This window comes from Callospermophilus lateralis, chromosome 8 (genome assembly GCF_048772815.1).
Source record: "Callospermophilus lateralis isolate mCalLat2 chromosome 8, mCalLat2.hap1, whole genome shotgun sequence".
NCBI lineage: Eukaryota > Metazoa > Chordata > Mammalia > Rodentia > Sciuridae > Callospermophilus > Callospermophilus lateralis.
In genome coordinates, this window is record NC_135312.1 from 964,300 (window position 1) to 1,088,253 (window position 123,954).

The 123,954-nt window shown below is 55.2% G+C and overlaps 3 protein-coding genes across 6 annotated transcripts; 2 read left to right on the top strand and 1 right to left on the bottom strand.

The window, feature by feature from the left end:
• The first annotated feature begins 14,807 nt into the window (after window positions 1-14,807).
• Maea (macrophage erythroblast attacher, E3 ubiquitin ligase) lies at window positions 14,808-51,497 on the top strand. Of its 2 annotated transcripts, XM_076863890.2 has the most exons (10): window positions 14,808-14,903; window positions 33,679-33,861; window positions 35,826-36,029; window positions 40,125-40,247; window positions 40,859-40,972; window positions 43,674-43,750; window positions 47,405-47,513; window positions 49,074-49,207; window positions 50,118-50,313; window positions 50,545-51,497. In XM_076863890.2, exons 1-10 carry the CDS (start codon window positions 14,835-14,837, stop codon window positions 50,638-50,640), a joined length of 1,305 nt encoding a protein of 434 aa, XP_076720005.1. In that variant the 5' UTR covers window positions 14,808-14,834; the 3' UTR covers window positions 50,641-51,497. The 2 variants fall into 2 exon arrangements, with proteins under 2 accessions (XP_076720005.1, XP_076720007.1); XM_076863892.2 differs by lacking the exon at window positions 40,859-40,972.
• Window positions 51,498-59,923: 8,426 nt separating this feature from the next.
• Uvssa (UV stimulated scaffold protein A) lies at window positions 59,924-92,679 on the top strand. 3 transcript variants are annotated; one of them, XM_076863821.2, is made up of 14 exons: window positions 59,924-60,247; window positions 60,340-60,439; window positions 61,729-62,059; window positions 62,968-63,088; window positions 64,249-64,716; window positions 65,122-65,234; window positions 65,485-65,613; window positions 75,169-75,283; window positions 81,410-81,581; window positions 82,022-82,147; window positions 83,422-83,647; window positions 84,147-84,255; window positions 86,555-86,729; window positions 88,135-92,679. In XM_076863821.2, exons 2-14 carry the CDS (start codon window positions 60,342-60,344, stop codon window positions 88,226-88,228), a joined length of 2,277 nt encoding a protein of 758 aa, XP_076719936.2. In that variant the 5' UTR covers window positions 59,924-60,247; window positions 60,340-60,341; the 3' UTR covers window positions 88,229-92,679. The 3 variants fall into 3 exon arrangements, with proteins under 3 accessions (XP_076719936.2, XP_076719937.2, XP_076719938.2); XM_076863822.2 differs by having other exon boundaries at window positions 59,924-60,439; window positions 83,464-83,647; XM_076863823.2 differs by lacking the exons at window positions 59,924-60,247; window positions 60,340-60,439 and having other exon boundaries at window positions 61,988-62,059; window positions 62,805-63,088.
• A 7,505-nt stretch (window positions 92,680-100,184) lies between these two features.
• Nkx1-1 (NK1 homeobox 1) lies at window positions 100,185-103,593 on the bottom strand. Its single transcript, XM_076865149.2, has 2 exons — window positions 103,110-103,593; window positions 100,185-101,044 (listed from the first exon to the last, which is right to left on the bottom strand). The coding sequence occupies exons 1-2, from the start codon at window positions 103,591-103,593 to the stop codon at window positions 100,185-100,187; spliced, it is 1,344 nt and encodes a 447-aa protein (XP_076721264.2).
• Window positions 103,594-123,954: the final 20,361 nt, after the last annotated feature.

The window sequence follows — 123,954 nt, forward strand, 5'->3', positions numbered from 1 at the left end:
AGACTGGTCTCGGTGGCCTTCTGGTGGGCTTGAGCTGTTCTTCTCATACACTTAAACAGAATGGAAGTGGGGTCACGGAAGATAAGTTCCTGTCCCACCAAAAGAAAAAGAGAAGAAAGAAGCTGTGCAGACAGCAGCAGGAAAGAGGCCCTTGGCCTGGCCGTCTCTGTGTCCCCCCTCAGCCCACTGTCTGCCTCCCAGGATTCACCTCTTTGGGGATCTTGTTGATGTGGAAGGGCACATGTGTAGCCTGTGTCTGCCTGTCCCCAGCACGTGTGCTCGAGGTTTGTGCATGTGGGTGTGACTTTCATTCATCACCGGGACAGACTGAGCTGGCCCGTCCCTCATTGGTGGGTGGACACATCTGACCCTGTTGGCTGTTGTAAGTGGTGCTGCACGGCTCATGTAAAACCTGTCTGGACAGCTGTCAGCTCCCAGGCAAGTCCTGCCGCAGGATGCACATGCACCGGCACAGCAGGAGTTTCCAACTCTGCTGCCCATCAGTCGCACCCGTGTTTCCCGTGCCTTGGACGGTGGCCCACTCATGCACAGAAAGGACACCTGGCTGTGCTGACTGGCCTGTGCTGACGTTGTCCCAGAGCACATCTTCATGGCCTGACTTCTTCAGAGAGACGTCTACTCAAGTCCTTTGTCCATTTCTTCCCTTTTCCTTGTGTGGGGGACGGCACCCAGCGGTGCTCCACCACTGAGCTGCACCCCAGCCCTTTTTATCTTGAGACAGGGTCTTACTAAGTGGCCCAGGCTGACCTTGACCTTGTGACCCTCCTGCCTCAGCCTCCCCGGGGCTAGGATCACAGGTGTGGCCACTGTGCCTGGCTTGGCCGCGTCTGAGTGGGGCCGTGGGACTCCTTCTGGGTCCCTTTGCAGATGCTCATCTGTCAGTATCCCCCCATTCTTGCCTTTCACCCACTTGACCATGACCTCTGATGCACAGGGTTTTTAATTTGGATGAAGTCCGGTGTTTTCATTTTCATTTTGTTGCTTGTGCTTTTGGTGCTGAGCTAGAATCCAGGCCGACTTGAGCCTCGGTGCCTGAGGAGCGCCTTCGTGGCCGCCGTGTGGCAAGGCTTCAGGCTGCCCTCCTCTGCCTTCTCTGCTCCTCTCGCTTGGCCACACTGTGCTTCTCCAGGTCCTGCCAGCGCCTCCCTCGCTCTCCTGGCACCTCTGCAGGGCATGAATGGGGCGCTGCCTGCTGATGCCAGCTCTTAAGCTGGGGGCTCTGCTGAAGCTCTGCCCTGTGCATGTGTCACCAGGATCCCAGCAGAGTCTGTGTGGGAGGCCCTGGCCCCTCGGCCCTGCTCTGCCTGTAGCATCACATGGCCCGACATACACAGAGCTGGCAGCCACCACAGAAGGGTGAACAGGGCCAACATGATGATCACAGAAGCAACAGCTGAAGCCGTCCCCAGTCTCATTAAAGGCCCCATGTGACCTGAGCAGGTCCCGTCCCACGGGCTCCTGGATGTCCTATTGCACACAGGCCCCACTGCTCACAAGCAGAGAGCCCAGGGACCCTGGAGAGTGTGGAGCACGTCCAGGTAAGGGTGGGGCCTTGAGGACTGAGAGAGCCACGTCACCTCCGAGGCCACGCCTGCATGTGGACCAGGCAAGCTGCCAGCAAGAAGCTGGGTCAGGCGAGAGACCCTCAGGAGGCCCTCCCACCTTTGCTGATTTCATGGTCAGCAAACTCTGTGGCCAAAGTGACAGTGGCCCACAGGGGGAAGGAGAAGGCAGTGCCTGCTTTGCAGATCCTTCCCTCCCGGATGAGGGGGAGGAGCACTGGGACCTTGGGTCTCGGGTCTCCTGCCAGCCACAGCCTCTTCACACCTCACCCCTGTGTGCAAGCTGGAGCTCACCTCTCTGCCGAGCTCCATTAAGGAAACCTCTGGGCTGCTGCTGCTGTCTGAGGCAGTCCTGTCCCACTGTGCTCTTGGGAAGTCACAGGGAGAGCCGGTATCAGTTCCTGCACTGAACTGCACAAGTGCACCCCCAGAAACAGCATAGACTTCCCATGTCCCCTGGATCCAGAGGGTGTCTGCAGCCTGTTCCAGCAGCATGGAGGTGGCCTAGGTGGACCTAGGTGGAGGCCACGCTGGCCCGTCCCCTTCGTGGAGCTCCACCAAGGGCACAGGGGCTCACGTCAAAGGCCTAGGTATTCAGGGTGGTCATTGAACTGACAGGCCCCTGGGGTGTGTCCCAGCCTTCCACCTTGACAAACGCCTGCCCCAGGGGCTGCAAAGACCAGGTGAGGTGGAGAATTCTGGAACCCCTTGGCATTGTGAGCAGAGCATGGCGGCCCAGAGAGCTCCTCCTTGCCCAGCCTGCATGGCTCCTTGCTGTTCAGGTGGACACTCCTGTCCAAGCAGTCCACATTCCTACAAGCAGCCCACATGGGCCTCCTGTCTACAATGTGGAGCCCTGGCTGCTGGAGGACCCACACTACACAGAGAAGGGGTCTGGAGGTGGTTTGGCCAACTCAACTCTTTCCGTAGTTTCTATAAAGGTCCTGGACTGTTGCTAGTGCCCTAGGAAAGGTTAACATTCTCTGAACTTAAGTAAGTAAAATAAACAGCAGAAATCTGTCAGAGCCTAACAGAGTTCAGCATGAAGACATCACCACTCTTCAGGACGCAAGTCTTGAAATGTGGAAAATCCAGAATGAATACTCTTTCTTAGAAAGCAAAAGAGACACTCCACTGTGGGTGACAATGTGCTTCACTGTGACAGCAAGAGCACCAACAGGTGAGAACCCTGGCCTTCACACACCTTGCCTTGCTGTCTCCACTTCCATTGAAATCAGGCTTCAGAGAGGACGGCTATCTCCTCGGGGACATGGACACCGCAAAGGGACATCCTGCCCATCCTGAGAACCAGGGGACATGCCACAGCATCACAGTTTGTTTTTTCTAACTGCATCAAAGAGCTGAGGATATGGAGAACCTTGGATCAACTAGAGGCATCAGAGTTTTCCTGGAGAGAAGGACCATGGCTGCCTCTCTGTTGTAGGTCTGAGGAGGAATGTGTGCTGGGAGAAGCTGGCTGGACTCGGTACATGTGGACTGGAGTGCTGAGCATCCCCTCCACCCCGGGCAGGTCTGCAGGGAGTGTGGGGGTCATGTGCTGAACACTGGGGGGGGGCCTGGGGGAAGCCCCCCACATGCGTGGCGTTGGCTGAGCACATGCCATGGTCCTGAGTCTGGGACAGAACAGAGGGCAGACAGATGTCCTGAGTCACAGAAAACCAAGTGTGGAGAGCAACCAGTGATATGTGGTGCAAGGCAGAGAGGAACCCCCAGCTCAGGAGGCCAGGCGATGAGGCCCTGAGGCCTGAGCATTTCACCAGCATTCAGAGTTAAGTTTCCTCAGGAGGGGAAGCTCCGATTCATCTTCCAAAATATTTTCACTCATGGTCATGGTGAACTGAATTTCACTGGAAGCACAACAGAGCTCAGACCCAGCTCAGCTGCAAATAAATCAATTCATCCCTCACTCAGTGTCCTCACCAAAGAAGAAGCCTGTCCTTTATTTGATAAAGATAAATATCAATCACTTCTGTGTCAACAAGTCTTTATTCATGATGAGCAGCACAAAACAAAAAATTACAAGACACACCCAAAAAGCAAGAAAATGGTCCATGGGAGAAGGAAAAAGGTGCTGACAGAAGTGGATCTGGAGATGTTAGCCCAGGGCCAAAGAGACCCAACCAGGACTGGTGTGATAGAGAACATGGCAGACATGCACAAGCAGGTGGGAAACTTAAGCAGCTGAGTGGGAACTTAAAAAAAGTGCCAAATGGAAATTCTAAAAATGAAAATGTGATGTCAGGAATGGAGAATTAACTAGATGAGCTTCACTCCAGAGGAAAGAGCTAGTAACCTTGATAGGAAACCAGAATCACCCAAACCGAGTCCCAATAAGGGAAAGGAGTTTTGAAAAAGAGATCTGGGACCCGTGGGATGTGGCCAAGTGGACTAGTGAGTGTGTGGCTTGATACAGAGGGGTCAGGGTCTGGAATAGTGTGTGTGGAGGTGACGGTCTAGAACTTTCTAAACTTGATGAACAAGGGAAGCTCTGGGAGCCCTGAGCAGGTAAGCACAAAGAAAACCTCCCCTCAGCACACCAGCTGCACGGCTGAGGGGCGAAGGTGGAAAAGTGAGGGACAAGAACACATTTCATCAGAAGACACAGCAGCCAGAGGTCAGCGAACCGCCCTGCAGGGCAGAGTGAATGACAGGCCGAGCGGCTCTCACCTCCAGCCAAAGCGATGGTGCAAGATGGGTTCTGCTGAGGGGCTCCTTCCAGCAGGCCAGCACCAACAGCGGGTGGAAGGGAGGGCCCTGAAGCTGGGAACGAGTAAGGTGAGGTGTGGGCCAGGAGAGAGGGAGAGAGCCATCTGGACAGCCTTCTCTGAGACCATTGACTGCTGAAAGCAAAAATGGTGACATCATCTGGTTTCACAGAAGCCAAACAGAGCACACGGGAACTCACAGAGGGCGTGCTCAGTGTGCCTCCGTTTGACCCCGCTCTGCTTTGAGAGGCAGCTGCTGTCAGCTGAACACAGCTGCGTGGATCACAGGTGTCTCCGGCCATCTCCTGAGCAACGCCTAGAGATCAGCAGAGGGTCCAGCTCCACAGTCACCAGAAGAGATGGGATGCAACAGCCAAGTCCACACAGACGGACCCCAGCCGTAGCCTGCTTCTCCTGTCCTCGGGCCCCATTTGACTTCTCTTAGAAAGGCCTGCTGCTTCCCACTCTGAAGTTGTGCCCATCTTTGCAGAGGGACACCTCAGAGCCTTGATGTTTTGATGTCATTGTGGTGCATCTTAGCCATTTCCAATGGCTGCTGCTGACCCAGGACCCATGTTTCCTCCCAAAGACACTGACCAGGTTATCGCATGCAGGCCGACACCAGCTCCAGATCACAGCTGTTTTCACTTGGATCTGGAGTGCCCCCGAAAGGCTTGCATGTGTCCAGAGATGGGCTCTTGGGAAGGGACTGGATCACAAGGGCGATGACCTTCAGAGTGGATTAGTCCACGGATGGACCGTGATGTGGGGTGCTGGGGGGATGGAGACTGCAGGGGGTGGTGTGATATGGAGGAAGGGGCCACTGGGCGTGTGTACTGGAAGGCATATCTTGTCCCCTGTCCCTTCCTCCCTTTCTGTCTCTCTGTGCTTGGGGCCTGCCAGAGCTGAGCAGCTTGCTTCTGCCGTGACTTCCACTGGGATGTTTCTCCCGGAGCCAGCCCACCCCCACTGTGGACTGAACCTTCTGAGGCCATGAGCACGAGAAAGCTCCCCTCTTCCAAACTGCTGTTTCAGGTATCTATCCCTGAGGCAGGAAGCCGAGCACACGGAGCAGCTGGCCAGGAGCCTCTTCCACCCGTTCCTCATGGCCTGCAAAGACTGAGGGCAAGGTCAGCCCAAGGGCTCTGTCCAAGGCTGGAGCCCACGTCCTAGGCTCCATGCAGGTGCTGCACAGCCAGTTTTGGGGATGGGGTGTCGGGAGTTGGGGCCCTTCTTACTGTTCACCATGTTCCTGGAATCCCTCTGGTCTCGAGCCCCCTCCATCTGAGTGGGAAAAGAGAAAGGAGGGACGGTGGCCTGGCCGCAGGTCCTGCAGACAGGAGTGGGGTGAGTCCTGCAGGCTCACCTGCTAGGCAGGTCCTCTTCCTCCCTCTGCTAGGCAGGAAGAGTGTACAGTGACCAGAGGCTGCTCCTGAAGGACCCAGCTCTGTCCCCCCCAACGCACTCGTCACTGAGACCTCACTAAGATGGTGGGAACTGGAATGGGAACCTGCTACACGGCGGAGAAGCCGTCCTGCTCCTGCTCCGTGGCTCTGGCGAAGGCAGGAGGAACACACGCACAGTTAGTTGGCAGGAAGAACCATGTTATTGATGTAGCAGATTCTATTGTTTAAGTAAATAAGGCGGAAAATATGAAAAATTTTGCTACCAGACCCACCTTCTATTTTGGCCAAGCAATTAGGAACTCCAGCTTTGCAGCACTGGCTTCTGGGGGCCCAGGCTACCTCAGGGAGCTCACTGACCACAGCTGTTGTCCTGCAGCCTGTACTGCTCCCCAAAGGGAGGTGTGGACAGGCTACTGACCTCAGTGTACTGCAGGCGCTCCACAGCCTCCTCTCCAGAAGGACGGGGCACTTGCTTTGCTTAAGAAGTCCAGTTACCACGGGCCACACCTGAAGCAGCAGTGGTCATGGCACTGTTAACGACTGGCAGGTCCACGTACTTTTCTAGTAGATCAAGTGACAAATGACATTGCTGGCATCCCTGGTGATGGATAGAAGGACGTGCCAAATCAATAGAATTGGGGTCACAAAGCAGGTGCTTTTATTGAAGAATAATTTTGTGATAATGATGTAATGTGGGAGCCTCCAGCATAAGATCAAATTATGTGCAGAGCAAACTGCAAACTCAGGCTTTCTGCAGCCTGTGTAGGGCTGGGCTGACCTGTTCATGGACCCTCTTCAATAGGCAGCCGTCAGAGTGACAGGCAGCCACAGCAGGGCCTCCCGGAGGCCACACAAGGAGGCCCCTCCATCAGGAAGCAGTCCCCTTAAGGTCTGGTTGTTTTCATCCTACCGTGGGGAATTATTACACAACAAGATTAATCCCTATTTTGACTTCTTGAAGACACACGACAGTGGGTTTCACTAACTTCTGTAGTACCCACAGTATAGAAGCTATTTTAGTGTAGGATGTCAGTATTTGTGCTCTTCCATATGATGTTTGTTGGTCTGTTTGTTTTGGCTATCCACAGCCAAACAGGGATTCATTGCTCTTCCGAACATTTTAAAACAAATCTATCTGAGTGCTGGTCATTCCTCCACCTGCAGATCTGCTCCCTCCCGTCCCAGTTTTGCTTGGGATCTGCCCTGTGGCCCACTCCCAGCAGGTCAGTGAGAGGGCTGTGGAGTAGGTCTGTGCCTCACTGTGCTGGCCCACTGCCCCTTCCCACCCAGGCTGCTCACAACTTGGGCACACCCTGTCCTTGCCTCTGCAAACAGCTCTTCCTGCCGCAGAGTGGCCCTGGATTCCTGCCTCAGCCCTTCCCTGTGTGGGGAGGGCGTGCCCACCAGTGTCTTGCAGGGGTGAGACCCCCATGCTGTGGCATGCAGCCAGCCTCTGAGGACCTCTCAGGACCGCAGAGCAGCACCCAGGAGCCTGGTGGCCACCACACCTCCCACCTTCCCTTCACTGCACCCTCAGTCGCTACCTGGGGAAGTGGCCAGAAGAGGAAGCGCTGTCACCCAGGACCCCTCACGCTCACCTTCAGTCTCCAAGCTTTTCCTGGGAGTCTCTGGGCCTGGGGAGGATGAAAAGAGTGGAAGGAAGGAGCTGGGAGCCCAGGAGGTGCAACTGGCTCTGGCTCTGCTCAGCAATCCAGCACCTGAGTCTGTCTGAAAGGAAGGGTGGGCTGCAGGAAGACCTCACAGGCCCTGCCCAAGTGGAGGGTCGGCTGGCATCCTGGGCCTGACGCCCTCTCTGCCCACTGGCCCCCACTGGCCCTCCAGTCCAGCGCTGCAGGGCAAAGCTCATGAGTAGCCAGGAAGGACCACAAGCACAAGGAGGAAGGCCCCTCTCCCACGACCTGCGCTGCTCTTCTTGCTTCTTTGGGAAAGAAGGAAGTCACACTCCCGGGCCTGCTGTGACAACTCAGTACCCAGTTGGTGGCTGGAAACGCAACTCATTCCTTCTGCCAGAGTGGGGGCTGAGGCCCAGGTGTCCCCAGTGTCTGATGCCGATGCCATGGCTGCCTCAGGACTGAGGGCTCCAGGGCCATGACTACTCACTCTGGTCCCCCCATTCCCATCTCCCTGGGCCTCCTCCCTGCAGGTCCCAGGGCTGGGGCCTCCAGGGCCGTGACCATTCACTCTGGCCCCACCTCTTCCCCATGTCTCAGGTCCTTTTCTCTCAGGAGGACACCTGTTATCCAGGTTAGCAGCTGCCTGCAGTGTGGACACTTCACCTCAAGATTCACAACTTGATTCCATATGCAGAGACCCTGGTAAGGTCTAACAAGATCGTGGTCACAGGCGGGCAGGGACACCTTCTGCCCCTGTGGCGCACAGCAGGCAGGTGGCTTGATCTCGCTGTTGGTGATGCAGCTTGGAAGGCTCGTGCCCGTCCAGGCAGCCCTGCCAGGTGTATTTCCCCTGAGCTCTGACTACCTCTCCCCATGGGACACACTGTCCCTTCGTGGCTGCCTGTGACCACACCTGAGTTCACTGTCCTGGGTCTCCACACACTTACGGGCCTTTCTGTAGAAGGAATCTTAAAAAGCAGGTTCTCTGGGGCAAAAGGCGTAAATGCCTGACTCTTCATAGTTGCTGATACGTAAGCCAGGAAGGCGGCCTGCGCCTGTGGTCCCACTGCTCTGGAGGCTGAGGTGGGGATCGCTTGACCTAGCAGTTCTAGGCCAGCCTGGGCAGTACAGGGACCCTGCCTCAAAAAACAAACAAAAAACCCAAGGCAGATGGTTTTCTTGCCTTCCTTCCTTCTTTTTTTTTTTTTTTTTTTTTTTTTTTTTTTTGTGAGAACAGGAGGAGACATTCAAGCTGGGTGTAATCACAGTCAGTGGCTCAGGAGGCTGAGGCAGAAGGATCGCACTTTGAGGGCAGCCAGATCAACTTTGGAGACTCTGTTACAAGACAAGACATAAAAGGAGCTGGGGTGTGGCTCAGTGGTAAAGCAGCCCTGCCTTCAACAGCCTGCCCCCGGGTGGGTGCCCGGCACTGTCTGCTAGGCAGGATTCCACTCCCAGCCATACCCCAGGAGAGACAGGAGACCTGATCTCAGGACCCTGCACAAGAACCCTCTGCGGTGGGCCAACTCAGCCCAATGGCAGGCAGCCTGGCTGGCACCACACAGGATGAATGAAGGTCAGCGGGCAGCAGGGGGCACACCCGTGGAGAGGAAGACTCCCACCTCACACAGGTGAATGCCATCTCCTGATGGGAACACTCAAGTGTCCCTCGTCCCCCTGCCCTACTTCTCACCTCACAGCTCCCTGTGTTCTGCTGTAGTGCAAGGTACTGCATGGAACATTCCAGAAATAAGCAATGTATAAGTTTTAACTCTGTGTGTGTGTGTGTGTGTGTGTGTGTGTGTGTGTGTGGTGCTGGGGATGAACCCAGGGGTGCTCTCTCGTTTTTATTTTGAGACAGGGTCTCTCTAAGTTGCTGAGCCTGGCCTTGAACTTTCTTTCCTCTTGTCTCAGGAGTGTGTCATCAAACCTGGCTTAAATATCTTCTGTGACGGTATGTTGTCACAGTTGTTCTTTTTATCATTAGTTGTTGCTAATCTCTCGCTGTGACTAATTTGCAGCCTGAGGCACCCCTGGGGGCCTGGGACCATATTCCCAAGGGTAAGGGGATGACTGAACGCAAAGCTTAAGAGCAGACAAACCAACCTGTGCAGAGAAACAGCCACAGTGTCCCTGGGGAGAGACAGACTGGAAGGGTCACAGAAGACACCAAGGCAGGGTCCCAGACTGCCCCCTGGCTGATGTGGTATGGTGTGTCTACCAGAACCCATCACGGGAAGATGTGTCTGCCACACCAGGTGACCGGCCCTTCCAGGCTGGTCTGCACTTATGTCACTCTCTGTGTGTTCTGAGATGGGCCACGGCACAATGGCACCCAGCTCACAGCAGGCCTTTGAATACGGGAAGTAACAGATGGTGTGTGGCTCTGGGGGCTGAGAACTGGCTGTTGGCCACTACCTCGCTGAGGACGACTCTGGGACACAGGGGAGTGATGTGCCCCTGTTCCCTGGCTGCCCCCTGGCAGTTTCCACCAGTCAGGCCCTGGTCTGCTCCTGGGCTCTGCAGAGGGTATTCCATTTCTGCTGTTTCCTCCAGTTTTGGACACATTGCCACCAGGATGTTGCTACACTTGTCTCTTCTTGGGACATTCTGTTGTGACTTCGTGTGTTGGTGACTACCTGAGGCTGTAAGTGTCCTCCTAATTATCAGTTGGCTCCATGGCTGAGAGTCAGGAAAGCAGTAGATTAATTCTACCAACTTGACCCCAAATAGTAAGGGTCTTAGTGACTGTGTGGAGACCTCAGGCCAGATGGCCGGGCTGTTACCTTGCCATTGCATCTCCTCCCCACAGCTGGCCCTGGTACTGCTTCAGCCCTCCACCTCCAGGTGGCAACCCTCCTTCGGGCCACCTGTGTGCTTGTGAGCATCAGGTTTCCTTAGCAGGTGCAGGGCACCCAAGACCAGCTGCACTTCGCCAGAGCTCTTCTTGGTCGGAGCCCTGTCTGGGCTGTACCTCTGCTGGAGATACTGTCCACCTGAGATAGGCCTTTCTGGACCCAAGACACTAATTTTGTCCTACACCCCAGCCTTTTAATTTCAGGGCTCATGCCACCTTCTAGAAGGAACTTGTTACAATTGCTGCAGTAGGACAAACTCAGACCCCAGCGCCTACCCCTGGTGGAGCCCACTAGGACCCTGGAGGCTGCCCATCTCCTGGCAATCCTAGGCAGGGACTCTGGGCCTCCTCCCTCCGGGCAGCTGGGAAGCCATTTCCTCGGAAACATTTATAAGCAAATGTTGTGAAAATACCAATTATGTGGTTTGGTTGGATTCAATCTCTATCTAATCATAGTAGAAACTAATTATAGGTTGCTACTACTAAATAATTTCAAGGAAAAAAATCAAACGTTATTTTCTTGCCAATAAACCACTCAACTATGTATAATCTTATCATTTGATGTGAAGTACAGGTTTTATTCAAGATTAAGTTTTACACACAATTGAGCCACCTCTTACGAGATGAGCAGGTCAACATACCACAGGGCAATTTCAGTCCAGCAAGTCCAGCTGGGTGGGTGAGAGGAAGTGGCCCCTCCTGCTGTGTGGATCAGAGCCATAGAGCAGACCCTGAGGACATCAGCCAGGACACCTGGTATAACCAGTAGGAAAGTGCCTGCGTTGTTCTCCAGTGTCTACTCAGGAACCATCTGGAACCAGCTTCTCAAGAAGGCACACGCACAGACTCCAGCTTACATGGAAATGACATCATTATCACTATTATTGCTACTAGGGAACTGACTGCTGACCTCATACATGCCAGGCAAGCATTCTACCATTGAGCTACATTCCCAGCCCTTTTAAAATTTTTGTTTTGAGACAGTCTCGCTAAGTACCCAGGCTGGCCTCGAACTTGTGATCCTCTTGCCTCCTAAGTCACTGGAATTGCAGGAGAGGGGCCACCATGCCTGGCTGTTTGATGACCTTTTGATGTCTCAAGCTCAGAACCCCCTGAACAGAGCGTGATAACACCCAAGAAACGAAGCAGCGTGTGACCCGTGAGGAGGTGCAGTGCCCTCCACACCAGCAGACAGGGGTTCTTGCCCTTCAGTAAGCAGGCAGCCCCTGCTCTTCTGTCTGACAACGCCTCTGATGTCCTAGATCTGGAAGCAGACCTGGGCTTATAGTACCTGCCCTCCTGTGGTCGGCCTCATAGTAAAGCTCCTTCCTTTTGTAAAACCAGGAGACGTGGTGCTGGCTTTTTTGCGTGAGTCATTGCTGGGGTGCCTCTGAGTGCTGGATGCCTGTGAGACCAAAGCAGGGTCTGCTGGTGTGCCCCCAGAGCTGGCTGTGAGACCCCTGGTGGAGATACAGGAGTCAAGGGGAGGTCCCCCAGACAGGCTTCGTGGGAGACACTCAGTGGAGGAGAGGGGGCTTCTGGGGGCCTGTGTGCCCCCAAACCTCTCCCCTGGTATGGTGGGTTAGTTGAGCCACCCTCCCACACTGGGCCATTCATACTTTGGATGGATCCTAAGGTTTCAGAAGTTAGAACTAAAGAGACAGAGACCCTGGCAGTGAAGGGTACTGGAGTATGATGAACAACATATTTGATCCTGGGCTGGGAGTGTGATTCAGGGGTAGAGCATCTGCCTAGCAATAGCAAGGTCCTAGGTTCAACCTCTAGCACAAAAACAAAATACATACATATGTTTGTATATATTTTAAAATTTGTTCTTTATCTCTGGTTTTTGGCACTGAGCTCCTGAAACACGTGGAATCTCCAGAGGGTCAAGAGTAGCTTTGTTATTCATCATGAGTCCCTTTCCCATTGCACCTGAGTTTATGCCAATGAGGCCACTTGAGTGGGCCTTGGATACTTGAGGATGGGTGGCCATGGAAGGACCCTGCAAATTGATGGGTGAGAACTCGTACCCTACCCACCCCACCTGCAGGGAGAAGAGCAGGAGCAGAAGTGGAGGCATAGACACACACACACACACACATACACACACACACACACACACATACACACACACACACACACATATATATATATATTGTGGATGAATCTTTATTTTTGTTTATTTTTATTTTTATGTGGTGCTGAGAATCAAACCCAGTGCCTCACACATGCTAGGCATCTACCATTGAGCCACACCCCTAGCCCCTAGACACTGTTTTTTTTTATATATATAATTATTTATTTGTTGTCGATGGACCTTTATTTTTTATTTATATGTGGTGCTGAAGATCGAACCTAGTGCCTCACACATTCAAGGTAAGTGCTCTACCACTGAGCCCCAGCCCCAGCCCACATAGACATTCTTGAGGGATGATATTTGAAGGCATCGAGGTGCATTGAGGAGCTGGGTGGGGGGGCATCCTTTCTTGTACAGATGCTGGGGGCTGAGCTGGGCCCTGTGGGCTCAACCTGGCATCTACCACTGGGATGCTGGTGCCAAGCACTGTTCTTCCTGCCAAGGTCCTTGGCACTGTCGGAATGTGGGTACTCTCCCCAGCTCCCAGTCTGAGCTTCTAGAAATCACCGTACCCAGAATGCAACACACCCAAAGCACTGCAAATCCTGGCAACAGCAGGCACACCAGGTCAGAGTGGGAAGCCTCTGAGGCCTCTGTGGGCAGTGCTGTTGCACAGGTGCTGCCCTCCCCAGGAACAAAGGGCACCAGGCTCTTGGCTCTTATCTGGGGAATGATCCCTGAGGCCACAATGAAGACAATCACTTATAACTGCTTAAGGCATGAACTTGGTTCTCTCAAAGAATGGAGGCCTGTGGCCACAGAGACACAGGTCCCTCAATGTCTTGGGGTGACTGCTCCTGTAGGGCCCTCCAACCAGGGCCACCAGGTTCTAAGACACACCTAGTCTATATCCACATACTTGTGTTCCCAGCATGATGCTCCTCTGTGCAAACTGGCCAAGCTCCCAAGGGTGGTGTTGGGGCATGATCCATCATTAGAGTAAGGAACATGAAACACACAACTTCTTACTGTCAGGTAAGTGGCGGTGACTTAGGACAAAGCAGCCTGCGTGACAAAGAAACATCAATCAGGCGCCGGCAGAAATCCCTGTCAATCAGTAGGATCTCCTGACTAATGCCTGTCAATCAGCAGGACCCCCTGGCCAATCCTGGAGTTCAGCTAGCTCCCTGACCAACTCCAACGGGACAACGGACTCTAAAAACACTTTTATAGTCCCAAGCTTTTCCCTTCCTGCCTAAGCCCCATAAAATTCCAGTCCAGTCAAGCTCCCACATGATTTCTCCTCAGACCCTTCTCCTGTCCACTCTGATTGAGTTCCGCCTGGAAGTGATATCTCAAATAAAGCCTCGTTTGTAGGCCTTTTTAAAATCTGCCTCTTTTGGTCACTGCCCCTTGCCTGATCTCACACTTACCAAATCATATACCTCCAAGTATAACAAAACTCCTCTAGACTGAATGATCCAACCAGATTGTGGGAGGTCCATAACTTCTCCAACACTCAAACCTGTCCCTTAGTGTCCCTGAATATTCCTACTACAGTGGTGCCAGGGCATGATTACTCTGCCATGGAAATGAAATTGTGTGTCCTTTTCTTTTGGTCTGTCTTGAATCCCTGGAGTAATGGAAGCAAAAGTCTCTAAAGAGTGGTGGCCATCAAATACTGTCACGCTGCTGAGCATGTCCATGACCACAGGAGAGAACAAGACATAGTGGCAACATAAACCTGGAGGGTGCAGTTCCACCTGTGTGAAGTCTAAGAAAACTCAGAAGGGAAAGATCAGAATGCTGGCTACCCTGAGGGGCATGAACTCAGGAGGGGCAGGGAGCTTTGGGGACCATCCTAGGTCTTGACCAGCATGCCCGTAGGTAGAGGCACATTCCTGGGCAAACATTTTAAAAAAATTAAAAAAAAACATTTTTATTTTAAAAAGGGGGTGAGAAAGGCTGGAGAAACGCGAAAGGTTGAACGGGGAAATGGTGGGACCAAGGTGCCACGAGAAGAAGGCCCAGTGGCTCCGGACCCTCCTGCTATGGGGGCTTTTGGCCTGCGAGTTGGTTTTGGATACTGGGCCTTTCTCCGTATCCGGACTCCCGTGGCGGTTAATCCATGAAAACCGGGACATAGGCAAGGAGTCCCCCAGAGCAGGGGAGGCCGCGGGGACCGCCAGCAGGTGTATCCGAGAGGTGACCGCAGGGGGGGGTGACCACCGGGAGAGTGCAAGTGCCACGCGCGGCAACCACCGGGCCCCACACGCCTCTAGGGACGCGCCCAGCCAGGACACCTCTCTGTGCTGATCCACCAGGCATCTGTGGCCAAGGCTCCGCGGGGAATTCAAGGAGGAAGCCACCCGTCAGACCTGTCGCCGATTGGCTGAGGCTGGAGAAGGCCGACGGTGATTGGCTCACGCCTTTCTGCGCAGCCAGCGGCTGGGCGACGCGATTGGTGCGGACGTACTTCCAGCCCCGCCCCGCGCCCGTCACTACCCAGCGTGCCTCGCGCCCGCCTCCTCCGCTCGGCCGGCCCAAGATGGCGGTGCAGGAGTCGGCTGCCCAGCTGTCCATGACCCTGAAGGTGCAGGAGTACCCGACCCTCAAGGTGCGCGCTGCTGCGCCGTCCGGCTTGCCGCTGCGTCTCCCGCCGGGGTATCGGGGGGTGCGGGGCACTGGCAGGGCGCGGAGGGCCCGGGGGCGGGGTCCGCGGGGGGCGGCGGGGCCGGGCCGTGCTCCAGGATGAGCGAGGGCCGGGGTCCGGGCGCCGGGCGTGGCCGGTGGGGCTGGGGTGGCCCGGGGGCGGCCCAGGGCCTAGGCTCCGGCGGGTCAGGCCCGCGTCGCTGGGCGGTCTGCGGCGACAACCGGAAGCCCGGTGGGGCGTGGCGGCCGCCTCCGCGCTAATGGGGCGGGGGCCGGGCCCAGCTGCCCAGCTGCCCAGCTGCCCTCGGTCTCCTCTCGGGCCTCGGCCGCCGGGGGCGTGACCTTGGGTGGGCGCGGCGCCGAGTCGCGCTCTGTGGAGCTCCTCGGACCCGGGCTTTGAGACGCTTGACGTACTGCGCCCGGAGGGATTCCCATCAGGGATCAAGGTCGGACGTTCCTGCGAGAGCCGGCCGCGCTCTGGACCCTGCGTTCCTTTCCTGGGGGATGGTGGCTTCTCTCCGACCAGAGCAGCCGGCGACACCGTCCAGCTCACTGGTGATAGGTGGTGTGGCCGAGTGGCCCCAAGTCGGTTTAGCCGGGCATGGAGAGCATAGGCGCGGAGCTGGCCTGCGCCGTCGAATCCTGCGCCGTGTGCATAGGGGAGCCCTGGTGCTTGACTGGTGCTTCACACGTAAGCCCGGTAGCACCCTTGTGCTTCGCAATCTGGAAGGCACCTGTTGACGTTGTCGCTGCTGACGTCTGGCCGCCCTCTGTAGTTGTCCTCAGAGGAAGGCAGAGCTCATTAGCAGGTGAGCAGCCATGTTGCACAGCAGCTTTGAATTTCAGTGTTTGTTTGACCAAGGAAGTGAGGGCAACGTTGCTGGCCCCACCAGTTCTTTGCCAGGACCCAGGTGGTGGGCATTTATACTCTTTTTTGGTGCCACCGATGGATTTCTATAGGTAAGAGATGAAGACCCCTCTGCTCAGAGTGATCTGTACTATGGCGCCATCAGAGGGGTCCTTTAACCACTGACCTTTAGCCCCAGGCAGCTACTGCCACCCTGTTGGCAGACCAGAACTACTTTGCTTTTGGTTTAGCTGGTGAATGTGGGAACCACCAAGCAGGAAAGTTTGCAGAAACCCTTCCATTACTCATTGAGTGCACTAGGAAGGGAAATGGATGGTTAGGAAAGGGTTCTTCAAGTCCTCTTTTCTGATGATTGCCTGCGTACTTTGCATTCCAAAGCTTTGTGTAGCTCTCTGAAAAGGATCATGAGGGTACTCTAGCAGACACAGAAAGATGGTGACATCGTTGCAGGCAAGCTTGCAATATTTAAAGAAAACCGTATTTTATTTTTTAATAATGATACTAAAGCAGAATTTTTGCACATAGAGATGCTACTTCCCCTAGGAAATAGTAGTCTTGCACTTCCAGGTCCTTTAGAGGCCATCCACACACTACTTCCTCTGTTCTGTTGACTGCATGTCCCTGTTAATTTTTTTTCCCTTAGGAAGTTTTCAGGAGTAATTCTTAGTGAATGATGAGAAGGGTTTAATTGGGAACTAGGGATCATTGATTTAGGAGTTTGGTTTTTTTTTTTAAATTTTTTATACTTGTAGATGGACAGCATGCCTTTATTTATATTTTTATGCTGAGGATTGAACCCAGTGCCCCACACATGCTAGCCCAGAAGTGTTAGTTAATAAAGAATTAACAGAAGGCTGAGGGCTCCAGAGCTGCACTGTTGGCAGTTGTGGAAGGTCCACACTCAGGCACAGCCTAGAGTCAGAAGGCAGTGAGGGCTGCGTGCCAGCAGGCATGGAAATGAGTGTGCCTTTTCAGTCAAGGGTGCATTCTCTTGCAGGGTCATGGGAACTGGTGGGTACTGGACTGAATTTTCTGGGGAGAGTTTAACTGCTTTCTTTCTGAGTAAGTCTTTAGACATGCAGGTTTGGGAGCCTCAGGCGGATTCAAGTTGTGGACATCTACCTCCTCAGCCTCAGGGCTGGTGGTGGGCTCCTGGGTACCTGGGTACTGTTTTTCTTCAGGTGTTGTTGCCAGCATGTCCTAGCCTGGGCAGGTTCTGTGCTGCGCCTCCATGTCCACCACAGTGGGTGGACCAAGGCAGGCCTTCCCATAGCCCTGTGCAGCCCTGCCTGGCAGGGTGTTTAGTAAGCCTTAGCCTTTGCCTACTGGATGCCAGGAGGATCCCCTCAGTGCCTCCAGACATTGCCAGGTATCCCCTGGACATAGTCACACCCGTGAGCACCTCTGGATCTTGCTTTAGGGGACTTGTTCTGTGTTCTTCAGGGGTACAGGGGTATGGGTTGTGAGATACACCCTGTGTTCTAGCTGTGACTAGGACCTTCTGCTCCCAGAGGCTGTCTGTTGTCAGGTTGTAAGTGATGGTCCTCTGAAGTAAGGAGAAACTGGGATGTATAGTTCATCTTGAACTAGAAGCTCTGGCTTGAAAAGTTTTTGCTGGTTATAAAAGTAATTTTTTTCTTCAAATTTTTATGCTGTATAGAGATCATTCCATTGATATTTCTTTTTTTCCCTTCAGGTAATTGAAGTAAACTAGCATTATCTTTGCCTTCTCTGTTACCACCCAGATCAGGTAGGAGTCTGCAGGGCCCAGGGGCAGGGGCCTGGCACTTGTTGCTGGGAGATCTGGCTCTGGAATCTCTGCCTCTGGAATCTCTGCCTCAAGTCTTGCAAGGGCTCAGCTCTGTCCTTTCCTGGAGCCCAGCGAGGGGGTTCCCAGCTCAACTTGCTTGGTGGTGTCATCCTCTCCTCAGAGACACTAGGCTGAGACCCAGAGCTGTTGTTCCCAGACTATTCTCTTGTGGTTTGATTTTCTTACATGAATATTTAAATTTCCTGCCCTTCCTTTGAGGATAATCATGTTGACCAAGTACTGCCCTGCAGTGTCATAGCCTGGGTTGTATTTGACAGAGTGCCTCAGATTATAACTTCTGGTGCAGTTTTCCAAATGTGTTCTTGGCTAGATTTGGGAGGGTCATGGGTTCTTAAGTGGGAGAAACATTGGTGACTACAGTGTTTGGCTTAGGAGCTGGACCCCGTGTTGGGTTTGGTTCCAGCTCTGTTGCCCTAGACCCTGCTTGGTGTGTGAAGTAGACCTGCTTCTTCCCAGGAGGGTTGTGTTATGCTCAATACCCTTCTCTTACCCTTTACTGGGTGTGCAGTGTGTTAACCCCTTCCTTTTCCAGGCCTGGGCCCTGCCAGTCCTATAGAGAACCACCCACTCTTGTCTGAAGCAGCTTCATTCTGCCCTTCTGCCTCCTAAACCCACCATGTGGGGGCATAGCTGAGGCCCCTTCCTCCTGGGAGCTGGGCCACCCTTTGTTTCCTCCCACGGTCATTCTCATGTTTCACGTTGTCTATTGGACATGGGATGGAGCAGACACTGTTCTCTTGGTGCTTCTGTGTTTTCTTCTTCTGGGCTGGTGGACATTGTCCTCTTCTTATCTGTGCCTTTCTGGGGGAATAGGTCCTGCAAGGAGGAGGCAGGCTTGGATTCCCGCTAGCTGCTAGGTTGTATTTGTTTATTTATTTTTTAAGTACTATTATTTTAAGCAGAATTCAAGTTAGGAAAATAAACACTTTCTAATACCTAGTTTTTAGAATGAACAGACCACTTTAGGACTAAAACAAAGCTCATAGCAGCCAAGGGGCTCGAAAGCTGGGTGTAACGGCCCAGCCAGTGGCCTCAAAGCTGGGTGCAGCTCAGCTGCAGGCACTGATGCCCTTGTACCTTCACCTGTACTCCTGTAAGGGCTCTTTGTTAACCCTTCTGGTTGGGCACTGGTTGGGCACTGTGAGGAGCTTGGAGTGTCGGGAGGAGACAGGCATGGTCCCCCTCCCTTGCACTCTACACTGCAGCATACAGAGGGCATTGAGCAGATGAGCACAGATCACAGATGTTAGGTGCTGTGAAGACACTGCGGAGTCAGGGTGACTGATGGGCAAGGCTATGCTGAAGTTTTGGCAGCCTTGCCCCAAAAAGTACACAGTTGTTCAGGGTGATGTGATTCACTCCTAGGCCTGTGGTGCAGAGGTCAGTGAACAGGAAGCAAGCCCCAGGAGGCGAAGTGGCACTGGAAGGGAGAAGAGTCACACAGTTGCATGCAGTGGGTAAAGGTGCCTATCTGCAGAACTGCAGCATGGGATGTCTAGGTGTGACCTAAGTGCTGTGAAGCTTAGTACAAGGTGTTGCGGGGCCAATAGTTTGAGAATCTGAATAAAAAACAAAAAATTGTCCACTGTTTTGGTAACTAGGAACTATTCATTTATATAAATAAAGCGAAACACTCAGCAGCACCGAGGGCCTGGCTTTAGCTTCCTGACAGAAGCTCTGGTGCCACCCAGTACCTGCCTCCGCCTCTGGTCCAGTTCCTTTCTGTGCTTCCCACCACCCTTGCCTTGTCTCTTTTAAACCTCCTTTCCCTTCGCACTCACCCATGCCCCCTCCTGACAGCTGATGACCTCCTTCAGCTGCCCTTGTTTCCCAGGGTCAGTGTGCAAGTAGCCAGCTGCTTCTCCCTGTCTGCCCGCCCCTCATCTGTCTGTGCTCTCTAGTTCAGGTCTTGCCCCGCACTGATGTTGAGGATGCAGGGCGTGGGTGTCCCTCTGGGTGACCACCCCCAGCTAAACCCTGGCCCTCCCTCCACAAGACTGCATGTCCTTTAACCTTTTCTCTGACTTTTCACTCTTTCATGTCCCCAGATAACTCTGAGAGGTCCCACCTCCCGTAGCTAGCCTCAGAAGGGCATCTGTCTCTGTATGTCTGTAAGGTGGATGAGAGATGCCACAAGCAAGACAGAATGCCAGATCCAGGCCTGGGAACCCCAGACCTGGCCCTTACTGTTCCAGCCTTTCCGCCCCAGCTGAGGACGGTGTGGTCCTGCCACTTGTTCTGTGGCTAGTAGGATCCCTTTGTTTTAAGGCAAGGACTCCACCACTGAACTTCACTCCCAGCCCCTGCCCTTTTTGTTTTGTTTTTTAATATTTTCATTGTAGATGGGCATAATACCTTTATTTTATTTATTTTTATGTGGTGCTAAGGAACCCTGTGCCTCACGCATGCTAAGCAAGTGCTCCGCCACTGAGCCAGCCCCAGGCCCTGGGGGTGTTTTTGATTACTCTGCTTCTCTTGTTCGGTCTTGAGATCACTTTGATGTCTGGTCCACAGTGGCTGGTGTGCTGCAGCCTTCACATCTAGCAAGGAATTGTGAAGTAAAAGCTGTGCTGCCCATTTGGACCCACTACCTGCATGAAGCCTTCCCAGAAGTCCTGTTGAGCGTTTATATTTAAGCCCATTGGCAAGAGGATAGGGTGATCATTTCCAGCTTTAAAGAAACCTAGGAAAAAAAAATCTATAACACCTTTGTGGGCTTGTTGCTACTCTAAACAAAATTGGGATTTTGTGGTTCTATTTGATCTCTGTCCCTGTTTTGGTGTCTTTATAGCATTAATCTGACAGAATTGCCTACCCGTTTTTTTTTTTTTTTGTCAGACCTCTCCTTTAAAATAAATGTCAGCAAGGGCAGGGGCTTTGTGCCTAGCATGGAGTCACAGTAAATAGCCATTTGCCAAATTAATTGTCCACTGTCTGGTTGGAAGATTCCTTAATACTTTGAGTCTTACTTTGTTGACTTGCTGCATTCCAGAGTACTGTTTATGGCATGCAGGGTCATATGGGTGTGGTCAACCCTTTGTGCTTTCTTTTCCACCCTCCTCTAGCTCCTGTGTCTTTTCCATGCAGCCTCAGCCCCTGCCTGCTGTTACCAACAGAATTCCAGCCCAGGGTCAGTACTCCATTCGGCGTCTGTGCTGGCCCCAGCGCTGTGCCCATTGCTGAGGAAGCCCCGAATGCTCAGTGCCCGCCTCCATCCAAGGACCATTCCGTGGATCCCCCTTTTTCCTTCAGCCTGCAATACTTGACCTGCATCTGTGTGCTCTGCGCATGACTTGGTTCACCTGTGTATGCTGTCTCACTCCTATGGCTGGGGATGAGTGTGTGTGCCCTGCTACAGGGCCAGACTTTGTTTACCACAGCCACACATTGCAGTCTTCAGTTAACCAAGACCCATATTCACCCTCTACTTGGGCCCTGCTTTTGGTCTGTGGTGTTGCCTCTCCTCTGCTTTTGACCCCTTGTCCATGACAGTTCTGTGGCTGAAGTCACCAGTGACCCCAGGGTGCTACCCAAGCCCACAGTGGTGTTTGGGGTCTTGACCTTTAAAGTGCCATAGCCACTGACCACTCCTTCTCCTTGAAGGATATTCCTGTTTGGCTCCCAGGTGCCACTCTTGCTTGGATTCTGCAGGCTCACAATTACCCTTCAGCCTTGCTGAGTATTGGTGTGCCCTGGACTCAGTCTTTGGCATTGGTCCTTGCTGTCTTGTTGATCTCATGAGTCTTATTAACTGGAAGGGCCCTCTGTGTACAATGCTCACTCTGCCCTGGTGCTCCTGCAGCCTAGAAGACCTAGCTCTTCGCTTGGATCTCTAGAGTGCTTGGCAGAGTTAAAGCCAAACTTCATCTTAACTGCCTCCTCATAGACCAGCCCCATCTTTCTTCCTCTGTAAAGGGCAGCCCCTCAGCCAGAACCTCAGAGCTGGCCTTGACTCCTTTGTTCTCACAGCCGCACCCCACCACCTGTACACCCTCTTTGCTGTCTGTGGTCCAGCTGCCTCCTGCTTTCTCTCCTGCTGCTGTGTACCTGGACGCCTTAATCTCTGGGGAGGGGTTGAAGTGGTCTCCTGGCTAGTCTCCTGCTCTGCCCTTACCCACTAATCCCTTCCTCACCTTGCCATCAAATCACAGGCCATGTGGTTCTTCTGCCCTGGAGGCTTCCACCTGGCTTGGGTAAAGGTCAGGGTCATTGGGGTGGCCACCTCAGTCCCTTCATGATGACCCTTCCTCCACTGCTATTGGGCACTTAGCCACAGTGGCCTCTGTGCTGCTGCTGGACTTGCTGGCCTGCTCTTCCCTCAGATGACCCTAGTACTTTTTCTTCCGGGCTTCATGCCCCTGTTTAGTGAGCATCTCTGGTCATTGCTGATACTGGCAGCCCCACTCTGTCTCTCCCTGTCTCCTCCTCAGCCAGTGTTGCCTTCCAGTTTGCTGTTTTGCCTCTGTATTTCTGGGCACTGGGAATAGAAGCTGTGCTGGAGGACAGAGATAATTTTCAATCAACAAATGAAGTGTTAAATGTTGTTTGGGCAGTTCTGCCAAAGCAGTAAGAATTGACTCAGAAGTCAGCGCAACTGTTAGGAAAGGTCAGCAGGGTAATCGGGCACACGAGAGACACCCACAGCTTAGTCACGGCCAGGGCCCCATTAGTGGCAGTTAGAGCATATGGTGGGGGAGATAACCTGTTCACAGTACCTTCCAGTGGGAACAGATGTCCAGGGTAGAGGTTGGCCAGCAGCAATGTCACTGAAGGAGCCTTTAGAAAAGGCTGTACTGACAGGCTGGCATTAGTGGGAAGATCTGAGTTCTGTGTGGAAATGGTGAGGATGCTTGGTACTTGTGCTTGACTTGGTATTTCTTTCTTGTAATAAGGAGGCCAAGAAGAGTGGGGCTCTGCTGACCCAGAACCAGGGATGGGACTGCTGAAAGGATGATCTCAGCATGACCTCCGCAGCGCTTCAGGCTGTATCAAATGTCTCACCTACAGAGCAAGAATAAGTCTTGCTTGTGGGAGGTGCCTGAGCTGTCGCTGGTGGGGCTTATGGCTTGTTTTGTGTGGGCCACTGAACTGTGTGGGTACCTGTCCTACTGCTTGCCTGTCATGCTGTGGCCATGGTGCATTGTGTGCATGCCCAGTGTATGTTGCTGCCCATGCACTGCCCTTCCTACAGTGGACCAGTGGCGTAAAAGTGTTCTGCAAGTGACCAATGGGTTGAGGGTGGTATCATGACATGAGCCCACGGGAGCAGCGTGGTGGTGCAATAGCTACATCTCGCAACAGCCTTCGGGAGGTTGACCAGAAGCATGTCATTTTCAAGAAGCCCATTTAGAACAGAGTTTGAGCCGTTTCTGTCCCTGATGATCCTCCCTCAAGGTGCCTGCTGTGCTTGGGGCCATCAGTTCGTGATAGAGCCACTGTGATTTGCAGTACTCTCTGTACCTCTCCAGACAGAGGGACATGTACCGCCATCCAGGGCAGAAGGTGTGATTAGCTTCTTTAGTTGTTGGAGATAAAAAGCCTTGGGCACTTGGGAGATGCTCTTGTGTTAGTAGAAGGCAGCCAATACTTTATGATGGCAAACTGAGATGCCTGTTTTTGTAAGCAATTGCTGTCAGAAGACCTACAGCAAATATTGAAGAAGATTTGAGGAAGTGTCCTAAAGCAGATGATGAAGCATGGGAGGGTTGCCACAGGGTGGGATGCAAGTACAGATGTTTCCTGAGTCTCAGCTCAGGGTGTTTGCCAGACTGGGTACAAGTATGAAAACAGGAAGGATTACTCTTGTGAATGCCTGACAAGGAAAGATATCCTAAAGGAAATGCAATTTAACATCAGCTTGGCAGGTTGACCTTAGAGGTGGTCGTGCCACAGATTACCAAGGAAGAACTGGGTAGATCTGATTTTAAAAAAAAGAAAGAAATTTAAATATTTGGCATAGCCAGGCAAGATAGGTCCAGAATTTAAAAGCAAATAACAGATTTTCAAAAAAATCTACCAAATACCAAACTGTAGAGAGCTGATTCTGGTTTATAAGAAAGATTCAAGACCTCCCCTTTCCATGTGGTGTTGGACAAGGAATACAAACAAAAAATGTACAGGAGGAAAAGTGTTTTAAGTTGAACTACATAAAATCACTACATTCATAGTTTTTAAAATGGTGACTGAATACTTGTAACAAAGATATTCTTAAAACCTCCTACAGAGAAAAGCCCAGGGCTAGATGGCTTCACTGATAAATCCTGTTAAATGCATGAAGAAGAAGAATGATACTTCCTGACTCATCTGTGAGGCCAGTATCACCAGAGAGCCTCAGACCAGCAGTCTTCATTTTGCTGCAGGTGTGTGAGCTTCTGTCCAGCCTCAGTTCTTTTGCATCCATCCATCTCCATGTCTACTCTTGCCAGGACACAGTTTTGATTGTTGTAGCTTTATAAGAAGTTTGGAGATTAGGAAATGTGCGCCCTACAACTTTGCACATTTTCAGGATTGTTTTTCCTTATGAATAATTATGGATGCTCAAGTTCTCAGTAAGATCTTGGCAAATAAACCCCAGCAACATATGAAAGGACGTGCAAATGACTGTGGTTCACGTGAAGCATTCAGTGACTCCTCCATGTGAATACAAAAGAAGGACAAAAAGCACAGATGCAGAAAAAGCCCTTAGGGGCTGGGGATATAGCTCAGTTGGTAGAGTGCTTGCAGTGCATGCATAAGGCCCTGGGTTCAATTCCCAGCACCAGGAAAAAAAGAAAAGAAAAGAAAAGAAAAACCCCTTGACAAAGTTCAACCCTTTTCATCAGCAAACTAGGACTAGAAGGGAACTTCTTCAACCTGATAAATGACCTCTTTAAAAGCCACACTAATGTCAGACCTATTGCTGGAAGCCTTTCTCTGAAGTCAGCAACAAGACAGCAATGCCAGGTCTCCCCATTTAAATCTGACACTTCTTAACCAGGGTAGGTAGGCAAGAAAAATAAATAAAAGGCATTCAGAGTGGAGCGAAGGTTTATTTGCAGATGGCATGGTCTTTTCCTGTCTAACTGTTTACGGAACACAGAGGAAACACTTGCAAATCATCTATCTGGTAAGGGTCTAGTATTTACAATATTAGAAGAACTTGTATAGTTCAGTTACGAAAGGCAGATGACGTGACTTAAAAATGAATGCTAAGTAGACGTTCTCCAAAGAAGATGTACAGATGGCCAGTAACCACAGGAGAAGATACTGAGCATCATTAGTCCTTCAGAAAATACCAGATGAAGCTACAGAGAGGTTCCAGTTTATCCTCACTAGAATGGCTGCAGTGAAAAGGATGGCCAGTGACCAGTGCTGAGCACGGAGGAATCCAAGTACTCTGTTCTGCTGGTGGGAACATGCAGTGGTGCGGCCACTATGGCACGGGGCCTGGCTGTTTGACAGGAAGTCATATACAGAGTTACTGTCCATTGCCTGGGTATACCCCCAAGAGGAGGGAGAACATCCTCACAAAACCTCGTAAGAGAACACTGATGTCCTCAAAATAGCTTAAGAAGCAGCAGCCAGATTGTCAGCTTAGGCTTGCAGGGAGCTTTGATCAGCCGTGGAAGAGTTACAGAGCTGCCTCGTTGATGAACATCAGCCATGTTCTGTTAAGTGGAGGGAGCCAGACATACATGTCTCTGGAAATTCCCGAACACACAGATCCACAGATGGGTCAGGTGAATGGCTGCTTGCCCAGCCATTCACCGGTCTAGGAAGGACTTCAGTGGCATGGGAGTTGTTTGTTGTTGAGAAGAATATCTTCTCAAAGGAGTTGGCGAAGAAGTTATACAACCTTGCTATCACACTGAAAGCTGTTGACCCTTTAAAAGGGTGAGTTGTGTAGTTGTGAATTGTGTCCATGAGAACAGTGTCACATTGATGTTTTTCATGGCTCAGTCCTTCTGAGGAGTGTACAGGCACGGTTCTGGTGGGCACCTGTGGCATGTGGCCCTGCACACAGAGTGGTCTTCAGGGAGACCCGTGGAACAGCAGGGTCAAGGATGAGGCATAGTTGTATCTCCTGTCACCTCCAGTAGGAGGATCTGAGGCCTGGGTTCCGTGATTCCCACCAGGGCAGAAGCGTGAGCTTCCCTGTGGCAGCAGAGCTTGTGAACTGTTGCTGGTCCAAATGGCTGTGTGCTGAGTTAAATATACCCTGGTCTTTAAAGGATAAAATAATGCAAAGTGTCTAACAGTTATTAATTGTGTGTTCAAGTGAAAATATTTGGAAATTAGACAATTTCTTGTGGTGGTGGTAGCAGGGATTAACACAGGTTCTCACACATGCTAGGCAAGTGATCTACCACTGAGTTACGTCCCCAGCTCAAATGAAAATATTTGGTTTGTATTGAGTTAAGTAAAAATATATTAAAACAGATTTCATATTTTGTTTTGTTTTGTTTTTGTTTTTTGCAGTCCTAGAGATGGAACCCAGGGCCTCTTGCACATGCTAGGGAGGCCCCATACTGAGCCCTTGTGATTTCTTTTATTTCTTTTTTGAGACATGGTCTCCCCGGGTAGGCCTTGAACTTGCTATCCTGCTGCCTTAGCCTTCTGTCAGCTGGGATTACAGGTGTGCACAACTGTGCCTGGCTTATTTTACTTATTATTGTGGCTACTAGAAATTAGAAATTGTGTGTGTGACACATTGTAGCTCTACCAGGTGGTGCTGACTGTGCTCTGTTTACCTCGCACCTACCCCCATGCTAGGGCTTCAACCAGGACCTGGAGCCTGCCAGGCAGGCACCCTGCCACCGCCCCCTTGGTGTTCGTGTTCTGAAGTTTCTCTTCCTGCTTGGTCTGTATTCATGATGAGAGTTAAGCTGTGGTAATCCTCACCATCTTACTTTGTTTTCTTATTTTCTATACATTTATCCCTTTTTATTTCTTCCCTTTGTTGGGTTGATAGGTTTTCTTTGTTCCGTTTAATCTCCTTTTTTGGTTCAGCCCATTCATAGCCAGGCCCCCCTTCATGACAAATCAAGAAAGTCTTCACACATGGCCACATGCGTCCTGGCCAGGGAGTGCCTTCGTGGAGAGCTTCTGCTTTGGGCAGCTCTGCCCACATGGAGGAGTCCACGCGTGCACCTTGTACCAGTTTTTGCATGCTGCGCTAGGTGCTGTGTGCCCAGCAGTCCTTCACCCTTTCCCTTGCTGGTCCGGTTTCTTTGTAGGGGGCATCCTTGCTGATGAACATCCAGACCACACAGGTCTTTGGCTGTGTTCATTTCTCTAGCAGGGGGATTGCTGCATCATCTGGTAGGTGGTCTGCCTACCAGAAACTGCTGGTACCAGGCCATATGTTCCTCAGTGTCACTAGCCTGTTCAAACTGTTCTTCTGATAACCAGGGTTCTCCAGAGAAATAGGACTAACAGGATATATGTGTGTTTGTGTGTATAAGATGACGTAAAACCAGGAATTGGCTTATGTGATTGTGGAGGCTGGGAAACCCCAAGATCTGCAGTCAGCAGGCTGGAGACCAGTAGAGGCTGGGGTAGTTGTTTTCTAGTGAAAAGCCTGAGAAGCAGGAGAGCGGGCAGTGAAGTTCTAGTCCAGCAGCAGGCAGGCTTGAGACCCAAGAAGAACCAGAGTTTCCCTCCAAGTCCAAAGCTAGAAAAAGCCGAGGTCCCACCTGGGCGCTCAGCCAGCTGAATGGAGCTGCCGTCGACCCCCTGCTGTGGTGTCCTTCACGCTGTCCTGATGGTGGTGGTGCTGTCAGCCCTCTCTTCCTCTTTTTTTGTGGACATTTCTATTGTGCTCTTCAGCTGTCAGGAGAACAGGTTGTCGTGCTGGTGTTGAGCTGTGGAAGTCCTGCAGCCTCCAGAGGGTGTCTCCCCTGCATCCTTTTAGGCTGGGCCTTGTTTTCATCTGCTTAGACTGTTTTCAGAGTTGTTTGATTTTCTTTTTTCTTTTTTTTTTTTTTTTAATTTTTTTTTAGTCATAGGTGGAAGCTGAGAGCCACAGCCCAGTCAGAAGGACGCATGGCATTTTTGCCAGAAGGGAGTGGTTGAGAGGTGACACCAGCAAGCCATTGAGATGATGATGGTTATGTTAGGCTGTGTATTCAGTTGTATATTAGACCCCTGCTGTCGCTGCTACTGGTTGGGGAAGTTCTGGAGGAGGAAGTATTCCTGGTAAGGCCTTGTGGGTGGAGTTCCCGGGAGTTCCAGCAATGAAGGAATTCCTGTTTTGAACCTACAAGTGCCTCATGGCGGCTCGGTTATTTTGTGCCCAGCCAGACTGCAGCAGGTGGACACAATGCTTTTATTTTTATTTATTTATTTTTATGTAATGCTGAGGATTAAACCCAGTGCCTCACCTGCACTAGGTGAGCGCTCTACCACTGAGCCCCAGCCCCAGCCCCAGCCCCAGCCCCAGCCCCAGCCCCAGCCCGACTGGGTTTCTTTCACAATGTTTTTTTTTGTTAACTTCTAGGAACCTTTGCCCATCTCAAGGTCTTAATATCCTTGTCTGTTCTCTAGGAAATTTTACAGTGTCAGCATGTATGCTTGGGTCCCTGATTCATTTCGGGTAAGTTTGCAGATGACATGAGGTGCTGGTTGAATTCACCATTCCCATGTGAATTTCCAATCCTGGCAGTCAAAGTTCTCCCCGCTTGGCCCCTTGGTGAGACATACATGGATGTGTGTGGGTCTCCATTCTCCCTTGATCCCTACGTCCACTCCGAGACCAGTGCCATACTTGCTGGATCATGTCGTTTTATAGAGTCTCAAAATCAAGTACCATTGAAGTCATTAGGACTTTTTCTTATTGTGGTAAAAGCACATAAGGTAGAACTTAACCATCTTGGTCCTTTCCAGGGTATAGTAGTGTGACTCTGTGTCCCTCCTGTGTAGCAGGTCTCTGGCACTTGTCATCTTGTGAAACTGAAATAGTTGCTGAAGGTGACTGCCTCCTCCCCATCCCAAGCCCTTGGCACCCACTGTTTTGCTGTGGGGCTTAAGAGCGATTGCTTTAGATAGCTCACGTAGGTTGAATCCTGCACCGGGGTGACCTCCTCAAGATTCATCATATCGGGCCACAGAGAGGCTGGGGGACAGTCTGTTGCGTGCATGTGCCCAAGTGCTCTTCATCGCTGGCCTGCTCCTGGGTGTTGGGCTGCTTCTAGTCTTGGCTGCTGGAATGCCACTGCTGCTCATGTAGCATCATGCCTCTCTTGGACATCCTGCTCTGGGTTCATCTGAGTGTGCCCCAGAAGTGGGTGTGGGCATCACAGCTCAGCTCTGCCAGGAACGCACCTTGCATGTTCCCACAGCTCTGCCAGGAATCACAGTTTCTCCATGTGCTCGCTGACACACTCTTGGTGTTTTTCTGAATGTCATCTGAACAGGCAGGTGAGGACGCCTTGTTATGGTTTTGATGTACAGGTCCCTGGTGACTGTCGTGTGCAGCATCTCTCCGTGTGCTTGTTTGTTATCTTCAGAGAAGGTCTCCTCATGGTTTCCATTGGATGGCCTTTCATTTCCAAGTTCTAGGTGTTGTACGGTGCGGTGACCTGCAAGTGCTGGCTCCTGGCCTTCAGGCTGCCTCTTGCTATGTAGGATGCTTCCTGCTGCACAGAAGGTATGAGTTTGGTGTGGCCTCATTTGCCCATTTTGTTGTTAGGAGTGTGTTTTTAATGTTCTGTCTCATTTACCCTGGTTCTTCCTTAGGGTCGATTGAATTTTTGGCCATTTTACCCATCTTCACTTAGTTGAACTATATCTTGCTTTGGTCTCTTTTGTCTCACATTCTTTTCTTGTATCTTTTGTTGCCCTTCTCTTAGACTTGCCGTTTTGCTTGAGAGCTGACTCTGAGCTTTTTTCCTCCCAGAAAGAACTTGTGCTTGCTATCCTTCTAGTCCTTGTGTATCTGAAAGTGTCTTCCTTTGCCCTCGTTCTTGAATTAAAGTTGGGCTTAGGTTGTTCTTGAGCTTCCGAGCTCTATTGTTCACTATCAGATGCCCTTTGGGCAGGAGCCTGTGAAGGAGCTATTGGCACTAACAGCCAGGACACCCTAGGACAGCTTGGGGAGAGTTGGCACAACGTGGAAGGTGTCCATCCCTCTTTCCTGGGATTAAGTTGAGGAGGGAAGGCTATGCTCAGAACTGCCCTGGTTCCATGGAGGGGTGGATGTAGGGAGGACACTCGCATGGGAAGCTTGTTCCCTGGCTTGGTAGGTGCTCACGTGATGTGATGCGAATTCTGAGAGCCTCAGTGTGAGTGGGCAGGGCTTCAGCATTCATCCTGGATCCCCGATCTCAGTTGGATACCATAGGCTCCAGGCACCCAGCCAGGGGCATGAGGGGAGAGGCATGGCCTTTCTGCCAGGTTGGGACCAGCGAGAAAGGTGGAAGTGGGTGGCTCAGGTGAGGGCCTTAATGAAGAGCCTGAGAGATATGGTTGGACATGTCAAGGGCAGGGAGGTTGAGTCATTCCCTGGGAGGAGTGGCAGCAGGAAGTCTAAGCTGGGTCATTTTGAGGTCAGGGTCAGGATTAGAGGCTGGGCTGCCCAGAGTGATTAGGGCCTAGTTTGGGGCCTAAGACAGCAAGAAATCAACCATGAGCATTTAGAACCTGTCATGGCAGTTGGCAGGTCAGTGAATGTCTGTGCTGGGTGTCTGCCTGAGTGGCACAGTGGGCCACTGGCCATGCGGGCTATGTACTGTTCTCTGAAGGTGTACCAGATCCTGAATTGGTTTCTTTCATCAAAAAAAAAAAAAAAAAAAAAAAAACTGAAAAAACAAACAAAACAAAACAGGTAACTTGGACTGTGACCTTGCAGTATCACTTGCTGGGACTTGATACTGATGAGTGTCAGGGCATTGCCTGTCTCTTTTTTGGATAAAAGTTAAAAATGAACATGCCACACTTGCAGAACTTGCTTTGCCGTTGGCTCTGTGGGTTGAGCTTCTCTCTCAAAATGTGGGGCTGCTCAGATGTGTTAGTGTCAGCTGTGCTCCGATCCAGGGGGTCGGGGAGGGTGCAGGTCGAGCCAGTCCTGTGGAAACCCACTGCTGGGTTTTGTTCCTGTCCCAGTGGGTGTGTCAGGGTGACCCTCCGGGCTCACAGTTGAGACCTGCATACGTCACCTGGCGCGTGCTTGGATCAAGCAGTGGGTGTAGTTTTTAGTTACTTTTTTGGTTTGTTTTTATTGAAATATATTTTAATGACTGAATCTGATTATAAAACCTTGGGGTTTTGTTTATTGTGTATGTTGGGATTGACTTCAGTTCATTTTTTAGTCATTCATTGCTACTGTGCTTGGTGAAGGCGTGAGTCCAGGTAAATGGGGAGCAGCCCGCGGTCTATCCTCATAGGTGTCTTGCAAGGATGGCTTGGGTGCTGGAGGAGGTGGGAGGGAACTTGCTGGGGGAGCCCTTTAGTGCTCCATGTCCCTGCCTGGTTTGAACCTTGTCTGCCAGTGGGGAGCACCAAGGCCAGTGGAGTTTGCTGGGTCTTGCTTGTTAGTGACGCAGTACTGGTGGCCTTGAGCTGGAGCTCTCCTCTTCAGAGCAGTGGGCTTCCTTCCTATACTTGGATGAATTCCCAGAGCCTGTCAGGACGTTTGAGCCTGAGTTCTGTCCCACCAACCCCAAGTGCAGCTTTTTCCTTTCATGGACTCTTATCTTTTCCAGAGGGATCCTGCCGTTTTGCTTTGACCTTATTTTAGACTTTTTATTTTGTAGCAGTGTAGGCTTACCCAGAGGAATTGCGGAGAAAACATGGAGAGACCATTGAAGAGTGTGTCTCCTGATGACCATGTTCTGTGTTGCCCTGGTGCCTTGTGCGTCTGACAGGAGCCTCTGTCCGTGGCCCAGGTGTGGCTTGATGCTTTGCCCAATCTGTGTGTGGTATAGGCATGGTGGAGGGGCAGCAGGCAGCTGGGACTGTCCAGAGGGTGACTGTGGGGAACTGCAGGTGCTAAAGAATCCGTGTTAAGGGTGACTCTGTCTCGTAATCTAATTGAAGAGAGTTCCTTGTGTTGCCATACTAGGTGGTGGTATGGTTGAGTACTAAGAATATGTGCTCTGCCCCCCAGGATTCTGCCTCCTGGCAGGACATACCCACATAGAATGGCACATTGGAGAGCTCTACTAGAGAAAAGGGGCCAGGTACTGGGTTGGTCGGGGCAGAGAGTGCCCAGGGGGCCTTGCTTTTATGCTTTGTGCTTTCATTCATCGTCAGATACTTGCTAAGAGCCTGCTGTATGCCAGGTACCAGGCTAAATTTCTGTCTGGTGGGACTTCATCATTCACTGGATATAGACTGGAAAGAAAAGCACCCCCCCGACCCTTTTTTGGTAAAGAGGTACTCAATCTTTAGGAGAGGCATCCTTGAAGGCAGGTAGTATGGGGTCCTGAGGGTCCTGCAGAATACTCTGTACAGCTACACTTTCCCTGGGCTGGCCAGGCATGAAGAGCAGGGCCTGCAGGGATGGTGCTCTCATGTTCTGCTGCTGCCCTGCTGTGCTGGGGGAGCCCTGCAGCCCCTCACCCTTTGACCAGGCTGGCCTCTGTCCTTTTTGGTATAGTGAGCATGCTGCAGTTTGGTAGCTTCTCCTCCCTCTTTCCCAACTTTGTGAGATAGCATGAATTCCAGTGTGGTCCAGGAAGTGATTTCAGCTAACATCACTGGGCCTCCCTGAATGGCTGACAGGGCTCATCTGTTGGTGCTTGTGCCAATAAGACATTAGGCATGACCTCCCGAGAATGTATACCCCCAGCATACTGTTGCCCACAGTGGTCCCTGATATCCCCAGGGGATGTCTGGGTAGAGGGCATCTGGCAGCGGGAGGCTGAGTAGGGAGTGGCAGTCAGGGCACCATCACCACAGTAATGGCCTTACACCCATCCTATGTCCCCACTTTGAGGGAGAAAAGCAGGTCTGGGCAAGTCAGAGGTCAGTCTTCTCCCTGTCTCTGCCATCATCCTGCTGTCCCTGATCGAGGAAGCCAGCCTCTAAGCCAGGGTCATGTCTCCCTCCCTGCACCCCCGCCTTCTTCAGTGGCTTCATTGCAGGGCTTGGTGCCTGCCCGGCATGAGGGCTGGCAGAGCCCCTGACAGTCTTTCCTTCCCCGTGGAACATGCTTGTGATGGCAGAATTGGACAGACGGTGCACTGAGGTCAGATGGGGCCCTAGCGACAGCATCTACCCCGGGACCCCATTTGGGGCGGAGAAAGGGCATGGTGGCTGGCACCTGATGTTGCTCATGGTGGCAGAGCTGGGAGATGGGAGGGGCGACAGGCAGTAGAGTCTTTGTGACTTAAGACTGTTTCCTAAATTTTCTATAGGTAATAGGGTTTTTTATAGCCAGGATGGTGTAAACGTTCCCTTATGGAGATTATTAAATGTGCGTTCGTAATCTCACACGTGTGGACAGCTTCATGAGCTGTGTGGACCACTCTTTCTGTACCTCCTTGCCTGTGCCGATGGGCCTCCACAGTGGCTGTTCTGCCCGCCAAGCCCTCTCACTGACTGAGAGGAGAGCTCTATCACTGTTCTCCTTTTGGGTAGTTTCCTTAGCTGTTTGTTTTTCTATGTGAACTTTGGGACTGTTTTGTCAATATATACTAAAAAACTCTTTGGGCACGGTGGCCCATGCCTGTAATACCAGCAACTCGGAGGCTGAGGAAGATGGCAAGTTCGAGGCCAGCCTCAGCAACTTAGCAAGACCTTATCTCAAAATACAAAATATAGAGGGCTGGGATGTAGCTCAGTGGTAAACACTCCTGGGTTCCATCACTGGTACTGCCAGAAAAGGGTTTTTGTGGAACACTGGGCTGCATATTGTAGATTCTGGGCAGTGCCTCTTTGTGTTAGACCCCATCCAGGCCCTGCGATGTCCTCCCTCAAAGGGCTTCCACTTTGCCGGGCCTGGTCAAGTTCTGTGTCTCCGAGCTTGCCTCCAGGAGTGCTGGAAAGGAGGCCTGCGTGCTGGGGTATCCCACACCTAGCTAAGATTGGGGCCAGGGATTCTCATTGTCTTTTTTTGTCCAGGTGCCCTATGAAACACTGAATAAACGCTTCCGGGCTGCTCAGAAAAACATCGACCGGGAGACAAGTCACGTCACCATGGTGGTGGCTGAGCTGGAGAAGACCTTAAGTAGCTGCCCAGCTGTGGACTCTGTGGTCAGCCTCCTGGATGGAGTGGTGGAGAAGCTCAGTGTGCTCAAGAGGAAGGTCAGTATTATTGCCCTCCCAGTGTGACCTCAGATGTGCTGCCCCCTGTGGGGGCTGGGTGTGCTGGCCAGCATCCTGTGGGCAGAGGGGTGAGCTGTGGGAGGAGTGCAGGACACCTGGGCTGATCAGAGGACTGGGGTGTCTTGGTTGTGGGAGTGTCTCAAGCCCAGGGGTGGGAAGCCAGGCCCGTGGCAGATTGATTGGTTACTTGTAGACTGACCTCAGAACTGCATGTGGGATTTCTTACTGCTGGGACTAGTAGGCAAGGGTGTTTGGACTATCCTGCCCACTGAAAAAAAAACACAGAAAGTGAGGTAAGAGTTTTTAGGACATCTTTCTAAAAATGTCAGAGGGTTCCTTAGGCATAGCAACATCACCAGTTCAAATTGGAGGTAAGGGGGTCAGAGGTGGAGAGACAGGGAACTGCTGCTGCCCTAACCAGTGGCCCTGGGCTAGGAACACAGGCCTGCTGGAGCTGAGCCGGGCCCAAGGCTCTGTACATCCAGATGAGGCTGCTGCAGGAGTGGACTCATGATGACAGGACAGGTTTAGAACCGGGGGCTGCGGGCGTGGAACCTTCAGTGCAGCATGAGTGGTCCCAGCCATAGAGCCTTCAGACTCAGGCCTAGGAAAGCAGGCTCTCTTGGGAGAAGGCTGTCGTTCTGACCGCAGGTCGTCCTTAGAATTAATTTTCCAAGTACAGTGTCCAACACAAAGGCAGCCAGGAGCAGAGGAGCATCATCGATCAGGGACCAGCAGAAACAACAGCAGTGATTTGCACAGGCTTCAGGTGTGGGGCTATCAGATAGAGGACAAGGGAGCCCAAATCTGCAGGGATCTGAAAACATGAGGAATCATTTGGAGTCTGAAAGAATGGAGTAGATGTCAAGAAAGTAAAAATAGAATAACCAGCTGGGGATGAAGCTCGGTGATCAGCTTTTGCGTAGTATGCACAAGGCCCTGGGTTCCATCCCAACAAAGAAAGACGGGTGGGGCGTGTGTGTGTGTGTGTGTGTGTGTGTGTGTGTGTATGTGTATGTGTGTATGTACGATGTGTGATGAATGTATATATACACATGTAAATGATGACCAAAATGAAAACTGCAGTGTGTTGACAGTCCCATAGCTGTGAGACAGCTAAAAGAGACTGCTTAGAGATGGTGTAGTGCAGATAGGGAAGAGGAGAGGCATGGAATAGAGGGCAGGTTCCTGGCAGTGGCCAGAGCCAGGGCAGGGAGCGTGGTGAGGGCCAAGAACTGGGGCGCTGAAGCACCCATCCAGAGTCCTCAACTGCATGCGAAGGAGTAGGCCTGACAGGTAACCCCGTGGTAAACCAGAGCTTGAGAAGAATCCCAGCTGTTGCCAGGGAAGGACTGCACCCAGGGCGCAGCAGGCTGGCCGTCTGCTCTCCCAGCATCAGGGAGCCGGAAAGCCCTGTGCCTGCTGAAGGGAGTGACTGAGAGGCCTGGAACCGCGCCATCCAGCGCTCAACTCCTGGTTGTACTGGGTGCTGGACGGCACACGTGGCGGGGGCAGCCCTGTTGGACAGTGCAGGTCAAAAACATTTCCATCCGATATTAATTTTGAACAAAGCTGACTTTAAGAAATAGTGTAAAAGTTTTGAAAAGTAACTTGATAATGACAGTTTAATCAGGAAGGCATAATAAATCTCAAAAGGTACAGATCTGCAGCATAGTTTCAGAACATACATATATTCAAAAACAACACAGCTGGAAGAAGTGGTAGATGTGACCCGTCTCTGTCAGTGAGTCCTAAAGGAAGCATAGACTTGCCTCAGGGACAGAGGTTCTGGTTCCTTTTGTTTCTGCCTAGGATCCAATAATGTCCCCAGCTTGGCTTCTGCTTTCCCGCTTGTCTTTTTGGAGCCCTGGGGAATGGTGCCTGCATCCCCATGGGCAGGCCCCAGTGCCTCCCGCCCTGAGCGTGTCTCTGTGTGTGCTCAGGCGGTGGAGTCCATCCAGGCTGAGGATGAGAGCGCCAAGCTGTGCAAGCGCAGGATCGAGCATCTCAAGGAGCACAGCAGTGACCAGCCTGCTGCGGCCAGCATGTGGAAGAGGAAGCGCATGGACCGCATGATGGTGGAGCACCTCCTACGCTGCGGCTATTATAGCACGGCCGTGAAGCTGGCACGCCAGAGCGGCATCGAGGTGGGCTGGGCTGCGTGCTGCATCTGCCCACGGGAACACATCTGGCTGGGGAAGCCAGGGTTTGAGAACAGTGACCCTGTGCTTCTTGTTGGCCTGGGTAGCTGGCCACATTCAAATGGGGAAACATGGAAAGGGACTTGGCCCACCTGGTACTTCACTTCCCCACCTTCCCGTCAAGGCCCGTTCCTGTTGCCACATTGTGAGCGCTTTAAGCTTACCTTGAGTGGGGCATGTTTCCCAGGAGTGTGGCTTCACTGGCTCCCACGTTGAGGTGCAGGACAAGTCGCCCCTGCCTGTGGAGCACTTTCACACCACGGGCTTCTGGTAGAAGGATGCATCATTGTGCTGGAGGCCTCCCTGACACTGGGCAGAGGCAGAACCCTGCTACCTCTGCTACCCTCAACTGGTCTTCACAGGTCCATAGGTGCTTGTTGCCAAGGCCCCCCTGCTGTCAAGCATCCATCCATGTTGTGGGGTCTACGTCTCTCAGATATGACATGGCATGTGCTCTATCTGCACTAAATGCCAGCATCCAGAAGCTGGATCCAGCTGGATCCTCCTGTGGAGGCAGGACCCCTGTGCAGGACAGAGCACAGTGAGCCTTTGTGGGCCTGGACCTGGGCCTGGCCTCCCCAGTCCTCTGCTAACCCAGTGACCTCTCCTGGCACCAGCCACACTCTGCCCTCATCTCAGGCCTCCGGGGGCCTTCCTTTCTCTGCCCTTCCATCAGACCTACTGATCCCTTCCTGTGGTACCACTTGGCTCCCACCTGCACCTGTGTGACACCCACCAGAGCATGATAGCCATAGCCTTGGCAGCACCACCCATGGCATGAGACTGGCCACTCCCAGCCCAAGAATGGCCTTGGTGCCATGCCCATCATGTGCATCTATCTGCTCAGCAGTGCTCTCTTTACCCTGACTTCATTGGACTGCCCTCTGAGAACAGTGCACTGGATCCTGCTTCTCATGCTCTGCTGCCCACTGCTCCAGCTCTCCCCATTCTTCCTGAACTCTGAGATTGCTGCGGCCCTGTTCAGGCCTCTTGGATGGCAGCTCCCTAGAACACCCTCCCTGGCTACTTAGGGAGAATGGTGCCATGCTTTGTGCCCTCTCCTAGCTTCTTTGTTGAACTTTCCCACCTGTATTTGTGTATCTGTCTTGTGGCAGAAGGGAGGGCAGTGTGTGGGCACATGCTGTTAAGTGAGTGGAATGCACGAGGGAGCCCCTCTCCAGTTCTGTGTGGGCTTGGCTTTGCTGTTCTTGGCTGCCCTGTGGGGTGTGGCATTGCCATTGATGCACAGATTGATACGTGCATTAGTGAGCTGCATGAGGTCCCCAGCCAGTAACCAAGGCTGGGCTCCTGGTGCCCTGCAGCCTCATGGTTCAGCCTCAGGTGGCTATGGGACCTTAGGAGCAGACTTCGTTTCTGTTGCCAGCTCCCTGAGGCTCCAGTGTGTGTACCTGATGGCTCCTGCCCTGCCTGGGTCATCCCCCTTTCTGCCTCTCTTTCTTTCCTTCCACTGGATGCAGTGGATGGGCACCTCTTGTTTACGCTCCAGTCGTGGCAGAGGGGCCACCACGTCCCTGCCCTGGTGCCCAGTGGTCCCTTGTGCCTGTCCACCCTCCCTTGCTGGCTGGCACATCTCCATGTGGGTGGCCACTCAGTGCTCCCAGGTGTTGGCTTTTGTGGCTATGTTTACCTTGGAGTGGCTGGTGCAGTGCAAGCTGCAGGCGCCTCCTTTCCTCAAGGGTGCTCTGACGGGGGAGAAGCGTGACCTGAGAGGCGGGTGCAGAATCGACACAAGGCAGGGCACTCGGGGAGCATCAAGGAGGGAACAGCTGACAATTCTGTTGTTGGGGTCGCCAGGATGAGGCATGGGGTGGGACCAAAAGGGACATGGTGGTGAGGAGCCATCTTGTGCTAGGGGACAAGGTGAGGGCAGAACCACACACCAAGGCCCAGATTCCATGGCTAGAAAGGCTGGGCAGGACCTGGCCTGGCCTTACTGTCCAGCTGCTGAGTTTGGATCCATGTTCAGGGCCACATGCCAGGTTCTAAGCCCCGCCCTGTCAGGCCTGTGTTCTGCCCACCAGAAGCAGCCCTGGGTTCTGTCTGCATGAGGGCAGAAAGGGCCTCTGGCCTCACTGTTCCTAACATGTCAGCCAGCCACACAGCCCCTTCCTTGCTCCTCCTTCACTCCCGAGCCTGGTGATCAGGATGTAGGGTTATGGGAGCTCATTGGGACCCATATGGCTCCCCCTTAGACTGTGTGAAGTTGGGAATGCTGTCCATGAGGCTTCTGAGGAATGTCTGGTGTCCCAGGAGTTACTAAGGACCATGGATAGGACTTTCTCGTAGTGGGCTCACTTGACTCCACCGTCAGCCTGACTGTGCCTGGTGAGGCCAGAGGAGGGCAAGCACTGGTCAGCATTCTTGAAAGAACTGGCCCCGAGTACCCAGCCGGCACTTGGCACACAGGACATCATGATGCTGAGCCTATGCACTGGCTTAGTGTTTCTCTTGCTGGTTTTCTTATAAGTAATTGGTTTTAACCTTACGCTTCTGAGTATGCATTAGTCACTGTTGATCTTGAAATCAGAAAAGTGCTAGTCTGACTTCCACTGTGACTGACTGCTTCTGCGAAAAAGCCTGTATCTTTCCACACGGGCTCTTCATGCTCTGCACAGCCACGCCTTCTGGAAGGAGCTGCCAGCAGCTTTGGGCTCCTCCTTCTACTTCGTTGTGACCATGTGCACAGGAGAGCTGCCCTGGGGTGTGATCCCAATGGGATACTGGCCACAGGATATGAGCCACTGTGTGGCTTATCCAGGGCCCTAAAGGGATACTCTGCTGGGCATGCTGTTCCTGGTCAACAAGCTGATTATTATTCATGATTTTGCTTAAGTCCTTTCTAGGTATATGAGAAATTCAGCTTTTGAAATTCCCATGCTCTTCATATAGCTTCCCTTTTTTGTGATGTGCACACATCTTCTCATCTCAGTCACTTGATCTTGCTGGTCTTACTTGGTCCCTTCACTGCTGGGGGTCCCTGGCCCTGTGAGAGTCCTCCAGAGCTCAGCACATGTGGCTGTTACTTGGCCCTTCCCAAAGGGCACAGGCTTTGTGAAGGAGGGACGGGAAGCTTTTCATACCCCTGTTGTACCTTCTGCACAATACCAAATTCCCAAAACAAAACAGGCAGTGAGAGTGGGTGGCTGGGGCTTCTTCCTGTGAAGGGCTGGGATGGGGTGGAGCTGCGGCTCTTGCCTGTACACCCACCAGGGTCAGGCAAACACCCCAGCATTGTGCAGCTGACCATCCTGGGCTTCTGCTTGCTGTAGCTATTGCTGGTGTGTACCTGTGGCCAGGACTGGCTCATCTCATATTTCTGTCTGGGTCTGCAGAGAAACCCCCACATCCTCGCAGGTGTGCCCTCTGCCTCCCATGCTTGACTCTGTTGCTCTGTCCTGCTGGGGTCTGGGTTTCGGTTCTGCTCAACACAGTAGGGAGTGCTGTTTCCATCTCCTTGACGAGGAGATTCTGGCTATAGAAGGTAGAGTTCTCCATTTGGGACTACACATTGTACTGTGGGGCCATGGGACCACGTAACCTATGCAGCAGACCATGGGAAGGTGCCCTGTGCTGGGGGGGTCATGGCAGGGCTGGTCCTGTGTGGGGGCTGTGGGTGCATACCCTGTGCTGGGGGGCCATGGGAGGGATCCCCTGTGCTGGAGTCTTTGGGGTGTGTACCTTGTGCTGGGGACTGCCCTGGGGCAGGAAAGATGGGTGCTTGTCCATGTGTACCTTGGTGTGCTGGTTGTTGGGTTTCCTGCTGGCCCCTGTCCATAATGACTGGCAGGGGCCTGGTCCTCTAACCAGCAGGCATCTGCCGCTTGTGAGCTTCCCAGTCCTCAGGAGCCTTTCCTGCTCCCTGATGTTGCTCCCTGGGTGTCTACAGGTGTGGTCTGGGGCTGTGCTTTGGTAGGAGGCTGGGTTGGGAGGGCCAGGGCTGGATGTCCCTGCTTATGGGTCACAGGTGCAAAAGGGCCTCTGAGCCAGTGTGTTCTGACTCAAGTTGCCCCTTCCCCCAAGGACCTGGTGAACATCGAGATGTTCCTGACGGCCAAAGAAGTAGAGGAGTCCCTGGAGAGGCGGGAAACGGCCACGTGCCTGGCCTGGTGCCATGACAACAAGTCCCGGCTCCGGAAGATGAAGGTGTGCGGGGCTCCCTAGGGCCGCCTGGGTGGGGGTGTGGTGAGGGAAGCTGCACCACCTGCCTTTAACCACACGCCTACACCTGTCAGTTCTGGTTTGTAAGGTGGGTTATTGGTGTAGGTTTTGGGGTTTGGGTGGTTTGGGGTGCAACCCTGAGGAGTGGCCTCCTGTGTTGGGGTTGGGACATTGTTCTGACATGAGGTTCAGGAGGAGTGGGATGTGGAGCTCCGTTGCATATGCAGCATGTTAGTGGCTGCCTTGCTTGGGAGTCTGGGCAGGCCCATGGGCTCCTGGTGCTCATAGATGCAGAGGGCAAGTTCCCTGGCAGGCTGCAGAGCTTGGGCTGTGATCATATACTGAATACACACTTGGTAGATATAGACTACAGAGGCTGCAAAGCGTAAACTGCAGAATTTGAACCTGGCTCACTAAAAGATGCTGTTGTCGTAGGGCTTGCAGAAATGTTTTAACTTTTATTAACAGCCCCCACCTCTGGCAGAAAAACTGTTTGTTTTCTGTTTTCTAAACTGAGTGCTTCTTTAACCCCACCTGGTTGAGCTTGTCGGGGTGCATGTAGTCACCAGCCGAGAGTGACACTCTCTGCCACTCAGGGCCGCCAAAGTGAGCACGAGGCGAAGACGGGACGAAAGAGTAGAGCCACCAATGGCTCCCCTAAAGAGAGTGAGGATCTTGGTATGGAAACCCTAAAAGGAAAGCCAGACTTGGTATGTAACACTGTGCACCCTATTCAGCTCCACCCCACTCCCCAGACAGCTCTGCTCAGGGCCCTGCCTACCTGAAAGTCGCTGGTTACTTCTGCAAGCCCTGGCACCTGCCAGACAGCACTGAGAGCATGGCTCTGAGGCTTGTGTGGTCTCCATCCAGCTGTGGGTGGATGTTGCTGTAGGCAGGGTCTGAGAGGTGAGGGGCGCTGCAGGTAGGCTGTCTGGGCAAGAGAGCATGATTCAGTGTCTAGGAGTCTAAAAGGGAACACTGGCCTAGCGCTGACCAGGAGTATGTGGGCAGGCACTGCTGCCCCACTGTGAATGTCTGCTAAATAGAGGATGCCCTCCACTTGCACAGGGAGGGGAGGCAAGCAAGGGAGGAACCTCGTCAGAGGCAGGAGAGTCTAGGTGGGTATGAACCTGGAGACCCAGTTCCACCGAGTTGGAAAATAACTTTAAATGAGAGGGTGCCAAGTTCACATCTGTTGAACTGACTTGGACATCCAGACTGCAAGGGACACTGAGGAGCAGAGCATGCCCAGGTCTAGAGAGGCACATGGAAAGGCTGCACAGAGGCCCTAGGCCTGGTATAGTGTGCACATGCGGCAGTGTTCACACCCATGTGGCTCCATGGGCTCGTATTGTATGTGCAGGTCTGGAGACCTTTTTGCTACTGCACGTTTGCACTACCCTGCTAGTAGACTATTTGAAAGTGATCAGGTAGATCAAAGAGCGGTTCTAAATAGGAAAGACAAATTTAAAAGTGTACCTTTTGCAAAGCAGTGACCTGGAGTTTTACCCCAAAAACTGCTTTTGTAAGAAGTCTGCAAAGTGACTTCTTTTTTTTTAGTCAGAGCCTGCTGATGGCCACCTACTGCAGAATCAGTGGTCATTGAGTAGCCCAGGGAGGCAGGAATGACCCAGGGAAGGTGGAGCCTCTGTAGGGACCCAGAGTCTAACATTGCAAAAGAGCAGAACGCCCACGGTGCCCTGTGGTGAGCTGCCTTTGTCTAGTGGGTCTGTACCGAACCTGCCACTCTCTGCAGAGCTTGCTGCCTTTTGGGAATCAGGGCAGCTTCTGCCTCCAGCCTGGCTGCTCCTCAGTCTGGGTGCAGGGGGAGGAGCAAGGGATGGGGGCAGCCAACCATCTTTGTCCCGCGTCACCTTCTATTCAGAGCTGGTGCAGCTGCTCCTGAATGGTCATGGTGTGTCGCAGTGGGGTCCTGGCAGGGGTCGAACATGCTCTGCAGGTTCAGGCTGGTGGCCCTTGGGACACAGTGTGCAGGCTGTGGAGGCCTAGTGGGGAAGTTCATGACATAGAGGAACTCTGGGCCCCAGGTCCAGATGCTTGTCACATGGAGCTTCTGTCCATGCCATCACATACTTTGGATGCTGTGGGATCAACGTCCTGTGTGGGTGAGGAGCCCCAGGCACACACACTGACAGTCTCAGGTTTAAGCTAATAATGTTTGTAGTAAGATTCACCTTTTCCCGAGTTTGCAGAATTTACTTATGCCTGCTGGCCCTACCCCCAGGCACAAGATTTCCAGCTGAAATAGGGTTGATATGGCTGGTTTCAAAGCAGCTTTGAGTTTCCATGCTGGCTGTTCCCACTGTGGACTCTGTACCATCCCCCAGTCACTGTGGTGCCTCTAGGCAGATACCTTTGGGCCTCACCTCCAACCTCCTTCCCCAACCCTTCCCACCTCTGGGCATAGCGCCAACCCAGACCTCTCTCATGGCCTCAGCAAATCCTGGGGCTTCTGCCCTTTGCAGGAACCACCCTTCCGCCATCTCCACCTGACCCTGGCTGACGTGGGCGGTAAGGTCATAGCAGGAGCCTCGGCTTCTGCAGGTATGGCACCTCCTGTTCCAGGCGGGACCTTTGCGCTGGCTCACACTTCTTGCTTGGGACACTTTCCTGCATCTGGCCCTGCACCTGTGCATCTTTGATGCTCAGGTGTTCCTTGGCAGCCCCTACGAGGTTATATCTTATAGCCCATCCAGCACCCAGGGTTCTCTCATTGTCTCCTCCTGCCTAGTGTCAGAGCCTCTTGACATTGGCTTGTCTGAATTTTTCCAGAATAGCCTTTGGCACAGACTGGAAGTGCACTGAGTCTCAGGCTTGGGGGCAGTAGGAGAGGATACCGCATGGGGGGAAGAAGGCTTGGGTACTCGAGTGCACAAGGTCATTGAGGACACATGGGAACCAGAAAACTCCTCTGCCCTTTGTGGAATGGATGGGTTCCGTGTGGGACTGCGAGCCTTTCCCCCACACCCAGTGAGCTGGTAACAGTTCCTGGCTGCTGCCCACCTTCATGACAGCTTTTCATGTGAGTCCATTGGGCGACTTGGTCCACACCCACTGCTCCTGCCCACCTGGCACCCCTATGCCAGGCTCTTGGGTGCCTCTTGGTGCCATGGACCCCCCAAGGGGAAACATGGCTCCACTCCCCCTGAGGCTATGTTCGGTGGCCCAGGCTCATGGGCTTGCAGTGCTGTGTGGACCCTGCTGGGTAGTGTTTGTCACAGGGTGAATGAAGCAGCCTCTTTGGCTGCAGCCCTGCCTCTCTGGCCAGTCAGAGGGCCTGCTGGGGATGGGATGCCTGAGCACTGTCCTCAGATGCCTGGCACTGCACTGGCCCTGGCACTGGCACCGGCACTCCACTGTTTTAACTTAGCGTCTCTTCTTTGCCCTCAGAGCTGCCTGGAGTTCAGCCTCAGGATCCAGGAGTTCATCGAGCTCGTTCGGCAGAACAAGCGCCTAGATGCTGTAAGGTAGGACTTCAGGCTGCTCCCAGCTTCTCATGTGAGGGCTGCCATGTCCCCTTGCCCCGTCCTCACAGTCTGGGTGCTAGAGGAGGATGCATGGTGACAGTGGGACTTGTAGTGTAGTGGCCTGTGGTGTCGTGACCATCTACATGAACCTGTGGTCAGGGCTCTGGGCACCTATCTTCCCACTTGGAAAGTGCCACCAGCTGCTGGAGGCAGGAATGCCCTGACAGGATTGGGCCTCCATCAGTTGAAAGTTCATTAATCTGGGTTGTTCCATACATGGCCATCTGCGAGACGACTGGCAGCAAGAAGAGCACTTTAGGGCTTTCTGTGGGCACAGCTGGGCTTCTTTGTCCCATCTTTGGCTCAAAGACTAAGGGAACCTTGGCTGACTACCTACACAGCCTCACCTGGCAGTCAGGGATGAGGATGGTGTTTTTGCTTATCCTTGGTCAGACGCGAGTGCCCACAGAGAGGTGGCTGAGTGCCAGTTCCCCTTCCTTGCCCCAGACCCGCTCATTTTCTGTCAGCAGCCTCATGATGTCCTCCTGGCGCCTGACCTGGGTGCTGTTGGCCAGTGTGTGCTGTGCTGGGGGCAGAGGCAGTGGCTGGTCCTTAGTCACCAGGCTTTTCTCACTCTAGCTTTGCTGAGGCTCCTGCCCACTTAAGCCTGGATCTCTGAGCCAGGAGGGCAGCACATGGGTGGAGCAGCTGAGCTAGGGCCTGCAGCAAGAGGAGCTGCTGCTGAGCCTGTGCTAAGGGGCACCTGACACACATCTGACTAGCAGGAGAGTTGCCAGGTGTAGGTATAGTAGGAAACCCCTGCCTGTGATAGCTGAGAATTGGTGGTGGCCTGTGTCCACCTTGAGTCCTATGGGTGGGTGGCAGTGAGCCATCCCAGTTCCTCGTTGGGCAAGAACAGAACAGGTGTCGTAGGTCCCATAGAGGGCAGGCTGCCTTGAATCCACATGCCAGTCTCACTGGCTCCCAGTGCCTATGCCGGCTAGCCAGTGGTAGGACAGGAGAGCCTGGTCTTTATTCCTATTCTGTCCACCGCCAGGCCCACTGAAGGGGAGCCCAGCCACAGCGGTGGGCCTCGGAGTGGTGCTGTATCCCGTCTGCATCCATAGCCCTTGTGCAGTTGGGTCAGCTGGCCTGCTGCTCTGAGGTACTCATATGGTCTGGGGGCAGTGATGGGGCCAGCTGTGGGGGCAGTCCACACACACACCCATCCTGCCCCTTTTGGCCCTCATGCCCACAGGATAGCATCCTCCCAGCCATGCGTGGCCTGGCCTGCTTCCCTCTTAGGGCCTCAGCCACCACATCAGCCCTGGAGTCAGAACCAGGCCCTCTGTGCTCTCATCACGTACCACTGAGGGCCCTTGAAGAGCATGACCTGGACTGGGCACCCCTCAGGGACAGGCAGGTGGCAGTGGGGTGGGAGAAGCTCTTAAAGCCTCATGACTTCTGGGGGCAAGGGCCCTATCTGCAATAGGAAGATGGGTCCCACTCCTAGGCAGTGCAGGTGCATAGGCAGCAGATGTAGCCCTGGAGTGTGGGTCCTGCTGCAGGGGAATGGGCATCGGCTGTCCTGAGCTCCTGCTCTGTGCCTGGCTGAGGGCAAGCACCTGATGGGTGACCACCAGGCAGCTATGGCCTGAGAGTGTCCTCCATGGACACCTGGGATGTCAGCTGTGTGAGCAGGTAAAGAAAGCTCTCTTTAGGAGTGATACTGCAGGAGCCTTTGTGGGTGGGAGGGCAGGCAAATGTGCCAGGTAGGGCTGAGGGGGAAGAGAAGGGAGCCTCAGGGCCGGCTTTTCAGAAGGTATGGCCAGGGTGGTTGGAGGTAGCAGACAGGTACCAACAGGACCTGGGCAGGGTGAGGGTGGATGGGTTTGGCTGAACTTAGAGGGACAGGGTATGAAGCTGAGACTGGATGCATAGGAATGTGAAGCCAGGGCATGTCTTGCTGAGGATCCAAACTGGGCCCTAGTGCTGGGCAAGGTGAAGAACTGCGTTCTCCATGCCGCCCTGCAAGCCCAGCCCTGGATGAGGGTGTGGCTTACCTTGGACTGTCCCCTGGAGCAGGGGAAGGTCCGGGTCCTGTCATCTGGCCTATTGCCTGTGAATCTGGGGGGGCCTGCTGGACCAGGCCATGGACCTCTCTGGCTGCTGCCTTGGGCATTGCTAAATGTGGAAGCGTGAGCTTCTGGTGGCTAACTTCTAACATTCTTAATTTTTTGTTTTTGTTGAGACAGGGCCTCGCTATGGTGCCTAGGCTGTCCTTGAACTCCTGGGCTCAAGCGATCCTCCAGTCTCAGCCTCCCGAGTAACTGAGAAAACAGGCATGTGCCACTGTACCAAGCAACGTTTTTTATTTTTGGTAAATGAGTAAGCCACATGCCTGACCCAGGTGTCTGAGTAACTTGATGAAGGTGGGACTGTACTGTGTCCACTAAGCCCCGAGGCCTTAAACCTGGCCAGGCCAAGTCAGGTGTTAGTCTTCTGGCTATGTTTGTTTATATGCATCTTTAAAGAGAAATGTGGTATTGTGTCTTAAGCGGTCTACACTGTGTCTCACACTGGTGGGTTCATTAAGGAGAGTTGGCTCTGTGGTCCTGGAGGTTGGTGTCAGACCTGCCTGTGCAGGGGCCTGGCTGCCTACCAGCTCTCAGTTGTCCTGGAGGGGTGCTGGCCTCGCCACTCTTCCCACAGGGTGGACAGCCATGTGGACTCCCATGGGTGTGTCCTGAGCCTGGATTCCTCTGCTCCTCTTGGCTACACTCTCCACACCTAGTGTCCTCTTCTGCCCCTTGGTGCTTCAGCCTCATGGCCACCTTGCTATTCCTCTGGGACTACTTGGCCACCTTCGGTGCCAACTCCAGTCTCCATGTGGAGCCACGCCCCTCTGCAGCTGTCCTGAGCAGGGATCTCCCTACCTCCTACCCCCTTCTCAGCCTCCACCCCTTCACACCTTGTTTCTGACAGTACAGGGCTTGGGGACTTGGGGGCATGGGTTGTGCTGTCACTGGTCCCTGGGACCAAGGGGCTGGTTCCAGGGGAAGAGGACCTGTGAGTGCCGAGGATTCAGTGGTAGACCAAGGGCATGTGTGAGTGTGGGTCTCCTGGACAGCCATAGGGACAGTGAACACCAGTGGCCAGCGGCCTCCACCCTGTGGGAGTTCTTGGGAAGGTTTGTGGACACATGGGCAGAGGGCCTTTGGGGTGAACAGCTACCCTTGGGTAGCTCAGAGGGGAGCGGCTGGTCCTCCAGCTGTATAACCCTTGCAGGTTAGGCCAGGAGCCCACTGTGTATGTCACTCATGAAGGACCATGGCTGTGTTTGCTTGCACACTTAGGTGGAGAGGCTGGGCTGTGTAGAGCAGGGAGGGGTATGCCAGGAGGCAAGATAGCCTCCCAGCCCTGGGGTGGGCATCCAACGCGGTTAGAGTTGTTTTGGAGGGCTTGGGGCAGTGCTCTTCCAACTCTGGTGAGCCCAGCTTCTGCTTTGCCTGTCCCCCAACAGGCCCTGCCCACCGGAACCTCCAGGGCCAAGGACCGACTCCCTGTGTGCCTTGACCCTGGTCTGAGCACTGTGAGTGTGGGCCCTTCAGGATGAAAGTGCACACTGAAATATGCCAAAACATTGTTTTTTAGACATGCAAGAAAGCACTTCAGTCAGGCTGAAGGGAGCCAGCTGGATGAGGTCCGCCAGGTCATGGGCATGCTGGCCTTCCCGCCAGACACACACATCTCCCCTTACAAGGTAATGTCCATTCTCCTGTTCTCTGGGTTCCTGTGGGCCTCCAGGGTCAGGGCATCCACATAAGGTGGGTTAGCTGCTGTTCCAGCTCTTGAGGGCCTGTCTGCCAGGTGGTCTGCTGTTGCCCCTCCTGCTTTATTCCCGTTCTGATACAGGATTTGAGTGGGAGGTTTTAGGAGCACTTTAGCCTGGCAGATTTGGCCCTGGATCCCCCCTCCTTCCCTGCCACTTCTCTTCCATCTCTTCCTGCAGTCCCATGGATGAAGCCAGCTTGAGTGGTGTCCTGTGCTTCCTCTGTGGTGTCATGGCCTCTGGGTCTCCAGGTCATGGTGGGCCTGGTGTGGTCTCCCTATCACACCTCCTGGTCCTTCTCCTCTACCCCAGGTTTGCTGGCAGACCTGCTCACCAGCCCTCTGACAAAGGCTCCTGCTCCCTGTCCTCGTGGTTTCAGTGGGGCCTGGGGGCGGGGGATGTGGTCATGTGCCGACGGGAGCCCCACCCAGGGAGCCTGCTGCTTTCTGGCCTGCTCAGCTGCATGTTGTAGGAATCAGTAGGACACCTTGTTGGCATTAAGTTTCAGTTTCCAGAAAATGACATCAAGTATAGCTCCTTGCTTGTGGATTTATTAACCTCGAAAAATTTATTAACCTCGAAGCTGGTCTCTGTTATAGCCAGTATGTTTGCCCTGTAGCCCCCAGACAGGTGGCATTGCTGTGCCCGAGTGGACCAGCATAGCTCCTTCTGGGAGGCTGCTGACCTCTTTGTGTCCACGAGGTGGTGAGGTGCTAGGTACTTTCTATGAGATGCCATCTGGTGCTGAGCCCAGAGAGCTCACGTTTCAAGTCCGCGTCTTGGGTTTCTCTCACATGGAGAAGTGGGAGAGGGCTGACCCTCTGTGGGTCAGTGTCTGGCTTGGCATATGGCTTGCCTATCTCTCCTCTCTTAGGTGGTCTTCCTGTCCGGGCACAGGGGAAGCAGGTCCTGCTGTCCCACCACCTTGAAAACAGGGTTGAACCCCTCCCCTTTAGTGCATACCTGTTTGTGCCTGTCAGAGGAATTTTGCAACAAGAGAGAGCAAGACCAGGATCACGTGGGAAACCCTTGACTGGGACAGACTGGCAGTTTAGGGTGCTGTGAACTTCACAGGAGAGCTGAGAACGCTGTGTGTTGGGTGCTGTGAGGAAAGGAGCAAAGGGCAGATCAGTCGCTAGACAGGGAGCAAGGCCTCACCTCAGGCAGCAAGCTGCAGGCCTCATCCCCGGGGTCATACAGTACCTGAAAGAAGGAAGCCTTGCTTAGAAAAGGGCATTGGCCATGAGGCCAGAGGCACAGGTCCTGGGAAGAAGGGCCAGGAGCCATCGGTTCTCAACAAGAACCTTGTGGGCTGTTGTTAGAGTTTACGGGGTCCTGCAGTTGGGTGTTAAGCCAGGATCACAGGCACATTAGGTGCTAGTCTCTGCTTAGGAGGGCCATGACTCCTGGCCCCCCCACTGCCCACTGCGGTCAGCTGTCCCTGCTGGGTCTCCTGGGAGGGTCCCAACACCTCCACCTCGTCTCTTCCAGGACCTTCTGGATCCTGCCCGGTGGCGGATGCTGATCCAGCAGTTCCGATACGACAACTACCGTCTGCACCAGCTGGGAAACAACTCGGTGTTCACCCTAACCCTGCAAGCTGGCCTGTCGGCCATTAAGACACCGTATCCTCCCTGTGCTCCTGCTTAGCTGGTTCCTGTCCCTGGTTGCATTCTAGCAGGCTGTGCTGTCCCAGAGCTGTGTGTCATGCTCTTGACACTCTTGGGTGGTAGTCTAGAGGGGCACTCTGTACTCAGCCTTGGCCCTGCTAGCACACCTGATGTGGCTCCCAGTCCTCAGAAGAGTCGGTCTGGGCCTGGCCATCCCGGCCCAGGGTCTGGCTTCACTTCTCAGGTCAGCTCAGAGTGGCTGTCTTTGAGGCAGGAAGGCAGCCTCCCCTCTCCAGAGGGCAGAGGCTCTCTGAGCTTCCTCACCTGGATTTGACAGATCCTGTGCTCCTACCCTTTACGTGACTGGCCCCATCCTGCATGATTGACCCTGTCTAGCATGTGACACTATTCCTAAATGTGACCGATCTGTCCCTTGCATGACTGACCTGTCCATTGTGTAACTGGTTCTGTTCCTCCTGTGATGCTATTCCTCCTGTGATTGACTGACTGGTACCACTGCTGGTGCCTGGCTGAGCTGCGCTGAGACAGAACCCAGGCCTCACCCTGACTGCCTCTGCTGAGCATGGAGAACAGGAGTGTGTTTGCTCGTTGCCTTCTTTGAGGTTCCCTGAGAAGGTCACTGTCCTAGGGCTCTTGCCTCTCCTGCCTGTGAGGCGGGGGCTGGACGAGGGCTGGGGACCATGGAGCCAGTGTGGTCTTGCTGCAGGAGAGGCCTGGGGGAGGCGCACTGGTTTCCAGTCTCAGGTCAGGCCTCGCCTCTACGTGGCTGCTTTGCCCTCATTTGTTCCCTGTGTGGTGACTGACTGGCCAGGCAAGTGCCCTGAGCTCAGAGCAGTGAGGGCCAGGGGTACCTTCTCACTGCTTGAGCCAGTGACGCCCAGCCCTTCCTTAACACTGTGCATAGGCAGTGCTACAAGGAGGATGGCAGCTCGAAGAGCCCCGACTGCCCCGTGTGCAGCCGCTCCCTCAACAAGCTGGCGCAGCCCCTGCCCATGGCACACTGCGCCAACTCACGCCTGGTCTGCAAAATCTCTGGCGATGTCATGAACGAGAACAACCCACCTATGATGCTGCCCAATGGCTACGTCTACGGCTACAATGTGAGCTGTGGGGCAGGGCGTTGGGCTGGGCGGGGCAGGGCGTTGGGCTGGGCTGGGCTGTGCTGTGCAGGCTGCCTGTTGAGCTGCTGGTGTTCCCTGGCAGTGTCAGTGTGTCTCAGGAGATGATGCTGCAGGCTGAGCTGCATGCTCTAATGGTGTGCTGTGTGAGTTTTTAATGGAAACCTAATTTATAGTGCATCTTCTTAATATGTTCCTGATCTTATTTTTCAGTCTCTGCTTTCCATCCGTCAAGATGATAAAGTTGTTTGCCCAAGAACCAAAGAAGTCTTCCACTTCTCACAAGCCGAGAAAGTGTACATCATGTAGGCCCCGTGTCGCCAGGTGCACGCCTCGGCTGGGGCTGTGTGGGCAGGGCACGCCCTCCCCATCCCTGGCCCTAGCCTGCCACCGCATTTCTGTTTCTTGCGACCAAAGATCAGTGAGCAACGATAAATACTCTTAGGAAGTGAGGAAGTGAGATTTAATGAGTTCGTACTTGAAAACAGCGTTTGATGGGTAGGATTTTGTAACGTAAGTCGACTATTCGATGCTTCTGCAAAGTACTTGCACCTCTCAAAGGAAACTCTACAGCCTGACCTCAACCCCGAAGAGCTTTAGGACAGCTCACAGGTAGGAATCTTTCTCTCCCGAGTTTCTCAGCTTCCTCTTTTTGCTGAAGAGTCCTGGGGAGCGTAAGGAACAGGCTGGTCCTTCAACACATGTTAGCCATGGCCTGGGTGAGGTGCTGGCACGTGGCGGCCTGCGGTGACTTGCCATGCGGTGCACGAGGGCCCTTCCTGATGTCACTGGAGCTGCCACCAGAGCGCCCTGCAGGCCCTGGGGCCATGTCCTGCGTGCGAGCTTGGGCTCAGCCCTGGTCCTCCGTGCACCGCCTTACTTCCTGCTTCGAGAATGTATTCACGTGGAAATCCACTGGATCGAGTTTCTGCAGAGGCCTTGCTGGATAGTTCTGTAGCCCTGGAGTCTGCATGCTATTCGTTACAGGAGCGGATAGTTCAGCTGAAGCAAGTACTGATGGGTTTTCAGAACACACGAACCATTGTAGTCCACACAGAAACCTGTGGTAGAGGTTTGTATCTAGCGCTTATTTTTGCATGTTGATGTTGATTAGCTCATAAGCTGTAAATGTAAAGCGTGTTAATAAAATGGCTTTCTATTTCTCACTCTGAGGAGTTTCTGAGCCCAGAGGAGTACTCTGCCCTCCCTGGGCTCACTCACTGGGGCTGGGGTTATGGCTGCTGTCACTGCAGCAAAGGGGGCCCCCAGTACATCAAGACAGGGGTTTCAAGAAGAGCACAACAATCTTCCCGCCTTGCAGAACCCACCACTAATGGGAAGGACTGCCCTGAAGTTGGAGGCCTCAGCTTGGAATCCTGAGGTCACATCTCACTCTTGGCCTGATCATTGCCCTCCTGGGCCAGGGGTGCAGGCTGGTTGGACAGCCAGCTTGGGTTCTGAGAGCAGCTCCTGTCGCCTGTGGCCCCGGTTCCCAGAGTCTTTGGGGCTGCTGTTGGTTGTGGCTAGAGTCTGAGGTTCTGAGCTGTGGTCAGCTGCCCTAACCCTCACAGCTGCTCTGCAGTGTCCCTGCCCTACTCTGCGGCCAGCCCTGCTTGGCACTTGATCTCTGATGGCTGCCTCAGCCCTTGTACTCCTGTCCTGCCATGCGTCCTCACATACGCCTCCTCCTGTGCCCACTCCAGTTCAGGCCTTTGGGGAAGTTGATGCCTGCGGTGCCCATTGCTGACCTCTACTCTCTATAGCCACCCAGGGCTCAGCTTTGGGGTCTCCCTGTGACCTGTGCAGGCCAGGTGGTGCCAATCAGCACACTACACCGTATTGTAGCCCCTGCCTGCTCCACCCACAAGTCCGGCCAGCAAGTGGCAGCAGAACTTCACGTGATGTTCCTTATGCCCCACACTCCTGAGCACTATGTGCTCTCCAGAGCAGGGCCTTCCAGGACTTGCCTCCTGCTCATCACCTGTCCACCACCTGTCTGCTCCTGTCTCTTTCTTACCAATGGACAGCACAGCAGAGAGCATACATCCCACATATAGCCCCTGGACCAATCCAGCTTCCCACTGGTGCTGTGTCCTTTCCCAGTCAACACTTTGGTGACCATTGCCAATCAGTAGCTCAGCTGTTTCTTCAGCACCATGAGAATGGAACTATACAGCGTGGGCCCATGAGATCAGCCTCATGCCTGGGTGGGTCATCCACGTACAGCAAGTCTTCATCTTCCGCTAAGTTGTGGGCCATTGCAGGAGCGAGCACAGTGGCCCATCCTTTCTTCACATTGGTAGTATCTCAGCTGTGAGTGCGCATCCACATCACTTGCTGGATGCACACTGGACAAAGCTGGAGGGGTCAGACTGGCTTCCACCCTCCTGTAGTGGTACGGGACCTCTGTCTGCTCCGTGCTCTCCAGTGCTGGGTGCTGGCAGCCTTTTGTGGTTAGACTGCTGGTTGTGTAGTCTAACTGTGCTGTTTTTAAATAATTTTCTTTAGTTATAGATGGACACAATATCTTTATTTTTATTTACTCTTTTAACCTGATGCTGAGGATCAAACCCAGGGCCTCATGCATGCGAGGCAAGTGCGCTCTACCAGTGAGCTACAACACCAGCCCTTAAATATATAATTTTTAAATAATTATTCTTTAGTTGTAGTTGGACACAATATCCTTAATTAATGAATTTACTTCTATGTGGTGCTGAGGACCGAACCCAGGGCCTTACCTGTGCTAGGCGAGTGTGCTACTGCTGAGCCCCAGCCCCAGCCCTAACTCTGCTGTTTTTAAAAACTGGGTTTAAGATGACAGATTAAAGCATACCAGACCTTCAGTGAGAAGAGCTGTTTTCCTCTTGTTGCCTCAACGAATGTGTTTCAGTCGTCCTTCTTGATGTGCTGGAGCAGCAGAAGTAATCCACGTTCGCAGAGACCACACAGGTCGGTTGTCTTCTTGGTGGACCCAGCTGCACTGGCTGGTGGTCATGCCTGTGATCCCAGCCACTCAGGAGGTTGTAGGCCAGCCTGGACAACACAGCAAGACCCTTCTGCCAAAATGGAAGGGCTGGGGTGAGCTCTGGCCTTACTCCTGGGTTTAGTCCCCAGTGCTGCAAGAAATAAAACTGCTATGAACATTTGTGTTCGAGTCTTTGTAGACATGGTTCTTGTCCTTTGAAAATAATTCTCTGGAAGAATTGCCAAGTTCCATGGTGGTTGTGCTTGACTCTACTCCTGCCAAAGACTTCTCCAGGTGGTGTGCTGCGCCGCCACCTCTGCAGGCCCTGGGGTCCAGTGGCTCATGTCTTTGCCGGCATTTGGTGGTGATGGTGTTTTCGGGCAGAAGTCCTGGTACTTCACTGAGGTTTCCGTTTGCTTTCCTCTGGTGACAGTGCTGAGCCCATGTGTCTGTTTAGGTCTTTGGTCACTTTCATTGCATTGTCTACTGATTGGTAGGAATCCTTGATAGTGTCAGTGGAGGTTCTGAATTTAGTCAAGTTCAATTATCAGTTCTTTGTTTTCATGGTTAGTGCTTTTTCTGTGTTCTAAGAACGACCTGCCTATCCCAGAGTCAAAATAGTATTCTCGTATGTAGATTCACTTTCACTTTTTCTGTTAGCTCTTGGTATGGTGTGAGGAAGAGCTTGTGGACCATTTCCTGCTCCTGCCCCGTGTTTATTCTGTGGCCCCGATGTTATTTGTTAAAAATGACTTTTCTCTCCCCTCTGGCTGAGCTGGCTTTAGGGTCTGTCCTTGCCAGTGCTACCTCCAGTACACACTGCCCAGTCTCTTGCCTGTCATTTCATTCGCAGGTAACCTGAGTCATGGTTTTTTTTTTTTTTTTTTTTGTACTTTTTCAAAATTGTAGCTATTCTAGGACCTTTACATTTCCACTTAAGTTTTGTGCTGGGGAATGAACATAATCAGTTTTTCAGGGGGGACGTGCAGGTAGAGCACTTGCTTAGCAGTGTGCAAGCCCTCAGTTTGATCACCAGAACCATAAAAACAAGAGTCAACTTATATCTACTGAAATTTCTTCAGTGCAAGCTGGGATTTTAACTGAAATTGTATTCAGTCTATCACTTCATTTGGGGACTCTATCAGCTTGCTCAGGCTGCGTAACACATACCATGGCCTAGCCTAGGTGGCTTAAACAGCACAGGTCCTTCTCAGCACTGAGGCGGCCTAGCTGGCTGGTGCTGGTGCTGCCTCTTCCTGCTGGCAGAGGGCCCCTCCCCACTGTGTCCTCACTTGGGCCCTCCTCAATGCATGCAGCTCTGGGGTCTGTCTCATGAGGACACCAGCCCCACTGGATCAGGGTCCTACCTACCCCAAGGGCCTTCCTTCATGCATGTAGATTCTGGGGTCTCTCTCATGATGACACCAGCCCTGCTGGATTAGAGTCCTACCCTGATGGCCTTCATTGCCTCTTTAAAGGCCTGTCTCCAAACACAGTCACTTTGGGGGTCAGAGCTTCAATATGGGAATTTGGAAGGGACACAGTTGAATCCATAAGAGACACTGAGTCCTCCAACCCATAAATATGCTGCATCTCTTCATGAAGTTTAGATTTTTACTCTTACCTAAATTTAACATATTTGATTGATTTAACTTCAGGGTTTTTTTTTGTTTGTTTGTTTTTGGTACTGGGGATTGAACTGAGGGGCACTTGACCACTGAGCCACATCCCCAGCCCTATTTTGTATTTAGAGACTGAGTCTCACTGAGTTCCTTACCACCTTACCATTGCTGAAGCTGGCTTTGAACTTGTGATCCTCCTGCCTCAGCCTCCTGAGCTGCTGGGTCTTTCTTAATTCTTAATTTTAAAAATAATTCTTAATTTTTAAAATCTACCTCTCGGGGTTGGAGTTGTGGCTCAGTAGTAGAGCACTTGCCTAGCATGTGTGAGGCACTGGGTTCAATTCTCAGCACCACATATAAAGAAATGATTAAAGGCCCACCAATAAAATCTACCTCTCAATTATTCAGTGGAAATATGTAGACACGATCAGTATTTGTTAATTGATCTTGTGACTACTGTGACCCTACTCACTCACTCATGAGTTCTGCTAGCTTTCAGGTAGTTTTGAGGTTTCTTCCATGTGTGCAGTTATGTCACCTCCAAACAGTCCTGTTTCTCCCTTTCAAACCTCACTACTTCACTTTTCTTACCAGTTCCTGGAGCCTCCAGAGCGATATTGAGGATGAGGTGTAAGAACGGTGTCTAGTGCCCTGTTAGGCAGAAAGCACTGCGTCTTGCACACTGAAATAGAGCGTTTACAGACATCCTTCATCTGGTTGAGAAGTTCCACGCCAGTTTTCTAGAAGTTATTATAAGGAACATTGAATTTTGTTTTTAAAAATTCCTTTGTAGAATGAAATTACCATGATTTTTCTCCTTTTTTCTGCTTACCAGACATTGACTGATTTTGAATTACTGAATTTTGCAGGACTGAAATAAATTTCATTCAGTCATGTTGCATTGTTTTTATATATTGCTGGATTTGACTTGCTCTAGCTTTGCTAGGGATTTTTACAACTATATTCATGAGGGCTATTGGTCTGTGGTCATTCTTTCTTGGAATTATTATTTTTGTGGTACTTGGGACTGAACCCAGGAGTGCTCTACCACTGAGCCACATCCCCAGCTCTTTCATTTATTTTTTGAGACAAGGTCTTGCTAAGTTGCTGAGGCCTCAAACTTGAGATCCTTCTGCTTCAGCCTCCCAAGTTGCTGGGATCACAGGAGTGTGCCCCTGTGCCCGCTTCTGGGAATGTTTTTTGTCTGGTTTTAGAACAAAAGCATTCAAAACTCATGAGTTGGAGAGTGTTAACCTCCTTTCATGGAAGATTCTGTGTAAAACTGATAGCATTTCCTTAAATGTTTGATAGAATTTGCCAGTGAAACCATCGAGTTTTGGAATTTTGTTTTAAAGATTTCTTTTTTTAGAGAGAGAGAGAATTATTTTAATATTTATTTTCTAGTTTTCGTCGGACACAACATCTTTGTATGTGGTGCTGAGGATCGAACCCGGGCCGCACACATGCCAGGCGAGCGTGCTACCACTTGAGCCACATCCCCAGCCCCAAGTTTTGGAATTTTGTTTGCAAGGGTTTCTTACTTAGTATGAGCTCAGTTTCTTTAATAGTTGTGACTGATCAGTTCCCCCCACCCCAAGTATTCTGATAATTTGTTCATCTAAGAGAAAACTTCTGGAATTAATGTTCATAACTCATCATGTTCTGTTGTCTGCAGGACCTGCAGTGATGTCTCCTCTCTCAGTCTTTCTGTTTTGGGTGCCAGGGAGTGAACCCACTGGGGCTTAACCACTGAGCCACATCTCCAGCCCTTTTTCATTTCGAGACAGGGTCTTGCTAAGTTGCTGAGGCTGGCTCTGAACTCATGATTCCCCTGCCTCAGCCTCCCAAGTTGCTAGGATTATCCATGTGGCTGGCACCATGGTGCCCAGCTTCTCCTGTCATTCTCATAGGTAATTTATTTCTTCTTTTTCTCTGTCTAGCTGAAGGCTTATCTGTTCATCATTTCAAACATCTCCTGTTACAGTATAGATCTGGACTGACCCCATCTCAAGTATTCAGAAAGTGGTTGGATCATGAAGGTTCTGATCACATTAAAGGATTAGTCTACCGATGCCAAAGGGACTGTTCAGATGGGACAGCTGGAGCAGGTCACTGGTGTGTGCCCTGAGAGGGGTTATCTTCTTTGCCCACCCTCCCTGCCTCTGGTTGCCCTAAGCTGAGCAGCTTTCACCAGGACATTCTGCCTCTCCTCAGGCCCAGAGTAGGGAGCGGCTGAGGACTCTGAGACCAGGAGATGGTGTCAGTCTTTCCTCCTTAAGTTGTTCCTGTCGGACATTTTAATCACAGTGTCAAAAGCGGACTAATAAACCTCTGTTGGTTTGAATGACACCCCTCCTGTTTGCCTATTTTCTGTTCAATTGATCTCAACCTTATTAATCTCTACTGCAACTTATTCTGATTAATTGCTCTTTCCAGTTTCTTATGGGGAATATTAATGACGCAGTAGGTCAGGTCTCAGTGCCTGTGTCTGGAGTTTGCCTGCACAGTTGGGACTGCAGTCTGTGGAAAGGACTCACCCCTTCCACAGAACGCCCCCAGGGAGAGACCAGTGCAGTCAGCAGACTCATCTTTCACTTGTGCTGCTCCACGGAGCATCTGTGGTGGCCCTTTTAGCCTCTCCATGTTTCTTGTAGATACAATGTAGTTTGGTCTTGCTCTTTTTAAACTAACTGGACCATCTCCACTTTCTATTTAAAATTTTTTTGGTACTGAGAATTGAACCCAGGGGTGCTTTAGCACTGAGCCACATCCCATACCTTTTTATTTATGTTGTTTTGAAACTAGGGCTTGCTAAGTCACTGGTGTTTTCAATTCTAAGTTGCCTCAACTGGGGTCTTGAGTTGCTGGGATTCCAGGTGCGCACCACTGTACCTGGCCTTTTCGGGGGGGGGGGATATAAATATATATGTGTGTGTGTGTATGTGTATTTTTAAATCTTTTTTAGATATACATGACAGTATTTTTAAAAATTTCTTTTTATAGTTGTAGATGGACAGCATGCCCTTATTTTATTTGTATGTGGTGCTGAGGATTGAACCCAGTGCCTCACACGTGGAAGGCAAGCACTCTGCCACTGAGCCCCAGTCCCAGCCCTGATCTCTCCTTTGTAACCAGGGCATTCAGATCACCGACATGGTGACTGTTGTAGATTCAGACTGACTGTATTATAACTTGTTTCCTGTTTTTCTTACCTATTTCTTTTTCATCAGCTTCATTTTTGATTACTTTTAAAAGACCCCTGTCTTTGCATACTCATTAGCAGTCCCACATCTGTACTTGTGCTGGAGACAGGACCCAGGGCCTCACACATGCCACCCTACCACCAAGCTGCATCCCCAGCCCTGCGGCTTTCTTTACAGTCGCTCTAGGGGCTCACCCACTTAACATGGGGTGTTCCGCACTGTCAGGTGGTTTTGTTGTGTGAATGTCTGAGCATACATTTTTTGCTATCACTTAGGTTTTGAAGGTGAGCTTGCTGCACATACAAGTCTGAGCTGACCATACTTTTACTTCTTTAAAGAAGTTCCACTTTTTTCCAGCTTGCATTTTTTAAATAATAAATCTCTGAAAATTCCAGTTGGTTCTTTTCCCCCTTCGGAGACAAGTTCAGGCCCAGACTGACCCAGACACCTGGACCCAAGCTATCCTCCTGCCTCAATCCCTGGACAGCTGGGACATCGTGTGCACCACCACATCTGGCTTCCACTGGTTCTTTTAAAACATCTTCTAGTTGTCACCGAGATTCACCTTGGCCTTCTCATTTCACTCTCCATTCAAGAGATCCGAATGCCTGACTCTGTGCGTCATCATGAAGCTAGGAAGACCCCAGTTCTCAGGAGCAGTCCCGAGGGCAAAAAGGAGGTGCGCAGGTGAGATCAGGAACAAGGAGCCAGCTAAGAAGACGGGGCTGCAGTGGGGGCCAGAGGCCAAGAAGGGTGCCGGCTGGGAGGGGCTGTGGGCCGCGCAGTGGGCTCTCCGCGCTGCCAGGGACGGGCAGGTGGGCGGCAAGCCCGGCGCGCTCTGCCCGCCGAGGACGAGTGCCCTCCAGAGCTGCGAGGGCCGAGGGCGGGCTGGCAGCTGGCCCTGGACGTGCTTGAAACCTGGAGTGCTCTGAAGAGGGGGCTGCGGGGCTCCCAGGCCTGGAGTGGAAAAGGCCCTGCGGCGTGGACTACCGGCCCTGAGCAGCAGCGCCGGGCGCCGGCAGGTGTGCTCCGGGTGGTGGGAGGAGGGAGCCATCCCGGCTTCCCGCCCGGGGCGGCGGACAGAGCTTTCAAGGAATTTTGGCAGAGGGAAGCAAAGCACGTGCCGGCTGGTGGGCGACCTTTAGGCTGGGCAAAGCACGCCGCAGAGGGGAACGGGGCGCCTCACCGGGCCCCTGCCCCGCACGCCGCGTCGTGACACCCCACGCCTCCGCCCCGGCTCCCCTCCCGCCCGCGGCACCACGGCCCAGACAAGCCCGAGGCTCCCACCTGGGCGCCCTCGCTGACCCTTCAGGGGCAGGGCCGTGAGCCTCCTGGAGGATGTGCCGTGCTGTCCAGGCTCAAACCTCTCTCTGGGTCTGAGTTTCCTAGCGAGTTGTCGACCCAGACGTCCTGCCCCTTTTATAGCGCGGCGCCTTTAAGGACTTGCTGCGCCCTCCTGCTTCTTTTTTCTCGCGCGTCGACCTCCTAGGGCAGCCCCGCCTCTCAGGGAGCGCGCCTGCGTCACCGCGCGAGGTCGGCCTCACCCTAGCGCCTGCGCTGTCGAGACGAGGGTTGCCTCGCTCCGGGCCTTGAAGGGGTGGGCGGGTTCTCCTCCGGAAGGGGCGGGGAGATGGTGGTGCCTCGCGCTGTAGGTGTGGTGGTTGCAGAACTGACCTTTGCTCCCACGCCGCGGTATCAGGGAGCCAATGGCTTCAAAGCTCCGGGACGCGTGGTGGGCGGCGGGGGCGGGGCCTCTGCCGGAAGGGGCGGGCGATGCGGTAGGTTCCGTGTCGGCCGCGCAGCTGGGCGGGGTCGCACCCAGCCGGGCTGGGGTCCCGAGGCCGCGCCCTTCTGCGCTCGCTGCGCTGCCTGGCAGCAGGGCCCTCCACTCCCCGCGCGTCGGTGTAAGACGGTGGCTTTCGTTACCTTCCGCACCTTCCTGTCCTTGGTGCGGCAGCGTCTCCCGCACTGTGGCTTGGTTGTCCCGATCTAGCCTCGGCTTTGACACTTCCAGATTGTCACCGGGGACGCTTGACTCGCCCTAACGGTGCTTGGAGCTGCCCTGTTTCCTAGGGCGTCTTTCTGCGGAGGCCAGAGCCTTGGACACAGCCTCAGGCCCTCCCGCGGTGAAGTATCTAGGCGAACCCAGTAGCATTTATCGATAAGACCAAGAGGGTAAAGTAAGGTGGCAGTTCATCTCTGCGTTCCGTATTTCTAGACATGGATCAAAAACTGTTAAAGTTGGTAGAAGAGCTCACAACTTCAGGAGAACCCCAACTGAATCCTGAGAAAATGAAGGAACTGAAGAAAATTTGCAAGTATGTCTTTAGGTTTAGCATTTCATGATATTTATCTCAGTAAGCCCCTGACTCTAGGGAGATTGTGGGGTTTTCTTGGACCTCAGCACTTTGCCCACCTCCATATCTCAGCCATCCCCTCCTGCCTCCGCCTGGAAAGATCCACCAAGGACCAGGCCAGCAACATTCCCCAGGTCCTGCAAAGTCATCTCTGACAGGCAGCATTGTGGGTGGAGGTGCAGGTCAGCAGAGCACAGAGAGGTCTGTGCTTGGTACTTCTGATTCTTTCTATATGTGCATGTTACAAAGCATATAAATGAGGCATTCTTGAGTGCATCTATGTGATCTGTGGGCAAATGTACCTCTTTTATTACTGTTGAAACATGGGAAGGGAGAACGTTCACAGTGTGTGTGTGTTGTGGTGCTAGGAATGGAACTCAGGGCCTTGTGCATGCTAAGCAGGGACTCTATCCCTGAATCACACCCAGCCACTCTGTCTTTAGAATGCATCCATCATCCATCCCCAGAATCAGGCAGGAAACAAAACTTCTTCCTGTCATTTGCTGGGAACATGAACCTGTGTTCAAAGAACAAAACTGATGTTGTGTACCTTTCAGTAAGAAACTCCAACTCAGACACAGTTTTGCTGCAGGTCATTGAAAACTCCTAAATCTCTGGGGTTCACACAAGGCAGGGCTGGGGAGAGCCGACACCCAGAGGGCTCCATGGGCCTTCCCCTCACTTCCCGCAGAAGAGGCTGGGTCTGTGCACTCAGCTAGTCTGTGGTGCTCCTGAGTGGTGAGGAAGTGTCTGTGAAGGGATGATTACAAATACTTGAGGCTGAGGTCCCTGCTGACACCACGCAGCTCTAAGAGCAGCTGTGGACATGGACATTGCGACAGGGCTGCATTTTAATAAAACTTTATAAATGGCACTGATACTTGGCACTCATAACTTTCCCACATCAAGAATCATTCCTTCATGTGTCTTGATCACTTATTTGTTTTGCCATGCTGGGGCTCAAACCCAGGGCCTTGTGCAGGCCAGGCAAGTGCACCACTGAGCAGTTCTTTAAACCATTTAAAAATGTAGGAAACAGTTTGGGCTTGTGGGTCACACAAAAAGAGGCACAGTTGAGGGGCCTCATTTGTGCCAAGACATTGGTCTGCTTACCCAGCTCTAGGAGAAGGGGAAGAGGAAGCCTGGACAGCAGCTGTGGCCCCCACTATATGTAAATAGTGTGTCCTGTGTGAATGTAAACTGACCCTTCAAGTACCAGGTGCTGAGCTCAGGCTGGCTTGTGCCCCCAGGTCTTCAGAGGAGCAGCTCAGCTGTGCTTACCGCCTGCTGAAAACACAGCTGACCCAGGACCATGCTGAGGTCCGCCTGTCCGCCTTCCAGATTGTGGATGAGCTCTTCACCAGGTCTCACCAGTTCAGGGTGCTGCTTGTTTCTGACTTCCAGGAGTTCCTGGAACTCACACTGGGCACCAACCATGAGCAGCCCTTGCCGCCCCCCAGAGAGGCAGCCCAGAGGCTGAGGCAGGCAGCCCTGCGAGCTGTGGAAGAGTGGAATGAGAGGTTTGGTGAGGCCTATAAGAAGCTAGCCTTGGGCTACCACTTCTTAAAACACACCAAAAAGGTAGGTGGGCCTTGCACAGTGCTGCCAGTTCCCTGGGGCAGAGCAGGTAGGCCTCAGGAGGGAAGACCTCTCACTGTGGAGCCAAGTACAGAGTGCTCCCAGGCCATGTTGTTGGGCAGCTTGGCCTAGGTACCTGGGTTTCTGGACCTGCTTGGGGCCTGGGAGGGGAGAAACATCTTTGAGGAAGACAAGCTGTGCCCACGTGTGCATCAAGCTGAGCCTGCAGGCCTGTGTCCCTTTGGTTGTTCAGCCATGTTCTGTAACAGGCACTGTGTTCTTAAGAGTCCCCACCTGGATCCTGCCATTGGCTCTAATGGGTTCTGGGCATGATGAAATCCATCAGGACCTGCTGCTGTGATCCCAACCCAACTCTGTCACTGCCCAGATCTTGTTTTGCCCCTGCCCTCTGTGGACAGGTGGCCCTGCCTGTGGGCCAGAGAACCAGCTCTCCCTCTGACCCACTGGCGTGCCACCTCCTGGGGTGCACACTCAGGTGGTGCTTGGACTCTGGGGTCCAGACAGCAGCCCGTTTGCCTCCTGTACTCCCACCTGTGCTGCACTTGTGGCTGGAAGTCTTTTTTAATTTTATTTTTGAGGTGGGGTTTTGTTTTTCCCAGGCTGTCCTCGAACTCCTTAGCCCAGGTATTCCTCCTGCCTCAGCCTCCCAAGTAACTGGGACAACAGGCCTGCATCATGGCACCTGGCCAGGGCTGGGAGTTCACACCTCTTTTATCTGAAATGGTAGACTTGGCGAGTTTCTCAAGATGAAGCATCGCAGTTCAGCGTATATCCTGTTGTTAAGATGATGGCGTCTCCCCTTGCTGAGGCCTGCTGCATGCTCATGTGGTGGCCGTTTGCTCTCTGGTGAGTGTTTGTTGTGGACAGACCTGATCTTCACTGTTTCCCAGATGGACTTTCAGGATGTAAATGGGAGGACTCTGGCAGAAAGGCAGCAAGAAGAGCAGAAGCAGAGGCACTTGGATAGAATCTACAGAGAAAGAGCCAAGCAGGCCGAAAGGGAAATGGAAGGCAAGTTCCAGGCTGAGGGTGCCTCGCACATACCAAGGGCCGCCTGTGCCTCTGCATCCTCCCAGGACCCTGGTCACAGGAGACCCAGGCAGGCCAGGCTAGGGTTCAGGTTGGGCAGTCCCTGCACAGGAGCTTGCACCCCTGTGCCCCCTGGTGGTTAGTTCTGTCTGTGGCCCTTTGGGGAGACTCCCTGGGCACAGGCTGAGTGGAGAACTTCCAGACAGTGGTCTGTGCTTGGGTCTGCTGAAGATCCCCTTGCCGTTTTGTCTCCCAGCCACCATTCACCTCCCTCTCCCCTACCTATTTTTTTTTTTTTTAAGTAATGGGGATTGAACCCAGGGGTGCTCTGCCACTGAAGTTCATCCCTGGCCCTTTTTATTGTAATTTAAATTTTTTTTAATTTTGAGTTGCTTAGGTCCTTGGTAATTTTATTGGGGCTGGCCACAAACCTGCAAACCTCTTGCCTTAGCCTCCCGAATTTCTAGTATTACATGTGTACCCCTGCACCCAGCTCCCCATTTGCTCTTAACCCAGCTTCCACCCCCCAAATCCCTATGATGTATGTCCTGGCAGCCAGCCTTTTCTTGAGGGAGAGAGCAGGGTGTGGGGAATCAGAAGATCTAGGGGATAGTCGTCCACCTGCAGGGTGCCCAAGACCTGCCAGGGCAGCTGCTCTGTGTCTCAGACAGCGGGGCTGATGCTCTTCTGTGCCCAGACCCCCCAGGGCCTGTTGTAGGCAGGCAGCTGTGCCCAGATGGTAGAGAGGCCACCAGGAGCTGGCCCAGCCCTGCAGGGTGTGGCTTGATGTTGGCAGATGTGGCTGCTGGGAGAGGCTCAACCCTCTCTGGGATGCACTGCTCTGGCTGAAGGCTCCCTGCTCTGCAGTTGGTCCCTGGCGTGTTTGCCTGTGCTCCTGCTGGCTGCCAAGAGGTGACCTTGCAGTCCTGCCAACTGGGCAGTTTAGTAAGCAGGTGAAAGCTGCTGTGATACGTTTACCTTGGGTGTTGGCTTTTCTTGGGAAGTGAGGCCCAAGGGTACAGGTGGCCCATGTGACCCTTAGCTGCCTGGTGCTAACAGTGACCAGGACCTCGACACAGTGTGTGGTGGGGATACTCCTCGCTCAGTGTGACGAGGCCAGATGTATCTCCATGTCTCGGCAGAGATGTCTGCAGAAGTTGGGTGCTGTCTGACGGAAGTGGAGAACTGCTTCAGGCTGCTGGTGCCCTTGGACTTTGACCCATGCCCAGAAGCCAGCTTCCTTGATGAGGGTCCCCCTGGTTCCTTGAGCTCAGACTGGGAAGTCCCTCACTGGTCTAGCACTCCTGATGCCCCAGATGAGCCATGCTGCAGCAAGGACCTGCCTGCCTCTGCATACCACCCGGGGGCCACTGGTGCTGGGGAGGGGCCGCCCCAGGCAGCCACAGGGGACCCCTTGGAGGACGAGGAGCAGCCGTGCTGCAGCAAGGACCTGCCCGCCTCTGCACAACACTCAGGGGCCGCTGGTGCTGGGGAGGGCTGCCAGGCAGCCGTGGAGGATGCGCCCCAGGACGAGTGCAGCGGGGAGCAGTTTGTGCGCAGCCATGGGCTGGGCTCACACAAGTACTCGCTGGACGTGGAACTGCCCTTCGGTAAGGGGCCACCAGGTCTGCTGGTGCCTCCCTGCCCAGGCTCCGCTGGCTAGTGGGCCACTGCTGTGGCAGCCACCGGCCTAGGTGACCCACAGCCATGCCAAGTCTGGCCTACAGTGGGTACATGCAGGCTTTTCCTTCCCATATAGCCTCTGCACTGGGCTGTGCCCACTTTACCAGGCCTCTGTGGCCACAGGCCGGTCACAGAAAGCATATGGACTTGTTTGCCATATATAGCCCACTCCTGGGCAGGGTGGGTGCAGGAAGGATGTGTGTAGGGCCAGAATCACACAGCAGTGAGCTCTGTCGACACTCGGCTGGCCTGGGTGGGCATCCAGCATTTCCCTGTGGGCTGTAGCCTCTTGGCCTCAGGGTCCCTTGTGACCCCCATTCACCTCATTCCAGATGGTCTGAAGGTGCAAGAGAATGATGACAACCTTGCTGTCCTCCATGCTGCCCGTGATGCAATCAAGCTCATCCAGAACAAGTTCCTGCCAGCTGTGTGCTCCTGGGTCCAGGTGAGGCTGGACACCTGGCCTTCAAAGCTGTCCCTGTCAGGCCAGTACCCGGGCAGAGTGAAGATGTAGTTGGCGGGAGCCGTAGGATGGAAGGAGGACATATGGAAAGTGCCAGGTGTGGGTCTTGTCCTTGGGGTGACCTAGGGGGTCAGCCAGGTGTCCTTGACCATTTGTTCCCAAGGCTACAGACCAGGCCATGTTGCCTCCTGGCAGGGCCTGTGTTCTCTGTGACTTCTTCCTTGTTCTGCAGAGGTTTACCCGAGCAGGGACCCACGGTGGACACTTACGGCGTGCCATCGACTTGAAGGCAAAACTGGAACTTGCGCTGAGAAAGTATGAGGAGCTTCACGTGCAGCCTGAGTGGGGACCAAGGAGCAAGGTGTGTGCTTGGTGGGCCGGCAGGTCCAGGTCCGGGGCGGAGGAGCGAGGTGTGTATGCATGGTGGGCTGGCAGTTCTGGGGCGGGGCTGAGCTGCCTGTGCAAGCAGGAGCTTTTTCACTCTGCTGGCCTGGCAGTGGGAGCCCGACTGGCGTGTCCTGGTGCCAGAGCCCAGCCATGCCCCACATGTGGACATGCCCCACAGCCCAGCAGGGCCCGCCCCATAGTGGACATGTGAGCTCATTCACTGTATAGTGGCAACATGGCTCCTGCTACTGGGTGTTGTCCACTTACCCTGCACTGTAGCCAGGGAGCCCTACAAGTCGGGCTGTGCCCCTCCTGCTTAGGGAAGGATGGGGCTTCTGTGGAGTCTCCAGCAGAGTGGGTTCTGTGTACTGATGGGCACGACGGTGAGCTGGGGCAGGGTGCCCACTTTGGGGATGGAGACTCAAAGACCAGCTGTCTGCTGGACTGTGTAGCACCTTAGCCTGGGAGGGACCATGGCATTGATGAGAGAGGAATGGGCCTTCTGTGGTTGGAGAGGCAACAGGGGTTCCTGGGCTTCCCTGAGCAACCGCATGCCACCAGAGCAGGACAGGGTCTCTAGATGGGGCTGAGAGGTGGGAGCCACAGGCAGGCTGAGGGGGGATTGGACACTGAGCCTGGGCCTCCAGGCAGCGGGCTAGGGTGTAGCCAGGCATCTACCCTGGAGCACAAGGTCCTTGGCACTGGATGCCTTGGAGCTGGCTGGAGGAGGCAGGTGAGCTTGTAGCAGCCTGAGAGCAAGTGAGGGTGGTATTCCTGCCTAGAGATGCTTGGGGGCTGTGGCGGGGAGAGGATGCTGCACTGGGACTTGTTGTGCCTTGTGAAAGAGAACTGTCACATGCAGATGCCATCTTCCTGCCTTTGGTTGGTCTCTCACCTGCTCTCAGAGAAGCTGAGAAAATAGACACCAGATGCACCGCTCCTTGGGTCCCTGGGGAACCCAGAACCAGGCCCAGCTGAGTGGAGAGGGTGCCAGCCCTGGCCTGGGGAAGGTAGACTTCTTTTTTTAAATAATAACTGTATTTTTTATTTATTTTGTGTATGCAGTGATGAGGATTGAACCCAGTACCTCACACGTGCTAGGCAAGTGCTCTGCCACTGAGCCCCAGTCCCAGCCCAGAACCTCCCCCTTTTCAAAGGTAGCTTTGAGGTGGAAAGAACTCTGTTTCTTGCCAAGAAAAAGATGAAGTTGCAGGCCACGCAGAGCCCAGACCAGGAGTGGGCATATGTGTTGCCCACCGATGGTGAATGTGCATGCAGCCGCCAGGTCAAGGCTCTAAGCTGAGCTCAGTCAGCTCATGCTGTGGCTGGCATCCCTGGTGCCCTGCCCTGTGTGGTATGACCATACTGTGCCCTGGCAGCAGACCTGGGGTGGCAATGCAGTGCCAGAAGTTCTGGAACCCGAGAGGAGGAACCCCTACCTGAGCAGCTGCTGGGAGATCCCTGGCTGTGGAGGCCGTGTGTGGCCCTCAGGCCCACCAGAGGGCAACCTTGCTTCTCTCCTGCAAACCCCACGAGTCTGCGCTGTGCAGCTTGGGGACAGGAGTCTTTGTGGGCGCTCGTTCTGCCTCACTAGAGTCCACTGTGTGTGGCATGCTGCTTGTTTAAGGAGTCAGCTTTGTCAGTTTTGACCAAAATATATTTACGGTGAAAAATAATTGTCTGGTGGGAGGAAGGTGCCTGTCACCTACTCAGTCAGAGGAGCTTACTCTAGACCGCAGGGCACCAGCACTCCGAGCAGCCAGCCTGGGTGCAGAGTGAAGGCCAGGTGGGCCCCCAGCGCTGTGCTGAGTGTGGAGGCTGCCTTGTGTGGTGCACTCGTGCTGTCCAGGGCTCAGCCCATGGCCATTTTGCTGCTGATGGCCTTGGTTGTGGCAAGGATGTCCTTGGACATTTGGTGTTCTGGGGATGTCCACAGGCTTCCCGGGCTGCTGGGGTCCATTCTCATCAGGCCTAGGTATGATCAGCCTGCATGGTCTTCTGGGGCTAGTGGCAGTGCTGAAGGTGGCAGGACCTGAGCCCAGAAGGGTCACAGCAGCCGGCTGCTCTCCTTGGCCTGAGGCTCTGTCAGCAGGGCCCCTGGAGAGCTGCTGCCCCTGCTCTCATCTCGGAGCCCCACAGTGCCTCCTGCAGGTGCGGCTGACTAGGGGAGGGTCCCTGGCAGTCTTTCCCAGGGCTGCTGGCTGCTCAGCCTGCACTGTGGTGAGGGGTCGGGGCTCTGAGCTAAGCTTAGCCAGCTCTTGCTGCCGCTGGTGTCCCTGGCACACTAGAGGGTCAGGCTGTCCTGCGTGGTAGGTAGCCTGTGTCCTGGCTCCACCACACCTGCTGACTTTGCCATGGGCTTGAGGAAACTTGAGTCCTAGCCACGCCTGGCCGTGTGTCTCCTCCCTCTGCAGGCCCAGGAGGTCTGGTTTCCTTGACCTCTGCTTGCCCTGGACTCCTGCCAGCTGCCCTGTCCCTTCCAGATGCTGGTGCTCAGGTCTGCTGTGTCCCAGGGTGGGTGAATGGGACTGGGCCCGCTGGTGTAGCTACCTCTCTATTCTGGCTGTGGCTCACAGGGCCCATCCCGAAGCTCTCGTGGGCTGTGGACACTGGAGTCCCAAATCCAGCCCTTCAGAGCTGTCCACCTGGCCCTCTGTGGTGCACAGCCTCAGGCCACTGCATGGCCCCTGCCTTCCACTGTGCACTCTGGCTGTCGGCCCTGCTTTGACTCCACTCAGTGTGTCCTTTGATACTGTCAGAGTAGATGACTCATCCCCACTTCTGCCCAGGACCTGCAGGACCTGCTGCTGGAGGGCAGGGCCACACAGGGTGTTGTGCATGGGCAGTGAGGGGCTGTGGGTGTCCTTTGGCCACGTGGTCTGGTCAGTAGACTCCTGCCCAGGCTGCTCTTCAGGAGAACGGGGCTCCTGTGAGTGTGCAGGGCCTATCAGGCCCTGCAAGGTTGATGATGTCCCAGCTTCAGTGGGAAGACAGATGTCACTCTGCTCTGCTGTCAGCTGAAGGGACACTTTCTGGACCCTCTCCACACACTGATCCTAATAAAGGCACTCTGAAATCCTCAGAGGTTTCTCGTGCAGCGGCAGAGGAGCCGCCCGCAGATGGAGTGATTGGAGGGCTCCCGCTGCAGCCGCTTAGGCTCAGGTGAGCCGCTTCCCAGAATAGACGCGGCAGCCAGTGCAGGCAGGCCTATCTGCCCATCTCCCTCCTGCTGGCAGCCCTCCCTGCAGAGCTGCAGCACCCGCAGCGGCTTGGGCAGGGGTGGAGCAGCTAATGAACATCAGTTTAATTAGAGCTGTTTTAATTAGAAATTATGAATGAGGTGTTCTTCACTAATTTTCAAATAAAATTTACGAAGGGTTTAAATTGTTTCCCTTACGTTTCCCCACTTAGCACGGGTTTGGCATCGTTAACTCCGCATGTAGAACAGGCTAGGTGGGGAGCACTAATTCAATAATGCGTGATTCAGACATCTGAGAACTTCTGACAGATGTGAGAGACTGAGAAAGACATGATGCCCATTTAGAGCCAAGTGGCCACCGCCAGGCCCTGGGCACTCTGGGCGCCGATGGGGAGGGGGAGGGAAGCCTGCTTGCAACCCGCTGCAGTCTGTTTCACAGGTTCTCTTTCTGCCTGTCGCCTGTTTTCTACATAGTATTGTTTTCCTTTTGACATAGATGCTCTGTCCTCAGAAAAATACTTAAGCCAGTTTAAATATGTTTAAGTGTTTGTTTTATAGAGTGTCTCCATGTCGGCTCTGTGTGGGGGCAGACTGGGGATAAATCTTGGCTGGATCAATATGGAGGGTCATTGGGTAGATTTAGTTTCCACCTTGCTCTGTTACAGGAGGGCTGTAATAATCCAGCTGCCTCGTTCGTTAAACTGATAAAAATCCTTTGAAAACTTTTAAATTGCCTGCTTTTAATTATGTAGCTTGAATCAACGGTTATTTTCTTATTGTGTAATTAACAAAATACTAATTTCCCACCAACGAGTGAGTCAGAGAACAGTGATTCCGAGGTGCTGTCGCCTGGCCCTGTGGGCAGTGCTTTGCCTTCTTCCCTGTGGTCAGGCCGCGGGCTCCCCTGTGACTCTGGCCAGCAGGTGGGCTTGGCCTTGCCCTCACCGCCCTGCCTCCAGCCCCAGCTGCCAGCCTCTCCCCCTGGCTGTGGGGTCCGGAGCTTCCTGTGCTGCTGCCCAAGCCCTTGTAGCATCTGGTTCCCTAGGTGAGGAGGACAGAATTAGAAAGCCCAGGGAATGAAATGTTGGCCCATCAGACACGCACAGGGACCGTCAGTCAGCTTCGCCTCCAGGAAGCGGCCGCCGTCTGTAGCCTTCCTGGATGACTCCTTCCATCACGCTGAAGGCCACGCTGCCTCCCAGGGTGCCGGGGGAGGGGCGGGTGCACTGGTGCACTGCTTTGAAAGGACAGGCTGGGCCTGGCTGCCCTCCCAGCCCTACAGCATGGAGCCCCCTCCTGGCCCCATGGCAGGCCACCTCAGCCAGGCACCTTCCCCAGCCAGCTGGTGCCCTCCCAGCCTGCCCACGCGTGGTCCCCTTGGTTCCAGAAGACACTTCCTGGGGTGGATTGCTTTGTTACCCCCATTTTATAGATGGGGAACCTCTGTGGGCCTGGCCTCCTTGCCAAGACCAAGACCTTGCCTGGATGCCAGGGAAGGCTGCCCGACACCTCCCCGCCCATGCCTGTGCCTCTGAGCACTGCCTCTTGCTCCCCAGGGGCTGCCTGCTGGCCACATCTCTGCCTGGGGAGGTTGGGCTGCAGCAGGTGGCCTTTCACATGCCTGTGTGGGACTGTGTGAGCCACGGGCCCCAGAGTGGGTGAGTCTGGGTCTTCCTCATCCTCTGCCAGAGTAGCTTTCTCCACAGAGCTCGTGGGGGCCAGAGCTCCTGGGGGTCAGAGCTACTAGATATGGAGACTTTGGTTGCTCCATGAGGCGATTGTCCTCCACTGGGTCCGATGTGAATTTCTGTAAGGTCCAGATGACCCGTGATGACCCTCCTGCTCTGTGTCCCTCACACCGCCCCTGTGCAGGAATACCTGTGGTGCAGACTCCCAGGAAAACAAGCGGTCCTGGCCCAAGTCCAGCCACCCACGGGAGGGAGTCTGTGTGGACCACCAGCCCTCATTGGCTTACAGAAGTGTGTGCCTTTGGCTGGCCGCTTGTCTTCACCCAGTGGAGATTTCGGCCCTACCCTTACTCTAGAAACACTCTATGCACGCATGATCCAACAGCTCTGCCTCACACCTGCCCCCAGCTGGATGAGGCTCTTGGCCCCTGGGCCCTGGGTGCTCCTTGTGCATGCTGGCAGTCTCCAGGGCAGGTTGACTCCTGATTTGGTCAGTCGAGGAGGGGAAGTGCCTGCCACTGTGCTATGTGTGGGTGTGAGGTCCCTAAGTGTCCACCTTGGAGGTGCTTGTGTCAGAAGGTGGTGGTCGGCTCAGGAGAGTGTGCTCCTGGTGCCCTGCCCATGTCCAAGCAGGTTGACTTGGCCTTGGTGCCATTGCACATGAGGGGCCTCCTCCCGGGGTGTCCATTTGGTCAGTGGTGCGACCGCCCTCTGTCCTCTGACAGTGCGTCCCTGGCAGTCGGAGATGCACATGAGATATTGGCCTGGCCGGCAATTTGCACGGCCTTCCAGGGAGGGCATTAGCATATAAATAGCAGATGCAGTGCCGACCATCACAGCTGAGCACGTTTAATTTTTAGTTTATAAGATAGAATGGGTTTTTAAATGCATAGCCATCAAGCCCTGAGAGACAAATGCAGTTTGGAACTCACTTGTCTGACGAGGCCTTACATCATTTTTTTTTTAAAAGGGAAATAGACACACATAAAACTGAACAAAAGTGATTTCTTGGGTGAAAAGTAATTGAGATTGCGCACCAAGTTAATTAGATGGTACAAAATTTATTTAATGGTCCCAGCTGTATCTCCAGGCCGTGGAGCTTGGTGGGCGACCCGCTTTCTGGGCACCAAGCTGTTCTTCCCATTCCTTCGCAAATAATTAGCAACCTCACTGCCCCTACTTCTGTAAACTGATTGCGCTGTATATTTTAGTCGTTTTATTGCTTGTTTAATTATGATGGTGGAGACTCATTTTTCTAAATCCTTTTAACTGTGGGTGAGAATCAATTTGTATAAAACCAGCAGTGTCCCCCTCCGTGGCCTCCCCATGGCCACAGCCTTGAGTAGAAGCTTCTGCCAAGTAGGTGGATTGGGCTGTCCCTGGAGCTGGCTTGGGATAAGGCTTCCAATTGGCTGCAGGCTCAGGCTGCCGGTCTGGCCCCTCCCAGGCACCCAGGGCTTCACCGGTCAGGCTCCCTTCCTTCTCCCCTGGGTGCTCTGCATGGTGTTTTCTGGCAGTTGGGGAATCTCAGCTCCCAGGTGGGTGGAAGCCAGCTGCCCTGGAGCAGGTCACAGGTCTGACCTCGCCCTGTAGCTCTCGGTGGGAGTGAACTCCTTCCCTGCACCTCAATGTCCAGCCACCCCTGTACAGCCCCGCAGTGGGGCGCTGTGGTGCCGTGGGCCCCCCTTGTGCTGTTTCTTTCTGGCCTAATCTGTGACCTTGAAGGCAGGTCACCACTGCTGTGGCTGAGCTCACTGGATTATTTAGTCTCTTAGAATCCAAGTGCTCAAAGGGAGTCTTCCACAGGCCTTAGATTCCCTGGGCCACGCCGCTTTCTGAGGTCTCAGAGGGGGCTGTTGCTTGTCACCATGGTGTTCTTGTCTCTGAGCAGGTCACTCAAGTACCCTGGCAGCTGGCAGCTGAAAGCTGTCCCTGCCTCTTTGGACGCAGGTGTGTTGCTGCCTATCCGGGGCAATGGAGCACTTGGATGAGCAGCAGCTCTTGCTCACAGAGGTGAAGCCAAACTTGAAAATGGATGCTTTTGTGCCAACTTTTGTATCAGCAGTGAAGTCTCTGACTTCTAGTTGCTGTAGCTCGCGTGTTACTGCCTCTGAGTAGTTGAAAAGTAAAGTGCAGGTGTGGATGACGTGGTTGCTGTGGCCCAGGACGAAGCCCAGGGTCTCTCCAGAGGCAGAGGCCTCCTAGGGCACGGCCAGCAGCTGCAGAGGAGAGCAGAAAGCCGGGGCCTGATCAGTGCTTGTTTGAGGACACAGAGGAACCTAGGACTTCAAACTTAATCACAGAAATAAATGATTTTAGTTGGGAAGAAAGAAGGTATAATTCCTAATAGTTAGCTGAGCAGTTGAATATTTTTTAGAAAATGAAAATTTGATAAAAGTCCTCAGTGAAATTCAAGGGTGTGAGCAGTAAGCATAATATTTTATGAAAATGACCCCCATATTTAAACCCTGGCACTGTGTGTGCTGCATTGTAGCACCCCGTCCACATCCACCTTTTAGAAAATTAAAACACATAAATTCTGTTTAGTGTTTGATACGCACTGCACCGGCCGGAACGTAAGCCCTAAAACCTTGGGCTGCTCTCCACCTTTCATAAATTCCTGGGTAGATTCTATACAAAAATAATTTTCAGGTCCGTGGCTCATTGTTATTCAAACGTGATTGATCGTCGTCATTTGCTCAGCTCGGGAGTTAAGTGCCCCTGTCATTTCCAAAGAGCATAATTGGGACGTTTCACAGGTCAGCGGTGGAGACAGGCTTCCCTTTTGATCAGTGTTAGACTGATAACAAAAATTACAGTTTCCAATGATTAATGTCTCCTGTGCTCCCCAGATGCACAGCCGTGGGCTGTGCCTAAACACAGAGCATTTGCATCTGATTATAACTCTCCCGGGCAGGTCTTCTCATGGGGTTGTTGAGTTCAGCCCCAATAGTCCCGTGCTGTAGTGCTGGCAGCCAGCCCCGGGGGCCACATGTGTCCTGGGGCTGTGTGTGGGCCCTAGGGCCACGTGTGTGCTGAGGCTGTGTGTGTGTGTGTGTGTGTGTGTGTGTGTGTGTGTGTTCTGGGACCACGTGTGTGCTGAGGCTGTGTGTGTGTCCTGGGGCCACGTGTGTGCTGGGGCTGTGTGTGTGTCCTGGGGCCACGTGTGTGCTCAGCCTGTGTGTGTGTGTGTGTGTGTGTGTGTGTGTGTTTGTGTGTGTCCTGGGGCCACATGTATGCTGGGGCTGTGTGTGTGTCCTGGGGCAGTGTGTGTGTCCTGAGGACACATGCTTGGTGGGGCTGTGAGGGCTCTGGGGCCACCTGTGGGAGCTGCTGGTGAGTGACTTGAGCTGGGTCAGGTGGGCACCTCAGCTCCCTGGTTCCGTCAGAAGCTGTAAATTGCTGAAACTTGGCTTCCAGGGAGCATGTGGGCTCCTGCCCTGGGGGTCCGCAGCCGCTCCTCTCTGATCCCCTCCCTCAGGCGACGGGCCAGAGGCAGGTGCCTATGTGGAATGCCTGTTGGGATAGAGTGTAAAAACAAGCATGTGTGAGGACCACTGGGTGTTCCTGAGGACCTTGGCTGCCATCACAAAGGGACCTCTCTTTCTGGACGCTTCCTTCAGCCCTGTGCCTAGGTCATGGTGTGGTCCTCACACCCTGGGGGCACAGCCCTCAGCTGCCCAGGACGGTGAACCTGGCTCCCTGGTGTGCAGGGATCTCCCGGGAGGGGCACGTCCCTGCAGTTGCTGGTTGCTGTCCTGGCATCCTGTCCTGGATGTGAGGGCTCCTGGGGATGGAGGCTGTGGCTTAGGGGCTGGTTCTGCTGTGCTGCAGGTGCTCGCCGAGGTGGGTGTCTGCCTCTGTGCTGTCTGCTCTGGTAAGCTGATGGGCACGGGGCATTGCTATCGGCAGAACCTCGCAGCTGCCCCAGGGCAGGCCAGGACTCCTGCTTTGGGGATGTCAAGGACTCCATGGGCCTCTAGTGCCACCTGCTGAGGTGCCCAGAGCCCGCCTTCCTCTGGGGAAAGCAGGCCTCCTGCTCCCCAAGTTGTGGGTGGCAGCACTGTGCTCCTGGGACTCAGGCCAGCTGCCACATCAGGCAGGGGAGGTAGCCTCGTCGGGAGCTCCTGCATGGTGTGTTGTCCAGATGACTGCCTAGCGGGTGGACGGCTGCTACCTGTACTGCAGGGAGAGACATTTGCCATCCACCTGTGTGTGATTGCTCTGTGCAAGGACGGGGCAGCATGTGCCAAAGCATGGAGTGGCAAGGCCAGAGGCAGTGGTGCAGAGGTGCTGAGATCTTAGGGACAAGAATCACTCGAGCCAGTGCGGTGGCACACACCTGTGATCATGAGTTCAAAGCCAGCCTAAGACGCTAAGCAGCTCAGTGAGACTCTGTCTCTAAATAAAATGGGAAACAGGGCTGGCGTGTGGCTCAGTGGTGGAGTGCCCTGAGTTCAATCCCTGGTCCCCTGCCACCAAAAAAAAAGGAAAAAAAAAAAAAGAATCAGCCCTGAGATGACCTTGGGTGGACTGCAGTCACTCGATGCTGATGCCCGGCTGCTGTGGAGGGGGCTGGGACAGTGGGCGGCGCGTACACAGGTCTGGGTGTCCTTATTTGTTTTTGGTGGTGTTTCCACAGACTGACGCCCCAGGGGACGAGGAGGATGAGGATGAGGATGACGAGGACTTTGTGGAGGTGCCGGAGAAGGAGGGGTATGAGCCCCACATCCCTGCCCATCTGCGGGCTGAGTATGGTAGGCTGCAGCTCAGGGGGCAGTGGGAGGCGCCTGGGGAGGAGCCCCTGCTCTGGGAGCTGTGGCCCAGTGACCTCACAGGAGGTGGGGATGTGGGGCCCCGCCTGTCCTGCTGGCTACGCCACAGATCCCTGAGTCAGTTCACTGCTTCATTTAAGGGTGGGCTCCCCGGCTCCCTTGCAACCTGCCCTGAGACAGGCTCCCATCTTAGGAAGTCCTGCTGCAGGCCCCTCTGCCCAGCCCTGGGCCAGGGTTCTGACCCCACAGTGGGCCTGCTAGCTCGAGAGGAGGCAGGTCCTGGCCCCGCCCTTCAGCTCCTGGGTGCTCCTGCCTAGCAGCGGCCTCAGGAGAGTGTTCCAAGGGTGAGGTGGGCACCTCCCTGAACAGATGGATGCCCTCTTGTGCAGGCTCCCTGGACCCAGGGTATCGGGGAGACTGGTTCCAGCAGCTCAGGAGCCATGTCTGGTGGTGGCGGGGAGTCACGGGGAGGCCTGGGCCTCTCAGGGTTGGGGGTAGCCATACCACATGCTCAGGCTTTTATCCCCTAGGGACGATTCCTGGGGATGTCAGAGTAACCTGCTTACCTCTTGGACACTAAAGGTGGACAAAGTGTCTGGGCCAGGACTGTGATGTCCACAGCAAGGCCACGTTCCTGGTGAGGAGAGTGGGCACAGCTGCAGTTGGCCTTTCCACCTAGGAGCCCCTGAAAGTCACACTCTGCAGCCCAGGCTCCTGACCTCCAAGGCAGGGGCAGCCTTGAGTCCGGTGGGTTCCAGGGCCCCAGGACACACACAGGTGTCACGTGTTCACGTCCAGAGCAAGGAACTGAAAACCGGACCCCTAGCTTTTATGGTGAAATTGACAAGTTGGTTTGAAGTGAAGTCTGTGAGATGAAAAGTAGATTTGTTAAAAGAATTTAGATGATTAGGCAACTCATGTGTGAAGACATGACCCATTAGGGGTGTCATGCCAAATTAGCACAACCACATGCTAATGCCCTCCACTCACACAGCTGTGTGCCCACACGTCCGCTTCTGAGCTGGGCAGGGCCGGGTGGGCTGGGCACCTGGGGTTCAGTCGTGTGAGTGTGGTAGGGAAGCTCCCGCCCTGACCTCACTGGGTGCCTGGCCTGGCCTGGCCTGGCCTGCTTTGCGGAGGACCTGCCTCTGCCTGGTGCTATCCTGCCCTGTGCACCGGCCCACCTTCCTCCATGGGCCAGACCCCACCCCAAGCCTGGGCTCCAGCTGTGTATCCTCGAGGCTCCTTAGCCATTGAGCCCCCTCTGACCTCCCACCTGCCCCCAGCCCCCGCTCCCCCCGCACTTGCCATTCTTTTCGAATATCAGTGTCCACCTGAAGTGGCCTTTACCATCTCCTGATTACTGCCTTTCCTCCGTGGCCAGAGCCTCTCTCGGGTGGCCACAGCTGAGTCCCACACTGACATGGGCACTGGGAGGTGCCTGTAGCCTGCTGCTGGGTGCTGTGGCCACCCTCCCCAGCCCACCCTACCTTGCCCTCTGCTGGACCAGGCCCTAGGTAGCAGAGAGGCACTGGTTCAAGTGTGGCTACCTCTGAGGCTGTTGGGTCTGGGACGGAGGGCCACAGGGACAGAGGGCCACAGGGACAGGTGAGGCAGAGACAGCCTGTTGGCTCCTTCCTTTTTCTGGTCCTGGGCCAAGGACCCCAAGGTCTCTAAGCAGTCACAGCACCTGCCTAGGCTCTTGCCTGCCCAGATATCCTCCTGCCTGCCACGTGGCCTTGTCCCCCTCCCTGAGCCAGGGCTGGTCCTGGAGTCTGCCAGGGAAACTGGCAGCTGGCAGTGACTCTTGGCTTGGGTCACGCCAGACTTTTCAGGGTCTGGGCCTCTGTGTCCCTGTTGGTGCTTCTGAGTCCTCAGGGTTAGTTTGCAGCTTCTAACTGGCAGGACCTGCCTCTCACGCAAGCCTTCGTCCTGCAGCGGCTCGCAGTGCAGGGCTCCGAGTAGGAAGCAGCAAAGGCCATTGTCCTCCAGCCCAGAGTGACGAGGTTCCCTCTGGCCTGTGGCTTGTGAGTGGCCAGTAAAGTGGCACGACCACAAAGGCAGACTGTCATGGAGTGCTCCCTCGACGGGCCTTTAACTGTCCCTCCAGGCAGTGGGCACATGGGGGCAGGGCCTTGCTGACCACCAGTGGAGAGTGATGGGCACCAGCAAAGTCCTTGGGCCCTCCTGTGTGGAGGTGGCCTGTGTCCCCCTTGTCTGCTGGCCAGTGGAGTCCATCCAGTGAAGGGGTTGAGCTGTGAACAGCCAGGGGCCTCTGCCAGGCTCCTTGGGACAACTGCCCAGTGCGCCTGCGGGGAGGCCCAGTTGCATGGAGGTGTCTCAGGGGCCCAGGGCTCTTGTACCTGCCTGACCTCCAGCACAGAGGAGCAGGGCCTTGGTTCCTGAATTGTGGGGAGATCCATCACACAGAAGTGGTGACCCATTGCCTGTGCCTGGGCTCCTGGCTCCTGTCCTGCCAGCCTGCTTTGTGACTACCCCTCGTCCAGGCTTTGTGGGCAGGCCTGGCCTGTGGGGAGGGGGTTTGGCGAGACCCTGGCATCTCCTTGGTGCAGGCTCACCCCTTCCTTAGGGAAGGCTTACAACATTGTCTTTGGCCTTAACAGACAGGGGCCTAGGGGTCTGGGCCAGTGCTGCTCCTCCTGCTCTCCCCAGAAGCATCAGGTGGAGGCCGATGGGAGAGGGACGCTGTGCAGCGGGGTGCTCTGACTCTCTGGTTCAGGGTCTTGCTGTCTGCCCGGCCCTGGGCTGCATTGTGGAATCAGGAGGGGCCAGCAGGGCCCCTTCAAGCCTGGGGTTCAGCTTCAGCTGGTCAGGTTGCCAGTGAGGCCTGGAGCCAGGGCAGGGCGGTGGAGACCCCATTGGCTTCCTGTGGGGAGAATGGCAAACGGCCCGGGAGCTCTGGAGACGCAGGGCAGGCAGGAGGTGTGCCTGGGCGAGCCCAGTTCATGATACTAGTTTATATTCTGTCGCTGTTTTTTCAATTAAACGTGGGTGAATCTGAAGTAGTTAGATTTAGTCTAAACCCACACAGAGCCGAGGAGACCGGGGCTCTTTTTCTTTCTTGTTTCTTTCTCTGAATTTTCACTGAGGGGCTTTTATCTTTCCCTTAATCCTACCATTTCTGTCAGGACATAATCTCTTTCTCAAATTTACATTTTAATTACAAGGCCAGTGGAGCTAGGTGGAATCAATAATGTCAGCGCTGGGCAGCCCAACTTTGTGCGGAGCCCAGCCTCTCCATTTCCTGCTATCGATTGATCTCTCTGCACTGTCTGCTTTAGTGCTTCAGGCAAATAGGTGCCACTTGGCCAATTTAAACAAAAACAGGGATTTGGACATTTTTATGATTCTTTTAAAAGCAACCATGGGAGTAAACTTGAGCCCAGATACTGTACTGAGTCAGCCGAGCAGAGCTCGGGCGCAAGGTGGGTCGGTTGAGGACTCTGCCCTCATCTGCTGAGAACCGTGTGCTGGGCCGAGGAGCCCTCTGTGTTTTGGGTCTGCTCTGGAGGTGTGTCAGCAAGATTGATTCCCCAGGACAGTGCAGGCGGGGCCTGAGCCCCGAGTGTTTACCCTGCTCTACACGCTTACCCATCTTCTTAATGGTCTAAAACAACAAATCAATGAAAAATATATTTCATTCTTGTAACTCTTAGGAATTCTCCTATTGATCTCTGGGCTGCGATTGTATCTGTCCAAGTGTCACATTGTTCTCTTCTCAGTCCGGCTGCCTCGCAGCGTGCGGTGTTGGCCAGCCGGGCAGTGTGGTCCCTGGGGAGGCTGTGCTGCGGGTCTTGGGGCTTTGGGATGCCTGGGAGTGGGACCTGGGTGTTGTGATGGCGCTGGAGCCTTTGGGCTGAGATCCATGGTGGCCACAGGTGACCGGCACCCCAAGGGACCCTGAGCAGCTCCTCCGTGTTCTCTGTGGGCATCCAGGAGATGGGCGTGTGCTGGGTCCTACAGCAGGGCTGGCACATGTTTCCCCAAGGGGCCAGAGAGCGAGTGTCCATCCCAGCTCCCGGGCACGCCAGACAGCACAGGGCGGGAGGGCACAGCTGTGGGCCAGGGGGCTTTATCTACAGAGGAAGGCTGCAGCGGCTGTGGCTCTTGTCTGCTTACCACCGTGATGTCCTGAAGAGCAGCTGGCCACGTCTGTGTCCTGTCGGGCTACCCTCTGCTCAGGGGCCTCAGGCAGTGTGCTGGCCTCCACCTTGGTGTCGACTCATCAGCACACACCATCCACGTTTCCTACACGTTGACACGTCCCTTCTGTTTTTGTTTAATATTTATTTCTTAGTCATAGGTGGACACGTGTCCTTGTTATTTTATGTGGTGTTGAGGATGGAACCCAGTGCCTCACACACGCTAGGCAGGCGCTGCCACTGAGCCCAGGCCCCGCCCGACGTGTCCCTTTTCTTGAGGTCCTTTGAACTTAAAATCAGTTTTCCTGGTGTTGAGCTGCCATCTTAGCTGTCCCTTGGTCCTTCCTGCACAGAGACTCTGATCCTGCCTTTATGCGCTCCCTGTCGCTGGTCTCCGGTGGGACTTGGGCCGGGGGGTGGCCACAGCTCTGCCCGAAGGTGATCTGTCAGCTGGGCTGCAGCTCTAGCACCTGGACGTGCTGCCCGGGCTCCTCCGCGCACCACACGTCCCCTCAAAGTCACTGCTGCTGTTGGTTTACTTCTTTTCCCACCTTTGTTAAAATGTTTTTTCCTGTTGCTTCTAAATCCTTTTTTATCTATTTTTTCTGATGATTGTTTCTAATTTTAAAAAGTATTTTTAAAAAGTGTGTGTTGTCCCCTGCTGTGTGCTCCCTGCAGTACCGGGGTGGAACTTGCCTTGCACACTCAGCTCACACTGCCTCTGAGCTGGCCACCCACCATCCACCCTTGGTTTTTATAGCCTCTTGATTTCTGTTCTGTGCCCCTGCCCAGGACTAGTGGCTGAGCACCCTCCTGCCCTGGCCTCCCTGTCTGGTAGGTGTGGACGGAAGGGCAACAGACTCCAAAGCATTCCCTGGGCCCTTCCTGCACTGAGGCTCCCGTCGAGGAGATCCTGGTCCTCACTGCAGGCTGAGGCCACAGCCCAGCGGGTGGAGAGTCAGGCTGGAGGCCCTCAGCAGTGGGAGCAGCCCTCCCCGGCCCTGCGCACCGTGCTGTTGACATGCTGCTGCAGTAGGATGTCCTTCTTTAGATGTGTGGCTTTTTCTCTGATGTCCTTAAACTCCCTGTAGAATTTCCAGCCACAGTTTCCCTCCGTCTCCAGGAAACGAGGCTCACCATTTCCCAACTCTTCTCCACAGCGCTTCCTTTTCTTTCCTCCAGGTTCTGGAAATGAGGACCTTGGTACCTGCACAGGTGCCCTTGGCTCTCACTGCAGGAGTGTGTGTCCTCCGGGGGGTCAGAGTCCCTGCTACCCTTCTGCCCTGCAGCAGCCTTACTCCAGTCGGCTCGCTCTAGTGCTGGGCTTCCCCTGTCCACTGGATGCTGCGGCTCCTGCTGGGGGAGGTGGCATTCAGAGGCCCCCACTGCCCTGCCTATGCACCCTTGTGAGCACCTCAGTTGGCGGGTGCACGTGGGAGGGCAGGCCGTGCCTCTGGAGTCCTAATCCCTACCTGCCCTGTGCCCTCCCTGGGAGAGAGGCGAGCAAAGGTCAGGATGGGCCAGACCCAAGTCCTTGCCTTGGTACGGGCAAGAGGGGTGGGCAGGGCCTTGAGGGATGGCGGGGTTTGGTGGTGTTGAAGGATCTGTCCTGTTCCGCCCCAGGGATGTAAGAATGGACATGGCTGCAGAAGCCAGTGTGCCACTGTGCCCCTGGCCTTGCCAACCTAGTGCCAGGGGCTGTGCTCCAGGGTGGCATTCTACTCATTGGGAGCTTGCATCTGACTGGCAACCACGGGACGGGTATCTCCAGGCCCTGTCCAAGAGGGGGAGGTGACAGGAACCACTTCTCAGGGCCTTGGAGGATCATGGGCTCTCATGTGCAGGGTGCGTCCCAGTTGCTTGGGCACCCGAGAGGTGGCAGGTGCTCACGGGATTTGCCCAGGTCATGGAGTGGAAGTCAGAAGTGGACATGTATTTGTTTCAGGGCTAGAGCCCAAAGCCCCTCTGCAGGCTCTGGAGAAAGATGCAGCTGCACAAGGCTCACAGGCGAGGAAGAGGACGAGAAGGGACGAGGAGGCATTGGACCCCACCTCTGCTGCTGCCCAGCTGTGGCGGCCCCACGACTGCCTGCCTCCTGTCCTACCCTCCTCTGTCAGGTGATCCCAGATGTCCCACTTTGTTGGGCCACTGCCTGGCACTGTCACTGACTACCCAGAGCACCAGTGGGGTGCAAGGCCTTCTTTGGCTCCTTTGAGGGCACCTGGGTTGTGCAGCCCTGGGTAGCGGGCACCTGCTGACCTCTGTGTGGGGCAGGGCTGCTCAGAGAGCTGGCACAGTGGGGCAGGACCCATAGACATTCTCTAGACACAGCTCATCCCCAGAGGCCCTGAAACTGGACCACTGTTCAGGTCTTGAGAGACAGATGTCAGGTTTCCCAGCCAGAGGAGGGCCAGAGACCAGAGCAGTGCTCGGCTAGGACAAGGCTGCTCACAGGACTGACGTGGCTGAGGCCCTGGCTCCTTGGTCTTACCTTGGGTCTGGGCTGCACTGGGCTGTCCCTCTCCAGGAGTGACAGCACATTCTGCTCTGCTCTCAGGGCTCCACTGGGACCAGAGGAGGCCCAGAAACTGGCGGAAGAGCGGGCCCGGGCGCCCGTGGTACCCTTTGGAGTGGACCTGTGCTACTGGGGCCAGGAGCAGCCGGTGACCGGGAAGATCCTCAGGTGAGTCCAGGGAGCCTGTGGCTCCAGAGCACATGGTCCTCCCTGAGCCTGGCTGCTGCTCCATTGGGAGCCGTCCAGGGAGGCTGGGCCTTGTTATAGAGAGGGATTAGCCAGAGAGCACTCGCAGGGGCTCTGGGATGCAGGCCTTTAGAGAGCCTAGCTTCACCTCTTGATCCAGCACAGTCCCAGTTCTCATGGGGTGCTACTGAGCAGGTCCCATCACTGCCCGGCCAGCCAGGGGCACCCTGCTACCCCAGTGGGACCTGGGCTGGCAGGCGGGCCAGGGCTGACAGGGCAGGGAGGCTCACTGGGAAAACAGGTAGAATCTTACTGGGCTTGGCTAGGTTGGCTTGAGGGCAGTGGAGGCCAGCTCTCGGGAGGCAGAAGGCTGGTGATGCCGCTGTGACCCCAGGGCTCATACCGTGGCCACATGGCCTGTTCCTGTGAGGATGGTTGGCCTCGCACTGGGGGCCTGCAGAAGGGGCTGCCCTGGGTTGGCAGAAATGGCTTAGCCACTGACCAGCAGAGAATTGTTTGTGGGGTCTTCTGCCCTGGGGCCCAGAGCCAACTTCCAGGCCCCTCAGCTTCTGCAGCAGCCTGAGGGTGTTTGGGGAATGCTGAGCCCCTGGCTTAGACCTGTGGTCCAGGGGCATGTGGATGCTGCCTCCATCCTGCCTGCCCTGCTCTGCTGCAGGGTGGGGGTGGGCAGGCCAGGCGGGAGGAGCAGCAGGGCAGAGAGGTCTGTAGGAGGCACTCTGGGAGCTGTCCCTCCACATATTGTCACCAGGTAGCTGAAGGTCAGTGCCTAGCCTCAGAGCCCAGCCAGTGGCCACTAGCCTGGCCAGGGACTGAAAGGCTTAGCTGCTGCTTCTCAGAAGCCCTACACCTGGAGGCAGCACTGCCCTCCTCCCGCCTGCCTGACCCGGCTCCCCCAGAGCCCCTTGCAGTTAGGCTCCAGGACAGTCAGGCCTGAGCATCTTGTTGGGAGGACCCAGTGGGTCCTAGCTGGCCCCAAGCCCCACTGGGAGGCCAGCGTCTCACTCACCTGCGTTCCGTGAGGGCGGGGCCCTTGCCTTGGACCACACTGCAGACCCCCAGATGATATTGGCCAGGGCAGGCCTTCTAAGGGCTAGTCTCCCCAGTGGGGACCCCTGCTCAATGCCCGTGCTCCTACCTGCAGGCTGGTGGGCAGGGCGGGACAGTCCTACCTCTGTTGTCCTGGGGCCCTGAGGGCAGAGCACAGAGCAGGAGGGCAGGTGTGACCGTCCTCCAAGGTCCTCTGCAGATGAGCGTCAGGAGACTTGGTACACCGGCAGATCTGAATCTCAGCACCGTTTCTGGAAGCCCCGGGAGGTAGAAGAGGAGGTGGACAGTGCAGATGTGCCTGCCGTGCTCCAGAGCCGCCGCATCACCTTTGCAGGGAAGTTTGAGCCTGTGCAGCACCGGTGCCGGGCCCTGAGACCCGATGGCCGACTCTGTGCACGCCAGGACCGGCTGAAGGTGAGGCTGTGGCCTGAGTGTTCTGTGGGTGTGCGGCTGGGCCAGGACAGGGCTGTGGACACTGGGAGCCTGCAGAAGGGGCTGCCCTGGGTTAGCAGAAATGGCTTAGCCACTGACCAGCAAGAATTGTTTTTGGGGTCTTCTGCCCTGGGGCCCAGAGCCAACTTCCAGGCCCCTCAGCTTCTGCAGCAGTGCAGTCTGTGTGGACTCAGAGCCCTGGGAAGGAAGAGGTACACCCTGGCCCACAGCTGCCCACTTTCACCCCAGGCTGGAGGGAGCAGGGAGAAACAGGTCACCACTAACAACTGACTGGAGGCCCCAGGCTCCTGCAGCTACAGCCCCAGATCTGGGAGGACCAGAGCCCCTGCTGTGCACCTCCCAGGACTCACATCTGAAGGTCATGCGACTGCAGGGCAGTGTGTCCCCCCCAGAGGCACTTGTGCCCAGGGAGCTGCAGCCCCACCTCCTGGCCATCAGTCTTTTTGTGCTTGCTTTGCAGTGTCCTTTCCATGGGAGGATCATCCCCAGAGATGATGAGGGGCGGCCCCTGGACCCAGAGGACAGGGCCCGGGAGCAGCAGCAGCCACCACACAAGCAGTCACGCCCAGGTAGGTGTGGGGGCGGTTTGCCAGGGCACAGCCTGGGGCACCACAGGGTCAACCTGGGTGGCTCTTCACAGTCCTCAAGCCACAGCCTCTGCTGTAGTAACAGACAGGGTGGGGAGCAGCACCTGCAAGGCCACTGTAGGGATATGGACACACCCCCCATAAGCCACCACGCTGGCAGTTGCAGGGTCAGGTCCTGCATCCTGCATCTCTCCTCAGTGGAGGGTGGAGGTGGGATTGGGAGCAGGCCGAGTGGAGGAGGCCAGCTCATTTCTCCTGCTCTCCGTCCTCCTTCCTGATGGGGCCGTTGCCTTGTCCCATCCAGAGATACCTGTCCCTCCTGCCCTCAGGGCACTTGCTGCAGCCTGGCCGCAGAAGTTGCTGGGTGCCCAGGTCCCCAGGGCCCCTGAGCAGCAGAGCAGCGGTGAGCATCCACAGACAGCTGTGCTTCCTGGAGCCTTGGCAGGCCGCCTTGCCTTTCCACGGGCCAGGGTCCCCCACCCTGGCAGCTCTGACCTGCTGGCTGTCTCCATGGACATTCAAGCCTGGGCTGTAGCCCCAGGCCCTCCCTCAGAGGGGGATGCATCTGCAGGCCCACTCAGCAGCTTCTTGCCCTTGGGTCCTAAGACACAAATGCTGGGTTTCAGCCTGACACCGGCCGGTGCCTGAGCCCTGGGCAGTGGGAGGGCCCTGACCTGTTCATCTTCAGGGTAAGGCCTTCCCTGGTGGTCACACTCAGGAGCAAATTAAGTGCCTATTTCTGTGTCGAGCCTGAAGAGTCTGATTTCCAGCCTTCGGTGGCTTGTTAACAAACAGGTATCAGGCCGCGGCTGCCCCGGTGCTGGCCAGTCAGATGTGAAATAGCGTCTCTTTACTAACTGCAGTATCGATCCCGCCTCCCGCACACACGGGGCAATTTTCTTTTCCCTGGTGCTAACCTCAGTGACAATGCGCGTGGCGCTGCAGGGCCCGTCAGCGCCCAGGAAGGCCGCGCGGCCGAGGCGTCTATTGATTTTCTTCAAAGGCTTTTAAATTGCTCCTTCATTTTCCTGAGGTGCTCATTCCGTCTCCACTGGATGCTGGCATTTTTTCCTTGTGTTTAAACAATTGCTCCATTCACCGGGTTCCTAAACTGTGACGCCTTCTTATTACTGGGAGATAAACTGTTTAGACAGTTTTCCTTAATCTTGGATTAATCGTCCCTGGATCTGAATTGTGCAGCCCCGAGTTCCTTCACTTCAAAAAAATCCTCCTGGGGAGGCCACACCATCTGTCTGGGCACAGCCTCTCCCTCCATGGCCGTGCCCACCACAGACTGGCCTCTCTGGCTCCCTATGTCCGGGCACTGCTCCCTAGCCCTGTGGGCATGTGGTGCCGGGGTGAGCACCCTGCTGCAGGCCAGGTCCACCTGTAGGACTAGGCATGCTCGGATAGCCTTGCCACCACTGCCCTGCCCTGGTCTGGGATGGCATTTCCACACCAGGCGGCCCAGGTTCTGGTCGTCCATCTCCACAGCCTGCAGAGGCAGGCCAGCAGGAACTGGTGGGGAGCTGCCAGGCTCCCCGCCCGGCCCCCAGGCCAGAGTGGGCCTGTACTCGGCTCACTTCCAGCAGCCCTCTGAGCAGGGCTCTGCTCATGCACTGGGTGTGGCCTGACCCTGGGGAGCTGCCCAGCAGGGCTGGGTGGCACTGGTTTCCCTTACAACCGTGGCACACGGTACCCAGTCCTCTCAGGAAGGGCACCCTGTTGGGCTGAATTCCTACCTGTTTCTGAGACCCACAGCCCGGCTGTCTGGACGAGTGAAACACAAGCTCTCCACTGCCTGTCGTCCTGGGCCTTCCCTCACCTTGGTCCTGTCCAGCCTGTTAACAGCACCACAGTGGCTCAATGGTCACGTCCATTTTGCAGTCCAGTAATTACACTCCAGAGGCACTGAAACCCTCACTTCCAGCCTTGTTTGACAGCCTACCTCGAAGCTCATGGGTGTAACACAAGGGGCCTCAGAGGCCTGACCTAGCTCCCCCGCTGCCTGTCTGGGCCACAGGGGTCCTTGGGGGCTCAGGCACCTCTGAGGGTTGTGGAGTCCTCTGCAGTCTGTGGGGCCATGCCGGATGCAGAGGGAGTAAGCTCTACCCGGTCCTCTCCCCGGTCCTTACCTGGCTCCACTGTGGGAAGCCTGAGCTGGAGCCTGGCCCCATCCCTTCAGGACAGGGCCCTGGGCTCCTGCCTGACCCCAGCCGGAGGCTTCTCCCCGAGCCCCTCCACCCCAGGAGGGCTTCTGAAACCCTTGGGTCTTATCTAGACTGGCAGGACCCAGAGTTCATGAGGGATGTGGAGGCAGCCACAGGGGCAGATCTGGGCTCATCGAGGTACAGCCGGAAGGGCAAAGGGAAGCGGAAGAAGCACCCCAACCTCACGGACCTGCGAGAGCGAGCCAACACCAGCCGGGCCCGCCTCAGGAAGAAGGTCTTCGCCAAGTAAGAGCTGCTCGCCACGCCTCCAGGACCCCTGGTCTGGGCGTTGGAGGAGGGCCTCTGGGGCCACCTGGACCTTCTCCTTGGCAGCCTCCAGCTCCAGCCAGGGGCAGGGCCATCCCAGGGGTTGTTAGGGGCCCAGCTGCAGCTGGGCGCCCTGAGCATTCTCCCAGGGAGGCTGCCATCCTTGCTTCCTGGTGGCTTTGGGCAAGGGCCAGCTGCTTCAGAGTGGACCCTTCATGCCCTAACTGGTTGACCCCAGAGGGCCAGGCCCTGGTCTTGCCGTGCCCCAATCAGTGCCTGCACTCTCTGCAGGGCCTCAGGGAGGACAGCCACTGCAAAGGCTGACAGATGGATCAGCCCCTGCCGCCTGATTCCAGGCCCAGGTGCGCAGGGGCTGGCCTTCCCGCTGCTCAGCAGAGTGCGGCCACTTGAACCTGCTTCTTTTCTCTTTGCATCAGCCTACTCTGCTCAAAGAGGACCTGGAGTGTTGCTATAAGGCCCATGAAGCCATTGCCTCCCCCTGAGGTTGATGCCAGGCCCTGAGGGGCCTGCCTGGCCATGCCCACTGCCCCCGTAAGCCTCTTGCCTGGGAGCACCTGGAGTGCTCGGCTCACCAGGCAGAGAAGGCTGTTGGTATCGACAGCAACTGGCCAGTGGGGTCAGCAGAAACAGGGCTCCTTTGGCAGTGGGGGCCAGTGGGGTGCGTGGGCCTGAGGGGCTGCCAGAGGCACCTGGGTGGGACTGCTTTGGAGGCTCAGAGTATAAGGCTGGTGTCCAGTGGGTCAGTCAGGTGTGAAGTGCTCTTGGATGCCTCTGCCTGGGAGCAGTGGAGGCCTAGGGATCTGTTCCGGCCTCCTTCCTGCTTCCTCCTGGGGACAGTGAGACCTGTGGTGGATGCAGGGCCTCAGAGCCCACAACTCGCACAGCTGTGTGGCCTCGAGTCTGACCTCCACAGCCCTGCCTTGAAGGGAGAGCCAGTAGCAGTGCCTGGCCGCATTCAGGGCTCCAGGCCCAAGATGTGTCCCCGCTTTATGGCTTCAGGCCCTGCTGGTGCAGTCCTCAGGCACCACGGCCCCTGAGCTGGTCTGGGGGCAGCCTGTGTCTCGCCTGGCATTGGGCAGCAAGCCTGTGGCCACTCAGGCCTCTTGCCTTCCTCTGTGTGTCTATCAGCATTCCCCAGCTGCACACGCCCCCAGGGCTGCTCTCCATGAGGTAGGGCAGGCTGTGCCCTCACTCCTGGGCAAGATAGGGATCCCGGTACTGCCTCTTGGCCCCCAGGTGAGGCCTTCCTCCCCAGGGCAGGGCCCCTGTTTGGACAAATGCACAGCCGTCCAGAAGCAGTGCCCAATCCCGAGAGCCCCAGCTGGAGCCTCCCTGACCGCGTGTTGCCTTGCTCTCCCCACAGGGCAGCTGTGCGAAGAGTGGTCACTGCCATGAACCAGGTGGACCGGAAGAAGCACGAGAAGTTTGCAAACCAGTTTAACTATGCGCTGAATTAGAGGCTGTGCTGTGGCCCCGGATCGTCAGCTCTTCTTCCTCTGCCAGCACGGGGGAGGGAGTGTGGGTGTCCATCTGGGAAGGAGCCTTTCTTGTGTGTGGTCAACATCAGGAAATGGTGTGCCAAGATGCCCTGCAGTGGGGGCCTTCACCTGCCTGGGGGCCAACACCACCTGGTTGCTACGTGTCCCCTGTGGGGCATCCTGTGAGTTCTCTTGAGCCTGTGCACTGGGCAGTGCGGTCAGAGCCCATGGACAGGCCCACGGTCGGCACCTCCTGCCTTCCACCCACGCTGCACCCCCCGGAGGCTGCCTCTGAGCAGAGCAGATCTGGGAGGCCCAAGCTCTGTCACTGTGCCCGCAATGGGAACTCAACCCTGGTGGAGGCCAAGTCCAGGCCTTGGTGGCCCTAGTTTCCCTGCAGGGTGCTGAGGAGGCCCCTGCCCCCTGTGGAGTGTGGCTTCAGGGGCACTGCGGGCTCACGCGGCTGCACTCCAGAGCACTCTGCTGCCCTACAGGAGCCGCTGGCCCCTTCCTGCCCGGGTCTGCCTCTGCCTTTTCTGGACATTTCAGATATGGAGTTGTTCACAGGTGGCCTTCGTCGCGCTACTGCCCCTTGGTGGATGTTGTCAGACCTGTGGCATCTCAGTCCTCCTTCCTTTGCATCACCTGGAGCCGAGAGGCTCCTCGGGTGTTCCTCTTTTGACCTTTGGGGTATTCCCACGTTTTGGCTGTTGGGAATAGCACTGCTGTGAGCGTGTGTGGACAGAGGTGGACACAAGATGTCCATCCGAGGGATACACCAGGGGGCATAGTGACTCCATGCCCCACCTTTCAGTGAACTGCCAGGTCCCCTTCCACGGGGAGGGTCTGCATCCTGCACCCCGCCAGCAGCCCGTGAGCCACTGGCCTGCTTCCTTACCAAGCTCAGGGTCATCTGACTTTTTAGTTTCTCGCAGTCTTTGTGGACGTGAAGGGTTTGCTGGTGTTCAGATTTGCATCTCTGTAATAATCAACGTTGAGCATCTTCTGTTCTTATTGGCCATCTGTATGTCTTCTTTGGAGAAACGTCTACCCAGATCTTTCCCGTCTTTAATGGGGTGTGTGTCCTGTGTTGTGAGAGTTTTGCAGAGAGTCTGGATACCAGGCCCTTGATACTTGCTGATACCTCTTGTCTCCTGCCTTCTCACCTTCCCGATAGGATCTTTTAAGAGTCATTATTTGTTGAAGTCCAACACGTGTGTCTTTTTCTTTTGTTGCTTGTGCTCTTGGCGTCATGTCTGTGATGCCATTGCTCATTTCAGGTCACAAAGATTCCCTCTTCAGTTTTTTTCCTAAGACTTTCCTATTTTTAGTTTTTAGTCCGGTCTTGGGTCCATTTTAGGCTGAGTTGTGTAAGGTGTGAGGTGGCCCAGCCTCCTCCTCTTGCACCGTTTGTTGAGAAGCCTGTCCCCTGGGCCTGCCTGGCACCCTGCTGGCCCCCAGTCTGCAGCCCTCTCTCCAGCCCATCAGCACTTTGCTGCTGCGGTGCTGTGGCTGCGGTCGATTCTGTATTTGGTGAATATGAGTCCTTCAGCTTTGTTCTGTTCAGTGTTTTTGGCTATTTTTGGGTCCTTTGCATAAAATGAATTTTAGGATTAGTTTGTGAATTTTGGGGGAAAAAAAACCTACAATTTTGATAGAGATTGTATTCAGTCTATAGATCATTTTGGGAAATAGTCCCATCTTGTCTTCTGAGTCATGAATTTGTGATACCTTTCCATCTAATTGTCTTTAGTGGTGTTTTACAGTTTTAGTGAGTTTTTATGAGTGTTCATACAAAATTGAAGTTGGCTGCAGTGGTGCATACCTGTAACCCCAGTAACTGGGGAGGCTGAGACAGGAGGATTTCAAGGCCAGCCTCAGCAGTTTAGTGATGTTGGGGAGCAGACAGATGTGAGTGGTGGGAACAGGAGGTTAAGGGGATGACTCTATAATATGGGCCCACTGTGCCGACCCCCACATGCTTTCTTTTCTAAGAAGCAATTTACCTGCAACCTTGCCTGGCCGAAGTGGACAGGATGTGTCACATTTCTCAGGAAACTACTTGTTACCTGCAGGAGAAATGCAGGCTCAAAATAATGTTGATGATGGGGCTGGGGCTGAAGGTTAGTGGCAGAGCGCATGACCCTTAGTACCACATAGAACACCTGAATAAAATAAAGGCATTCTATCTATCTACAACTATAGAAAAAAAAATAATAATGTTGATGATGAGGGTGTGGTGGCCATGCTGGTCATCCCAGCAGCTCGGGAGGCTGAGGCAGGAGGACCTTAAGTTCAAAGCCAGCCCCAAGCAATATAGTGAGACCCTGCCTCTAAACATAAAAAGGGCTGGGGGTGTGGCTCAGTGGTTCAGTGCCCCTGGGTTCAATCCCTGATGTATTAAAAATAAAATTAAGAATTTATGGTTAAAAATTCAATTAGAAATAGTGAGCATGGGCCAAGGTGACCTAGAGTTATAGCAGTGGGTCTGGAAAGATGATGTCATCTGTCAGTCAAGGTGGACTTGGGTGGGACTCTCTAGAAACTTCTCTGGATCCCAAGTAAAACTGGAGCCTTGAGAGTGTCCCTGTCCCTTTTCCTGTCCCTTGTAGGCTCACTCCTGTTGACTCTGAGCAGCAGGGTCTGGACCTTTCTACCAATCGTGGGACTGGGGCCTGCCCTCCTCCTGCTCTCAGGAGCCCTGCCCTGGAACAGCAAGACCCTACAACTCAGTAGGACCCTGTCTCAAAGTAAAAAGTGAAGGGGCTGGGGTGGTGGCTCAGCGGTAGGACGCTCGCCTGGCACGGGCGGGACCCGGTTCCATCCTCAGCACCACATAGAAATGAAGGCATTGTGTTGTGTCCTTCTACACCAAAAAATAAAGATTAAAAATAAATAAGTAAGTAAAAAATGAAAAGGGATGGGGATGCAGCTCAGAGATTAAGCACCCTGGGTTCAATCCACAGTGCCAAAAAAAAATAATAAATCATTCCTAAGTGTTCTTTTTGATGCTATTATAAATTTGTTTGCTCTCTGAGTTCCATTTTTCAATTATTTGTTTGTTGCTAATGTATAAAAATACAACCAATTTTTGCATGTTGATCTGTATCCTGCCACCTTGCTAAGCTAGTCTGTTGGTTCTAACTCTGTGTGTGTGTGTGTGTGTGTGTGTGTGTGTGTTTTCCAAACACTTTTTTGTGCACAATTGTGTCATCTGCAAACGGGGATCTTTTCCTTCTTCCTTTGCAGGCTGGGTGCTTCCTGTGCCTGTGTCTTGCCTAATTGCTGGGCTGGCACCTCCTGCCTGGTGAGGACCAGACCTGGCAGAGCAGAGGCCCCTGTCTTGCTCCTGATCTCAGGGCAGCTCTCAGGCCTTTCCCTGCGGAGTGTGACGCCAGCTGTGTTCTGTAGCATCACATTTCCAGAGTGAAGTCCCCTTACTCCTGATTGTCCCTTTGTCATGAAGGATCGTATTTTTCAAATGCTTTTTGTTTCACTGCCAAACGCTTTTTCTCTCAAGATGGTGAGATGGTCTTTCCCCTTCTCCTGATCAGGCTGGGGCCTCCCGGGTGCCTCGTGGGTGACACTCTTGCACTCCTGCCACGGGGTGGGTCCTCTCCTTGTGCTACTGGGTCAGTCGGCTGGTGTGGTGCATCTGGATTCTTAGGGGATGTGGGTTTGTCATGTTTCTTGTGGCGTCCTTGGTATCAGGGTCTTGCTGGCCTCCCAGCACACGGTGGGAAGTGCCTCTCTCCTGTACTTTGGAAGTTGCGAGGACCGGTCATCATCACTCCAGCCCTGGTTGGGGTTCACCAGCAACGCCATGGCCCTGGGCTTTGTGAGACTCCTTAGCTGGTGGTGACCTGAGTCCGTGGAGCAGCTCACTCTGCCCAGGAGCTGTCCTGCCGCCTGGTGACCTGTGCTGGGCAGGACTGCTGCTGCTCACGTCTCCCTGCGCCCAGTGTTGGATCCTCTCCCCTGCTCTCACCCCTTCCTCCCTCCTTCTCCCCTGGTCAGTCTGGCTAAAGGTTCATGACTTTGTTGTTCATTCAAAGAAATGACCACTGGTTCTGCTGATCGTTGACTTTTCCGTGCTTTATTCCACTGATCTCTACTTGGACCAGCACCATCTCCTCTGGGTGCTTTGGCTCTGTTCACTGTGTGTGTGTTTCCTGAGACAGAAGAGTCGCTTCCTGGCTGCAGTCCTCAGTTTCAGTGTCTACCTGGGCTCTCATGTGAGCGCTCCCGGGTGCTGTGTTCCTGCACTCCTGTTCCTTTTCGCAGTCCTGGTGGCGGAACCGGCTCACACAGCCAGGCAAGCGCTCTCCCACTGTGCTGTGCCCCAGCCCCTTCTAAAATCTAATTTTAAAAAAGCTGAAAAGACTTTAAAGCACCCTGAATTCATTTTCTAGTACTCAAAAATAAATAAACCTGGAACCTGGGTCCTCTTGTTTTTTCTGCTTGAGAGGGTGAGAGGGTAACCGGGTAGCCAGGTAACCGGGTAGCCAGTGCTTCTGCCTTCACAGAGCCCACAGGTGGGGTCGCGCCTCTGCTCCCAAGTTGCTGTGTCAGTCGTGCTCAGCCCCTCGGACCTCCCTTTCCTGCCAGCCTCGCCTCCTCCCACGGTCCTCTCCCGAGGCTGCCGAGTGCTGCAGCTCACGCCTCCATCCCACAGGGGCCAGCCCCGGGCCCAGCATGGCCAGAAGCGGGGTCCAGCCATGCCCGGGCTCAGGCCCTCACCGCATCCTGTGGACTGCAGGCCCTCGGCTGGGCCTGGCACCCTGCAGGTGCCTCTGCCGTGCCCCCCGCCGTGCCCCCCTGCCGTGCCCTCTCTGCCCTTCGGGTTCTTCGCCTGGAGGGCAGGTGTGCCAGCGCGAGGCTGCTCCATGTCTGTCTCCCCGTCACTTCTGGGAACTCATTCTGTGAGCCTAGGCCCTGTCGACAGTCGTTTCCCCAGCCCCAGGGCGCTCCTCCCTGGGGTCACCTTGAGAGGTGGCCCCTAGAGCTTCCTTGGGTGCACAGCTGCTCTTCTTGTGCTTGAGACTCTCTTGGCTCCTGGCTCGGGACAGTGGCCACAGGTCCAGGGAATCCACATGCTTCTTGGATGTACGGGCCGCTCTTGCCCACCAGGTGTGCAGGTGGGCCCTGGTGTCTGTCTGCAGGCGTCCCCTGTGCCTCTCCTCTCTGGCACCTGCCATCCTCACTCTGTGGCTCCTGCAGGGGACAGACTCTTCCTTTTGCCGACAGGCTGCAGGTGGGCTGCTTGCGGCCCGTCTGCCCAGAGCCTCGCTCAGCCTCTGCGAGCTCCCCTCCTGGAGGTTCTCTGCCCCTCCAGTGCCCAGTCTTGGGCCTGGCACCCCATAGTGCGGCCCTTCCCAAGCTGCTGACGGCACTGGGCGCCAGGACTTCCCCGGGAGGACTGCTGTCCCCTGTTTCTGGGTGGCTCTGGGTTGTTGAAATACCCTGGTGTGTGAATGGGGGCAGCCGGCTCCAGCCTCCTGCTGCCTGTTTGGCTGACTTCACTCGCTCCCTGAAGTGTGGATGCTGTGGGATCCGCCCCGAGGCCTCCACACCCCCCTCAGCCTCCTACCTGCAGCACCACAGTGACAGCAGGACGAGTGCAAAGCCAGCAGAGTCATCCATCCAGCACCACTGTGGACACCCCCTCCTCAGCTCTGCCTTTAGGCTCTGGACAGCACAGCTGCTGCTTCCAGTGCCCTGTCTCAGCTGAGTGGGCTTGTCCAGGCAGCAGCAGGCCGGCCAGTGTGCACTCCCCAGGGGGGCTTTGAGGAGCTCCAGACCCGACCCCCTCCCAGGGCTGCTGTGGGTCCGCACTGTGGGAGGCCGCTCCCCTGAAGGCTGCTGCAAGCTGGTCAGGGAACTGTGCGAGTTCAGTCGCACAAAGCTCCTCTACCAAGACCCGTCCGTGGCAGGCGCATGGTGTGCCTCGTACCTCGCAGTGCTGAGCGCTCTTTCTTGAACAAGCCTTCTTTGGATTATTTACAGGCCTTTTTTAAAATTTCCAGCATTGATTTGGGTGGTTATTCTAATGGCTCTGGATTGTAGGAGCTCTTCCAGAGGGGCTTCCCCAAGGGCACAGTTGTGAGGACAGGTGCACTGCCCTCCACAGGACAGCCTGAGGCTGTGTCCAGGCTCTTTCTGTCCTGCAGGGTCCTGTGTATGTCCTGGTGTGCAGGCATGCATGCATTGGATGTGGGGCTCCAAAGTCGAGGGTAGGAGAGTGTCATTTTGACTGCGAGGTGACTGGGGCTGACCTGGTGTCTGCCTGCTCTCCCTCAGTAATGCTGACCGCTGGCTTCCCAAACCATCACCTCTCCTGGGCATCTGCCACGTAGTTTTAATTGACATTTCCCTTGGCGTGAGCAGCGGGGCCGTGTCCACATGTTCCAGGATTGGTTGTGAGCGTGTGTCTAGGTCTCTACCTGGTGCTGCTTTGGCTTGCGGAGACCACCCAGTGGTACGAGGCTCCATCCAGCAGGACGCGGGCTCTGGACGTGGGCCTCAGTGTCCTGGGCTCTGCTGAGGCTGCTCCCGCTGTGTGGGACTCCCAGCCCCTGTGGCTCTGGACTGAGAATGCCTTCCGCACCCTGAAGTGTACTCTTCCATTTTTCTCCTAGTACTCTCGGGTTTGTTTTCACATTCAAATTGCTGATCTATAAAATGCGAGCCAGGAGATCTAGCCACTTACTTCAAACAGCTTTCCAGTTCCCCAGCTGCAGGTGGATGACCTCGCGCTGCCTGAGGGTTTGGGGTGCTGCTCACAGCGTGCCGTGGGCCAGTGGGCCATCTCTGGCCTCTGTGTCAGCCAGTGGCTGTCACCATGCCAGTGTAGCACTCAGCTGCGTGGGACGTGTTTGGTGGAGACCCTGGTACCGATGTCTTGAAGTGGAGTAGGAAATGAGGCATCAGAAGACTTCATTCAGAAGTCACCGCCCGCCCTGGTGCTGTCCGCACACCATCCACCCAAGCAGCTGTGTGGGCGGAGTGAGGAGGGGAGGGTGGGGTGGCTGGGCCTGGGATGTGCCTGGACAGCATCCCCTCTGAGCCCAGGCCCTGTCTGCGTGGCAGGGACCGCACCCTCCAGGACACTGCAGGACCTGTCAGTCCTTATGCCCTCCTGGAGGGGCCAAGGGACGTACGTCCCAGGGCTGGGGAGTCTCCTCTTCCCGCCTGCCAGACTGGCAGGGCCTCTTGGGCAGTGCCAGTGCAAACCTTGAGGGACGCACGCCCACGCTTTTCTCCTCGTACTGGGAATTGACCAGGTGCTCTCCCACGGAGCCACGGAGCCACGTCCCCGATCCTTTTTTAAAATCTTTGAATTTTGAGGCAGCTCTTGCTAAGTTGTGGAGCCTGGCCTCGAACTTGCCACCCTCCTGTCTCAGCTTCATCACAGGTGTGCACCACCGTGCCTGGCTGGCACTGCCCACTCCCAGGTGGTGAGGGGAGGGGAAGGGGTGGCCAGGGCAAGGGGGGACCCTGCAGAGCTCTGGGGTAGCAGGGTCAGGTGGGGCTCTTGGGGACAAGGCAGCAGGGGAGGCTTGCTGAACTGTGCATCCTGCGGAGGTGGCGGAGCAGGTTTCAGGGCCACACCAGTCATGGGACTCAGTGCTGGGGCGGCCACGGGGGTGCTGCTCTGGGCTGAGAAAAGGGCAGCAGAGGGTGGGTGTAAGGGGTGGCCGCAGGGAGGATGGGAGGGAGTGGGTCATGGCCTCAGTGCTAGAGTGGACGGCCATAAGGAAATGGGATGTTAGGGTTAGGGTTAACTGCACGGAACTGAAAACTAAGTAATTAGCTTGTAAACCCAAAGGTTTAGATGTGCTCCGTAAATCAAGAGTCCAAAGGTAGATCCCTAAGCTGAGGGAGAGGAGGTCTCGGAGTACCCTTGGGACTTATCTCATTCTTGTTGCTGGCTCAGCATCCAAGCATGAGGCCTCCATCCTTAAGGCTACCTCACATCCCAAGGTAGCTGCTGGGGCTCCAGCTATTACAGGATCTACAGAAGGAATGAGGGGGTACATCTGCCTGCTGAGACATTTCCTATGAGTTAGTTGTCTGGGACTTCTCTTGCCCAACACACTCTGCTCATGTCACCTTGGCCAGAACCTACTCACATGCAGGGTCCAGCTGCTGCCTGCCCAGGAAGTGGGAATTAGTTCTTTTCCCAGGAGATGGGTAACCAACTGTGGTTGTCCCTTGTTTGCCAGGAAGAGAACAGGTGAGCATGCAGGAGAGCTGCCTCCAAAGGTGGGTCCCATGCAGGACTGTCTGGGAGGAGTTGGGGGGGATACCCAGGCTCGTCACTTGTGGGTGACAGGGTCCTGAAGTGGCCCCTCCCCTCACAGGTCAGCTCTGCATCCCTGGGCTGGTCTTCCTGCCAACAGCTCCTCCGCTGCAGCGCATGGGCTGCATCCTGCCCACGGCTGCGTCCTGGGAACAGCTGGCTGGAACAGGCCTGCTGGGGGCCAGGAGGCACACAGACACCAGGGAAGACATGGAGGGGGCGCCACCAAGTGGCCAGGGATGTCCCCAGGCAAAGGACAGGCAGTTGGTGCCAGGGACAGCTGGGGGTAGGGCTGGGTCCTGGATGCTTCTGGGGTGGGGGAGGAAAGAGGGTGGGAGGGGCTTGGCTCTGCTGCTTCCTAAGGCTGCTGGCCCTGAGGGACACCAGGAGCAGAGAATGGACCAAGCCGGTTGCTGGGGCCTAGGGAGTGGTACTCTGGAGCCGCAGGGAAGGGCTGGGACCTGGGGAGGAAGAGAGGCACTGGGGCGAGGCCCAGCAGGAGACTGGCGGCCTGTGGGGTCAGGCTGTGGGTTTGGGCTGGGGCCAGAGTGGCCCAGGAAACTACCCGCCTCCCTGGGCCCCGCTCACTCAGGGCAGCCATGACCAACCGCCTGCCAGTAAGGTGGGAGCAGCTGTGTTGTGTGGTTTGGGGGAAGGTGCCTTGAAAGGAAGGGGTGTCCTCTGTCCGTGGTGCCTGAGGCTGGGTGGGGTGCGGTGGCTGGACTCCCACTCCCGTGGGGGCTGTGGGCTGAGGACCTAGTCCAGTTGGTGCCACAGAGCCCTGGAGGGAGGGGGTCTGGTAGCTGCGAAGGTGTGGCCGGGCCCAGGCCTGTCCCTGTTAGCCCTCACACACAAGGAGGCCAGCGTCCTCCTCTGCTCCAGTCAGCCCCTCACAGGGCTGTGGGCCATTCAGGAGGGTGGGCAGCAGTGAGCACTCTCCTGTCCAGGCTGAGTGGACCCTGGGCTGGACAGGGTGGAGGCCTATCCGGGTCCCTACCTGCAGGGCGGGGCCTTGCTCACTGACAGGAGGCCCTGTGCCGAGGGTGAAAGTCCAGGGCAGAGGTGTCAAGGTGTCGTGGGCATCTGGCCCTGAGTCCCAGGAAGGACCTCCTGCAGGGCCATGGCCGCCTCTGCCTCCAGTGCGGCTCCTGGGGCTAGACCAGTTGTGCACCCGAGGACCCAACTGAGAACTGGGCAGAGCCAGGTGGTGGGCCAACGTGAGGGCTCCCAGGGAAGTAGCCAGAGGAACCTGCATCCCCAGCCTCCCTGGTTCCATGGGGACCTGGGGACCTGGTGGCACAGACGGAGAAGCTGAGGCTGTAGGGGCCTGGCATGGCATCTCCAGGAGGGAGCGGGGGCACCCAGCAAGCCCCTAGCCTCCTGGGCCTCAGCCCCTCAGGTGTGTGTGCAGTGGCCACAGCACGGTCACTGTAGGGTTTCAGGGAGGCTCGGGTGTGCAGACACAGGTCTGGCCAGGACTGGGGCTTCAGGAACAGTGGGTGTGCATCAGCAAGCCTGGGAGGCAGCCCCCACTCCTGTAGCCCCCAGGTGACTGCAGGAGGCTGGCGGGTAGGAGCTGCTGGTGCACCGGTGGGCACATGGCTGTCAAGGCTTCCTGACTCCGAACCAACACCCTCCACCCCCTCCCACAGCCTAGGGCTTCCAGAGAGCCCAGAGGGGTGGCCACCATGCTTGGGGCTGAACCTTGACAGATTAACTGTATGTGCTGTTGGACACGCATGACCAGCAGGGACAGTGGGGAAGAGGCCAGGGAGGGCACAGCCAGGGCTTCCATTTGCATTTCATCTGGGTCTGATGCTGCTCCACCACCAGGAATGTTTGCACCAGTTCACCTGCAAGCAGGTGCAGGGAGGGCAGGAAGGGCCAGCAACGCAGGTGGAGCTGGACCACAGCTCGGGTCAGAGGGCGAGCTGATCCAGAGCGTCTATCTGCCTGCCCCAGCCTCTCATCCTTCTGCGTGCTGCAAGTCCTGGGGTGTCCCAGAAGGTTCCAGCTGAGCTCAGCAAGGCTGGCAGAGGGGAGTGGGCGGCAAAAAGGAGTGAACCAGCTTCCTTCCAGGTGGGGGCTGGGCGTGGAGAAGTGGCCGCTGTGCCCGACCTGCAGTTCTGCTGATTTAAGTCGAGGCCAAGAGCCTTCTGGAACTTCCTGCGAGGGCCCCCCAGCCACGTCTCACCCCAGGGGCCTTCGCTGTGAGGCCAGCAGCCTTCCTGTTACATTTGGACAAATGCAGACCATCTGTAGGCTGGGCTCACTGGTCAGCACAACGCATGTACTGAGGCCATCCTCAGCTCTGAAGCCAGCAACAGCCTGGTCTTGCCGGAGCCTCCCCGGCTGATGAGCCTCAGGGCAGGATGGCCAGGAAGCCTACACAGGCCTGCAGTGCCCGAGCAGCCAGCTCCAGAACACGGGGGGTTGGGAGGATGACCGAAGCTAGGGGCCCCCAGGGGGGGTTCTGCCCCCACCCGCCCAGGGTCGTGCTGTCCTTGCCTGTCATTTGCCTACTGGTGACCCCAGAATGGAGTAGGAGCACTTCTCTCTCTCCTGTAGTGTGGCAGTCGCTGCCTCTCTCCCCCAACTGCAGCCTTGTCCCCAATGACAATGACAGGTGCTGATTAGCCCAGCTTGGAGTGCCCTCTGAGAGGCCTTTAGCTCATCACCAACCTAGGGAGCCACAGAGGAGTTGGGATCCCTGCGCACCTGGAGAAGGAACATCTAGCCCCACCCTACTAAGGTCCCAGAAGAGTCCCTGCCAGGCCGCTCTTCTGTTGTGTCAGGGCACACCTTGGCAGGATCTGCAGCCGCTGGCTCAAAGTGAACTCTGGCTCCCAGGTTCCAGGAGCCCGCATGGGGACCTGCAGAATTGATGGAGAAGAGTGGCGCTGGCGGGGACACCTCCTCTAGACCAGCTCCCGTCACCTTGGGCCAGTAGTTCAACCTCCCAAACCACTGTCCTTCTCTGGGGAGCGGGCAGGAGCACCCTGGCTCCTGGTCACCGCATAAGAACATCTGATGGGGCCTTGCTGGGGCCAGGGTGGTGGGGCTGAGCCGGGAGAGGGAAGGAGGAGGACTACAGGTGGTGAGAGGAGCCTGAGGGGAGCCCTGCGCTGGAGGCTGCTGGGATAGGGCAAGGAAGGTACCATTCTCACTGGGAGAGGACACAGGAAGGGGACTCATTGGAGCACCAGGCCAGCCTCTGCACCTCAGCTCCAAGCAAAAGGGGTGCTCAGGGGCTCCAAGCCCTGACTGTGGGATACTAGGCTCCCAAACCCCACAGGGTGCTTCAGTCCCCAAGCATAGGGGGCTCTCAGGGCGGCCTGGAGCCAGGGATCCGCAGGACCTGACACGGGGCAGCGTGGGAGCCTGAGAGTCGTGTGCACGGCCTCCTGGGTTTATTGAGCAAAGTTCATCAAAGTGCTTCTGAGCAGCGAGAGCCGCCTGCCTGGCCCCACCCGCAGTCACTTATAAATTTAAAACTCTTCTGTAGGAACTGGCTATGTACAGAGCCAAACGACTGAAACCTTAGAAAAGAGCCCAGGGTCCTGCGGCCGTCGGCCTGGGGCGTGAGGCCGCCTGAGCCGAGCCCCCCAAGTCCCCGCGTCCCGGCGCCTCGGCTCAGAGGTGCGGCGCGTAGAAGGCGGGCGCGCCGTAGGTCTGCGAGCCCAGCACGAAGGGCGAGAGCACCGCCGGGCTCGACAGGAAGGGCAGCTGCGCGGCGCACACCAGCCCGCCGGGGCCGTGCGCGGGGTACCCGGCGGGGCCGTGCATGGCGAGCGGTGCGCCCATAGGCGGCGAGGGGCTGAGCGGGCTGAGGCCGCCAGGAAGCCCCGCGCCCGGCCCGGCGCCGGGTCCCGGGCCCCCGCCGCCGCCGGTCGGCGCGCTAGTGTCGGCGCCCGGGTTTTGCTTCTTCCACTTGGTTCGCCGGTTCTGGAACCAGATCTTCACCTGTGTTTCGGTGAGGCTGAGGGACAGCGCCAGGTTGAGGCGCTCGCACACGGACAGGTAGCGCGTAGCCTTGAACTTGTTCTCCAGCGCCACAAGCTGCTCGTAGGTGAAGGCGGTGCGCGCGCGCCGCGGTTTCCCCGACTTGGAGTCGGAGCCCGTGCGCTTCCGCTTGGGCTTGGTCGCCGCCGCCGCGCCCTGCGGAGTGGTCCCAGGGACCCCCGCCGCCGCCGCGGCTCCGGGCGGGCCCGAGGCTCCCGGCGAGCTTCCGCGGGGCCCGGGGGCTGCGGCCTCGTCGACTGCGCTGGGGGGCACCTGCGCCTCGACCGCTCCTGGGCAGCCCGACCCGCGGGCCCCGAGGCCGCCGCCTCCCCGCGCCTCCTCGGCGGCGCGCGCCGCCTGCGCCTCCGGCTCCTCATCGTCCTCGTCGTCAGGCGCCTCGTCCCCGCTGTCCGCGCTCGGGCTGTGGCCGCCGCCGCCGCTGCTGTAGCCGTTGGCCTCCGCCTCGTCCGCTTTGTAGGGGTCGCCGGCACCTGCGGGCGGGCGGGACAGAAGACAGAGGGTCAGGCCGCGCCCCGTCCTCCCGCTCCCTCCCTGCGGGAACTTCTCTTCCTCTTCGGCGTCTCATCTTCCTCCTTCGCCTTCTCCTTTTTCCATAGTTCTTTCGTTCCCTCCCTTCGTCCCAACCATCCTCTCGCCCGTTTGCATCTCCTCTCTGCCCCTTCCTCATATCCTGAGATCTGAGGTGGGAGGGTCCCCCTCACGCAGAGCGGCGCTTGGACGCCGGCGGCTCGACGCGCAGCGGGTGCCTTGGTCCCTGGGGCGCGGTGTGCAGCTGGGCGGTGGGCTGCGGAGTGTACAGCGAGGGAGCGCTCGGATCGATCCCGGGGCAGATACAAACTTAATTAAACTCATTTTGTGTAATGTACAAACTAGTTAAAGGCCATTTAATTTATTTCGGCGTATATTACCCGCCAATTACAGCCGGCTTCGGGCCAGCCAATTACTGGCCATTTAGTATCCCACGGACCAGAGGCCTGGGTGGGGTCGGGAGGCCAAGAGCAGGGGGCTCCTGAGGGCCAAAATGAGTTGCCCTGGACAGCTCCCTCGCTGGGCCTGCGGACGGAGCACCTCAGCCCTCTCAGCCTGCTCCCTGCCTGTGGAGGCCCTCGCCCAGCTCCCAGCCTCACTGGCCTGTCGCGTGATCTGATCAGGAGGGGCAGGCAGCAGCCCAGCATCCTTCAAGCCGAGGCCACGGATGTGGCTGCATTTTGAGTCTCTGAAATTTGGAAGGTCTCTCTCCTGCAATGCTTTGAAGGCAGTCTATGCCTCTCACCCCGACAGGTGGTTTGAACACCAGAGGAGCCCTATAGGTAGTCTCCACTGGTACTTCCCAGCCGGGTTCCGAGGCCCTGATCCAGGTCAGATTGGCACCGAGATCCTGAGGCAAAAATGATGAATTTACTCCTGGCAGATTCCTCCAGTGCAACTGGCCCAGGTTACACGAAGGCCAGCAGATGTCCTGGTTCCCAGAAAGCCTGGGTAGGGGCAGGAGCGGATTCCCAAGCCATCCCAGACCCTGCCAGTCAGGTTTGTCCCTGCTCCCCTTCCCAGCGAGCCTGCTGCCTCCCGGAGTCGCTAGAGCGTGGCACCTGGAGTGATGGGTTCTGTTCTGGGAGAGCCTTGGGGTCACCCGCCAGCCACCGGGATTTGCACTCCCTCCACCTATAGGAAAGAAGCCTAGTGCCGAAGTAGCAGGCGGTCCTCTCGCGGAGCCCGAAGCCCCAGCCCTCTCCTCCCTGTGAGGCACAGGGGCCGGGAAGTTGGAGCGAGGAAGGGCGGGAGAAGGGACACAAAAAGCAATCAGGAGCGGGTCGAATGCAATTCACGATCAATAGCGGCCCCTAATAAGTGTAATAGGTTTTAATCGAGTAATTATCCGAATTTTGACCCTATAATTTAGATGTTCGGGGGGAGTTTGCAAGGTGCTTGAAAGAGATATGCATGCGCCGTAATGGGATATCGACCGGACCGGGGGCGCGGGCCGCCCCATTACCGGCCGCTTTCCGCCGCTAAGCACATTTCCCCTTAACTGTGATCGAAGGGATTTAATTGTTTTTCCAGAGATAACCAGCGTTTTGTCACAATTAGTCTGATTTGTCCAGAGAGAGAGAGAGAGAGAGAGAGAGAGAGAGAAGGAGGAGGAGGAGGAGGAGGGAGGCCGGCAGGCCTCGGCGGCCACGGTGGGGCGGGGAGGTCACAGGCCGGCTGCTACGCGCCTCTCCTCCGCCTCCACCACCAACCACCCTCCAAGGCCAGAGACGCGCACAAGTGAGCCCTGAAGAGGCCTCCAAGCCCCGCAGGCCCTGAGCCTGGCCTCGCGGAGCCTTCCCTTAGGCGCAGGGCAGCGTGGGCCCTGGAGTCCGGATCGGACGGAGGCCGCGGGTGGGCCGGAAGCGGACCCCGCGCTCTACGAACTTTCCACCCAGCCCGGGCCACTAGCCGGGCCTAGTTCGTCTTGGGGTCCCAGGAGCGTAAACACGCAGCAGCGGCAGGTCCCCTTGCCCCCGCGATCGGGCGCCGGCCCTTCCTACTCACTAGGCGGCTCAGCTCCGGTGGCAGCTCCGACTCCCCCGGCGGCAGCCAGGGCTTGGCGCTCCAGCTCCTCCGTGCGCGGAGGGCGTCCGGAGGCGGCGGGGGCCGGGGCGCACGGGGCCGAGGCGCACGGGGCGCATGCCGCGGGTGCTACGGGGCCCAGCAGCAGGCAGCGGCGTCTCCTGCTGTTGAACTTGTTGGGGTCCAGGATGTCCAGCACCGAGAAGGAAGTGGGGCGTGGGGGCGCGGCGGGCCGGGCCGCTCCAGCAGCCTCGGGCCCCGCGGGCACAGTGTCACTGGCCGCGAGCGGAGGGGCACCGGCCCGGGGAAAAGCTGGCAGCTCGGCGCGCCCGTCCATAGCGTCCCGGGAAGCTGCGGCGGGAACGGGCGGTGCGGGCCCCGGGCCGGGCCCGGGCGGCGGCGGCGGCGGCGGCGGCAGCGGCAGCGCGGGGACGTCCCCAGGAGCGGCCGTGCCGCTGGCACTCATGCCGGCCTCCCGCCGCTCCGGCGGCTCGGGCCTCGTCGCCTACTGGGCTCCCATCTCTGGCGGCCTGGGAGCCGCCTCTGGCCCGCGCGGGCGGCCACAGCTCCGCTGCTCTCGGCGCCGCGCCCCGCTCCGCCGGTACTGCTTGGCGCTGCCTCTGCCGCCTCAGGCGCCCGCCGCGCCCGGCCCGCGCATTTATGGCGGCCCCGCCGGAGGCGCCCACGCGTCCACACGCCGCACACACGTGCGCCCGCAGGCGGCCGCGGGGCTCCGCCGCCCTCGTTAGCGCGCACGCCTAATTGGCTGCGAACGGTCCCGGGCGGAGGAGGCGGGCCCCGCGCGGGACACACGGATCGAGCCTCCGGGCGGGACGGACAGACGCACTGCCCAGAGCCAGAGCGCAGTTCGCCGGCAGCTGTCGCGGTCAGCAGCGTGTCACTGCGCCTCCGCTGGTCTGGAAACAGCACGCCTGTTTCCTCCGCGAAGGGGGAGGAGACAGCACCAGCTTTTAAATAATTGCGGGATCAATCGGCAGCTGAGGGGTCGCGGAGGCCCCAGGGCACGCGGGTGGGCGAGCCAGGAGTTGGCCGGGACATTCCGCCCAGGATGCGGCACCGGGAAGGGCCTTTCCTCCGGCCCGGCTCACAGGGCCTGGTGCTCGGGCCCTGGGGCGGGTCAGGCGCGGATTCTGAGTTTCTGTAGGGTCTTCGGCCCCTTCCCGCAGGCTCCACGAATCTTTGTCGCGCCGCGGGTTGCTCCGCTCGCTTCTCGCGCTCTAGCTCAAGGTCTCTGCCCCTCGGTCTCCTCCCGCGCGGGCGCCCGCCCCCTTTGCGCTGTCAAATTAGGGCCGGCCGAGTCCCCGCGAGGGGCGGGGCTGGCGGCTCCGGGGTTGCTCGTCAGAAGTGGAATCGAAAACCAAGAAGGCTGGACAGTTCTCTGGCCCTCGGCCCCCAAAAGGGGTACCGAAAAATCATGCAAACGACAGACGGCCTACACAACAACCAATACCCCTCAAGTAAGGGAAAATGTGTGTTTCTTCCAGAAATAAGACGGCAAACGCCCCTTCCCGTGTCTGAGGGAGTGAGGAAAGGCCGATTGCGGCTCGAGTATTTGTGCACATTTCTCCACAACGGCGACGTTTGCAGCATTGGCCCTGCGGCCGTGAGCTTTGAGCCCTGCGTTCCCGGTCCAAGCGCGGGATGGCGGGTACTTCCCGGCGTGTCTCTATCCTCCTGAGCCCGCCAGCAAGCCGACCCGCCTCTGTGGACCCAGATGGGAGCCGGCGGTGGCGCGCGCGTGTGTGTGCAGGGTGTGAACGCGCGGTCGAGTGCTCGGGCGACTGTGCGCGCCTCCTCCCGCTGCGGTCCCCGGAGCCTGTTCCGCGCACAAGGACGGGTCCTTTGCAATTACCGCGGGCAATGATCCTTCGGAAGCAGAAATTAAAAGTTGGGAGAAATAATGGGGGACCAATCGGCTGTAATTTGGGCCATGCTCGGACTTGCTGAGCCTCAGAGAGGCTGGGGCTGGGGGAGGCCCAGGTCTTCCCTCTCCTTTCTCCCTTCCCTGCCCCCTCCGCCCTCCCCGCTGCTGGACCATCCCGAGATTCTAATCAGACCCACAACACTGTGTCCTTCCTTGCCAGGACTTGATTATTCTTTATCTTTAAATTATAAATCACCTCTAGGGAAGGAGGTGGGTAATCTCTCATCGCAGGGAGGTAATTATCTCCTTCCCGCCCCCACCTTGGTCTTCCTCTCTCCCCCTCCCCAGCTGTTTGAATATAGATGTGCACGCCCCATATTCTCTCCCCCCCCCCCCCCGACTCTCACACACACACTCATTGACAAGCATGCAGCACACAGGAACGAATTCATTCATGAGAACCCAGATCCACACAGTGGGGCACTGGCTCACAAGTCCCTGGCATCCCTCCCTCTCCCTCCAGCCACCACCAGCTCCTGGCAGGATCACCTCTCTGATTCTTTTAACTCTTTGGGTGAGGAGGGCACCCAGGACCTCTGTCAAGTCCCAACTTCTCCTCTGCTCCCCAGGGAGGCAAGGCTTCTTAGTGGAGGAGAGAGAATCCCTGGGGAGGGCAGGGCAGGGCACAAGTACCGAGTACTTCTGAGCTGACTTGGGGTGTTCAAGACTCAGAACGACAGAGCATCACACCCCTGCAAACACACACCACACAAAGTGCCTGTCACTAGCACAGGTCACTAGGTGAGGATCAAAATTGGTCAAACATCTAACAGCAGCCACGGTTGCACACCATACTGGGTGTGTGTGGCTGGCCAGGGTCTGATCTCACCTCCACACACACTAGACACCTGCAAGTCAGGAACTGAGAGGACGCATCCTGTCCTCTTTCATTCCAAAGAACATTCATGGAAAATGCTGCTGTATGTGATGCAGATGTACTGTAATATGTGATGACTACCATTAAAACAGCAAATCTACTGCAAGATGTTGATGGGATCTGTAGTGAGTGAAATGAAATAAATTATGGCATGACGTACAGCGGCACCAAACACACTCAAGCACCCTCAGAGGCTCCCTTTGTTGGGTGCGGGGTGCTGAGGGTTGAGTACTACTTAGACAAAAATCCACTGTGCTGTCCTCAATCCCTTCCACCATCCTTCCCACCCCTCTCTTCTTTGTCCCTCAGTGTTCTGACAGGAGCCACAGCAGGGTAATGGCTCAGAGGAAAAGGGCAGGACCTAGATGGCACCACCCCTGTGTTTTCTCTTGCGAGGGGCCTGCTGCATGTGAACAAGGCTCAGAGAGGGGATGGTGGTAGTCACTCCCACCATCCCCATCTCTAAGGAACAATCCAAGTCTCAAAGATGGCTGGTACCCCCCCCCCCTCTCCCAGATCTGCAGAAATGACCATTCTCAGCCTGGAACTTTGGGGCTGTAGAGAAGTTCTTTCACTCCAAGTCGTGACTGATTGGCAACTGGACCCTCACTTGTGCAATCTGCCATCTAGGGTTACCTCCAAGTCACCAGCTTCACTTGTGGCACCCCAGCTGGGTCAGGCAGGTGAAATCTGTGTCTGGCATGGAGGTTCCTCTGCTGCTGGTGGAACACTGCTGACCTCGGCTGTGCTCCTTCACTGCTGAGCCCACACCCAGGGCAGGCTGGTCAGGATGGAGGACTGAGACGGGCTCCGAGGCAGGGACAGACATGAGATAAGGGTAGAAATGTAGGGGAGGAACTGTTGGCAAGAGGTCCTAGAAGTGCATATGGGAAAGGGGGTGGGTGAGGCTGAAATCTCCCACATCCTTTCCCCAGCATCAGAGCTTTCTGAAGTTTGGGGGACATGAGCAGGAGGGAGAGTGCCCACCTCTGCCACCAGCTCATCCTGGTCTAATGACCGCTCCTAGGTATTTGTTTTTGTCAGTTGTGGGGCTGGATTCCACATGACCTCCAAGATCCCTCTACTAGCCCGCGCTGGGCCAAATGGGTTACTCTGCGCATGGGGTGGGGGTGCTGGACTTTCCCTCTCTCTTCTGTCTCTCAGGGTGCTTTATGAAGGGCTGGAAGAGTAGCACTTCACCTTGAGTTTGCCTTATGCAAATTGCACACCACCCCAAACCACCCAGCATTTCATCAGCCTCCATGTGAGATATTCGGAGCCGGGACTATCATCCCCCAAATAAATGTTCTGATTTCTTGAGTGCAAACCAGATCTCCCTGTGGTCTCCCTGTGTGGAGGACGGAGGAAGGAGAGACAGGCAAGGGGGGCGAGGCTCCCATGTGCCTTCCTCTCACCCCTGGATCCCCTCGGCAGCTGCGGGCAGCAGTACACCCTGTTGCAGTCTAGAATCTGGAAAAGGCAAGGGACGTTCTGCCTAACTTTGCCATCTATCTTCTCTAAGAGATACTCTCAGCCCTCGAAAAAGGGAACGACACACTGAGAACACCAGAGAACGGAGGGAGTGAGGCTGCTGACCTCTGGGGGATGGAGGCGGCTCCGGGCGCCGGCAGCTGTGCGCAGCCTGCGCGGAGGACTGTCGGCAGCACCGCGGACAGCGCGCCCCCGCCGGGACTCACAGGGCTACGGCCTGCGCCACGTTCAGCACCAGACAGCGCCAGTTCGGCCACGCGTCCCCGTTCCCACGCCACCGCCCTCATTCTCTGGGCGGCAGTCTTCTCCATTCCCCAAACTCTGTGACACCCCAACAAGAAAGAGGGCGCAGGCCCTGTGTGCGCACACTGCAGCGTGTGGAGTTCCGGCACCGCGTGCATCACACGCCCAGTCAGACGCCTCCATCCTCAACCCCCCGCTTGGCGGAGCCAGAGCAGCTGGAGGGTCCCTGCAGCTTCTGGAGGTCTTGCCTCGCCTGAGTGTGCGTCCTTCTTTTGGCAGACAGCGTGCATTCAGAGATGTAAAATATGTAGCCGCGCGGCAGCGCAGGGCCTGGCTCCTGGCAAGCCAGAGATGCAAAGGTGCGGTTTAGACCCTTTTAAACTTAGAACAAGAATCAAGGAGCGGAACCGCTGGGCGCGGCTCCCAGGTTGTGCTGAGTGGGCGAACATGCCTGGCCTCTGGGCAGGGCTGCAGAGGGGCCTGGAGGGCGCTCTTGGCACTGTCGGTTGGACTGGGAGGGCACCATGACTCAGAAGGGTTTACTGACCACAGGGCAGGGCAGAGGTGAGCATTACCACCTCCAGAGGAGTAAACTGAGGCCAAAGAGTGTTCTGGTGTGCTCAGGCCACTGATCAGTCAGGAGCAGGGGTTTTGATGGGAGTGCTGGTCAGACAGGGTATTAGTGTGCAGAGTCACAGGTGGTTGGCTTCCAAGTGCCAAGGGAAGGCTGTCCAGGCTTGGGTCCTTTCCTCACAGGCTGGGTCCCCAAGATGCCCTCACTGTTCCTTGCCCTCTCTGGCCTCTGTCTGCCACCAGCCCACTTGGAGGAGTAGCAGGGGTATCTGAGCCTTCCCTATGCCACTTGCCTCACTTTCTTCCCAGGCTTTTGCCAGGACCAGGGCTCCAAGCCCAGGCACCTCCCTCAGTGGTGAGTCTTGTGGGCACCCATGGCTTTGCCCAGAGAACTGCCAAGCCATGCTATCCAGAGGACGTGGTCAGAAGGCCCTCTGAGTGGAGGGCCTGGGGATGCCTTGGCACTGTGTGTCAATCTCCTTGACAAGTGGCACGACCTCACCTCTCACTGTCCATCACAGCCTGCCCTCTCCATTATACTTTCTATTGTTTTCAGATGTAAATGCAGTCCCTGTCACCCCCTTCCAGGAATGGCCTCAGGCTTCTGGGGACCATGTCTGGCCTCTGCAGCCTGGCAGTGGGTCCTCAGAGCTCTTCTTCCACTGTCCCACCTTAACACATTCTGTGACATTTGTCTGTCACTTGTGGCTCAGGTCCCATGCTGTGGCTCTTGGACTCTGTGTGTCTCACTTGGCCCTGTGTCCTTCATGCTGCACTGACAAGGAAAGGTGGGGTGAGTAGGGCAAGGGTCCCAGCCCCTGCACCCCACCTCCACCCCCTAGTGCTCTCTGTCCCCACAGGCTGGGGAAAGGCCCTCGCTGCCAGAATGTGGTCTGGCACCCATCACTCTGCTCCCATATAGTGGTCACAAGCAGTGCCCTGAACATCCTGGTGTGGGCTACTCATGCCCACCCCAACTGCTGTGAGAGCCAGGGGGAAATGTACCCAGAGACACTCTGAGCTCCCCCAAATCCGGCCATGTGGGACTCTACTGAAGGCACCTGGCTTCCTTCTACCTTCCTCTCTTGTACTGCCTCCTGGATTTCTCCAACCTCCATAATCGCAGGCTTCCAGATCCCTGCCCAGGCTCTGCTCCAGCCTCTCGGTGGCTTCCTGGAAGGAGGGTGGAGCAGAGCCCGGGGCGTCCCCTGCATAGGGATGGGACGTCAGCCCTGCAGTGCTGTGGGTCTGGGTGCAGAGCACATTCTGGTGAAAGTGTAAGTGTATGCTCATAGTGCTTCTTGTCCCTCACTCCGGCCCCATACAACTGGGACAGCTTTCATTGGGTCAGAACTGTGACCGATTGGATCATTTTCCCCACAGGATGTCTGCCTGCTAAAGCCAGGCTTGGCCATGTGAACTGCATGGGCTCTGAGCTCAGTTGCTAGGAGCCTATCGCAGTCCACCTCAAAGCTGAGTCTGATGACCCCAGCTGAAGCCAGCTGGTTGTTGCCCATTGCTGTCCACCAGCAGGAGATGAACAGCTATCTTGAACCACTGGGCTCTGTACCATAGTAGAAACCAGAGGATGAGGGGTGCATCTGGTCACTGGAGGCCCTAGAGCTGGGAACACATGGCCTCTGTGGGCACCCATCTCTGTCTAGTGCCCATCTCACATGGTCTCTGCCACCATATGTCCATTAACTGACCTGTTCATCTCTGCCCTGTCTGGGTCATGGGCCTCTTTTCTGAGCAATCCCTATGTCACACTGCTCTGTTAATGTCATGTGACCCTCCATGACCCCAGGCCCCACGGGCTTTCTTCCATTTATCATTGCTTCAGTTCCTCCCCATGCCTCAGCTCAGAGAGGATGGACCTGTGTTGGCCTTGGGAGGGAAGGGTAAACCAGACTGGCCAGCCTGCCTGCCAGGAGCTGGTGGAATGTTGGCCACCAGCATCCTCTGATGCCCACCTGAGGTCTCAGAACTTGGAGGGGCCCTCCTCTCTCCCCTCCCCAAGGAGCTAGGGCCTGGATTAGGTGGAGAGCTTGGGAGGCGCGTTGGCCAGTAGGTGCAGGAAAGAAGGTGGGTGGGGGTGAGGCTGAGGCCATGTACACAGAGGTGCTCAATAAATGAGTTCAGCAAGTCCCCTCTGCCCTGCACACATATGCCACAATCATGCCAAATTTGACCTGCTCCAGGTAGCCTCCAGAGGCCACGTGTGGGGGGTGGCAGGACTGCAAAATGAGCTTAATTGAGGCTGATGCCTCTCACGCAGCCACTTGATTATTAAATTATTATCATGCGCATGAATCATAATTAGAAGTTGGAGTAACGCTCTGGGGGAGCGTCTGGGGCGATTCTGGCACGGTTCCCGCGCACAGCTCTGTGTGTGTGTGTGTGTGTGTGTGTGTGTGTGGTGGGCGCGCGCCTGCATTTTTGGGGACCGCCCCGCCTCTGCCAGCGGGACACCTCCTCTGTGCCCCCGAAGGTCTTCCGCATGGACAGCCCCTGCGGCCGCCGGGGCAGCTGTCCCGGCGGGCGGGGCGTCGGCGGAGACGCCGGCTGCTGGGTCCGACGGGCTGGGGCCCCCTGCCGACGCGGTTCGCAGCTGCAGCCCACGCCGCGTTCAGACCCACGTCTCCGCCTATTCTTTGGGAGACTCGCTCAGGGCCCATTCCTAACTGCTGGCTCGAAAGGCCCCAGGGGCCCCCGGGGAAGCGATGGGTGAGGATGAGTCTGTGACCGTGTCCGCGTGCGGCGCGCCGGTCACTGTAAGAGTCTAGGTGTCCGCGGGTCTGTGCCTGACCGGATCTCCGGCCCGGCCGGGGCGCTGCGCTCTGCGACTGCGCGGGTGGGTGCAGCCCGCAGCCTGAGCCCGGGCATCCGGGAGCATCCGGGAGCATGGTCTGCGCGGCTGTGCCGCTGTGCCCAGCGTGGCCACCGGTCTCTGCCGCCCGCCTGTCGGCGCCCTCGCTGCACCTCGCCTGCGAGCGCGTGGGCGGGCTCCGGAGCGTGCGGTCCGGGACGGGGACCCTGTCGGTGAGCTCCCGGGCTCGCTAGGAGAACGCCGGGAAAGAGGGTGCCGGGGAGGCAGGGTCCCCAGGCGGGAGGCCAGTCGGCCGCCCTGCCCTCTCTCTCGCTCTGCCTCGCCCCCACTCCACTTCTCTATTTATTTTCCTCTCTGTTGCTGAAACATATTGAAGGGGAGAAAAAGGAAACATTAAGAGCCACGGTGAGCTGCGCGCGGTTTAACGATTTCAAATGAGCCCCGGCCCGGGTTAGGACCTGACAGTTCCCCGTCAGGATGGCAGATGACGGCTAAAATTACCCGGAATCAATATTCTCACCGGGTGTGCCGCGCTGATAAGCTCTGCCAAGACAATGTTGACTATTAAAGTCGACAGCTTGAGATATTACACTATTAGTTATGCTATTTTTAATAATCTATAATATTTGGGCGATAATTAATTAATTATACGGGTCAGATAATATCTAGGGCTGGAATGAGGTCTGGAGGACCCATTACCGTGGTAATGAGAAAGGAGAATCTAATCTGGGGCAGGTGCGCAGCGGCCTGGTGCTGGGGCCTGGGATGCTGCTAGCCACTGGGAGGCCTTGCCCCTGCAGCCTGCACCTTGGCTCTGGCTTAGCCTGGCCCCTCAGACCCCAGTTCAGCAGGGCAGACTTGGGGCACCTTGGGGTGGGTGCCTGCTCCTGTGTCTCTGGGACGCTCATGGGACTGGGCAGCCCGTGGGTCCTGCTGCCAAGTAGCTGCAGGCAGGCTCTGTCCATGAAGGGTGCAGTCACCCACCCCATCCCTGCCCCTCTCTCAGACTCACCAGGCTCCTGCCAGGAGATCCTCCTCTGCTGGGGGAATGACCAGGCTCTTTCCTGCCCCAGAAGGTTGCTGTCGGTTTCTGTTCACAGCCTCCTTCTCCTTTCTCTGCTCCAACATTACCTCCAGAGCCATCCTGACTGCTCTGCCTCAACCCCAGCTCCGCCCCAGGGCCCCAGTGGAGGGCTCACCGGGTCTTCAGTGAATGCAATTGTCTCCTGCTTAGAATCAGAATGTAGTGGTCCCTGGAGTGAGGACTGCCCACAGGGATGGTCCTGCCCTCAGGACAGCAGGCCTGCAGGCAGTAGCCATGGCAAGTGCTGCTCTTCTGGTCCTTGGTCCCACTCTGGTGGTTGTCTCTGGGATGCCTAGCAGGGAGACGACAGGAGGTGGGGTCAGGCTGTGGCTATGATGAAGCCTGCCTTGTCCAGTGGCCCTGTCCAGAGGTACCCATCTTCTGGGAGCCAGGACCCTGACTCTGGGAGCCTCTGATTTGGGTCTTTCTACAACTTCTCTGGCCGGGCAGCCTCCTGGCTTTGCCCAGCCCAGCTGCTGTCTCCAACCTGCCTGGCTGCTGCAGCCCTGGTGGTCAGGCCCGGGGATGCTGAGATCCCAAACAGTGTTGGTGATAAATACTCCTACCCAGGGAATTGTTTTGTTGTTCTAAGTTCTAAATAGTGGCTGTGGCTACCGGAGATGTTTCATGCATGATACATACACGCATATACGCGTAACACGCAAGTAAACCTCAAACTGCCACACTCTAATTACCCATCCTTTGATGAGCATGTATCCCACATGGAAAGTAATGCTGGAATCCTGGTTCTGCTGTGGCTTCGGACCCAGACACATAATCGCACATTCCTGTCTTTGGGTACTTCCCGAGGGCCTCTGGCTCAGCTCTCGTCTCTGCCCACGGCATACCCCACAGTCCTTTGTGTAAACAGAGGTTAAAATTCCACAGATGGTACCACCAGCATCCATACAGAGACGCAGAGTTTGGAGACTGCGCGGGCTGTGGGTCCACACCATTCCCAGCCTCTTTTTCCCATGAAAAACACAATAATGCCAGGGCCGTTGGGGCCCAGCATTAGGTCTGGAGGACAGAGAAGGTACAGTGGGGAAGTTGGTGAAAGACTGCCATTTTACTTCACCAGGGCTGGTCTCTGGGTCTGGCAGGTGGGCAGCAGGGACAACGGGTTGACCTGGGGTCCCTGGATGAGGTGCACCGTGAACTCTGCACTACTTTTTCAGCTTGATGTGAATCTGTAAGGATTGCAGAATAAATCACTTACTAAATAAATTACATTAATGTAGTTTAGAAGCATCCAGCCCGGTGCAGTGGCGCACGCCTGTAATCCCAGTGGCTCCGGAGCCTGAGGCAGGAGGATCTTGAGTTCAAAGCCAGCCTCAGCAAAAGCAAGGTGCTAAGCAACTCAGTGAGATCCTGTCTCTAAATAAAATACAAAATAGGGCTGGGGGTGTGGCTTAGTGGTTGAATGTCCTTGAGTTCAATCTCTGGTACCATTAAAAATAAAAATCCAGCCTTTTATTCTGTTTTGCTTATAATATTTAGGGTTTTTTTAACTGATGATATAAAAATTCAATAAACTTAAAATTTCATCACTGAAATTATTTTGTTGGTTGTTACAGATAATGATCAACAATGATGTGCCCCTGGGTCACAGACTCAAGGTGGGCAGATGCAGTACTTCCCACAGTCACACCTCACCGGGGCAGATGCCCTCTCCCATGTCCTCCTGTCACCATGTGGAGGATGCATGGGTACAGGGGGCTGTATCCACCCAGGATCCCGTGGCCAGGCAGCAGAGGCAGGAGCTCATTGTCCCAGGTGAGAGGACGTCTCTCGTGCTCCCTGCCGACCTGGCCACTGCCATCATGGTGGTCGTGGATGACCCTCATTTTTCCTGGTGGAAAAGAGCAAAGGAGGAAACACCTCCCTTGGCCTGTGGCGTGGTGGTGGCCCCCACTTGCCATTTCCCTCTGACCTCATCTTCTGCTGTTGAGACGTGGGTGCTGAGTCTGCCGCCTGGCTGCAGCCTTCCCACCCCTGTGGCAGCCCACGTGTTTCCCCTGTCAGGGGGACTTCGAGACTGAGTCGGACGTCACGTGCACACCCGATTCCCAGCGTGGTCCGGGTTAATGATCTCTCAATCAGCCTCGCTAGCCTGACTCCAGGTGCCTTGAACGCTGTTGCATAGACTCTATTTGATGTCGATCCCTCTTTAGGAGAAAAGGGAAGCGAGTTGGTGGAACAGGAGGGCGATTTTGGAGGCTGACGTGGGCAGCATTTCTGCAGGTGGCAGCCAGGATGGACACTTCCCTTAGTGGACGTTGACCCTGCGTCCTCAAGGAGCTACCTTTGTCCTCTGTGTTTGTGCCAGCTGTTCTGCTGGCATCACGGATGCACTATTTCAACCACACACAGATCCCGCGACCCACCACACAGCAGCGGTTCTCTACCCTCCTGCCAACGTGGGTTCAGCGATCACAGCCACACCTTTATTTCTGCACCATTTTAAAGCATGTCTCCAGACATTAAGTTGCTTCACCTGTAAATATTTCAGACAAGAAAAAGTAATAAAACATTACAGGTTGAAAAAGAATCAAACTCTGCCCCACGTAGAGAGAACAGGATGGGCTTCGTGAAACACCCTGAGAGACCCGCAAGGAGGGCACCAGCAACTGTTGGCTGGCACTCCGGGAAGAGTCAGGGGCCTGTGTCTGAACAGCAGCAGCCCACATGCAGAAACCAGCATAGAGAAGGGTGGACAGTGGCCCTATTCTATCAGAAGCTTCCTGCCTCTGTTGGCAGGACCTGAGGCCTCCTGCTCCTTCTGCTGCTGGGAGGGTCCGGCACCATGTTCTGAGGTTGAGACACCTGTCTTCTTGGGTCAGCCCACCTGTCCTGCTGGATTCTGTGTGCTAGCGTTTTCTCGAAGACACACGTCTGTGTGTGTCTTGGGAAGTACTGCTCTGGGGCTTCTTTCTGGTTCTGTGGTTGTCTGGTTTTGGTTTCACCATGAGGCCTGCCTCAGAATGAGTTGGAAGCCCTTGTCTCCTCTTCTGCTTTCTCAAAAAAGAGATTGTATAGAATTTGAATTGTCTTTGTCTTTAAATATTTGCTAGAATTTGCAGTGAAACTGCCAGGGTCTGGAGTCCTGTCTGGTGGAAGGTCATTAGCCAGGGACTCATCCGTATTAGTAGATGTGGACTGTCTGGGTTGCTGGTTCCAAGGAGCGTCTCAGCAGTCTGTGGGTGTCACGTGGTCTGGTCTGGTGAGTTGCAGGGTTTGTGTGCAGAGGGCCCCGGGTCCTCCTGCTAGGGTTGGAGGGCTCTGACTCTCGCGCTGGTGCTCTGGGTCTTCCTGGTTCCTCTGCCAGCCTGGCGGAAGACCCATCGTCTTGCTGACCCAGAGCCAGCTTCCGGCCGGCTGACTGCCCTGCCCCTGCCCCTGCTTTCAGCTCTGCGGGTTCTGCGGTCTAATTCCTCTTCCAGTGGCCTGGGGTCTCGGCTTGTGTTTCTCTGAGTGCTCAGGTGGAGGCTACCAGAAGCTTCCTGCAGATTCAGCCACTTGGAGCGCAAGCCAGTGGGTTCCAGCCTACACCTGACACCACAGCCACCACCAGAACTTTTCCTTCAACCCAGAAAGGAGCTGGTGCCCAGGCCGCTCCCCGCCCCAGCGGTGGGAGCTTTGAGCAAAAGCCTCACTGCACGTCACCGACCTTGATATTTTCACTTAGTTCAGATGTTTTCTGATTTCTCCAGAGACGACTTCTTGGACCACTGGGTTATTTAGAGTCATGTTGCTTAATTTCTAAGCATCTGGGTTTCTACAGCAGTTCGGGGCTGACTCCTAGTTTGGTTCCACTGCTGTTGGAAAGCAAGCTCGATGTAGTTGGTGCTGTTGGGCCTGTTGGGTTTGCTTCTTAAGCTCCCTGGAGATTGCCATGGCTCCCCAGCAGAAGTGGGCTGTGGCTCCTGCTTCCTGTCCTGTCCATGTTGCTCCATGTGTCCAGAGTCTGCTGCAGATGGAGACAGTGGGGGCTCCGTCTCCCCAGTGCTTTCTGCCTGTCAGTGAGGTGCAGGGAGTCCTGACCTCCCAGCTCTGGATTCTGCTGGGCCTGGCAATATGACAGCCGTCCAGCTGCGTTTGTGAGGGTTCCACCTGTCCAACGTGTCTTCCCACCCTCCTTCCTCCTCCTTCCTCCCTCCTCCTTCCCCTTCGCCTTCTTCTTCTTGGTACAGGGTTTGAACTCAGGGCTCTCTACCTCTGAACCACGTCCCTTCCTGTTGTTCATTTTGAGACAGGGTCCTCTAAGTTACCAGGCTGGCAGGACGGCCCTCCAGGCCTGTTAGAGCAGGTCTGCCGGCGACTCTTCTCTTCACTATCCTGGGGGGGTCTTTGTTTTGCCCAGTTCCTGGAGGGCATTTCTGTTGGGCTTGGGACGGCATCCTTGCCCATGTGTCCATGGCACTGGAGGTGAGGGCCCCAGCTCCGGAGCTCAGGGGCAAGTTCAGGCCACAGCAGTACGGTGTCTTTAAACGCCTTTTTCTCTGTTCTCTCACTGAATCTCTTGCTCAGCACCATGTGGGACCCCAGGGCTTTGTTCACCTCTGAAAACCCCTTTCTTCCTCTCTGTCATTCAGAGTGGAGTTCCCAGTCTGTCTGATACTTCACTGCTCCCTCATCATGCTCATTCTCCTTTAGAACCCATCCAGTGGATTTAAAATTCTGGTTATTGAATTTTTCTGTTCTCCAATTTCTTTTCTTTTTTTTCTTTTAAGAATAGCTTCTATTTTTCGGCCAAGTCTTCCAATCTTTCAGGCCTGAATTTCTTTAGGAGTGTTCCCATTACTTCCTGGAACATGGTGGTAGCAGTTACTTTACAACCTGCACGATGATTCCTAGAACTGGGTCGTCTTGGGTTGAAATATGCTGATTATCTTTTCCCTTGAGAATTTGCCAGGCTTTCCTGGTTCTTTGCATGTTGACTGGTTAGGGATTGCGTTCTGGTCATTTTGCACACTGAGTCACAGCTGTGTCCTGTCCACAGTTCAACTCTGAAGCCTCTGGTGTGCTGACTGCCTCAGGGCTGGCCCTTACAGCTGGCCCCGTCCACCTGTCCTCTGGGGTCCTTCCCTCCAGCAGCCTCTCCCTCAGGGATGCTCAGGTTGACTTGTGGGGTCAGGTGGAGCAATTGATAATTGTTGTCCAGATCAATGATTTTATAAGGAGTTGCACAGTGATTATTTTTAATTGATTATTTCCTTACTACCTTATCAGAGATTGTATAAAGGAGACTTTTCCTCTGTAGTAATGTCGTCACTCTGAATCATAGCTCATTCAGGAAAGATCCAGCCAGGCGCTGTGGCGCAGGACTGGAATCCCAGTGGCTCAGGAGGCTGAGGCAGGAGGATCACACATTTGAAGCAAACCTCAGCAACTGAGTGAGGCCCTAAGCAACTTGGCAACTCCCTGTCTCAATTTAAAATAAATAAAAAACAGGGCTAGGGATGTGGTTAGGGGGTTAAGTGCTGCTGGCTTCAATCCCTGGTGCCAAAAATAAATACAGACCTACATACATACATACCTACATACCTACCTACATACCTAACTGCATACCTACCTACCTGCCTACCTACATACCTATAAACCTACCTACATACCTACCTACATACATACCTACATACCTACCTACATACCTAACTGCATACCTACCTACCTGCCTACCTACATACCTATAAACCTACCTACATACCTACCTACATGCATTCTTATGTACCTACATACCTACCTACATCCTAACTGCATACCTACCTACCTACCTACCTACATACCTATAAACCTACCTACATACCTACCTACATACATACCTACATACCTACCTACATACCTAACTGCATACCTACCTACCTGCCTACCTACATACCTATAAACCTACCTACATACCTACCTACATGCATTCTTATGTACCTACATACCTACCTACATACCTAACTGCATACCTACCTACCTGCCTACCTACATACCTATAAACCTACCTACATACCTACCTACATACATACCTACATACCTACCTACATACCTAACTGCATACCTACCTACCTGCCTACCTACATACCTATAAACCTACCTACATACCTACCTACATGCATTCTTATGTACCTACATACCTACCTACATCCTAACTGCATACCTACCTACCTACCTACCTACATACCTATAAACCTACCTACATACCTACCTACATACATACCTACATACCTACCTACATACCTAACTGCATACCTACCTACCTGCCTACCTACATACCTATAAACCTACCTACATACCTACCTACATACCTAACTGCATACCTACCTACCTACATACCTACATACCTATAAACCTACCTACATACCTACCTACATACCTACCTACATACCTAACTGCATACCTACATACCTACCTACCTGCCTACCTACATACCTATAAACCTACCTACATACCTACCTACATACCTACCTACATACCTAACTGCATACCTACCTACCTACCTACCTACATACCTATAAACCTACCTACATACATATACCTATATACCTACCTACATACTTAAATACATATCTACCTACCTACATACCTACCTGCATACCTACATACCTACCTGCATACCTACCTACCTACATACCTATAAACCTACCTACATACCTACATACCTACCTACCTACCTACCTACATATCTACCTACCTACATACCTACATACCTACCTACATACCTACCTGCATACCTACATACCTACCTACATACCTATAAACCTACCTACATACCTACCTACCTACCTACATACCTATAAACCTACCTACATACCTACCTACCTACATACCTACATACCTACCTGCATACCTACATACCTATAAACCTACCTACATACATACCTACATACCTACCTAAATACCTACATACATACCTACATACCTACCTACATATCTACCTACCTACATACCTACATACCTACCTGCATACCTATATACCTACCTACCTACATACCTATAAACTACCTACATACCTACCTACATTCCTACCTACACACCTACCTACATACCTACCTACATACCTACATTCCTACCTATCTACATATCTACCTACCTACATACCTACATACCTACCTGTATACCTACATACCTACCTACCTACATGCCTACATACCTATAAACCTACCTACATACATACCTATATGCATACCTACATACCTACCTACACACCTACCTACATACCTACATAACTGCATACCTACATGCATACCTATATATATACCTACCTAAATACATATCTATATACCTACCTACATACCTACCTACATACATACCTATATACCTACCTAAATACCTACATACATACCTACAGGCATACCTATCTACATACCTACCTACCTAACTACCTACGTACCCACATACCTACCTATCTACTTACATATCTACCTACAAACCCACATACCTACCTACCTGTATACCTACCTACAAACCTACCTACACACATACCTACCTACCTACCTACATACGCACATACCTACCTACCTACATACCTACACACCTACCTACCGAATACCTACTTACATACCTACCTACCTACCTACCTACATACGCACATACCTACCTACCTACCTACATACGCACATACCTACCTACCTACCTACATACGCACATACCTACCTACCTACCTACCTACACTCATACCTACCTACCTACCTACCTACCTACATACGTACCATGGTGTTTTCAATGTATTTCTAAGATGTCACAATTGTTTTAAAGATGGCATTATTGAGGTATCATTTACGTTCTGCAGATTCAGCCACTTGGAGCACAAGCCAGTGGGTTCCAGCCTACACCAGACACCACAGCCACCACCAGAACTTTTCCTTCAACCCAGAAAGGAGCTGGTGCTCAGGCCGCTCCCCACCCCGCTGCGTGGCCCCTAAGTCACTTTCTGTCCCGTGGTTCCCCTGTTGTGGTCTGTCTATGAAAGCAGAACTGTGCAGTGTGTGGTGTCAGCTTCTTTGGCAGAGCGTGGCCCTCCATGCCGCACCATGGTCAGCGCTGGGTCCTCGTGTTGCTTGGTGCTTGTCCAGGGTGAAGGTGGGCTGTGCCTTGTGTTTCCAGTACCTGTTGATGGACTTTGGTCTACGACCTTGGGCCGTGTGAACGCCTGCTCTGAGCCCCTCTGTGCAAGCTCCCATGTGCACAGACGCTTTTTACTCGGACACATACCCGTGAGTGGAACTGCTGGCCGTGTGCCCTTGCGTGTCATTCCAGGCTGTTCACCACAATGGCCGTGTCAACTCCATCCCCTACCCACATATCAGGGCTCAAGTTTGCCACATCCTTGCAGTGTTTGCTCAAATCTGCTTTTAATCTAAGCAGCCTAGCAGTGAGCAATAGTGTCTCATATGGTCTTGATCGACAGGACGTTGAGAACCTCTTCAGGGGTTTATTGGCCATTTGGATATGTTTCTTGGTGAGGTGTCCATTCATGTCATGTCTCTTTATTTTTGTGGGCTGGGGATCAAATCGGGGCCTCATGCATGCTGGCAAGTGCTTGACCACTGAGCAGCCCCTGGGCCTGGAACCCTCCGTTTTAAAAGGAGACCACCTGGTCTTCTGGTGGTTGAGTGGTCGGAGACCTTCCTCTACCGCAGACGGACTCCTTGGCCTCTTCTCACTTCCCTGGTGGTGCCCTTGGGTGAAATCCCGTCCACCTGTTTCCTCTGCTCTGATTGCCAGTCCTGAGCCCATGGATATCCCCCCTGTTTTCTTCTAAGAACTGTGTGGATTGGGAACTTACGGGCGTTTGATCCGTTCAAGTCGATTTCTGAACGTGGCGAGACAGTCAAGCTCCAGTACTCCCAGCGCTGTGCTCTTGGAGTGCCCGGGATGGCCCTGTCAAGGACAAGTCAGCCACACACTTGCTCTAGACCTGCCGTCCCCAAGGCCTCTGCTGCAGCTTGGCTGTCTGTCGTGCTGCCGGGAGGTGACGGAACATTCCAGAGGTGGCCCAGGAGGAGAAAAAGAGGTCACTGGGGTCCTGCCTTGCACCAGCCCCTTCCTCTTGCTCCCTGGCTGCCATGGTGCCCAGCTCCTCCACGCTCACCCTGCTGCACTGGGTGCCACAGGCCCAAACACCAGGGCCAAGTGCCCGGGGACTGTACCCAACAGCCGCAACAAACCTTTCCTCTTTTTGAATTGATGGTCTCAGGTGTCTTGTCGCAGTGGCAGAGCTGTGTGGCCCACGGTCCTGGCAGAACCACACTGTCTCCATGATTATAGCTTCTAGTGAGTCCTGAGCCCGGGAAGGTGAGTTCTATGGTTTTCTTCTTCTGGATTGTTTGGGCTGGTTGCCCACTGTGCTTGGCATCAACCCAGGGAGCGTTGTCCTGTTGCTGGGAGGGCGGACTCTGGCTGCAGGAACACAGGGCTCTCCCTGCAGGGTCTTGTAGTTGCAGAGAGCGAGTCTTGCCTGTCCTGGGTGGAATTTACTCCCACAGTGTTTTGCCCCCTTGATGCTATTGTAAATGGAATTGTTTCTTTAATTTCATTTTCAGGTGGTTTATTAGGTTATAGGGTTTCAGACTTCATTTTTCGACTTGCAATTTCATCTTTTTTCTCTTATGCTAAAAATTTTGTTCCTAATGGTATTAACATGATCACTTACCTGCTTCATCCTACAACAGACCCATAATAACTTCAGAATGATATGGCAAGGGATCACCAAGTGCAGCTCAATCTTTCTTCCTGCGGATGTCTGTTTGCCCTTAGAACATGTCCGTTTGGCAGACACAAAATCATCACGTATTAGATCACTTGAAGTAATTCTTTTTTTCCGTGTGGTTCAGTTCATTATTTCCAGTTTGTTGAAATTTTTTCTGGATTTATTTCCTCTTCTTTTATCTAAGAGGTAGGGCCCCTTCCCCTGCAGCAAGGCCTTCCGGCTGACCGAGGGGGTCAGGGCTGGAGCAGGGGCCTGTGGCCCAGTGATGCAGGAAAGGCCCGTGTTGATTGGGCCTGTGTGTGCTGATGGGAGGGCTGGGAGGGCCAGCCCAGGGTGGTGGGCAGCGGCTGGAGGCACTCTAGCAAGGGTGGCTTCTTTCTGGAGGGGGGACCACGGGGCCAGGAGCAACTCTGGCTTGACCCTGTCAAGGTCTTGTAGAACCAGGTAGGCGTGTTGAGGGCTGACTTTAGGGGTCTGGAGCTGACTTTAGGGGTCTGGAGCTGGGGCGAGGGTCTCGGCTGGATGTGTAAAGGGGTGGTCATCAGCAGAGATGCCACATGGGACCAAATGGTGAGCCCAAAGTTGGCCAGTGGGTGTGGCACATCAAAGGGTCAGTCAGAGTGGTCACCCTCACTACAGCCCCAGTCTTCCCAACCAGCAGCTCAAGGGCTCAACTGCCAGATGAGTCTCCCTGCCTCCCGATACCAAGAGGCCAGCAGGGCAGCATCCTCGGGCCACCGTTGCCAGGCCAGAGTGTGAAGGCTGCTGGGCCGTGGACCAGCCCTGCCCTGGGGAGCTGGTGGCCACCTGCATGTGGCGAGGCTGTGGCCCAGGAACCCAGGCAGCTCCTCGCCTGGTGTGGCATCTGCAGCCAGCGGCCTCGAGTAAGAAGGTCATCCTGCATGGCTGGTGGGCCCAGAGGGCAAAGCAGCTGCCCAGGAGAAGAGTCCTACCTCCTCTGCCCACCCCCAGGACTCCAGACTTGCCCAGACGACTGTGTAGCCTGTGAGCTCTTCTGCAAAATGCACCCTTAGTGCGCAGATAGGTCCTGCTGGTCCTGAACTGGACAGGTGACGCGCCTGGGGCCTGGGCTTGTCCCCTTGGTGCAGGGACCCGTCACTCTGAGACCCTCAGGTGTGAGGACCCAGCTCCACCTGGGGCCCTAGCATGGCTGGCAGTGGGAATATTGCTGGTGCCCAGAGGACCCCTCTTGCTCCCTCCCTTCCCCATCCCGAGCGCCTTCCTCACTGGGCAGTTGCCGAGAGCCTGCCAGGCTCTGCTTTCTGGGGGAGCAGGGCTCACCTCTCCAGGACCTTCTAAGGATAGCCATAGAGGAAGGGTGACCACGGGGCCCTGTGCACCTCAAAGGTGACCACAGCCATGTTGATTTTGCAGTTAAAGGACAGTGAATGGACTGCAGAGGCAGAGGCTCTAATTGATAGACTCACACCAGACTGGTCGATTTCCTGCAGCAAGAGGAAGGCCCAGCAAAGAACGAGCGGTCACAGGGGCAAGTCCCTGGCTCCTGACCGCCAGGGGACAGGAAGGACTGAGGATCCACACACTCAGTGGGCGCACATGCTCAGAACAGACGCTCAGACCCCTGGGGCAGTGCACCCCGCACAGACCCTGATGGGCCACTTGGCGCCTCTGTCCCCTGGGGAGAAGGTGTGTGAGCAGAGCAGACATCTGAAAGGACCAGCAGCGCTGGCCATGGGGTCCAGACACCAGGGGCTGCCCGTGCTGGGAGGCCTCTGTGTCCACATGGAATAGCTCGGAGCTGGCTTCTGGAGGGTGGGGCCTGGGCAGCAAGCCCCCTCTCCACTCCTGCTCTGCAGGCCTCCTCCTAGACACTGCCCAGCCCAGCCCGACTCAGACATCTTCTCTTGTCCCTGGTCCCTTCCCTCCACCCTGCAGCTTCCAAGGAGGGCTTCCTGAGCTCTGGGCACCTCTGCACAGGACACCCCAGGCCTTCGGCTGACCCAGAACTCCACTCAGGCCGATCCTGGGTCCCCGCAGCACCCACCCCTGGAAACAAGGCCCAGAGGCCTGCACAGCATCCTCCTCACCCCACACCCTGGCTCAGT

Coding starts and splice junctions, on each gene's coding strand:
- Nkx1-1 (XM_076865149.2), bottom strand. CDS start 103,593: ATGAGTGCCAGCGGCACGGCCGCTCCTGGGGACGTCCCCGCGCTGCCG. Junction 101,045..103,109: donor CACCGGAGCTGAGCCGCCTA/GTGAGTAGGAAG, acceptor GCCCGCCCGCAG/GTGCCGGCGACCCCTACAAA.
- Uvssa (XM_076863821.2), top strand. CDS start 60,342: ATGGATCAAAAACTGTTAAAGTTGGTAGAAGAGCTCACAACTTCAGGA. Junction 65,235..65,484: donor CTGTGTGCTCCTGGGTCCAG/GTGAGGCTGGAC, acceptor CTTGTTCTGCAG/AGGTTTACCCGAGCAGGGAC. Junction 84,256..86,554: donor ACACAAGCAGTCACGCCCAG/GTAGGTGTGGGG, acceptor GGTCTTATCTAG/ACTGGCAGGACCCAGAGTTC.
- Maea (XM_076863890.2), top strand. CDS start 14,835: ATGGCGGTGCAGGAGTCGGCTGCCCAGCTGTCCATGACCCTGAAGGTG. Junction 40,973..43,673: donor TAAAAGGAAAGCCAGACTTG/GTATGTAACACT, acceptor CTTTGCCCTCAG/AGCTGCCTGGAGTTCAGCCT. Junction 49,208..50,117: donor CTGTCGGCCATTAAGACACC/GTATCCTCCCTG, acceptor CACTGTGCATAG/GCAGTGCTACAAGGAGGATG.